The 144,179-nt window shown below is 37.2% G+C and overlaps 7 protein-coding genes and 1 long non-coding RNA gene across 8 annotated transcripts; 3 read left to right on the top strand and 5 right to left on the bottom strand.

The window, feature by feature from the left end:
- Positions 1 to 5,130: 5,130 nt before the first annotated feature.
- LOC136262920 (uncharacterized) lies at positions 5,131 to 22,310 on the bottom strand. The gene is made up of 6 exons (XM_066057340.1): positions 20,962 to 22,310; positions 19,481 to 19,783; positions 17,712 to 17,783; positions 17,067 to 17,153; positions 14,909 to 15,067; positions 5,131 to 5,553 (listed from the first exon to the last, which is right to left on the bottom strand). Exons 1-6 carry the CDS (start codon positions 21,302 to 21,304, stop codon positions 5,195 to 5,197), a joined length of 1,323 nt encoding a protein of 440 aa, XP_065913412.1. The 5' UTR covers positions 21,305 to 22,310; the 3' UTR covers positions 5,131 to 5,194.
- Positions 22,311 to 39,399: 17,089 nt separating this feature from the next.
- On the bottom strand, positions 39,400 to 60,053 carry LOC136262930 (ponticulin-like protein H). The gene is made up of 5 exons (XM_066057353.1): positions 60,002 to 60,053; positions 58,312 to 58,492; positions 58,205 to 58,254; positions 39,629 to 39,772; positions 39,400 to 39,577 (listed from the first exon to the last, which is right to left on the bottom strand). The coding sequence occupies exons 2-5, from the start codon at positions 58,425 to 58,427 to the stop codon at positions 39,492 to 39,494; spliced, it is 396 nt and encodes a 131-aa protein (XP_065913425.1). The 5' UTR covers positions 58,428 to 58,492; positions 60,002 to 60,053; the 3' UTR covers positions 39,400 to 39,491.
- A 1,781-nt stretch (positions 60,054 to 61,834) lies between these two features.
- LOC136262850 (uncharacterized) lies at positions 61,835 to 66,225 on the top strand. The gene is made up of 3 exons (XM_066057274.1): positions 61,835 to 62,934; positions 63,027 to 63,232; positions 63,279 to 66,225. Exons 2-3 carry the CDS (start codon positions 63,042 to 63,044, stop codon positions 63,970 to 63,972), a joined length of 885 nt encoding a protein of 294 aa, XP_065913346.1. The 5' UTR covers positions 61,835 to 62,934; positions 63,027 to 63,041; the 3' UTR covers positions 63,973 to 66,225.
- Positions 64,203 to 66,074, bottom strand: LOC136262843 (uncharacterized). Its single transcript, XM_066057261.1, has 2 exons — positions 65,991 to 66,074; positions 64,203 to 65,898 (listed from the first exon to the last, which is right to left on the bottom strand). Exon 2 carries the CDS (start codon positions 65,881 to 65,883, stop codon positions 64,297 to 64,299), a length of 1,587 nt encoding a protein of 528 aa, XP_065913333.1. The 5' UTR covers positions 65,884 to 65,898; positions 65,991 to 66,074; the 3' UTR covers positions 64,203 to 64,296.
- Positions 66,226 to 71,119: 4,894 nt separating the features above from the next.
- On the bottom strand, positions 71,120 to 96,792 carry LOC136262899 (uncharacterized). The gene is made up of 10 exons (XM_066057320.1): positions 96,313 to 96,792; positions 95,550 to 95,855; positions 93,960 to 94,019; positions 89,995 to 90,078; positions 89,203 to 89,355; positions 89,091 to 89,138; positions 87,063 to 87,119; positions 81,911 to 81,994; positions 81,654 to 81,728; positions 71,120 to 71,670 (listed from the first exon to the last, which is right to left on the bottom strand). Exons 1-10 carry the CDS (start codon positions 96,659 to 96,661, stop codon positions 71,282 to 71,284), a joined length of 1,605 nt encoding a protein of 534 aa, XP_065913392.1. The 5' UTR covers positions 96,662 to 96,792; the 3' UTR covers positions 71,120 to 71,281.
- Positions 72,267 to 80,453, top strand: LOC136262938 (uncharacterized). Its single transcript, XR_010704402.1, has 4 exons — positions 72,267 to 72,917; positions 73,564 to 73,805; positions 75,515 to 75,849; positions 75,900 to 80,453. It is a non-coding gene; the product is annotated as an uncharacterized lncRNA (long non-coding RNA).
- Positions 96,793 to 97,352: 560 nt separating the features above from the next.
- On the top strand, positions 97,353 to 100,759 carry LOC136262910 (uncharacterized). Its single transcript, XM_066057329.1, has 6 exons — positions 97,353 to 97,512; positions 97,894 to 98,199; positions 98,385 to 98,669; positions 99,061 to 99,152; positions 99,257 to 99,666; positions 99,962 to 100,759. The coding sequence occupies exons 1-6, from the start codon at positions 97,449 to 97,451 to the stop codon at positions 100,389 to 100,391; spliced, it is 1,587 nt and encodes a 528-aa protein (XP_065913401.1). The 5' UTR covers positions 97,353 to 97,448; the 3' UTR covers positions 100,392 to 100,759.
- A 7,593-nt stretch (positions 100,760 to 108,352) lies between these two features.
- On the bottom strand, positions 108,353 to 111,812 carry LOC136262833 (polyubiquitin-B-like). The gene is made up of 2 exons (XM_066057248.1): positions 111,455 to 111,812; positions 108,353 to 108,951 (listed from the first exon to the last, which is right to left on the bottom strand). Exons 1-2 carry the CDS (start codon positions 111,752 to 111,754, stop codon positions 108,520 to 108,522), a joined length of 732 nt encoding a protein of 243 aa, XP_065913320.1. The 5' UTR covers positions 111,755 to 111,812; the 3' UTR covers positions 108,353 to 108,519.
- Between the last annotated feature and the right edge of the window lie 32,367 nt (positions 111,813 to 144,179).

The raw sequence follows: 144,179 nt of genomic DNA, 5'->3' as shown, positions 1-144,179 counted from the left end.
CAAGCATCCTGTATGGTTTCAATCATGTGCTTATTATAATTATGGTATGCAGTTGTACATAATGGATATTTATACTGATAGCTAACAGACTGAAGAAATTATTGTTTTATTAGTGAATTGCTTTATTTTGCAGGATATTAATTGACATTCTCAAATATTTTACTGACAAGTTTTTTGGAATAGTTTAGAAATGCCCCTAAATCTGCTACTACAATGAAAGTCCCCTACTATATTTTTTGTAGCTATGTACAGACCTTACACTGTAGCTATATATTTTATTTAATATTATAACACCGCAGTTTCCATAGACAACTCCAAAACGTGGTATTTGGAAGTGTTGATGTTATTATATATGTTGTGATAAATGACCAAAGTGGTTACATGTGGTTACTGGTTTGTAACTTTATCAATGTAATGAACATCCTTACAATGGGAGTGGGAAGGTGAAACTAGACATGTCAGCATTTCATTGAAGCATGCTAGCTTTAGAAACTTCAATGGTTTATACACAGCTTATAACACACACTGTACAGTATAGTAAAGTACATATAATATGCATACTGTATGTTATCACCATGTACAGTAACTTTTATCACTTCACTCTATGTGGTGAAAAGAGTGAAGTGGCTAATATGCACTACATGGTATTGCAGTAAATATTAGCCATAGTCTCTTTATAAAGTATCATACAAGTTTTAAAACTCAGTGTGCTACAATGAAGTGCCAATGTTCTCATCTCTGTTCTGGCCACTCATATAATATACTGCAATATCTTACTTGACTATTCACATAATGCAATTTAGGAATTGTATGAACCATACACTATGTGTGTATATATATATATATTTTTTTTTCTGTTACACTTTATTGTTAGCTAGGTCAAGTACTGTTCTTAGGTTTCCAGTTCCAGTTTGCTGGGTTAGGCAATCCAAAGGCTGCAGCACATGTTGCTGTCAGACTTTCAGTGCTGGTCACTGTAAAACTTTAATAACAATAACAATATGTATCAAAATGGCCTGTAAAGTGTGACTGGGAAAAGTTTGTTACGTATGTGCATTCAGGTTTCATTTGCATGACTAGCTACACCATGTACATAATATTATTAAAGGTATTACTGATACACTCATGCTGTTATTCTTTAATTGCTCTAATTTTACTCCCCTGAGTATTATCAACTGTACCAACGTACATATATTATTATTATTATTATTATTGACCAAGTTGATTTAGTGGCAGTTGTGGGTGCTTCAAAAATTTTATTGCTATCACGCTGTGGTCATGCTGTGGTTTGCTAACCAATCATTTAAATTCCCTATCTCATATTATAGTAAGGGACTGTTTTATTTGGTTCTGGTTAATTAGTGCCTAACATCACCTACATAATGTGGTTACCGTGTGATCTGACCACATTGGCACAAGTTAATGCTACTATCAGCACTTGACAGATAATATTCCCACAATATGTATTGCACATTATGCATACATAACTATGTGTGTATACATTAACAAGAGTTCTTAAACAACTGACACAAATAAACATTACATACATACATACATACATATGTACAGTATGTTAAATTCATTAATTCATTACTTTATATACATGCAAGTATAAATGTATTGTAGCTATATGCGACTATTGTGTTTGCATATTGTACATACTAAGCAGTGATATCACTGTAAAATATGAAGTAGTTGATAGTATTTTTAAAGTTCAATACATGAGTAACATGTGTAGGACCATATTGCTGATACACTATTAAATTTATATTGGGTTGATCTGATACTAAGTATATTATTTAATCAGTACTGCATCAAGAATAGCACTAATACAGTGCATGTATAGTGTATCTATAAATACATTTTCTTGCTAATGAGGCTGTGCTGATTTACTGCATTTCTCAGATCAAAAAAAAATGTTTTATGAAATTTTTACCATGAAATAGATATCATTATTGCACTTCAAATGGTGGCAGGGAAATAAACTCTATTATAACAGTCATTTATTTTTCCAGGTAAACTTTTTTCAGAGAAATATGTATTGCTGCATACATTAACTAGGAAGCACTGTATAACACAGTAATTGTGACCCAGTCTGTGAAAAGGAATCTTATAGCCTTTCCAAATTGTCAAGCTTGAGAAATCATAACTCCTGGTTTTTTTAACTTATCACCTGCATATTACACCAAACCATAGTGCTATGTTAGTGGTATAAGGGGACTAAATTTCAGGATGATACCACATTCACAAGTCATGCTACAGGTTGCCAATTGAAAAGGCTATAACCCCTTTTCGCAGACCGGGTCACAATTTTATTGCTTTATTAGCATAAATTTAATGTGTAATCTCATAGTAAATAATGCAGTCTTCACATAATAGAGTCAAAATCGCTCAATCAGTATATCTTTTATAGTATTATGTATCTCTCACATTTGTTAATTAGTCTAATTTCCATCAGGAATACTATATATTAAGTATAGCTACTGTATTGTTCATAATGTAGATTCACAGAAGTGAACTGCTTTACAGTGTTTCTAGAAAAATGTGCCTGGTTCTAATTTAGAAATGATTCATCCTTAATCAAATTATAATTACTGGCTTTTACTGACTATCATACACTTTATAGAAACAACATGGTTGAGATATTCTAATAGAGCAGCCACTTACTCTATTACAACAGTCAGCTTAGAAACCACAATTTCTATGTGCAGCTCAACTACTGTACCTTACTTGTTGCTGCTTCTTGGAATTAGTGATGCATGATAAGCCACTGTACAAAACATTTTACAATAAAATTAGTGGGTATCTCAATAAAATTTTATTGCTGTAATCTGCTATGTAATCATTTAGTTCCTTTTGTTACAATAAAGGAAACTATTTTATGAGTGTGGTTTGTTTATGGTATACACTAGCTACACATGATTTGCAATGTGGTTAGAACTCTGTATGTGTGTGTGTGTGTGTGTGTGTGTGTGTGTGTGTGTGTGTGTGTGTGTGTGTACGTGTGTGTGTGCGTGTGTGTGTGTGCGTGTGTGTGTGCATGTGCGTGTGTGTGTGTGTGTGTGTGTGTGTGCGTGCGTGTGTGTGTGCATGTGCGTGTGTGTGTGTGTGTGTGCGTGTGTGTATGCATGTGCGTGTGTGTGTGTGTGTGTGTGTGTGTGTGTGTGCATGTGCGTGTGTGTAATGCAGCATATCCAAGTGGCTAGCTGGTAATTGAAAAGTTCCAGGTTTGATGCCTGGTTGTGCCCAGTTCCCATTGTTGTTGGTTCCCTGAGCAAGAACCTTTACTTACATCACTCAAGTCTATAACCAGCTGTGGAGACCTGGTGTTAACTGGAAAACAGCCTACCCAGATGTAACATCAATGGGTATAGTGCACCAAAGCATGTACTTCCAAAGTTCATGCTAACCCTGGACAGTATTATGCTACAATTCATGGCAAATGTACAATAGTAGAATACTCACACACAAAGACACAAAAAGACACACACACATACACACACACACACACACACACACACACACACACACTCCATGCTGACTCATCTCATCTGAGTAATGCATGTGCTGGTTCACTGCAGCTGGGTAGGGATGACCATACTGGCATGGTATTGGCATGGTATCTTGAGACGGTGAAGGACAGATGGTAACACGACCAGCTAAATACAAAAAATTGCCGTATATTCAAACTTCTTCGACAAAATCAAGTGTAGAAGAATCTACTCTGCAAAACACAAAATGTGACCATACTTTTATTAGTAAAAAGCCAGCAAATTCAATGGTAGATGGAAGAAGTAATGCTAAACACAAAGAAGCATTAAAACCTCCTATATGGGATATAAATATGGACAGTGTTGTATTCCTTCCATCCTAAGTACATGTCATCTTTAGTGATCGTTTCCCACAAGGATGATATTACCCCTGGTATCCCTGTAATTAAGAGATTAGCGCTACAGGTTTTGTAATATGCATGTACATTCAAGCATAACTAGTGAGGTACAATTAATCAGTAAATATCGGTTTATTGGTTAATTTTAGCATTATCAGCATTGGTAATTAGCAGGTTATTTAGCCAATTAATATTACTACCCTGATGTTATGGTTTTCATAACAATAAGACAAAAATTTAAAAATGGTACTTTACAACTATACTGCACATGTGGAATTTTGGTAAATATAAACATCAAATAAGTTATTGCTATTGGCCATTATGTGAATTTTAATATCAGTTAATTGGATAATTGGCAAAATCTCTTGTTGGTGCATCACTAGAATTAGCGTGTAAAATTGGTCCCGACCATTGGTGTTATTTCATATACGTGAGGGGTACTATATAGTTCATAACTAACTAAATAATAAAACCTTTGCTTAATTGCTTATCACCATTATTAAACGTCTTTCAAATATAAATATACTGTTACTACAGTAGTTATAAGAATTCATGGTACAACTGTACATATGCAAATACAATTTTCAAAGAATGTGTAAATTTTGCAGATTTATGGTGGCTTGAGTAAGCTATACGCCTCCCTCAGCAAGGCAGTCTGATGCATACAATATGTCCGATTCTTACTGTAGTACAATCCAGGGGCGGAGGGAACAGTACTCCGGAGTGGGGGGAAGTCATGTGGGGTGGATGTCAGCTAGGAAACACTAATACTGACGTGCGTTGGCAGTGGTACATGTGTATAATGATACTTGAATATTATTGCTAAGATACTGTGCAAAGAGATTCATCAATAAATGAAGGCACTTGAGATAGACTCATGTACTTAAGCTTGATGAGGTATTCATGTAGATATATCTGTGTTAATACAGGATAAAATGTGTAGAAGTTCCAACTTTTTATGTTAACACTAACTGTACTATTAGAGACTACTCTATTACAAAGAGTATCTTAATCTCATGCACTCCCAATACAGATTTACATACTAAATAGCATTCCATTCTTACATAACCTTTAGTACAAATTCTACTAAAATAAGACAAAGTTTGCCTAGTATGTAAAAAGAGGTACAATTGCTGTACTTTAATTTCTGGGCATTAGATAAATGAGGGGATATTGCCCCTCCACTCTTCGAAGTGAAGGGGCAGTTGACTCCTCAGGTCACCTTTCCCATTTCTCCATCCTTCTCAGTAGAAATTATCTGATTTCAATATACAAATATATGATGATTCCTAAGACTAAATACAGCTATAAACAGCTTTCAAATGTTACTCCTTTATTTCCTAGCAGTTCTATCAACTGATGGTGACTAACAAGTTCTTTAGTTCTGTACAATGCTTGAATGAACATTTCTTGTCCTTGTGGTCCTTTGCTCTCCAAGAGTGATAAAAAATAAAGATTCTTCTCAGTTTTAGTTTTATTTGTAGACTGTGGTCCCAGTTGTTCAGATTCAATTATAGTTAGTAATTTAAATGGAATCAAATATGGATATAATTTATCCATGTTTATTAATGTTTTCATGTTCGGACAAAGGCTATGGATAACATCCAACAGAGTCTTGTTAGTTTCATCGGGTATAAAATGTACTGAAATTGGTGCTTTGTCTTCTGTAATAAAAATAAATATGATCATCATACCTGTGCATTATGTAGGGGTCATTGAGGTTTGCACTTTCCCACAATGTTGTTGACTAGAAACCAGCCTGACAATACTTTCAGTTACTCCACATTTTATTTTTTTAATGTTCTATTTAGAGGAAATTTTTACGGATTGACTGATTGACTGACTGATTAACTATCTAACCAACTGATATTTTCAGACAATGTATTTTATTAGTAATAATGCTAAGAGTGTGGGCTTGATTTTGTCACTATTATATGTCTAAAAGCTCAACTTTGTCAATTTAGTGATTAACTGGGGATACAGGGGCATACACAGGAATTTTGAAAAGGGGTTTCCACTTAAGCTAAGTGACTGTTATATTAGAATAGTTTATAGTACCTGACTGCTCTATTAGAGTATCTCAATTTTTTCACTAAAATCATAATTCAGAACAATGCTGTAAATGTTGCTATCATGTTAGAAAATATTATTTAACTAACATAAAAGAAATGTGTCCTGTTTCATGACAGATTTCAAACCTGAAGTTTCAATTTCTTAATGTTTGAAGTACTGTGCAAAATCCAAAGGGGTTTCCTGAAACCCCTGGAAACCCCCCTTGGTATGCCCCTGGGATAGCTAACACAAAATTTCACCAATTTATGTGTTATGATTGTTCAGATGTACAAAATGGTGCTACCCAGGTATAGAGATGGTAGGAAGAGATGGAAAATGAGTGGGCTGCTATTAGGATTTTATCAATAGACTTTATAGTGCAACAAACATTATTGTGTACAATTACAAGTTGTGTGTTGGAACAGATAGGAGTTGCACTAAAGGTAACTGGTAACTTGTACGAGCACCTATTATACAAATGATTACTTACTTACTACTACTACTACTACATTAAATGTACTACACTAGCTTATAAGATTACATAATAAAACAAGTGTTGTTTGAGTGATATTAGTTAAGAGTTAACTGAAGTTGGGTGTACAAGGATACTTTGAACAGATGAAACTGGGACAAACAAAATGGAGGGTGTGTGGATCGTCTGGAGTAAAATTGGTTGGAAAAAGATTCCAAAGAAACTGTTTTAGGTATGTCTTGTTAGTGATAAAAAATTGATTCAGATCTAGAGCAGGTAAGGCATTGTATATTCTTGTTAAAATTAAAACTGCTTTACTTAAGCTTGTTAGATGAGAATATATGTTTAGTTTGCTGTTGGCAGATGATCTAGTAGAAAGCTGACATAGTTTCTGATGTTAAAACTTTTCGAATGGTTTCTGATTGATTTTACAAACAAGAGAATGTTATCAGATCAAGCAACTACACTAGTGGTAACAAATTGAGATTTATAAATCGTGTTTTATAGTTGGACATAAAATTGTTGAGAATGCATTTAGTTGCCTTGCATTGTGTTCTTTCAAGTACAGTAATATCGTTAATCTGGTAGGGGTGTCATAGTGGGGAACAGTAAATAAGTTGTGACCTTACTAAAGCTAAGTAGAGTGACATTTTGGCCTGGATGTTTGCAGTATGACAAAATGCACACCTATGTAAACCAAGGGTTTTGTAAGCTTTAGCAGAAATGTGACTAGAGTGATCTCTCAAAGAGATGTCTGTAGAAAAGATAATTCTAAGGTCTTGGTGAGTATTGTTTGTAGTGATTGGGTTACCACTAATAAAGTACTGTGGGAAGTAGGAAATTTTAATTCAAAAGATAGATGAATGAATTTGCTAGAGTTAAAAAAGAGTTCCAGTGCCTTGACTAATCTGATAAAGAGTCAAGATCCTATTGAAATTGGAGAGAATCCAGTAGATGTAGGATAAGTTTACAGCATTATGTACGTATCATCTGCAAATGAAAAAGCATTAGAACAGCAGACTATAATATAGATCATTTATGTACACCAGAAATATGTAGCAAAGGACCTATATGCTTCCTTGTAGTATGCCTGATAAAATGGTTGAATATGAACCATTGACACACACATACTGGCTTCTGTTGGTAAGATAATTACTGAACCAGAGCCAGAGATCTCCAGTAATACCAAATTGCCAGAACTTGAGTATATTTAATTGAGTAACTAGATGAATGAGTGCCCACTGCCTTTATTTAATAGTTATACCATGGCTGCGAGGGATTTTGCTGATATATACACCCAAAGCCCGAGGGCCGCAGGCCCAAGGGCTGCAGGTGTATATGTCAGCAAAATCCCAAGCAGCAGTGGTATAAGTGATATATATCACTTGGGGCTAGGCTTGTGCCTATTATGCTGGCATAATTTTGAGAATAATAGGTCACCAATTTCGTGAGAATAATTCTGGAATAATAGGATGATTAAAGGTATAATTTTAGAATTATTGGATGTCCACGGGAATAATTGGTGGAATTAAAGGGCATGTCTATTCTTGATTAGCTAGAAGAAAGAGTTAAGCTGTTAAGGGTAATATATAGCTGACGTAATTATACGAGTGCTGGCTGAAAAGGAACTGAAATCCTTTAAAAGATCGATATAATCTAATAGAACACTCAAATACTCTAATAGAGCAGTCAGATCATGACTAGCTACAGAAACTAAATGAGAATTATTTTGGAATAATAGGCTAGACACAAGAATAAAAAAGAATAATAGGTGAAAATTTTGGGAAATTCTGGAAATAATAATAGGTAATATTTTGAGCATAATAGGCTCAAGCCTACTTTGGGCGCACTCACCTAATAGGTGAAAGAACTAACGAGAACTCATCCCGTTTGTTTTACACAGTAGTATCTGAAAATCGATCGTGGTTTTAAAAGCGTGGGCTAATAGCCATCAAAACGTTGTCCATACGTTAAAACATCATTAAAACGTTACCATGCTTTAACATGCTATGTTAGAAAACTTATGATTGTGGGATTGAGTTTATATTGTTATCATTTTTGTACTAAGTTAAGCCAATTAAAGTTCGCTATTGGGACAGTAAGTAAGTTATTATAATTATTAAGTTAAGTACTTAGGACTGTAAGTTATTTACTTATTTCAGTGTAGCAGTAGTCTTTCCGTTCTGTGGTGTGTTCAAAGGCTGATACGCGTGGTGGGTAGAAATACGCATCCACGATCACCCAAACAATTATTTTGTGCCTTCATTATCCTTTACTAACAACCAACTAGTCCATCTTAAAGAATATACTTAGTGTAGCAACCACTACAAAATCAAGTCCCCAAATCAGCTGGAAACAAGTCACCCAGTAGAGAAATCAGCTTGATCAAGTCACCATGTAGAGAGTTCAACTACATTACTTGACATTACATGTGAGCAGTAGCTACCTACCGTAGGTGATGGAAAAGGAGTTTTGACTTTCACTTGAAGCATTTCCACAGAGCCATTTCACCACCACCTACGCAACAAAAATTTTGCCATGGCAGTTTCAAATGAGGTTTCAACAGAACAGAATTTTGAGAATACTTCTTTTCATAGTTTACAAACTATCCATGAAATCCTCTAAATTTTTTCTCCTCGAAAATAATTTGCCCTATAGTGCTCTAATAAAGCAGTCATCCTAATAGAAGAGTCACCCTGAAGCAATGATCAACCAGAAACAAGTAACCCAGTATAGAGATCAGCTACAAAAAAATCACCCTGTAGACAGATCAGCTAGAAACAAGTCACCCTGTAGAGATATCAGCTTGATCAAGAGTGTTCAACTACATTTCAAGTCACCCAGTAGAGAGTTCAGCTTGAGATAATTCAGCCTGTAGAGAGTTCAGCTCGTCACAAATCACCCTGTAGAGAGATCAGCTTGATCAAGAGAGTTCAACTACATTTCAAGTCACCCTGTAGAGAGTTCAGCTAGAAACAAGTCACCCTGTAGAAAGATCAGTTGGAAACAAATAACACTGTACAGACTAGAGATCAGCTGGAAACAAAGTACCCTGTAGGAAGATCACTTGATCAAGTCACTCTGTAGAGAATTCAACTGCATTTCAAATCACCCTGTAGGGAGATCGGCTATAGTAAAAAGTTTCCTTGTAGAGAGATCACCTGGAAACAAGTCACTCAGTAGAGAGATCAGCTGGAAGCAAAATCCTCCTGTAGAGAAATCAGTTTGACCAAGTCACCATGTACAGAGTTCAACTACAAACAATGAAATTTCAGCTAGACTTCACTTATGTAACTAGTCACCTGCTTACTTATGTGATGATCGTTCATTTATTCAATTATAAATCATAAGCTATATTCACATTATTATAAATGCTTCTCTTGTTCAACAATTCCTATAGTAAAGAAAAAAAGCAAATTAAAAGGAAACACTAAAGCCAGTCTATGGCCTGTTCTTTGTGGCTTAATTACAAATGGAAGCAATATCTAATCCAAAACAACCAAGCTTTAATAAAAAGAGTGTGGCCCCCAAAAATCCATGGTGAAAAAAATGTGAAATCCAAGTTGGTGGCCAAGAAATGGCTGTGATGGTAGGTAAATAGCAAAAATTTTAATAATGAAAATTCAGGTGAATTTTGTGCTGAATCCTAGTGAAACTTGGAGGAGGCATTGCAAATTCACCTGAATTGTTGTTATTAAAAATTTTTGCCATTAACCTACCAGCTATTTTTTGGCTGCCATTTTTGATTTCACAACTTTTTTTCACCCTCGCCTTTTTGGGGGCTGCACTCTTTTTTTACAGCTTGGCTGTTTTAGTTTAGATATTATTTACACTGCTTACCAAGTATCATGGTGATTGCAGTATAGTTTGAAGGATTGCTCCCATACTCGTTACTAGTTACACACCAGTATTTACCACTGCTTGTATGTGCTGTTCTATGAGAGTATTGCACCGATTGCTCTATTAGAGTATCTCAACCTTTAACAAAATTCCAAGTAGCTGAAAAGTAGTCTGGCCAAAACCAAACCAGCTGGACCACTTGCTACAGCACTGTTAAGAGTACACTTACTATACATTTGTAAAGGAAGACAATGCAAGGCACAAACTAAACTCAGCCTTACAGATGCCAGCCAGCCAGCCATACCAAGGGAAGTTCACTTGTTTGTGAACACAAAGGCAGTTCAGCCATTTCCACTTCATCAATCCAGCACAGGACAATTTCAAGGCTACAGATAACTGTAATACCCCAAATTTCCAAAGGACTTGCACAAATTAAATGCCAGAAAGCATATCATTTGGTAGTGAGCTTAGAATGGGTAGTGCATGGATTACTAATTACTTTCTGAGTGTCAGTGAATTGAATATCGGCAAAAACTACATGAGTTTTGCTGAGTCATGCGAATTCTAAGGATAAAAGATTGAAAATAATCGTACAGTACTATCATATCAAGGATCATGTGGGTTCGGGGATTTTCTTGCCAAAATTATCAACCTAAACTAGTTTTACAATGCCTTCATGGTGCCTTGGCAGTATTGGTTAGGTGTAACCAAGCCCAAAAGTACCTTTGGTATTACCTGAAACGCTTTGAATAGGTTGCTAAAAAGATATTTAGCAGAATTTTCTACTACATACCTGATTGCCTGACTGACTGACTGACTGATCGATGCCTTCAGGCAAGCATAACTCAATAACGGCTAAAGAAACATGTTTCACTGTTCAATGTCACTTCATCCTGACAGGTGCCTTGCGACATAACTCAGTATGTACAATGTATGCCTCAGACTTACCTGTGTCCTCCTTTGTGTCCAATTTATATCTGCATATTTACTGACAGAGCAAGGTGTTAATTCGTGGAAGTGCAAAGTGATGGCTTCCTTATACACTTGTAACATTTTTGTTGTGACTGGATTGGTTTTGGAGGTCATTCTCATAGTGTTCTTCATTTGTAATGTTTTGTAATGGGCTTAACATAACTAAAAATGAAGTATAATGGCCACTTTGATTGTTGGTTGTTGGGGCACATGCTCAAATGAAAATAATAATATGGTTTGCATGCATTCACCAGTCATAATAATGTTGCAAAATAAGCAAACAAGCAAGTATAAGTAAAGATTAAGAAATTTAAGTTTGATAGGATTAAAGAAATAAAATGTAGTGAAACAAGGAGGTCACCTACACCTGAAGGACATTTAATCCCTACTTCACTAAAATTTTATTAATCATACTTGCATTGATGAGAACAGTCATTTACATGAAATAAGCAAACATGTACATAATTATGTAGAAGGTTTCTGGTTCTGATGTAATTAAGTAATGTATGTAATGATTTTTAGATTTATGTGCACATAATAATTATTGACAGTAGCCTAAAATATACTTGCTGAGGGTACAGTGTGTACATAATGCTTAAAGACAATAGTACAGTGTATATATGATTATATAATATTACTAAAGTAGTCAAATGAGTTTTACTACATGATTTATATAATATTAATGCTAATGCATGTATTAAATTTGTATACTTTTATTTACAGTACTAGACTGCTAAAAAATGAAGAGGAAGGCATAGGGATGAATTAGGCCAAGTTATGGGCCATTCAGATCTCAAATGTGGCTTACAAGAAAGGAAATTTGCAGCACAGATCTTTTATTAACACCACAAAGCTGTACAGCCATATATAGCCACCTCAGGCACCAGAGCTCCATTAATGCCCCACAATACATGTACGGATTGCCACTGGGCTTGGGAAAAATAGCTGGCAAAAGCAGACCACTCAAGTAAAGAGTCAAGTTTAGCTGATTTGATTATGAAATTTGATAGTTTATTCATGTAGCTTTGTGTTCTTGATGAAAAATCAAACCTGCTGTCATGGATGATATGACCAGCTTTCCCAGATCCAATCATATTAGGCCTCAATTACATTGTCATCTTCTTAATGCAAGGAAACCGTACCAAGGCATTAATTTTCCATATTAACGTTTTCCGTATAGGGGTGTATTTAGGTGCCATTAAGTTTTTTGAAGCACTTATGCTACTGTAAGAGGGTGTAGACACCTGTAGCTACATGAATATATAGAAAGATTGCATGAGACGAATTTGAAATTTCCCATTAAAATGTATGGCAACCATGCCCTCAATCTTGCATACAGCAGCTTGCTTGACATAAGCAGCAAGGTTGAGATACTCTAATATAGCAGTCAATGCCAAATGTGATATTATAGCTATATTATGCCAATGTGCATAACAAAAATGTTAAAAAACTAGTGTAATTAAAACAATTATTATTAATCTAAAATGAAGTACTGTAGGTTCCAGGAATAAAAAGTAGTGAAACAAAATAATGATGACCTAGCTGAGCAGGAAAATTCTTACTTTGACATTGAATAGATGATGGTAACTTGCCAATTGAAAGTAGGACTTTTCACACATATCTATGTCATAACATCTACCATCATCATTAATGCTCTTCTTTTTATCCCAGGAACCCCACTTCATTTTAAAATTACATTCAGAGTTCAAGTCTCCTTGTAGAGAGTTCAACCACATTACAAGTCACTCAGTAGAAAATCCAGTTAATGTGTAACAAGTTTCCATGTAGAGAGTTCAGCTATGTAGCTATGTACAAGTCTCCAGTACACAGTTCAGCTATATAAAGTCACCCAGTAGATAGCTCAGGAACATTAAAAATTATCCTATAAAGAGTTCAGCTACTGTACATTACAAGTCACTTGTAGAGACTTTATTTATTGCACATTAAAAGTCTCCCAGTAAAAAGTTCAGCTACATTACAAGTATCTCTGTAGAGAGTTCAGCTGCAAACAAATCACCCAGTAGAGAGTTCAGCTGACACTTTATCATAATTCCACTGTGAAGTGCTCGCTTTTATACACCAAAGTCCAGTGATTGGGAATAACCCCCATATATTTCATATTAATGGTTACGCACAACTCAATTATTGTGACAATTTCAAGTCACACACAAGGAAAACCTCATTTTCACAAGTAGAGCATCTGCAAGTTGGTGTGGAATTTAATCTGGTTGTGCCGTGCTTTAGTGGGTCAAGCATTTGTGTTAATAAGTCCACATACTTCAATGCACATAAGTCTAGAAATACCAACTTCCCAAAGTGCTGTTTTTTTGGTATTTCTGCCTTGCTAGTGGGTGTTAGTAGTCTGAAGTGTGTAGTAGTTTACCATGAACCTAGGAGCCTATAAGCCAATATATTTTGCTAAATTGAAATGGGCCAAATATTAGAAGGGCTAAGAAAACAAACTCTAATTCCAGGGCTTTTTCCAGGGTTTTTCCAGTAACTCTCATTTCTCTAGTGCATTACATTGTCACCATGCAATATTTCAACTTTACCAGTAAAATTTGGGGCATAGTACATAGGCCAAAGGGCATAACAGGCATAGGTAAAATAAAGTTGATAATGAAGAACAGTTAGAACACAAATTTTCACATTCTACATTATGAGATAGAAAAAATCAGCAGTGCAGTAAGAACAGTTTGTATTTGGTACTTTAATAGAGCAGTCACTAACTACATTGTGACAATATCTCAATAACAGCCACCCATTATTTTTTAGATTTGATCAAATTAGGTAAAAGTTGAGCAAAACATTGAGGTGATAAATAAAAGAATTGCTGGAAAGTAAACTACAGTAGGTGAGAAACAAGTAAAATATGTAGGCTCATCCCCAGTGATTTTCAGCACCACATAGCAAAATTTGCATTAATTTTTCCTTTGTGACAATAGCATAACAAAAACTGCCACGAAATGAAATGATGAAATGTAATTATTCAATTACCTATACTGTAGCAATAAACAAGGGGGACAAACTACAAATTATGGTGCACCTTTAATTAGTGCTGTACACCTACAAAATTTTTGTCACTGGTTAATTGCCTACCAATAATTGGCAATAACCGGTTAATTGGTTTGTTTTTATATTGGCAGACATAATGCGAGTCAACAAGCCTGCTGGAAGGTTTAGGGTGGTACCAAAGTGACCATCAACATCCTGTCTAGCAATAACAGTTATTACAATCACATATTTACACATTCTTTGAGGTTATGTTATGATGTTAACACTTGTCAGCAGGGGTAATTTATGGTTTACCAAGTGGGTGGGCAATAGCCGGTTTAAAGGTTTCTTCACCGGTTATTGGCTGACCTAGACAACACCAGTTAATAACCGGTTAATTGGACACCGGTGTACAGCACTACCTTTAATGCTTCAATAAACTCTATGTTAAGTATTAGCAATCATTCATGTAAAAAAAAAACAAGCATGCGATCACATAATAGTGTAAGCAACTCTCAGAAGGAAGTGATCGTTTTATTAGAGAATTTTTTCTAGACTGTACATTCTACAGTATTAGAGTATTTTAACTGAGCTCTGTATACAATGTATGGATTTCATTCCATTATCTGAACACACCTAGTGCCCAATGAGTTTAGATAATGGAGGGACCACTGTACATAGTTACATACCAGTTACTGATTGTTTAGTGGTGCTTGTAAAACAAGCATTTCTGCTACGTTGAATAAAGATGAATGAAATGACAATTATAACGAATATGACAAATATTGCTCCTCCCACTCCAGCTCCAACAATTTTTCCTATTTCAATGTCATCACTAGTGGAGCCATCTGAAGTTAATAGAAGCAAATTATGTAACAAAGTGACATGAAACAATGCTTCACACAAGCACTATCAAGCAGTATAGTAGTATTGTTTAAGTAGGGATCCCAAAATGACATGCACAGCCTAAAATGCTACCTTTACTAATTATCCTAGAAACATCTTCTACTCAATGAAAATCACCCTCACAGAATAATATTAGTCCATCTAACATCAAACACTTACAGACAGCCAGATATAGAATTTTAAACAAATTACTGAAACTCAAATTTTTATCCTACTGCCAGCCTGACCACAGTTGCAAGGCTGGAGGCCCAACGAAGCATGCGCACAGCCACCATTTTATGCCACAATAACAAACTCACCAGTGGGATGTTCCTTTTACATTTCTCTGTGCACTGTCTTTCCTTCTATATTTAATAAGGCTGGTCTTCGTTCTTCTTTAACCAATGAGACCATATCGAGGTTATAATTTTCCCTACATCAACACTTTCCTTGAACTTAAAGTTTTAATCTATTGTTACGTAATATGTATGCTAAATAAAATTAATTATTTTCCTTGAGCACCATATTTAATGTTACAAATTTATTTAAGTGCTTACGCTAGGTAGATACCTGATAACTTCACGATAGGTTCAATGCCATGCCTATTAATGTGAATAATCATAGCAATTGAGCACTGAGAGAGCACACCTTTTAACAATAATATAATATATATATATATGTATATATATATATATATATATATATATTTACTCAATCATGACGACACACCCGACTATTATTGGTATTCCTAATGCTAGCACAATAAAAATATGAAATAGTGGCACACACCCAGGTAGGTGAAAGCCGACTCAAGATACTCTAATGCAGCAGTCACCCTAATAGAACAGTCACACGTGTATAGCTGTATGCTATAATAAAAAATAAAATAAAAACTAGTATACATTAATAATATTTAAAATGAAATAGGATCCAAGTGATATAAAGTAGTGAAACAAGAAATGAATGATAGTATTACAGCATAGCTCGGTGGGAAAATCCTTACCTTGGTATTGAACAAAATGATTGTTATAACATGCCAATGTAGGGATTTTCCACCTAACTATGCTGTAATTCTATCATTTATCTCGTGTTTCACTCACTTGGATCCCTACTTCAGTCATTTTTAAATTTATGTATTATATTATTTTTACTGAGGAGCTAGAGTCACCATTCATAGTCCACATATTGTGCATTATGAAATGATAAATTTGAGCAAATTACATTACAAAATTATGTGCTACAGCTGTGTAAAAATTGTATATCTTCAAAATTGTACAAAATGAATTTCCATAATAATATTTGTTGTGTTATTTTTATTAATTTTCCTACTTGAATACTAACCGGTAAGATTTACTGGCTATAAATAATGGTGACATCGGCTGTGCCTATTCTGTTGCTAACAGGAAATTTGTCATTTATCAGTTTTCAGGAGTATTAGTCTAAGACCAATAATGCACTTTAATATGTGACCCAGGTCACATCTCCATTACTACATGTGTAGCTACCTGTACTATTACACAAACTTAGCTATGCATATGATTGACTACACTTTCTTTTTAAAAATGGTCTTATACAATAGCTTGAAAACTGCCTATATTTGCATGGCAGCTTTGAAGTAAAGTTATATACACTTTATACAGTAAGATTATGTCATTATGTGTGCTTTAGTGTATCACATACTGTAGCTCAGGTTAAATCTTATGGACTTAGATCTAAGGCAGTAGTTGTGTCTAAATGAAACTAACAATTTACTGCCCCTAATTTCTGTGTCATACCAAAAGGACAAATGTGTTAATTAAGTAATTAATTAACACTTTTAAATCTTAAATAAATTACCGAGAATGTTTATACAGTATAAGTGTACATGTATGTGCAACATCCTGTATATACTGGATCAGTAGTGTATCCACAATATGTATCTATGTAGAATAACATTATTTCTACAAGAATTTATGGACATACATAACCAACTTGGTGTAAGTGATGGGATAGGAAGTGATGAGACTGTAGTTAAAGCAACTGCTGCAGTAGATATTGTGCCATAGCTCTCTAAACACATATGAGAGCATATGTAATCATATAAAATCAAACAACATGGTATTAAATCTTTCAGTTGCCAATCTGACTGTTTGTCAACTTGTATTTTGTTTGCTCAACATAAGCTTTTACTTATATATAAGTTCAGCTACACATAATGTTTTAAATTTTAGAATGTTTTCCAAACAGTTTATCAATTTATGAACTAGTAAAAAGCATCACTAGTGAGGATTGTATTATCATATTCCGCCACAGTACTATTATATCAGGAACTCAATAGTTATAGTATAATATCAGTAATATCAGCTTATCACACAGAAATTTAGTAAGGAGCTGTATTATGTAACATAGCATATACAGCTACCCACACCTCAACATAATTTATTTTTAAAGAATACAATGAAATCTGTTGGAGATAACTGGCTAGGGATATGGTTTGTTGAAATGTAAACACCTGTACTGTATTTAAGTATTGGCATCACTGTACTAACATTACATTTATATGAGTTCTAGAAGATGTGTATGTATATACAATAACAGAGTCCCTCAGTACTTATAACTGTGCATTACCTGATTGAGATGCTAATGATAACAATTCAGTTGAACTAGCTGTTCCGGTAGAACTTGGTGTAATACAGTTTTCTATAATGTTATAATGCACACAGAAAGGAAACCGGATAAGGAATGTCAGAGATATGCATGCTGATACAAGGATAAATATGCCATTGCTGAGCATGCATATATAATGGAAAACTCATGCATACATTATCGAATGTGACCAGATTTTACAAAATCAATCCAAGACAAAATCAAACTAACTCCTGTCCACCAGTAAATACAGTAGCTACACTATCGTATTACTAGTTTTGAACCTCAGTACTACTCAAACTACTCGAGGCTGGTTTTAACAGATGTCTTTTCTGGGTAGTGTGGAGAGCTCGAATAGCAGTTTCTGGCCTTGTGAAGGGCCTGGCTTGGCAAGAATCAGTGGTTTACTGGTGGATGGCCTGATAATGTTGGTGTGCTGAGATCATTCACTCATTACAGACACTGCTGAGAGCACTCGATATGATACTGCTCAGATCACTATTAAAACGGTTTAAATTTCCAGATTTCTTTGTCATTTGAAAGGAACTGGAATGGCCGCATTTCCAGAAACAAAGTCTGGAAAGGTATGGAAATGTGCAGAAATATGACTGTTCCAGTACCTTTCCAATGACCAGGAACATATGAAAACATGAACTATTTTTGTAGTGGATACTGCTCTAACTGCTCAGATTTTCTCTTATTTGGTGGGAAACTGTACAAGTAGCTACAAGTAATGGAAGTGGTCTAAAAGATAATAGATTGATGCAACTTTGTGTAAATTTCATATGTGCGCTTGCTCAGTATCCTTGGCAAGTTATGCTGACTTGAATTCTTTAAAACCATTTACAGTGTATCTTGAAACTTCTAATGTGCGATTTGGGCCGTTTTTTAAAAATCTAGTCACAAATTGATAACAATATTGCCAATAATTGTTCAGCAAATAATGAATTTTCAAGTGTGAAGTAGCAGAAGAAATGGACAAAGATTCAACAGTCTCAACATGCAGTCAGTTTTGACTTCAGTTAGAGCAAAAATTGTCCATTGTGTAAAATTACTTCAGTTCATACAATCTCGATCTCGCCAATGTTTCTTATGCATGCATGGTTACTATAAATGTGTAGGCTTGAGTTTATTATGCCGGCATAATTTTTGGCATAATGGGTAGGCAAAAGCATCAAGCATAATGCTGACATAACTAGCTGAAGTTTGCATAATAATATATTTGGAGAAGCTTTGCTACAGAGAAAAAGTTGCCATAAAATTACCTATTCGATACATTGAACATACCAATCTTTTTATATCAATGGTACCTACACATGTATTAATGTGGCTAGAAACTTAGGAAAATGATTACATTATACTGGGCTGTGCACCCATAATTATATATGTGTCTAACACAAGTACAAATTGAGAAACTTACTTACAGGTATGTATATTACAGTAAGCTTATTTTTACCTGAACATGTACATGATGATAGTGACTTTAACTGGATTTTTGAAATCAACCGCTTTGTCATGTCTGACATCATTAGAAACTTGCAGCTAACCGTGTCACGATTAAAGCAGATATACAACTACTGTAACAGTATTGCAATATTTCACATAATTTACAGTAATATTAGGTGCTGACTACTGATTACTCTGGTCACATTTAAATTTGAGACAAGAGTAGAGGTATTGATAGATACTTCACAACATGTAAGTATACAGTACCTATCATGCAAATAATTACACACTGCACACAGACATACCATCTGTTAAGCAATCACTCATATTAGTAAATGAACTTCTTGGAATGTCATGTTGGATTCTGTAACAGCCATCACATTTAATAGGACAGACAACAGTGAAATTATATATGTCAGAGTCAAACTCTTCTCGCCGCATCTGAACACAGTTGTCTAGGTCAATGCTTTGGAGCAATTCACCATTTCTGTGGAGCTCACATGATGGATGTATCAATGATGCACTAAACCATATCATGGTAATATATAGTTTAATTTCAGTGCTTGTAGCACAAGCTGATACTGACAGACATGATGGACATTTATCACCTATGAAATACGAAACATGTATATAAAGGTGACACATGAAATGTATAACATATATGTGTTACTGTATTTTACACGTACAGTAAACCATACATGTATGCGGGTCACTGTAAAATGTAATTATACGATAAAGATAATACGAAATGCGGTTAAAATTACGTCATAAATAAATAATAATAATAATAATTAGTAAATAATTAATAATTAATGTTCTCGAAAACTACGAGGTCTAGAGACATGAACTAACCGGGGATAGATTCGCCTGTGAATGAAGGCACAAACGTATAATCGTCGCGCCCGTTCGTGCTAATGACTTGACCATACGTGTAATTCTATATAGCACCCAGCACCACACCCTTGCTTATTTGCAGATTGCGCGAAGGAGAAGATTAGCGATGTCCGTGGAGTGACAGCAGGAGAGCCAGAGGCCACTTTACACTTAAACAAGAAGATTACAAGTAAGTTTTTATGTTTGTAACGTCTCAAGTCTCCATGCCAGCTGCCAGTGGATTCATTCACATAAATTTATGTAATTAAACAATACAAGAAAACAATAAAACATATGTCACGCTCTTTAAAATACAATTAGATGTAAAACACAAGTAAACAATCTTGTCTTGTGCAGCTGGCATGGCGAATTTCCTTTGTGTTGGTTTCGGGCAATTCAATACGTGCTTAATCTTTTTTGCCTTCACCTGGCTTAGCTACTAGATAATAATAGCAATAATGATTAATAATAATAATAATAATAATAATAATAACATGTACAACTAACATCAAGTCAACCATTAAAAACTTTAAATCATCAACCAACTTTAAATCATCTACTGAACCATCCCTTTGTACTATAAAGTATCTGACCATTGACCAATAGTATTGGTATTTACATGACTCCCTACAGTTAGTGACATTATTTCATACAAGTTACAACAAGTTAGTGTCACTATAAACATTGCAATTTATCATCCTTGGAGGTGCATTCATTTACAGTAATAAGTTATTACATTTCAGTGGAGAAGTGAATATTATGTTTCACAAGGCATATGCTGTGCATGCACACTTACACTTGCACTTACACTTACACACACATACACACACACACAACACACACACACACACACAAACACACAAGTTAGCTAATACATGTACTGAGATGTAGAAGCTACACATTAAACACCCACCTTCCATTGGTAGAAAATTAATTTGTTTTTCTGTGCCATTTGTTTGATTGAAACAGTTATATAGTCCAAACAAGTCAATACCAGGTTGCAAGCTTAATATCAATCCCGTTTGCTCTTCGCGGTAACTAGCGTTGACCTGTGGATGGCGCTGGCTAGCCCATCTACATTGTGAAGGATTTTGCATGCAGCAGGAGATTTCTTGCGTGCTTCCACTATCTGCTGAGAACCGCACTTGAATATCGGCACCACAATGCCTGACGAGGCTCTCTGTCAATGCAGGTGCTATGAGTAGCGCCACTAAAAGTACAGCCGTCAAGGACTGAATAGTAATTTCGCGTATCATTCTGAGACTGAGACTGGCTCGTGGTAGCTAATCACCTCGTAGCTATAGACTTTGCCTCCAGTGCCTAACTGGTAAAGAAGATCAAAAACAAGAATGACTGCATGTATATAGATGCAATATTTATTATTATTCTACGTAGCTATAGCTACTCTTTAATAGGCTAATGATCTCATTTCTGCCTCACACGTGGCAAATATACTGTATCAACGTTGAAACCGGATCACTACTGCTGATCTGGATGACTCACTGACGCGGATTAATTAAAAGGGGTGGCTCACAAAAGTACTTATCCTGCTGCAAGACTAGACTACATACAACTCGTACAACAACAATCGATTAGTGGGCGTGGCTCCACGTAAGCTTGCAGACAGTAACGGACACGATTTCGTGCTACAGACTGCATTTATTAATAAATGAGCGTGGCTGAGCGTATGTTTGTAACGAGATAAGTGGGCGTGGCTCACGTAAAAGCTGCGCGAGTAGCGTTAATAAGTTTCCACGTCGTAAAACTAACGATTTCCTTTCTCACGTGATATAATCCTGGTCATACTCAGGCAATCTGTAAACCGGGTCAGACTCAGATAACCGGGACTAAATGTGACCTGGATGACTCGACCCGGTTTCAACGCTGTACTGTACTGTATCGATATGGTACATAGGGGCTGATCCAGGAGCCAGCAAAGGAGGAGCACAATCAGGCCAGCTAGATGAAGATTCTCTTGTTACAGTTTCTGTGTTTTTGAAGCAGCAAATAATCACCTCTTTTAATTAAATCAGTAATGCATGTCTTACTGTTGATTTTTGTCAATTTGGCCTTCGCAGATGGTGAAGCCTTAAAAGCAGCTGATGCTACCAACTTACTGTCTTGTGCTGCCAAGCAATTTTTGCTCATTAATACAACGCGATATTTTAGAGGTGCTTACTGCGCACGAAGATGCTGGGTGACAGTTTGATAGCTGTTTTATTTTGGTTCCAGGTGGTGTTTGCAATAAATAGCAGTATGAATATTTTCACAATTGATTTATATAACAAAGTGGATATAGTACTGGCACCGGTTACGAACGTGAACGGATATTTTACCGGCACAAGTCCATAATTTGCTGGACTATCAAACAAACCAGTTGTGTCTAGGCGAGCTAGTGTTGATACGCGTCCAATATTCCCCGAGCATTAGACTTTAGGGCACGCGTCTAGTAGGTTCCCCGAGCATTCAACTTTAGGGTACGCGTCTAGTAGGTTGCTCCGAGCATTCAACTTTAGGGGACGCGAAAAGTAGTTCCTTAGCGTTAGGGTAGGCTAGTGTTTAGCTTTGGTTTCTTCTTCACTCTTGTTATATATAGAAGTCACTTCAGTCGGATGTTTATAAGGTAGAAACTAAAGGATAGAAACTAAAGGAGGTGAGTAGCTGCAGCACCGTTGGTATTATAATTGTTACGAAGATTGCTTATGAGTATTGATTCCCGGCCTTTGCTGAGACAACTTTTTTTTCGCTTTCTTAGGTTTTTTTGTCTAATTTTTTTTAATGTACGTGACTGCCGAAACTATACAACTTACCTTTATATAAATTGATTTTGGCCTGACAAAGCTTCGTAATTCAATCAAAAGAACTATGCATGGCTCTTCCACAAAGGGAGGGAGATTTTCCCTAAATGCCTCATCCTGGATCTACCAGTGGCACAGTCTATATGCACTGCGCGTTTGCTACACAGCCTAAGCTACAGTAGCTATCGTACAGCTACTGCATGCTCAACCAGAAAAAGATTCCCAACTGTATACTGGATAGCTAGAGTTAATTATGTTAGGGAGAATAATTTTTTTGATATTAATTATGTGGTACATAACTTAATTGGAATGGTGGGTAGCTTTAGAGCTATCCGTATATTATTAGTTGGATTGCAGTAATGTAGCTACCAGAACTTTCATTTTGTACATGGCTTGATTTGTATGAAGCAAAATTAATAGGGAAGTTGCAAGCTATATAACTACAGCCGGTATATGTATAGCTGGATGATTAGTTATTTTGAAACGAGAAGTTTAAGTGCAGCATTTTAACCATAGCCAAGTACAGTATATAAGCAGTCTCAAACTTCTTGTGAAAGTAAGTGAACACATAAGAAAGTCATATGTACATACAGTATACATGACTCCAATCCATAGTTTAAGTCATGATCATTTGCACATAGCCAAATCAGTGAGTAAGTCAGTTTAACAGTAAGTCATAGCTATTGATATGGTAACAAGTATGTTTACTGTAAATAAGCCACCATTACTGAGCTGGTAAAACCATGAATATTCAATTTTCATAATTACCACCAAAGATGTTTAATATTAAATTATTAACATGAGCCACCAATGTGACAATTAAATTCCCACATGATATCATCTATAAACCACAAAAAAATTTATACTTCTGATGTAAACATATTTCATATTGTACTTTGTACTTTAAACATAACATCACATGTAGATAGCTAAAATTATTTTCTTTACCACGGTCACACCCTCCAGGGTCTTTATAGATTTCCTAGCTTTCTTCTTTGTGCTTTGAAATTAGTACAGCACAGCTGATAGCAATGCTTAGGAAAATACAGCACATCATACACATAATAATTATATAAGTACTAATTAATGAGAAGAAAAGTGGTTGTAATTGTGAGATGTCAAACTAGGAGTGATACTGAAAGTATTTTTTGTTATTACATAACATCTGCACTTTGGTACCAAAAGTATCTAAAATTGCCACCATTATTTAAATAGGCAGTTAGGTTCAGTCTTTGCACATAAGCATATATTAAGATTTTCCAATGCTGTCATAAGTGCTGATGAAGGTCTGGAGTTTATTTCTGTTGTATTCCAAATGGAGCTTGTGGCAACAGCAGTTCAGTATTTTTTGCAAATATCGAGTAAGCTATAGGTGGAACTCATGCTGCATACAGTGTATCTAGTTTTAGCTACTAGCTACAAAATCACTACTGAAGTACTATATAGTACAAAACTAATTACTGTAAAACATGGTGCATATATTGCTTAACAGACTTCAGTTAATGGGTTTCAGTAGAGCATTTTAGTAGTTACTCTAATAGAACAGACACTGATAGTAACTACTGTAATTGCTGCAATTCAATGTTAAAGAATCCTTTTATTATCATAGTTATCTTGCTCAGAATGCTTTAGTATCTTTTTAAATTGTTAGGGAGGCATGCAGCATCAGTTGAAGCTGTTCCTCTTCATCTACATCCTGTGTATACAACATACTGCTGTGCATACAGTAACAACACATGCATGATAATTACTTAGCTACAGTATGTGCTAATTGTAATCACCTTAGATTTTACATAGAGACTGTCACAACATATGTATCAGAAGCAGTGACACTATAATTACTGTAGATGGTTCATCGGTAATGCACAGCTAATCATTTTATGTGGATCCTCATTTGTGTTTATAGTAGCATACATATCACAATTTTGTTGTTATATTCAAAAAATACACATGACTATTTATTGGGTAACTTGGTTTTTTCATGCTGATATTTAATTATAACACCATGTTACATAATAATACACTGAGATAGTCTTAAACTTAAATATTGATCAACTAGGGGAAACATGCCCTCAAGGCTCTCATAGTTCAAAATAATTTACATGCTACTTATCGCTGCAATATTATTTTAATAATGTTGTATCTGCCACTGATTGTACATGTAAATAATTTTGCATTACAGCTGCACCAGTACTAGTTTCCAAAATTCCTAAATACACAATCTCACCAGGATCACAAGTTAAGCTGACATGTGAAATTGTTGATAAAGAAACACCACCAGCAAAATTTGGGTGGACAAAGGATGGCTATAGGTTACACAATGACTACCCAGTGTCAATAAATGAGTCATTTGTCACACTGAAATTAACTGATGTTACACTGGAAAATGTAGGATCGTATTTCTGCTCTACTATTGGTGAATTATGATCTTACCAGATTGATCATGTAAAATTAATAGTAGAAGGTGAGGAAGATTTTGTATATGGACTTTAACTTGTTTAGAAGTTAATATTTTGAAACACTGTAATTGCATACAGATGCATGTGTGATAACATTACTGCAGATATACATGTAGAGCATACAGTATTAAAGACTATGCAAGTATATACATACATGTATATACTATAGTTGTACCCCAACAAGCAGTAAATCTACCTAGGTTAGTATAGAGCATGTATGTGCAATACAGCATTAAAAATATTTAAAGCTATAATAATGATCATCCAACAAATAATGAAGAAATAGCTCATTGTTACTGTTGTTTATATTAAAATACTGTATAGTGTATATTACTATAAAAGCATTTAACAAAATGTATCATTTTATTTACTGTTCATCACTTACTAGAGTAGTCACTTACTCCAATAAAACAGTCAACTCTGATCATAATCTTGATTTTAAAAGCATATTAATTTGAATACCATGAGTTTTGAGTAATGCAGTAATAGGCTATTTTCAAGTATAACTGGCTCAAGCACATAATATTTTTCAGCTAGCTTTGCCAAATACATATGTGGAATAGTTATCTAATCCAAAACAGCCAAGTTGTAAAAAATGTGCGGCCCTCAAAAAGGCTATGGTGAAAAAAGATGTGAAATACAAGGTGGCGGCCAAGAAATGGCTGTGATGGTAGGTTATATGGTAAAAATTTTAACAACGACAATTCAGGTGAATTTTGGTGCCGCTTGGTCTTGGCACAAAATTCACCTGAATTGTCGTTATTAAAATATTTTACCATTAACCTACCTTCGCAGCCATTTCTTGGCCGCCACCTTGGATTTCACAACTTTTTTCACCATAGCCTTTTTGAGGGCCGCACACTTTTTTTACAGCTTGGCTGTTCTGGATTAGATTTCACTTCTTTTTGTATTTGTATACCCCAAAACCGGCCTATGGCCGGCTTTGGGGCTTTTTTAACCTATCTTTTTTCTTTACCACAGGAAGAAGAAAAGATGAAGCAGATGTTAAATACTTTAAATATTTCTGAATTTATCAGTAAATGTACAAATTATATATATTTATTACAGAACTCTCTGCATGGTGGTTTCTTTGCAACTTAACACTCTACAAGGTGACTTCTTCTAGCTGATCTCCCTACAGGGTGAATTGTTTGCAGCAGAACTATCTACAAGGTAACTCTTCTTCTAGCTGATCTCTCAACAAGGTGATTTGTTTGTAGCTGAACTATCTACAAGGTAACTTCTTCTAGCTGATCTCTCTACAGGGTGATTTGTTTGTAGCTGAATTCTGTACAGGTGATTTGTTTGCAGCTGAGCTCTTTATAGAATGATTTCTTTGTAGCTGAACTCTCTACAAGGTAACTACTTCTAACTGATCTTTCTACAGGACAATTTGTTTGTAGCTGAATTTTCCACGGGGTGACTTGTTTGCAGCTGAACTCTCTACATGGTGGTTTCTTTGTAGCTGAAATCTCTACAAGGTGAATTATTTTAGCTGATCTTTCTACAGGGTGATTTGAATGTAGCTTAACTCTCTACAAGGAAACTTCTTCTAACTGATCTCTGTACAGGGTGAATTGTTTGTAGTTGAACTGTCTACAAGGTAACTTCTTCTAGCTGATCTCTCTACAGGGTGATTTGTTTGTAGCTGGACTCTCTACAGGGTGATTTGTTTCTAGTTTATCTCTCAACAGGTTGATTTGTTTGTAGCTGGACTCTCTACAGGGTGATTTGTTTCTAGTTTATCTCTCAACAGGTTGATTTGTTTGTAGCTGACCTCTCTTCAGGGTGATTTGTTGTAGCTGATCTCTCTACAGGGTGATTTGTTTGTAGCTGATCTCTCTTCAGGGTGATTTGTTTCTAGCTGATCACTCTACAGGGTGATTTGCTTGTAGTTGAACTCTTTACATTGTGTCTAGTTTCTATCTGATCTCTCTACAGGGTGATTTGTTTGTAGCTGTTCTCTCTACAAGTTGATTTGTGTGTAGCTGATCTCTCTGCATGTTGATGTGTTTGTAGCCGATCTCTCTACAGGGTAATTTGTTTGTAGCTAAACTCTCTATAAGGTGATTTGTTTGTAGCTGATCTATCTGCAGGTTGATTTGTTTTAGCTGAACTCTCTACAGGGTGTTTTACTTGTAGCTGAACTCCTTACATTGTGTCTAGTTTCTATCTGATCTCTCTACAAGGTGATTTTTGTAGCTGAACTCTCTACAGGGTGATTTGTTTCTAGCTTATCTCTCTACAGGTTGATTTGTGTGTAACTGATCTCTCTACAAGCTGATTTGTTTGTAGCTGATCTCTCTGCAGGTTGATTTGTTTCTAGCTGATCGCTCTACAAGTTGATTTGTTTGTTGCTGAATTGCTCTAAAGGTTGATTTGTTTATAGCTGAACTCTCTGCAAAGTGTTTTGTTTGTAGCTGATCTCTCTACAGGGTAATTTGTTTGTAGCTGAACTCTCTCCACAGTGACTTGTGTGTAGGTGAATTCTCTAGAGAGTGACGTAATTGTAGGTGCATGACTTGTTTATAGCTGAACTCTCTTCAGTGTGACTTGTAATGTTCTGAATCTCTACAGTGATATATTTGTAGCTTAACTCTCCACAGGGTGACTTGCTTCTTGCTTAACTGTCTATAGGCATGAGGCTATTATGCTCCAAAAATTGAGCATTATGCTTTTGAGCAGTGCTCAAAAACCACCTATTATGCTTTTGAGAATTACCCATTATTCCCAAAATTATGCCACCATAATTGGTTGATAATGCCAGTTTATTGCTGTATCATACCATTTTCGTTGATATTTAAGCTTTGAATTCTTTAGCTGGTTGCTGTATTAGAGTATTTCATCAATGTGACTGCTTTATTAGAGTAAATAATAGTCGGTGACTGTTCTATTAGAGTTTCTGACTGCTCTATTAGAGTATCTCGATCTTTTTTAACGGAATTGTGCAATCTGTAGATTTTCCTACTGTTAAAGCTTTATAATCATCTCAAAATGCTAGCATAATTCCTGATTTCCACACATACCTATTATGCCCGAAATTATGCCGGCATAATCGCCGCATCCCTAACTGTCTATAAGATTAACTGTTTGCAGCTGAATTCCCTACTGAATAACTTGTAATGTAATAGAATTCTATAATAGAGCAAAGAAATTAGCTGAATGCTCTATTAGGGTGACTTTTCTATTAGAGTGCAGGGGCGGATACTGGGGGAGTCAAAGGGGGCTCTTGACCCCCCTCCAAAAATTTTTAGTATACTAAGGTCGAGATACTCTAATAGAGCAGTCACTCTAATAAAGCAGTCACAGTATTAGAACAGTGTGTAGTGAGCTATTTAAGGATTTTTATGTACTTTATCAGCTATAAATGTGTGGTTGGTGAGGTGGGAAGCTATTGTCAGCTGGCTGTGACCTTTTTTTTTTTTTTGGTCTCACCTTATCAAACCAGAGATAGTGTAGTGCCTCAGTTCATTTTTGACCCCCCTTTCTATAAGTCTGGATCCGCCCCTGTTAGAGTGGGTTATTCTATACTACTGCAAGGACTTTCTATGAAGATTATTCCAGCTATACACCGATTTTCAGCTCATTATTCTAAGCGGTTTGCCTAGTAGGCGTAAAAACTAGTACTTTTTTATTCATAAAAATCGATCGCGTAATTGTGGCACAGGTTGGATTTTGCGTCATATGTCCGTGCTCTTTATCTCGATTCCTTTCAAACCACCAAAAGGCACTGCTAGTAATAGTTAGACACTCGCAATAGGTGTTTTCGAGGATTTAAAAACCTGGGTGACGCCAATAACGTCACCGATGGTTTTTAAATCCTCGAAGATGCCTACTGTGAGTGTCTAAGCTCGTGTCTAAGTGTTTTAGACAATGGCGTAGAAGCAGTGAGTTAGTATAGAGAGTTCCCATTGTAAACACCGAGGGTATTTCAGCGAGCAAAAGATGTGAGGTCGCGCAAGCCATGAAGCACGAATAACTTAAGGTTTGTAAAGTCGATAAAAGTATGTTTGAGGCATTATGGATGCGTGTGAATGGCAGCAAATGGGAATAGCCAGTGCCAACATGGCTGTCTTAGTCTACAGAGCGTGCTTTAATATGGCGAAGGTCACAAACTGAATTAATGGCTTTTTTGGTTACCACGATGGTCTATAAATCCACTGAGCTACCCACGATAACAGCGTACCCGAGTGTAATTTCTTTGTAACAATCTGCTCGCAATCGCTTGGTGTTTACTGATGTGCGAAATACTAATTGTCCACAAAAGGCTAATTGCATTACTGTAGGCCACAGTGTGGTTGTAAACAACTGTCGGGTGTCTTACCAATAAGACACCTGATACCAGGTTTCTTCGCAAATAAGAGACTTCCTCACATCAAACGAAACGCTGCACACCATTGTCTAACGATGGTTATTCCATCTACATAGCAATTTTCAACTCATTCCATGAAGCGGTTTACTCTGTAGGCGTAAAAACAAATCGATCTTGTTTTACGCGAATAATCGGTCATAACTCCTGAACCATGCATCGAATTTTCACCATATTTGATGCTAGGATTCGCCTTTGTACCTCTTTTCTGTGTGCCAAATTTCAAGGCGATCGGAGTACGCGTTTGCGTTTTATAGCAATTTTTGCAAGTGTGCGAAAACACGAAGAAGAAAAAAAAATCGAAACTTTGGCAGCTCGGATCTCGGAAATGGCTGGAGCGACACTGCTTGAAGTTTCTTAGTTTACTAGAGTGGTATATCCCCAGCATATGGAACAGTTAATTGTTTGTAATTTTAGTACTTTTTCAGTAAATCCGCATTCACTGATGTTTCACTGAGAATTTAAAACTTAGTAAAACAATTATGTTCCATATACTTAAAGTTACTGACATTTTACTACTGGTACAACTACAGTAAAGCAGCTTAACAAATTAGTAAACTAAGAACCTTCAAACAGTGCGATTTCCTGCAAATTTGGAATGTAGACTCCACTGGCTGGCGGGCAACTCTGTAGCAAATTTGGTTCCAATCGGATAAGGGATCACCGAGATACAAAGGTGGGAAAACGACATTTTCTTTCTTCCTGTCAATATACTCACGGTGTGGTGTGCCGGCTTCTTAGGCTGCACAACACACTACTGATATCATGTGCAAGAGTGCTTTGCCTGATATATATGCACAAGCCCAAGGGCCGCAGGCCTGAGGGCAAGTGCGTATATACAGGCAAAGCACGAGTGCCCATGGTATAACTAATATGTTCTACTTTAGAATGTAGACTCACTCACCTACTGGCAAAATCTTTAGTTGCTATACCCATCTCTTATATAGGGAACCAAGTAAGCTGTGATTGTGGAATCAAGACACACGGTAGTGTGTCGTGCGGCCCAAGAAACCGGCGTGCCACCTGTGAGTATATTAACAGGAAGAAAGAAAACGCAATTTTCACACCTATTTAGCTCTGTGATCCCTTATCTGATTGGAACCAAATTTGCTACAGACGTGCCGGCCAGCTAGGGGAGTCTACACACCAAATTTGAAGAAAATCGCTCCAGTCATTTCCGAGATACGAGCGAACCAAATTTCGCTTTAATTTCTTCGTTTTTTTTCTTCTTCTACTTCTTCATTTCGCACACTTCGCAAAATCCGCCATAAAACACGAATGCGTGCTCGGATCGGGCTGAAATTTGGCACACTTAAAGGGCTCATTAAGGCGGATCTTTGTACCAACTTTAGTAGGAATCCGATGAACATTCACGGAGTTATGACCGATTATTTGCGTAAAATAAGGTCAAAGGTCTGTCACGCCTACAGGGTAAACTCCTTTGAGGAATCAGTTGAAAATTGATATGTAGATGGAGCAACCATCGTAGGAGTGCCTTTTTGTGGTTTGAAAGGAATCGGGATAAAGACCATGGAGATATGACACAAAACCCAACCTGTGTCAAAATTACGCGATCGATTTTTATGAATAAAAAACTATTAGTTTTCGTATCTACCAGGCAAACCGCTTAGAGCAACGAGCTGAAAATCAGTATGTAGCTGGAATAATCATCATAGAAAGTCCTTGCAGTAGTACAGAAGAATCGGATTACAAACCACTTTCGAAAGACAACTACGTGTAACAAATGCGAGATCGAGATACTCTAATAGAACAGTCACCCTAATAAAGTATTCAGCTGCATTTATAATTTACTCAATTATATTACATTGCAAGTTATTCTGTAGGGAATTCAGCTACAAATAAGTCACCCTGTAGTCAGATCAGCCAGAAGAAGGTACCTAATAGAGAGTTCAGCTACAAAGAAACCATCATGTAGAGAGTTCAGCTCAAACAAATTGCCCTGTAGAGAGATCAGTTAGAAGGAAGTTACCTTGTAGAGAGTTCAGTTACAAAGAAACAATCATGCAAAGAGTTCAGCTGCAAACAAATCACCCAGTAGAAAGTTCAGCTATGGACAGATCACCCTGTTGAGAGTTGAGTTAGAAACAAGTCATCCTGTAGAGAGATCACCTAGAAGTATCACCTTGTAGAGAGTTCAGCTACAAACAAGTCATCCTGTAGAGAGATCAATGAAGCTAGAAGAAGTTACCTTGTAGACAGTTCAGCTACAAAGAAACCACCATGTAGAGAGTTCAGCTGCAAACAAATCACCTGTAGAGAGTTCAGCTAGAAACAAGTCACCCTGTAGAGAGTTCAACTAGAAGAAGTCACATTGTAGAGAGTTCAGCTACAATGAAACTCCCATGTAGAGAGTTCAGCTGCAAACAAATCACCCTGTAGAGAACTCAGCTACAAACAAATATGCCCTGTAAAAATATCAGGGCATACTGTATTAGGCATCCTGTAGAGAGATCAATGCAGCTAGAAGTTACCTTGTAGAGAGTTCAGCTACAAAGAAACCACCATGTAGAGAGTTCAGCTGCAAACAAATCACCCAGTAGAAAGTTCAGCTATGAACAGATCACCCTGTTGAGAGTTCAGTTAGAAACAAGTCATCCTGTAGAGAGATCACCTAGAAGTATCACCTTGTAGAGAGTTCAGCTACAAACAAATCACCTGTAGGGATTTCAGCTACAAACAAATCACCCTGTAGAGAGTTCAGCTACAAAGAAATCATCATGTAGAGAGTTCAGCTGCAAACAAATCATCCTGTAGAGAGTTCAGCTATGAAAAGATCACCCTGTAGAGAGTTCAGCTATAAGAAGTCACCTTTTAGAGAGTTCAGCTACAAAGCAACCACCATGTAGAGAATTCAGCTACAAACAAATCTCCCTGTAGAGAGACCAGCTACAAACAAGTCACCCTGTAGACAGATCAGCTAGAAGAAGTTACCTTGTAGAGAGTTCAGCTGCAAACAAATCACCCTGTAGAGAATTCAACTACAAACAGATAACCCTGCAGAGAGTTCAGCTAGAGTTAAGTCACCCTGTAGAGAGAATCCTGTAGAGAGAATCCTGTAAAGAGTTCATCTACGTACAAGCAGATCACCCTGTAGAGAGTTCAGATACATTTCAAGTCACCCAGTAGAGAGATCAGCTGCAAATTATCCTGTGGGGATTAATTGACTTGTAATAAATATATGCAAGGGTTCATAATATAATGAACTCTTGATACGTATATGCATTATATATATAATTTGTACATTTACTGATAAAATCAGAATGAGTTAAAGTATTTATAAAATCTGCTTCATCTTTTTCTTTTTCCTGTGGTAAAGAAAAATATATAGGTTAAAAAGCCCCAAAGCTGGCCATAGGCCGGCTTTGGGGTATACAAATACAAAAAGAAGTGAAATCTAATCAAAAACAGCCAAGCTGTAAAAAAAGGAGTGCGGCCCTTGAAAAGGCTATGGTGAAAAAAGATGTGAAATCCAAGGTGGCGGCCAAGGAATGGCTGTGATGGTAGGTTAATGGTAAAAATTTTAATAACGACCATTCAGGTGAATTTTGTGCCAATTGACCAAGCGGCACCAAATTCACCTGAATTGTCGTTATTGAAATTTTTACCATTAACCTACCATCACAGCCATTTCTTGGCTGCCACCTTGGATTTCACATCTTTTTTCACCATAGCCTTTTCAAGGGCTGCACTCCTTTTTTTACAGCTTGGCTGTTTTTGATTAGATTAAATTTTGCCAAACAAACTGTGATTGTGGGGTTCAATTTTAATACATCAAACAGTAATTTGATTTTATTACTGCTAATATAGCAATTTTAAGAGATTAGTGTTAATTATGTTACTTTAATTGCTACATTTACAAAAGTAAAAAACAAACTACTGCTAATGTATTAAAATTGAATCCCACAATCACAGGTTCTTTAGCAGAATTCAATCCCACAATCACAGCTTGCTTGATTCCCTATATAAGAGAAGAGGATAACAGTAAAACATCAAAGAAATCTAATGATTTCTGGATATAGTGTGCACACCTATTAGGTATGCAATGTCTCAAGTTAACTAGATATACGCAGTGTGTATATCTTGTTAAAGCAGTGTGTAACAAGATATATGCACTGCCTTAACGAGATGTACGCACTGGTAGCAGTGCATATATCTCAGTATGTTACAGTTACATACACTCTCTGAAATACTTCAGTTGATCCAGGATCATTAGGATCAGTTTACACATTATAGATGGATGGTCCAATGGCTGGTAACATCTTACTGTATTGGTTGAAGAATGAACAAAACAGTGGCAGTGAAGGCGGTGACATTTTATTGTTTGCAACCAGACTTGCACAGAAATTATAACTGACCACAATGAAAGTGAAAGCTCATTTATACCAATTGTTCCTACAGGGATTATTATAATAATCATGAGCTTTGTATTTATTGTCCCTTTTTGATTATTAGCATTGGCTACTGTTTATACAGGTGTTGATTAATATTCAGTGAAACCTGTCTTAACAGAAGGCTACATCTCTAAAAGGCCAACTTTAAATTTCTCCTGTTAGACATTTAATATGCACTAATTCAACTGTATAACCTGCATATTAAGGCCAAGAAATGTTTGGGTCGAAGGTAACCAACTTAGACAGGTTCTACTGTATTCAGTATACAGTATATCTATAGACATAATTATATTACTTATCAATCCTTTTCAGCCTCACATAATACATGTATGCCACATATGTCATTGAATACATTAAGCGTATCCATTCAAAGTAACAGTACTAGTACACTATATTTAATAGTTATACCATGGCCACGAGGGATTTTCCTGATATATATGCCCAAGCCCAGGGGCCACGGGCATATATATCAGGCAAATCCATCAGACTTGTATACCATTGGGAACTGTTGCTATCACAATGTACTGTATCAAGACCCACAGTAGTGTGTCGTGCGGCCCAAGAAGCCGGCGTGCAACACCCGTGAGTATATTGACAGGAAGAAAGAAAACGCAATTTCCGAACCTCCGTAGCTCTGTGCTGCCTTGATGAAACAAGACGATTTTTGCTGTAGACACTCCCTCCAACTTCAGTACTCTACATTCCAAATTTGAGCGAAATCGCTTCAAGCGTTCCCGAGATATGCGACTTCACAAATTGGCTTAGTTTCTTGGTTGTTTTTTTCCTTCTTATTTTTCTTCCTCTTTTCGCACACTTACAAAAACCGCTATAAAACGCGAACGCAATATCCGATTTCCTTGAAATTTGGCACACAGAAGGGGGTATAAAGACGCATCTCTGTACCAACTTTGGCTCGAATACAATAAACAGGTAAAGAGTTATTAGCGATTATTCACGAAAAATAACACCAATATGTTGTCACGCCTACAGGGTAAACCGCGTATGGGAAGAAGCTGAAAATCGGTGGGTGAATAGGTTAACTATTGAACCTCAAACCTTTTGTAGTTTGAAAGAAGTCGAGCTAAAAACCAGGAAGATAGAACGAAAAAACCAACAGTGTGTAACAATTATGCAATCGAGATTAACTGATTAAAAAAACGACTACTTTCCACGCCCACCAGAAAAACCGCTTGGGGTAATGCTTTGAAATTCGCTGTACAGATGGAGTAATTATCTTAGAAGGGATCTTCAATAGTGTAGAAGAATCAGACTTGAAGTCATGGAGTTATAACACGAAATCAAACTTGGTGTAGCAAGTGCGAGATCGAGATACTCTAATAGAGCAGTCACCCTAATAGAGCAGTCACCCTGAAAAGAATTCAACAGATCAACTAGAAACTAGTAACCTGTATAGAGATAAGCTACAAACAATTCACCCTGTAGAGAGATCATCTAGAAGAAGCTACCTTGTAGGGAGTTCAACTACGTAGTTCAGCTACGTAGAAGAACTCACCTTGTAGAGAGTTCAGCTACAAAGAAACCACCATGTAGAGAGTTCAGCTACAAACAAATTGCCCTGTAGAGGAATCAGCTAGAAGAAATTACCCTGTACAGAGTTCAGCTACAAATAAACCATCATGTAGAGAGTTCAGCTGCAAACAAATCACCTGTAGAGACTTCAGCTACAAACAAATTACCCTGTAGAAAGGTCAGCTAGAAGAAGTCACCTTGTAGAGAGTTCAGCTACTAACTAGTGACCCTGTAGAGACATCAGCTAGAAAAAGTTACCTTGTAGAAAGTTCAGTTACAAACAAATCATCCTGTAGAGAGATCAGCTAGAAGAAGTTACCTTGTAGATAGTTCAGTTACAAACAATCCACCCTGTGGAGAGATCATCTAGAAGGACTCACCTTGTGGAGTGTTCAGTTACAAAGAAACTACCATGTAGAGTTCTGTAATAAATATATGCATTATATATATATATATTTAATTTGTACATTTATTGATAAAATCAGAAATATTTAAAGTATTCATCTGCTTCATCTTTTCTTCTTCCTGTGGAAAAGAAAAAAAAAGATAGGTTAAAAAAGCCCCAAAGCTGGCCATAGGCCAGCTTTGGGGTATACAAATACAAAAAGAAGTGAAATCTAATCCAAAACAGCCAAGCTGTAAAAAAAGAGTGCGGCCCTCAGAAAGGCTATGGTGAAAAAAGATGTGAAATCCAAGGTGGTGGCCAAGAAATGGTTGTGATGGTAGGTTAATGGTAAAAATTTTAATAACAGCAATTCAGTTGAATTTTGGTGCCGCTTGGTATACAATTACAGTATGTGCTGCACACTGTAGTAGTATATGGGTAGATAATTTAAAAAATATATATTAATGCATCTAATAAGACTTTTTCAGATGGTGCAAGACAAGTAGATAAAGTACCTGAAAATTACAATAAGTTGCAATATCCTGAAAATCATTTAATTAAATCAAGTACAGAAGAATTCACTAAACTAAATACAAAATGCAATGATGTGGACAAAAGAAAAACTGTAAGTAAAGCAGTGATTCATGTTACTGTATCAATGATGAAAATAAAGATTTAGTAAATCCTTTTTCTTTCAGATCCATATCTTATATAGTATGTTTTAAACTGTACTGTGAAAATTATGTTGTTAAAGTCAGCCCACACTATTTGACTTGCCCCTGAAATACAGTAGACCATTTTAAATGATTTTGTACACAACTTCAGATTTATGAGTTTTCACATTTTCAGTTACACTATCTGAACACAAAGTAGTCCCCAGAAATTTCTATAACTGAAGTTCCTTAGATTATCTCGATCTTTTCTTCCAAGTATTGTCCAATAAGGAGGCCTATGCTGTATTTATACCATTTAAAATAATGCATATATATGACTACTCTAATAGAACACTCATTACACCAATATGAGAAATCATTACAGCATCTGGTTAACCGAAGATTCAGATAACTGGTATTCAGACAACTGAGGCTCCACTGTACTCATTTAACAATCATGCACTACTGTATAATACTTAGTAATACACTCTACATATGTGACCCGGTCTGCGAAAAGGGCGCTTATAGCCTTTCCAATTATCCATGTTTGGCTAATCATAACTCCTAATCTACTAAAGCTATCACCATGTAATTACACCCAAAGCTACTGCCAGGTTAGGGTTGTTGAGTGACTAAATTGTAGGCTTGCACCATATTCACCAGTCAAGTTATGGGTTACCATATATATGCAATTGGAAAGGCTATAAGAGCCCTTTTCGCAGACCGGGTCACATATCATGATTCATGTACTATTGTGTTATAACAGTGGGTAGTCTGGTCACCAAATTGCCCACTGTTATAACCCAATAGTTTACAATGAACCATGATGCCCACCCCTTTGCACAGAGAGGAAGCCTCTCTACGTGAAGGGGCGGGAATCACTAGACTAAACAGTGAGTGCATTAACTAATATATACACTATTGGCAGATAGTTTCATAAACTGGTAGAGAAATTGTATAGTGTATCACTTACCTTTTCTCTATGCAAACTCTTATATATATAACAGCTCATTTTAAAGGTAGACAATTTTGCCGTAGCTATCACCAGTGTAAGCATAATAGAGAAAAGTTTATATATACAACTGTGCCCTCAAGCTCTGACAGAGGTACTTTAAACTGTAACTAAGCTAGCAATATACATCCTTGGCATGGTGAAAGGTAACAAGGTTATCCCATGCAAACAGTGAACCTTCAAGTTGACTAATTGATCATAAAATCATGCAAAAGTGTAGCAAGTGATGAGTATAAAACTGAACTTGGCCTTATACAGTACTAAAAGATTACATCATAATAATTCAATTTAATGTCACAGTCAAATCACATTTAACATAATAATATATGCCCAATTGTCAAAAAAAAGTTTGCTATCATACTGTAAGCAAAAACTGCATGTCATGAAAAAGATCAGCATAGCCATTCTATTGATATAGCATCATCTATCCATACAACTACTATTTTAGAATCCCACCACATACAAAAGGAAAGCGGTGGTCTGTAGCCCAATTAGTAATTCTAATAAAGTAATCACTTAAACATTAGAGCTATATGGCTACCAAAATAATAATGGTAAAATCTACTCATTATGCTACTGTAGCATAATGCTTGATGCTTCAAAGTACCTATTATGCCTAAAATTATGCCAGCATAATAGGCAAGTGGCCTGGTGCCTATTCCAGATATCTGGAGAGCATAATTTTAATTGATAAGATGAACAGCTTATTGGCTATTGCTGCTTCCTACCTCAGCAGTGTTGAATCCTATAAATCACATCAGATATCTTCTTACGAATAACAGTATTAAAGGGTCCACTACAGGGACAATGTACACTGTAGCTTTTTGCAATGGCCACGGGGAACAACAAACATGTACATCATCATAAAATCCCTCACATTAGATGGTTTGCCATGTTTTTACGATTGAATATTTGTGCAATTCCTTCTGTCCATCTTGTTGCAATCCCATGCTATTCTCTACCTGACAATAGGCCTCCTGTAAATTCTTGCCCTGCCGAGAAACAAAATCATTAGAACTTTCAGTATTTTTATCAACTCAGGTCCAATGGTATCCTTTCTCCCATGCATAAGAAAGAATGGAGAATAACTTAAATAGTAGTGGAGCAAATGCTGGTATTTTATCCATACAGGTGGCCCTCAGGTGATATTCCCAATCCTTTTTCAACCACAGTTGCAAGCATACTCCTATATTATGATCTCTCCACTGATCCATCCCCTTGAGGGTGGAATGGAATGGTATGCATTTTTTACCCAACTTTTCAATGATTTTACTTTCAAATTGTGAAGTCTATCTAGCAGGGGAAAGCAAAGAAATATCATATAAGTTTAGAAGCTACTGTAATGTTTTTCCCTCTTGATTTGTACTGTACTGCACATGCTTCCAACCATTTTGTAAAATAGTCTTCAGCTGCTAATATGTAACAGTTCCCATATTTGTTCTCCAAAAAAGGGCCCATAATGTCTAAAGCAATCATTTTCATAGGGTACCGGACCTTAACATATGCAAGAGAGCCCTACCATTCATTGAAGTTTCCCCCATGTACAGTAGATTAATCATGCCAATTATGCCATTTGTGCTAAGTTACAAACAGCAAACCATCAAGTTGATTTATTCATCGCAAAAGCATTCTGAGTAGTAAGTACAAAACTAGAGAGTGAACCAAACTAAGCTTAGCCTTACACTGTATAGAGTACTGAAAGATTACACTACAGTATTTCACATAATGTCACATTCCAATTATATCATTATTACAGTTATATGCATTACTTAAATACATGTATTACACAAATGTACAGTATGTAAAATCAATTGATATCAATTAATCATATGATCAATAAAAGTATAGTTACTCCAACTATTATTCTTGCAATGGCAACTGCAGTTAAGTGATTATTGCCAGATCCGTTACCTACATTAAACACAGTTTAATCACACCGACAAGCACCATGTAAGTGTTTACCTGGGAAAGGCATTGTGGTTGGAGTAACTCTTGGTGTAGCTTTAGCTGTACTTTTGGGTACAGCTGTGCAAGTACTTATGGATATACTTGTAACTGCAACAGTGGTGGTTGTGGGTACCACATTAACTGAGGTAGATGGGGATACTGTAAGGCAAATAGCATCAAGGTTGCATATGTACAAATGAACCAAACAAGACTAAGACTAGTATTGCACCAATATGAAATTTTGCCGATATTCTGATAACCGATATTAAATGATGTTTTCAAGCCGATAAATGTAGCCGATCCGATATAGCAGAACATATCTATTTTGTAGCAATTTTTACTAGAAATTTGACTGTGAATAACCAATTTAGCTTGTTTACAGCAGCAGTATCGCTACAACAACAGCTGACAGTACACTGAAGCAGTAATAACAACATTCGTGATGCAAGAAAAGCAACTAAATGCATTTGTAAACATCATTTGGTGTACATGATCATGTATTTTTAAATACATACATGTATCTGTATCTGCTGCTTTTTTCATTGTGGTGCCGATCCGATACCGATATACAAAAACAAGCTGATATATAGTTTTTCCGATAACCGATCCGATTATCGGTGCAACACTAACTAAGACTATCATGCAGCAATTACTAATGATCACCATACATTGTATTTAATTTCACATGTTTTAATTACCTCTGGTAGCCCACTTAGGTTCACAGCTTCTTTGGTACACTGTATATTAACAGTCAAGCTGTTGAGAAACAATGCAGCTGCCAAAAACATGAGCTGTGAATTAAAGGCATGGTATAGCCAGATCTTTTAGGGATTAACCTTAATGTAGAGAAAGAACATGCCTTAGTGTGTGAAGCAGCATGAAGGCATGACAAACTAGAGGGATAAAACATCATTGACCTCATGTGATCACAATGTTTTAAAACGTAACATAACTTGTACTGCACCTGTAGATGCACTTCTGTAAATCAATTGCAAGCACCCCTTTAACTATTATTGCTTGCATTAGCAGTGTGGTATGCATTTGTGACTGGATTTTGGAATAATGATCCAAATCGCACATTAGAAGTTTAGAGATAAACGGTTTTAAAGAATTCAAGTCAGCATAACTTGACAAGGATAGCAAGCACACATATGAAGTTTACACAAAAGCTGCATCAATCTATTACTTTTCAGACCACTTCCAGTACTTATAGCTGCTTGTAGAGTTTCCTGCCAAATAGGATTAAAAAACTGAGCAGTTGGATGAGCAAAGTAGTATCACAAGTGTTCAGAAAGGGGTGGCAGGTGGCGGGGTGGGCAAGGGATAGGCTTCAAAATGGAGGTAGACCATGATTGGAGTCCAGACACAAGATTACAGGGCTGTGCTGGCTCCTTAGTGGCTGATATGTAACAAAATCTACACAAAAAATATCTGCCCAACATTATGAGGCTGTCCACCAGTAAAACAGTGATTCTTGCAAAACCAGGTCCTTCACAAGACTAAAAACCACCATTTGAGCTCTAAACACCACCCAGAAAAGATGTCTGTTGAAACCAGCCTCGAGTAGTTTGTCATGAGTAGTAGTGAGGGTCAAATATATTAGTACGATAGTGCAACCATCCAATGGAGGCGTCAGTTTGATTGTGCCTGATGTGCGATTTGGATCAGTTTCGTAAAATCTTGTCACATTTAGTTATGCAATAATAGTCTCATACATCTGGAAAAATCCTTTCCAAAGATGTGTTGCTATAAAAATTCACTAATGATAAACTATGGTACAAAAAATTAACAGACAAACACAAGGGAAATATGTAGAAATTTTCTGATCACTATGGTTTATTAAAAAATAACCACATAAGCACAAATTAATTGAAGGGGTCAGAGGCAAAAGGGGACAAGTGCTACTTGAAAATTTAGGCAACCCCACATAATGGCCATTTAACAGGAATTTTGGGACATAATTGAGTTATTGTTTGAACAAAACTATCTGTTTTTGAACATCAAGTTTTAACAATGTTCTGTGTTCATTCAGCTATCAATGACCAAAAGAATGGTTTTGATATCTTTAGCACAGAGGGAATGTGAATCTTGCAATTTTGGTGGTATTTTCTAATGCCTTCCATTTTTTTTATTTAGCAATGCCCAACAGCAGATTTTATGCTTTTGCAAAATATGCAAAAGTACTGAAGCACAGAAACCGGTAAACATGTATAGGACTGTACTGCTGGGTTGATATCTCAAGGGTATTTTCTTTGCTGTACTGTATTCTTTGCTACCATAGTAAGCAACCGATTAATGACCAAGTTTGGTCTCTTCAGTCATAGCTCATCACAGAAATGTCCTACAAACTTCCGGTTTTCACCTTCTTCTTTAGTGGTCTTTGGACTATGCAATGGCAACAATATAATTTTTTGTAGACTGTTTTGTTTAAACACTCTGCACACTTGACTGAAATCACGTCTTATTGACCACCAACATGTGTTATCGACCACATGTACATTGTAATTATTGTTAATATCTGGCTATCAGATAACTCTGTCTCATTCTACCATGTGTAGTATAATGATGTAATAATGATGTAATCATTATGTACGCATGCGTGTACTATTTTGAGACTGCATACCATGTGATTGATATATTATTATTGATTGGCATTAACATGGTGTAAGAAGTGGTCGTCCTCGTCTATGGCGTCCTTACTGCTCGAGGGTCTGAAACAATTGGACTTTGCTTTGCCAGACGATTGGCCGAAATGGATTCGTCGGTTCGAAAGATTCAGAGAAGCTTCTGGACTTTCTTCGAAGCCAGATGAGCATCAAGTGAACGCACTGATTTACTCCATGGGCGACAAGGCTGACGATATCCTTACCTCTTTTGGACTAAATAATGACGACCGCAAGAAGTACAGTACAGTGAAAGAAAGATTCAACTAGGGATGCGTCGATTTCGCCAGCAAAATTATTGGAATAATAGGAATACAAGAGCAACAAGCAAAATGCTGGCAAAATAGGAGCAAAATCGAGCAAAATAGGAGCAAAATCGAGCAAAATAGGCGCAAAATAAGCAAAATTTGTTAATCTCAGATCTGTTTCAGACAGTGTGAATGTAACTGCATAACTAACACAAGTAACAACTTACCATAGCTACGTTTAACACTCGTACGTTAAATGAGTATGGCTCTAGCTGAACTTTGACCCGAAGGCGAACCCACAATACATGTTAGCGAATAATCACGTGTGAAATAGTGTCTACAATGGATGTGATAGAACGCATTGACTACAGTTCAAGTGCTGAAAGCGATGTTAGTGAAGTAGATGACAGTCTTAGCATTGTTAGTAATGATGATGACCGTGAATCGTCTCGCGAGTCAGATGTTACAACAACTTCGACTAGTACAACTTCGAGGACTCGTTCTACCGGAAGTGCCAGCAACTCAACGACGCCAACGTCTAGTGGAGTGTCCTTGCTTAGTGTGCTAAAGGCACCAAGTGCATCTGACTTCTCTCGTAAGAGAAAAATTGCCAAAAATCCACCAGCTGGCAGGAAGAGAGCATTACATTCGAATTCGCAGAGCAACCCAAAAACGATCAAGCCCCAGCAAAGAGTAACCGAATATTCCAAGGAACCCTTTACTGTAGCTACTGGAAAGCTTTTTTGCCAAGGATGCCGGGAAGAGTTACCCCTCAAAAAGAGCAGTATTGAGTATCACTTAAAGTCTACTAAACATGCTAATGGAAAGAAAAAGCTGCAACAAAGGAATGTTAAAGACTCAGACATTGCACAATCTCTGCAAAGGTATAATGCAGAAGCTCATGGGCGAGGTGAGACTCTTCCGGAACAACAGCAGGTTTTCCGAGTCAAAGTGGTCAAAACATTTCTTCAAGCGGGTGTACCACTAAGTAAGGTTGACCAGTTTCGTAGTCTTTTTGAGGAGACAGGCTATCGCCTTACAGATCGCAGATTTATGTTTGACCTTATTCCTTTTATTTTAGAAGAAGAAAAGGCACGTATTAAGCAATCACTCCAGGGTCAGTTCTTGAGTGTCATTTTTGATGGTACCTCTCATAGTGGAGAGGCATTAGCAGTCTTAGTGCGCTTTGTAAATGATTCTTTTGAAATTCAACAGCAGCTTCTAGCCATCCAACTGCTTTCAAAATCTCTCACTGGGGAAGAAATTGCACACGAATTGGTACAAGTGCTTTCAGTGTTCTACAGCATTTCTTCCAGCCATCTTATTGCTGCTATGCGAGATAGAGCATCTGTTAACAGTGTAGCAATGAGGACATTGAAGATTGTTTACCCTAATGTAATAGATATTGGATGCTTCAGCCATGCTTTTGATCGTGTTGGAGAGCACTTCAAAGTACCAACCCTGACTGAGTTTATTGGTAATTGGCTAGCACTTTTTTCACATAGCATTAAAGCCAAATTTCTATGGAAACAACAAACAGGAAAGGCAATGGCATCGTATAGTGCTACCAGGTGGTGGAGCAAATGGGAAATTTTTAAGCAAATAATGCTCCAGTTTGGTGATATCGAACCATTCCTAAGTGAAAATACAGACTTAGGCCCTGCATCTCGTCCAAAGTTACTAGCTATTTTAACTGACCGTGAAAAGCTTGAACACTTAAAGCTTGAGCTTGCTGCTGTTATTGATTGGGGGGAGGTGTTTGTTAAGGCTACATATAACCTTGAAGGAGATGGGCCACTGAGTTTCACAGCTTATGAAATAGTACAGACTGTTGTTGCAGCAGTCAGGGCAGCTCATACTCCAAACACTGAAGCTGTTATTCGCAGTATCACTACTCAATCAACTGCACAGCAGAGGCATCGCAGCTATGCTCGAAGCTGTATGCAACCAGCTCTAGATTACTTTCAAGAACTGCTAGATTCTTCCTTAAAGGAGCAAATTTTAGTTTTTAAGGCTGTGAGAGTTTTCAATCCGCACAAGATAGTAATGCTTAAGCCAGATGTTTCTCATGTAAATGCATTGCAGGTTGTTCCCTTCTTTAAGGATGACGAGCTTGAAAATTTGAAGGCTGAACTTCCTTCTTATGTAGCTAAGGCGGATGGTATTAGTGATGAACTTGCTGCTCTGGAATGGTGGAAGCTCAATGCAACTGATTTGCCTTTATGGTCAAATGCTGTAAAGAAGGTCTTGACCATACAGCCCTCCTCGGCTGCTGCAGAAAGGGTGTTCTCACTATTGAATTCAGGATTTGGTGACCTACAAGGAAATTCACTAAAGGATTATATGGAGGCATCAATCATGCTAAGATACAATCACTAATATCTAAACACCATAGTGTATGTAAACAGTGCTTATTGATTATTACATGTAATTATTATTATTACATTGTACACCAACTATGGAGCAAAATAGATTGTTGACAAGCAAAATATTGAGCAAAATAGGTAGGTAAAAAAGAATTGCTGGAAAGAAAAATAGGTGAGAAAAAAAGCAAAATAGACTCATCCCTAGATTCAACCGACACTTCGTAAAGAAACGAAACGTCATCTTCGAACATACAAAGTTTAACACGCGACGTCAGAGAAAAGGAGAGACAGTTGATAGTTTCATTACAGATTTACATTGCCTGGCCGAACACTGTGCTTACGGAAATCTTCACAATGAAATGATACGTGACAGATTAGTTGTGGGGTTGTTAGACGACTCGTTATCAGAGAAGATGCAATTGAATCCTGATTTAACTCTGGAAAAAGCCGTGACTATGGCCCGCCAAAGCGAGGCAGTTCACAAGCAACAAGGCATTGTGAGAGGAACAGCTCAGGACAGTAGTGAATCACTAGACCTAGAGGCGCTAAATTCCAGAAAATATTCCAAACGCACTAACAAGTCTGAGAAAGCAGCTGGCAGAAAATCGCCATCCCATGTTAAAAAACAACATTCTAAAGATGACAACAAGTGCACCAGGTGTGGTAAAACACCCTAGCACAACAGACAACAATGTCCTACAAAAGATGCTGAGTGTCACAAATGTCATAAAGTAGGACACTACAGTGCACTATGTTACAGTAGCAAGATGTCTAAAGTAACTGAAGAGAGTGTTGATCCTGATGAAAATTCCTTTCTTGGAGTAGTTCATTCCAACAACAATAAACAGTGGCTAAGTACCGTCACTTTGAATCAAACGCAAGTAAGTTTTAAACTAGACACTGGAGCCGAGGTAACTGCTATCTCTGAGGACACTTACAGGAAATTACAGAATGTCACTTTACAGAAGCCAAACAAAGTGCTTCGTGGCCCTGCCAATTTACAACTTTCAGTGATTGGTAAATTTACAGGTACCCTGTCCCACAAGACAACACTGTGTGAACAAGAAATTTATGTAGTGAAGAACCTCAAGACAAATCTACTTGGACTTCCAGCTATCACAGAACTAAGACTAACTGAACAATTACACAATATCTGTACCTCACCTGACAATATCAAACACAGTTTTCCAGATCTGTTTACGGGTTTAGGAACACTTGGAGCTGACTATGAAATCAAACTCCAAAGTAATGCTAAACCGTATGCCCTTCATACAACTCGCCAAGTACCTATCCCACTAAGACAGAAAGTGGAGCAAGAGTTGCTTCGTATGCAATCCATGGGAGTAATTTCACTAGTTGATAACCCCTCACCTTGGTGTGCTGGTATGGTTGTGGTGCCGAAACCATCAGGAGATGTGAGGATTTGTGTTGATTTAAAGCCGTTGAATCAAAATGTTCTCCGAGAGTACCACCCACTTCCAAATGTGGATGAAACACTTGCACAACTTGCTGGAGTAAAGAAGTTTAGTAAACTTGATTCCAATAGCGGCTTTTGGCAGATTCCACTTGCCAAACAATCAAGGCCACTCACAACATTCATCACTCCTTTTGGACGATTTCAGTTTAACAAGTTACCATTTGGAATATCCTGTGCTCCAGAACTTTTTCAGAAACACATGAGCACAATGCTAAGTGGATTACAAGGAGTCCTTTGTTTAATGGATGATGTGCTAGTGTTTGGCCATGATCAGCAACAACATGACAAGAGACTGGAAGCTGTGCTAAGCAGAATTCAATCTGCAGGAGTTACACTGAATCCTTCAAAGTGCGAATTTTCTACAGACCAGATTAAGTTCCTTGGCCACATTGTTGACAAAGATGGAGTTAGAGCTGACCCAGCTAAAACCCAGGCAGTTTTAGAGCTGCCCCCACCCTCAAATGTGAGAGAGATGCTCCACTTTGTTGGTATGGTTAATCAGTTGGCAAAGTTCATACCCAATTGTGCTGACATTATCCGTCCATTGACAGAATTACTCAGCATTAAACAAGCAAGGCAGTGGGGCACTCCTCAAGATGAAGCCTTCTCCAAGATCAATCAGTTACTGACCGAACCGAGAGTACTTACATTGTATGATACCACTGCGGCTACCAAAATTTCAGCAGACGTGTCTTCATATGGGGTTGGAGCAGTTTTGTTACAACACAGTAACCAGCAATGGAAACCAGTAGCTTATGCATCTCGCAAACTTTCCGATACAGAGAAACGCTACGCCCAAATAGAAAAGGAGGCATTAGCCCTTACCTGGGCTTGTGAGACGTTTTCACCCTACATCATGGGTAAGATAATCGACATTGAAACTAATCACAAACCACTGGTTCCATTGATGAGTAGTAAGGATCTAGATGCTATGTCACCCCGTATTCTCCGTTTCCGTCTTCGCATGATGAGGTATAGTTTAAATATTTGTCATGTACCTGGAGAATTGTTAATGTTGCTGGCCCAAGATCATATAATGTCGAGACCCCTACTGGATTGTCTAGACGTAATCGATCACACCTTAATTACAGACGATGTTCCTCAATCTGTCGAACCTCAAGGTATTGGTGTAAGAAGTCCATTGATGACTAGAACTAGAACTGGGACAGTTATGAGGCCTCCAGACAAACTTAATCTCTAAGGGGGGGAGATGTAGTATAATGATGTAATAATGATGTAATAATTATGTACGCATGCATGTACTATTGTGAGACTGCATGCCATGTGATTGATATATTATTATTGATTGGCATTAAACACCATGTATGATGCAATGCAGCATGTAATAAAGACCACACTCACCAAGATTCATATTATTTGTATGATTAATATATGTGATACATTTGCGACCAGTTTACAACACACAAAATATCAACTTTATCAGAACAAAACCTACTAGTCCTTAAACCTAATACTCCTCTTAAACATTGACTAACTTTACATGGCTGCTTCCACTGGTTCATTAAATGTGTTTGTGTTTACGGAAAATTGTTTTACTGGAAATCATCTAGTCGACATTAGAAGCCAATCGATAAATGGTTGCTTACTATGCATACATGAGGAAAAGCATAAACAAAGAGAAACAACCTCCTGACCATCCCTCTATGTTAGTTTAGGTGGCCCAATACAAATACCATCACAAAAATTAAAAAGGGAATTCCCCTTGGGTGCAAGTTAATGCCACATGCAAGGTACCTGTTTACCAGTTTCTGTGCTTTAACACTGGTGCATTTCTTACAAAAGCATAAAATCTACATGTACCTAGTTGTGGTTATGGCTAAGTAAAAATGAAAAGCATCCAAAAATATCACCAAAATTTGTAAGGTTCATACTCACTCTATTCTAAGATATGAAACTATTTTTGGCCATTGATAGCTAATGAGTCCAGGTAATTAAAATAAATTTGAAAAATGGGGATTGTTAATGGTAGTATAACGCAATGTTTGAAAATGGATAGTTTTGTTCAAAAATTGGATCAAGCATACTGTATTTTATTTCAGTTGCTGTAGCTTCATGCTACTGATCCTATTACATACCTGATTATTGGAGGATAATTGCTGCTTACCTTGTGGTAAGCTGCTGGATTTTCATGTAATGAGTGGCAGCTGCTTGAACATCATATTGCCTAATAAATGATAGCTCACTCTATAAACTCATGTGCAAAGGAGAATTCAGCAAAGAAAGTGTATTATCGCTCAGATCAGACATAAAACAAACACCCATAATTTATGTCTACTGCAATGAAAAAAGTTTTCAAGTCCTCTTTAGTAGGCAAATTAGATGATACCCAGGTTTTTATCATCAGACCCCTTCTTCACTAAGAACAAAGTGTTCAAAAATTAGTCACATTTAGTAATGCAGTGTGCTTATCCTAAAGTCCTCAAGAGAGAGGAGGTTCCTGGTTACTGGGTAAATGGATCCCTCCTGGATCATTTCACAAAAATGACACAAAATGTCTTGTCTTGAAAGAAGACTAGTTTGCTATTGGTTTGAGTTGTTATTAAATATATTGTAACGTACAGTTAATCTTTTCAATCATTAATGAAAAATGAAAGAAAATGACCTGTAACACTGGGGAGAGTTACAAGTAGTCTTGTACCCAGACCCTATTTCCTCAAGGATGGCACTTATCGATTAAAGATTATAAGCACCCAAGCCCATGTTCACAACTTTTGTCGCATGTTAATTGATGGTAACCGACTTTTGAGTGGTCAGAGAAGCCTTCCATGCATGTTAATACTGTGAAGTCGAAAAGTGCACAATGAATAGGGTCTGGGTACAAGACTAAGTTACAAGCTACTTTTTTTTTCAAGACAGGGCAAGGTGGCCATGCATTTCTTTATGCATGCGCGCTGGGAATGACAGTGGAAAACTCAAATAACTTGACCTCCTGATGTGTATCACTTTGTGAGTAAGCACCTTAGAGCAGTATTTGAAATAGGAATACGTGTATATACTCTTGGTAGAGGTACAATATGTTTACAGCTGGTTTTATTCAATTGTCAATACATATTGTCCGGCAGTTGAATGCAGTGAATTAGACAGAAAATAAGCTCCCACATGAATACAGTATGTGGTTTGTTCATGTCCTCAGGTAATGCAGGGTATATAAGGGTGTAATTAATAGTGTGCTTTAATTAAATTTACTGTATGCCACGTTTATGATATAGGTTGACTTACAGTTTGTGTCAAGCGTGTTCCAACACAATGTTAGTGGAAGAGAAACTCAAGCTTCTTATGCAAGAAGTCTGCCAGTCCAGAAGGGAAGTAGAGGAAAAGCTTGAGTCCTCGTTAGCAGAAGTGCAGGGTGAGGTGAATGCTGCCCAGGAAAAGATGTCACAAGATATAGCCAGAAAGATTGGGAGCACCAGTTACCAGTTCCACAAAAAAGGGCACGAACACCAGTACAACTTTAACTGTGGTGTGGAAGAAGCAATCAGTTCCACCCATACAGAGGTGACAAAAGTGAAGTCATCAGCTCTGAAGGAGAGAGAAGCACTGAAGAAGGAGCTAGGGATGCGCCGATTTTGCTGGCAAAATTTTTGGAAAAATATGTTGGTAAAAGCAAAGAGCAAAATGCTGGAAAAATAGGTGGAAAACTGGAAAAATGGGCACCAAGGAATGGCAACTTGGCACATTTTGTATGATAAAGATCGAGATACTCTAATAGAACAGTCACGCATAGTATTAGGACAACATATGCTCATAGGAAATGGTGACTAAAGATCGAGATACTCTAATAGAGCAGTCACTAGGTACGAAATATTCTAATAGAGCAGTCACGCATGCTTGTAAGCTAGATATACTACAATTAATTTTTAGCAAAATAGAAAAATTTCGAGCAAAAGATTGAGCAAAATAGGTAAAAAATAAAAGAATTGCTGGAAAGAAAAATAGGTAGAAAAAAAAGCAAAATAGGCTCATCCCTAGAAGGAGCCTAGAAGAAGGTATGAAGCAATTGGCTACGTACTAGGCAGAAGCATACTGTATAAAGATCGCTGATCAATCTGATTTTGGCTGGAGCACTGTTGCCCACTATCAGGAGAATCTGTTAGCATACAGTCCAGATATTGAAAAGGAGATTGATTGGGCCGAATTCCGTGTTGAAAAGGATGTTAAGAAAGATGTAGAGAAAGGGGCCAACATGCGATCCAGCAGTGGAGGCAGGATTAACAACAAGAGAAGACATCTCCAGTACCAGGTTCCTTCCTGGTACAATTTCCCAGGCCATGTGGTGGCTACTATGGTCACAGGCAAGACCAACGGAGGCCTCCTCCACCAGCTGTGATAACTCAGAGGCCATACAAGCTGAAGGTGTTGGGGCTGTGTTTCCAGTGTAGGGGATTTGGCCAAAAAGCAGATTTGCTCTGTACCAAGAAAACTGTATCCTTTTTCCCAGCCTATGGTAAGCAGTGCTGAGGTATGTCAGCCTGACCCATGGTGAGCTGAATTGTCATTGTGTTGTGAAAGTGCTGATTGTGAATTCCATCTAGTACACGTGTTAATGAGCTAGAAGCAATTGAACAGACCGTGTCAAAGGAATACCTCACGAGCATGCGAAGGCTGGTAAGAGCATGCCTGACAATGTAGAAACAGCACAATTTTGGAAACTAGAGAGCCAAGAGCTAATGCAAATAACAGATGTGCAAGGCTGCCTTAAAGAAAGTTTACCTTTTTAAAGATGTACTACATGCACCATACTGTATACTTGAATGTATTGAAAGTGGCTATCGCTTTCCCTTAAAGTTTACGCAGTGTAATTCACACTTAGTGGAGTCCCACTAGAGCTTTGTGGATGAAACAATAGGCAGTTTTTAAAAAAAACCGTCGTGTAATCAGGATGGATGAGTTTGTAATAGCCCTCTCTCAGTTGTATCCAATGCTGCAGGAAAGTTGCACTTGTATTGAACTTGAGGCATCTTAACCAATTTTTCCATGTGCTGACCTTTAAATAATAAGCTTTGTGTGTAGCTGCCCTTATTTTTGATAAGAATGAATGCATATTTGTTTAAATTTGACTTCAAATTTGGTTACCACCATGTGGACATCCACCCTGAGTGTTACAAATTCATAGGCTTTCAGTGGAGGGGTGGCTTCTACACATTTACAGCACTGCTTTTTGGGCTTTCCAGTGTTTGTTATTTATTTACTAAATTACTGAGGTCACGTATTAGGTTATGGAGAGGTAGAGGACTGAAGGCTATTATTTACCTTGATGATGGTATTGTGGCTGTACATGGTAAAGATAGAATTATTATAAGTGAAAGTGTCTCAGTTAAAAGTTTGGAGAATGCTGGCTTTGTCAACAATGTAAAAAAAAGCCAATGGGACCCATCCCACAATATTGAATGGCTTGGATTTGTTAACGACCTGTTTAATGGGGAGTTCTCAGTTCCAGATATCAAATACGCAAGTAAACTAAAGTAAAACCTACAAAAACTAAAAAATTCCAATTTGGTTAGTGCAAGGCAAATAGCCAATGTTGTGGGCACAAAATTTCTATGTCACTAGTCCTGGGCTTGGTTTCCAGACTAATGATCAGCAGCTTATATGTTGTACCCAATAGTAGAACCTCATGATACTTAATGTTTAGCGTGATGTATGTAAGAGATAGCTTTTTGGGTCGAAAGAATTTCTCAGTTTAATGGCCAGAATTATATGGCCCAAACCATCAGCATGCACTCCAGTTGGTATACTCAGATGTCAGTTCTACAGGCTTTGGAGGATATAAAGTGGAATATGGTAGTCTAGTTGCCAATGGGCAGTGATCTGCTGAAGAAGCAGCCCAGAGTTCCACATGGCAAGAGTTGCAAGCAGTAAATCTGGTTTTAAAGTCATTCCAAAAAAGCCTACAAATGAGCAAGCCCGCTGGTTTACAGACAACCAGAATGTAGTTTGAATTATTCAACATGACAGTCCCAAACATGCTTTGCAAGCTGATGTTTTAGATAATACTTTCTCTGTGTGTCAATAATAAATCAGACTGGAGCCTGAATGGATTTCCAGAGAGCAGAATGAATTGGCTGATTACTTCAGCCGTATTGTAGAGTATGATGATTACACTTAACCCACCCACGTTTGCCCGGCTAGATGAGATTTGTTGTCCACACAGTATCATTAGATTTGCTAGCCCAGTAAATACTCAACTGGAGAGATTTAAAATGAGATTTTGGACCCCAGGTTCTGAAGCTGTGGATGAATTACCTGTAAGTGGAGCAAAGACAACAACTGGTTGTTTCCACCTATCAATTTTATTCCTAGAGTGATTAAGTATGCTCAAGCATCAGGAGCTAAAGGCATGTGCCCTCATTGTCCTCCAGTGGCTGTCTTTCCCATTCTGGCCTTTATTATTTCCCAATGGTACTGAGCCAGCAGATTTATAGAGTGGCTTGAATTACCCTGTGGTGATGGGCTAATTTTACCTGGAAGCTCGGGTGCAAGCCTATTCCATGGTTTGCCCAACCACACCAGTCCTAGCTATCTGGTTCCAAAGCAACACTGAGTAGATTAAACCCCTAACTACATAAATATATATATATTTAAAATAATGAAAAGTGAATAAATAAACAGAAAGTCATAAAATAATGATGTAATAATAAACATATGTGACCCACTGAGCAAAAACCTGCCATTTTTGCACATTCCTTGAATTCCATTAATTTTTATTGCTTCTCTATTATCTATAGTAGCAAAGGAGTGGATAGCCAAAGTTTCAACCTTTTGTGACGAACTGTCTTGGAGTTATAGCGCTAGACAGTTGGAACAGGAACATACCGGTCTGTACAGCAACAATATGGCAAATAAGTTACAAGCGCTTATTTAATTGATCATAACTCATGATTGAAACAAATTATGAAGATGGGGTTTGGCTCAGTCTGTTCACCATAAACTGACACATTGATCAAGGTATAGCGTTTTCCCTTTACATCTCTATGTGGACAAAGAAGAAGGCCATTTCAACAATTAAATGACATGGTAAACTTTATTTCTACTGCAATTTATGTAAATAAACACCCATAACTCATGTACTGTACACTGAACGAACACGGAAGCAAAGATTTTCGTACTTCCAGTGAACAGGAGATCCTAGTGGTATATATGTTTTTTTTTCATTTGGGCTTTGTTTTAGTACATAACAAAGCAGTTAAAATGTGTATAATTTTTTTAATGTAACATGGTACCCAATGTATTTCAATACAGTTTTACAGCAAAATAGAATTTTGCAAAAACAACCACTTTTTGCTCAACAGGACACAACCATATATATATATTTATTTTAAAATGACAATTTTGGTTGTAGATCAGAGTTACAGTGCCATGTTGGTCACAGTCAAAAGGTGCAGGTTGTGTTAGGCACAGTTCAGATGTACAGTCACAGCCCAGAGATGCTATACCATGTTGGTCACAGTTCAATGGATTACTAGGCTGTGTCGGTCACAGTTCAGAGGTGCAACACTGTGTTGGTCACAGTTCATTGGGTTGCAATACTGTGCTGGTTACAGTTCATTGGGTTGCAATACTGTGCTGGTCACAGTTCATTGGGCTGCAATACTGTGTTGGCCACAATTTGGTCATAAATCAGGAGTGCAATGCTGTACAGTTCATTGGGTTACAGTGCTTTGTTGGTCACAGTTCATAGCTACAGTGTTGTGTTGGTCACAGCTTATTAATAATTTCAAAGCCAAGTGTTAAGACCTGGGGAAAGACAAAGAGCACTAGGGAGTAAATAGGGGCATGAGAAACTAGATACATAACTGTGATTTTCAAAACAATGTGTGCATGGAATTTTGTTAAGTAGACATGTTAACACATGGATGCTGGAACCTGATCAATGAAATAGAAGACCCAGAGTTAAAAGACCTTGCTAGCAGGTTGCCATACACAGTGTTGCATAGTCGGGTGGTTAGCACTGTTAAAAAAATACATTGGTGCCTTAAAAGATGGAAGAGGTGGGCACTAGCTCACAAATTTCAACCAATCCCAGCCAGGCCTAACGGGTTTGTCTTGTATTTGCAGTACATTGGAGAACAGTGAGCTTCTAAATCAGAAGCCAAAGAAGCCTGCAATGCATTGGCCTGGATCCACTGTACTTCTGGATTAGCCTTGCCATCAGCCATTCTCTTGGTGAAAGTAACATTAGGAGGCTTGCAACATACCTTAGCAAAGCCAGTGGCAAAGAAGGAGCTATTCACAATTGAAATGGTTGAGGCAATGTTAGCAGATGTAGATCAGTTGGGGACACTTTCTGATATGAGGTTTGCGACCACATGCTTACTGGGCTATGCCACATTTCTACAGTTTAGTGAACTAGTGGAGCTGCAACCATGTGTTTTTTCAATCATTGGAGATGTGATGACCATCCAAATCCTCCATAGTACGAATGACCAATTGAGACAAGCAGATGAAGTGGTGCCTGCCAGTACTATGTCAAAAACCCACCCAGTATCTAGGCTCAAATGCGACAGTATGTACCGCTCAAATGCAACGTCGTCTCACAAGTGTGCAAGCAATTAAAAAAACAACTTGTTAATTAAAGGGTGTGATACCCATTTCACTTGCAAGTATTCATCCCATTTTGTTTGGGATGAATACTCAAGAGTAAAATTGGTGCCACACCCTTTAATTAGTAAGTGTAATAATCATGCCAACTCCCATGAGATGACAAGTGGTATCGTACCTGCACAAACTGGGGATTACATCGACAGATGAGAGGTTTCTATTCTTGGCTATCCTGAAAACAAAGAATGGTGAAAAGCTTTGTGATTCTGGGAAAATAAGCTACAGCTGTTTATGCAATCTGTTTCTCAAGAAGATAGCAGCTTTGGGTTTCCCAGCCCAGGAGTTTGGCCTGCACAGTATGAGGTCAGGGGTGCCACTGCTGCAGCGAATGCTAAAGTCCCAGACCAGATTTTTAAAAGGCATGGGCAATGGAAGAGTGAGAATGCTAAAGATGGTTATGTGAAAGACAACCTAGAAAGTCGCTTTGAGGTGTCGAGGAATATTGGATTGTATCTTAAAATCTGTTACAGCTTTCTTTGTGGCTCTTTGTGGGTTGTGCCAACCGCTGTTGTGGCACAACCCCACAGAGAAATATGGTTGGGAAAGGGGTACATGTATGTGTATAAGGGCATATGGCATGTGGTAGGGGTATGATCTGGGAGGGCTAGATTATAGTATTACCCAAAACAATTATAAGTGCACAAAAAGTTTTTGGAATTTTCAACTAGAGTAGGGACAATAGTACATTGACAAAAAGTACTGAAACAAGTTGGAGTAGTGCATGATATTAAATCACAGTAAAACAATAAGTAGTGTTATATCCCTACTGTGTCATAATGGAAATGCACAGTAGGGATATAACACTTCCTCCTGTTTTACTGTGATTTAATATCGTGCACTACTCAAGCTTGTTTGAGTGCTTTTTATTGATGTGCTATGGTCTCTATTTTAGTTGAAAATTTCAATTATTTGTGTACTTGTTTGTTAGCTTTTTTTGTAAAATAAAATTATTATGACTGGTGAACCCATGCATACCACATCAAAAGAAAGAAATGATGCCGAGCGCCCCAGCTATCAATTATCATAAAAAGTGAAGTATTCATTGTCAGCTATGTTCAACCTGTTACACAGCATTATGAATCAAGAATTGTTTGAAAAGCACCTCTGCAATCAAAGTAGCCACTATGAAAAACACAGACGATTTCCATTACAAAGGAAAGCCATCACTTGCTCTGCTAAATCGGCACATTTTGCTGTCAGCAAAGATGAATGGGACACAAATGAGGACACTGGTAAGTCCATGAAGAATGCATTGTTTGTACTGTGGTATGCTAAAAGGCATGCGTCCGGCTGAAATAATGTCGAACAGTGAAAAAATCAAGCCCATAGCATTAACCATTATCGAGTTACGCTTGTCTGAAAGCATCAGTTACTCAGTCAGTCAGTCAGTAGAATTCTGTTTAATTTTTTATTTTTAATTCCAAAGCAACTTGTTGAAAGTGTTTCGGGCCAATCTGAAGGTTGGTTGGGCTTTGTTTTACCTAACCAATACTGTCTCATCGTCATCAGGGAAAACTGTGGCTGGTAACCTTTTCATGTGCCACACCCCAAACCTTTGTGGTCCCTACTATACAGTACTATCATACTGTATGATGGCCATAAGGTTCATGAGCACCTGAGCAAATTATCATATTACATATCAAATCCCAGGATGAGGTAGCTTTTCATTTGGAACTGGATGATGCAATATACTTCTGGTCACACATATACAAACAAAGTATGTCTGTGGTTAGTGACCTTATTGCAATGTAATCCCATGCATTTCTTTATGCATACACATTGAGCATGATAGTGGAAAACTCAAAGAAACTGAACCGAATGTGAATTGCTTTGCGAGTAAGCATTTTAGAGCTGTATTAGAAGTAGTATTATATATTGTTGGTAGAGCTGATTTTACTAAATTTTCAATACATTTGTATGGCTAGAATTACCCAAAACAATTACATTGGCCATACATTTCATGAGTAAAATAATGGGCAAATTATCAGATTACATGAATTCCAGGATGAGATAGCTTTTCATTTGGAATTGGATGATGCAATATCCTTCTGGTCACACATATATACAAATAAAGTATATCTGTGGTTAGTGACCTTATAGTAATGTAATCCCATTGGTTTCATAATATGTGTGGAATTTACCATAGAAAGATTATTTTACAGAATGCCTGGATGAAACTGTTCTAACCATAATACAGTAAGAGATTCAAATATTGTGCTGATATATGATATTATAGGTTCTCATCACATTTATAATAATGTTGACACCATACTGTATGTGACCAATACCACCAGTGGGTTACTACTGTACACTTACCATAATATGTGACCAGATTTTACAAAACTGTTCTAAATTGCACATCAGGTAAAATCAAACTAACACCACCAGTGGATAGCTACACTATCGTACTACTAGTTTTGACCCTCAATACTACTCAAACTACTCGAGCCTGGTTTAATAGATTGATGATACTGTGTCTTGTGCAAATTTCATATGTGTGCTTGCTATCATTGAAAAGCTATGCTGACTTGAATTCTTTGAAACCATTTTATCTCGAAACTTCTAATGTGCGATTTGGAATGTTTTTTCCAAAATTCAGTTACATATTGGTTTTAAGCCTCAGCATTTCCTAAACTACTTGAGGCTGATTTTAAGAGCAGTCTTTTCTAGGTGGTATGGCAGGCTCAAAAGGCAACTTCTGGCCTTCTTAAGGGCCTGGCTTGACAAATACCAGTGGTGCACTGGTGGATTTCCTGCAACAGCCAGCCAAATGCTTTCAGTGTTAATTCTGCTGTATACCAGCCACTAAGGAGCTAGTATATACGGCCTTGTAACCTCGTGCCTGGATTTCACTTGTGGTCTGGTGGTCTCCCTCCATACCACAACACTCCTCCCTTTCTGAGCACTTGTGATACTACTTTGCTCGTCCAACACATCACATTTTCTTAATTGCCAGGAACCTGCACAAGCAGCTACATGCTTTGCAACATAATACTATAATGCATCATTCATATGCGTATTCACTCATACCCTTGGCAAGTTATAATGCCTTGAATTCTTTAAAACTGTTAACCTTGAAATTACAGATGTGTGATTTGATCAATTTTTTAAAATACAGTCACATAATTATTGTATAGCCCACTCATGTACAGTACTGCCAAGTATAATTGCAATTATATATATACTCTGAGTAAAATGCACAAACATAGGGTACGTACCTGTCGTGGGGCAAGTGTTAGATGCACTAGTTGAGATGACAAAATAGATACTATGATGAGGTTCAGGACATAGTGGACAAACAATAACATAAATTCCATCTTCTTACTGCTGCAATCTGTAATATCTGTGTGGGTCAACACGTCTTACAAAAGTGCTTCCGTTTCTGGTCAGTTCACAATAAGTAGGTATTGCTGATGCATCGATTATAAATTCAAATCTCATATCTAACTCATTATCTGCTGCATTACACACGTTCACTGCTAAACATTGATTGCAATTTGTCTGATCTGTAAATTGACAATAACATACATTCATTAGTAAATTAATGATGATGGTCTACAAACAAAAAGCATAATGTGAGTGTACGTACAACGTGTTAGAATAAATGCTTAACTATGTGTGAATGAGTGCACGTGTGTGTGTGTGTGCGTGTGTGTGTGCGTGTGTGTGCGTGCGTGTGTGTGTGTGTATGTGTGTGTGTGCGTGTGTGTGTGTGTGTGTGTGTATGGGTGTGGAACATTACATATTATTTTTTTTGGGTTATGTATATAGTAATACAATTTCTTGCTCAGATTCTTTAGCCATGGCTCCACAGTACATGTACAGTTATTCTTACTAACTTGAATATGACTTATGCTAGTCCATAAAATGCTCTTATTGTATTTCTTCAGTTAATGTTATTACAAATGCCATGCGGGGTGTATAACAATTTTAAAAATCTATCGTAACCAACAATAATATTTACCATATCTACAGTATGAATAAAAAATGGTTAGGGTATAGTATGACATTTAACAACTCAAGTGCTGTTTGATCATTGCAGAACAGGTACTGTATACATTTAATGTATAACAGCCTGCAATGCAAGATATCTGCCAAGCCTATAAGTTGCTATGTATGGTACCGCTCAAATGTAACGTCGTCTTGCGAGAGTGCAAGCAATTAAAAAACTTGCTAATTAAAGGGTGTGACACCGATTTTGCTCATGAGTGTTTATCCCTAACAAAATAGGATGAATGCTTGCAAGCGAATTGGCTGCCATGCCCTTTAATTAGCAAGTTTTTAATCGCTTGCACTCTTGCGAGACGACATTACATTTGAGCAGTACCATACATAAAGTACACAGTTGCGCCTACCCTGTAGAACACTGGACTACCTCAACACTGCTGCACATCAGTGCAGGCAAATCCTACTGGGAGCAGAACTGGAATATCATGTCTCATGTATGGTAGCACTCAAATGTAACGTTGTCTCCCACAAGTGCAAGCATGTAAAAACTTGCTAAGTAAAGGGCGTGACGTCCGTCAAGTATTCATCCTGTTTCATTTGGGATGAATACTCGTGAGCGAAGTATCCACAATTGAGCATGTAACTCAGTGGCAGTACCTGAGTTACTATAACTTTTCCACTGGATAGCTACCTTTCAAAATTTTGAATTTGCGAGAGACACCACAAACAATCTAAAAATCTTGTCCAAAGTAATATCACTTAGGAATCCCCAGCTTAGTGTTCTGGGCCACTATTAGCGATCATCATTGACAGCATTACACATCAACACCAAGAATTTCATTTAATCAATAACACAATATAGAAAGCTTCTGGGCAATGCTGCCGAGATTCCAATCGTTAAGTTAGTTTCAAGCCGATATTTTTGATGAGAGACTGTTCCGAAGGGACTACCTTGTCTACTAAGTTTAAGCTGTGCTAGTAATTAATAATAAAATAAAGAGCATCATGACAGGCTACTGAGCTATGTATCGACTGATACAAATAGCTAGCTAGCTACCTGCACTCACCGTGACTGGCGTTTTCAGGAATGATCAGAACTTGTAGAACCCGAGGGGTCCGTAACGCAGTACTTAGATTTGAGAAATCTTAAGAAAGATTCAAGATTTTGACTGAGATTCGAAAAGATTTTACAAGATTTTAAGATTTCAGTTAAGATTTGAAATACTTTTAAATACTATGTTGTAGTGCTGTGGAGCCGTGTTCTGTGCCTGGTATGAGTCGAGGTACGAGTCTACTGAAGAGGTTACTCTTTAGCTATTGCAATACTGCATACTACCAGCAATAGAGCTTAGTATATGTGGCTAATTTGCTTAGTTAAATTGGCGGCTTTGCCCACTGACATGTAGCAAGTTAGCCTATAGCTAATGGAACTGTTCCCAATGCATCTATACAGTTACCTCACATAGTAAGTATAATCATGACTAAGAGCTAGCTCTCCTTGTAGTGATCTCAGTAGTGATGAGAAAATGCCTAGATCTTGAGTTGTACATACTTCATTTGTACTGAGCAACCAAGATAGTGACATAGCAACTGAACTACTTCAGTGCTGGTCACTGTAGCTAAAGCATTCAATCAAATAGCCCTGCATGCGCACATAAGCTCAGTAAATCTCACACTAGAGTTGGCAAAGCTTAATTATACTATTATTAACTACTACTTTGCCCTAGCTTTTCATGCCGCACATGTATAGCTGTATTATAGTACTGTATGCATCAAATAATATGTCTAAAATCATCATGTTTTGCCATGTCCATGCAAGTTGTGTACATTTTAGCTATATCATTAGACATCTCTTGCAACTGCTGACAGTTGGACTGCATAATTGTCTCGATAATTGTGTACAGGAACTTCAGCATATCAATGGTGTAGTTGACTTCAGCAAATGTGGAATAATATGATATCAAAGATACCACACAATTAGATTTTACACATAGATTCCACACTTATATATAATATAACTTATAGTGCAACTGTCTTTGAGACTGTCTACCTGAGTTAGCAAAGTGATATGGACATTGACCCATTGAGATATAAATTATTAGCTAGCATGCTTGTTAAAGTTTGTGCGTGTATTGTAAATTGTATGTATATACATACGTACATGTACATAAACCCAGCTAAGCAAAGGTATCAGATGCGTTCATGCATTTCAAGGTATCAGGTATCAGATGGTATCAGATGCGCTCATACGTTCAGCGCAACTATATCAACTTCCAAACTGGTAGTGGATAGTTCCTGAGGTTGCTGCTCCATCTCCTGTTATCTTTCACTAAACAATAATAGATGAGATAGTAATTTAATCTGCTCGAATCTGTTCAACTAAGAGTGTGATATCATTTGGACACATTACTTGCTGGCATGGTAGAGTTAAGCTTACACATTACATAGTGCATGTTGCTACATAGCTAATTATAATTGGACTAAGCTTTCATACCTGAGCTTAATGTTGTGGGATGCTGGCACAAGATACCAGTGCAGGAATATTCAAAAGCATGCAAATTCTTTGTAACCAAAACCTTAAGATTTCAGAGACTCCAGCCAGCCGTGTTGTGATTTGATCCACAGCCACATACAATCAAGACATGTGCCTATAGTTATAGAGCCATAGCAGAGATTATTAGTCTTCTCTGTATTCTTCTTGCCAGCATGTCTCTGACTCCCTATACTGACAAAGGCTTTCAGTAGCCTTCACAGCTGAGGTCCCATATGAGTGGGATAACAAATTAAACTACATAGCAAATATCACTATTTGTATCACTAAAAGCAGGGGTCCCACATGTGTAGCTAAACTTTTCATTTGCTGCATGAATGCTGGCTAGTCTATATCGAGGTCTATACTATATCTAGAATATAGAGATTGAGATGTGTTGATTATAATTACTGCATGATGATTTTCAAGAATGTGAATATTGACGAGACGTGCTAGCTACTCCTGATTTAGCTAAAGAGCTCACTAAAGAGATGTAGCTGTTAGCTATTGGAGTTTTATCTTGGCTATTATGTCAGGAGCAATATGAATCCGTACATGCACCATGCTCACTCTTTTCACAGGTGTGAATTCAGTATGTAGACTCACCTAACAAAGATCCGAGTCAGGGTCACTAACTAGCTTGTCCCAACGAGTTCGTCAAGTAGCCAAAGGCGTTGCGAAGAAGAAACAACCTCGGGAACAACTGGCTATATCTCTGGCAATATACGTAGACTGCAAGAACCCAATAATCGCACAGTACACGTGGACGAACAGGCCTAGGTGCAAGACAGCCGCAAGAATATGTGTTAACAAGCAAGAGCTTGAGTAAAATATCCAAACGTTTACTGAAATTTACTAACAAGAAGATTAAGATTTGATTGTGGTAGTCTCAGATTCAAAGATTTCAGCGAGATTTTAAAGATTGTAAAAGATTGTCACGAAGATTAGGAAGATTTTAAAGATTCCATGGATTTTAATGGATTTTGCAGATTTCACAGAGATTCAGAGATTTGAGAAGATTCTTGTAGATTGCATGGGGATTCCAAGAGATTTGAATCTCGGATAAGTTAGATTTAAAGCGTGGCGGACCCCTCGGTAGAACCCGACTGTCATTGAAATATGTTAAACAACTGTATACTCCAAAATCGTCAAAACCAGCTCTCCAAGTCCACGAAGATCCATTTGCCTCTTGTTGTGCAGAAACAGATTGGCGAACCCATCTACAGGTTTGATTCGTCGGACAATACTGATCGCATGCAAAGGTTTGAGTATCTCCATTCCCAGCTGATGTGCACACCTGCACGACACCGCCACAATCTTCTGCTGCTATATAAGCCTTATCCGAAATGACGTCACTAAATATAAATGGCCGCTCTATTTGGGGGACTCTAATGTTTTCGCAGTATAGTTTGTATGGAGAATCATTTGTGACTGCCTTGTAACTTCGACTTGAATACGTTAATCTCTAAGGTACATCATCAGTGCATTTCAGTGTTCATCACGGAACGTAGCCATGCTAATTTTTGCCGAATTCGTCAGGTTATTGCTGCTTTTTTAAATAGGATCTGCCGCCGACCATGGCGTCTTCGTCTCGACTTGTGAAGCAAGAAAAGGCAGGGAGTGATTTCGAGCTGTTAAGCGAGCAGAATATTCCCGGCGCGTCTTTGAACGGTAAAAAGCCTGGTCAGCTGAATGTTGTACAGCTGAAAAGATGGTTAGCTTGCCGGGGAGCACCAATGAGTGGGAAGAAACCTCAATTGATAGAAAGGTTAGCAAGTTAAAATTATTTGTTCACGTTTTATTGTTTTTTTTAGGGTGAAATGCTATATTGATTACGGCTGGGACCAATATCTCACTGATCCTGATGGAGGGATAAACTGCCTGCAGAAGCTGACATCAGTGCACCTACCTGGATCAGAGTCTCAAAGGCTCCTTCAGAATTTACCATCTCAAGGTGATGTGCAGTGGACCAAGCAGTTAGGCAGTATACCCACTGTCACATTCAGCACAATATATGATTTTCTAGTCACTCGTAAGGTTTTTCTTAAGAAAGTGAGGTACATTGAGAATGCTGTGGATAATCGTGAAGAGAGTCAGAATGGTGAAGATACTAGTGACGAATCATGGTATGAATCTGTGGAATATACCCATACCTTAGACAAAGCATATCGCTTCTTTAAGGACGGTCATGTCCAGGATCTCAAATACCATCCTTGGACAAGCCAATCAGATATCATTTGTATCAAAGCTACAGTTTTGCCTTCCATGAGAAAAGATCAGGTTTATAATGCCACAATAATAATGAGAGAGTCTAATGCACGTGTTGTTACTGCTTACTGCACTTGTCCAGCTGGATTGTCAGGGTGCTGCAATCATACAACGGCAACACTGTATTGCCTCGAGGATTATGTGCACTTGGGTCTAAGAGAAGAGGGAAAGTTGAGAAACTACAGCAATGGAATCAACCCAAGAAGCGCAATGTTGAGCCACGCCCAACTGATGATGTAAGGCCACACAAGGCTGTGTATGGTAAGGAAAAGCGTAACAAACTCCAGCATGTAAATAACTGGGATTGTCGACCAAGTACAAGAAGGATAATTGATCCGAACAAGTCAAGAATGCTACGGGAAAGCTTGTGTATCATAGAAAAAAACAAGATTAATGCTGCAGACTTTTTCATCTGTACTGCTACTGTTGACAAGGATAGGAAGCAGGCACTTGAGAAAAAGAGTGTACAATGGTAGTAATCATTATTACTCAACTCTACCTTGTGATATAGTGTTGCTTTAGTTGAAGTGTACATTAAATAGAATTATACAATTTTATTAACAATTAACACACTAGTGGAGGACTAAAGTTACATAGCATGGCACAAATGTATACAAGTTCATTGATAGAGTCCCACATGGTAGCTGGAATGACTGGGTGAAAAATACGGAATTCTTTGATACGGCCTATTGCTCTTTCAACATGAATTCTTAATTTTGCAATCTTCTTGGTACGTAACACATCATCACTAGAGAACTGGCTGCCTGATTTTAAAAATGGTGGAATGTTCAACCTCACTCCCAGTGGTGCAAGCAAATCCTGGATGTCAAAGCCTTTGTCAGCCATGATCTCATCACCAACTTCAAGCTTGTCCAATAGTCCACTGAGTTCAACCAATTTTTTGTCTGATACGGACCCTTCATATGTAGGAGATATAAAGACAATTCCTCCGCTAGGCATTATACCTATTAAAACTTTCACAGTATTTTTGTTCTTGTAAGCTGAAAAAGTAGTGGACTGTGACACCAATGAAGATGGACGCTCAATTCCAAATTCAGTAGCATCAATTATTAGCCTAGTATTTGGGTACTGCTCCTTGAATGATTCAGGCATATGCTTTTTAACTATATGCAGTGGAGGATATCGCTCCAAGCTTTTCAAACTGTGGTATAACAGGTTGATCCATGTAACTGTGATTCTAGACACTGATGACTGAGATATACTAAATCTGTTGGATAAATCTCGTTCGAAATGTCCTTGACGTAGCCTAACCAGTGTCAGAAAAAACTGCTCAAGCAAAGGAAGCTTGCAGCTTCTGCCACTCTTTATTTCTGTATATGTCTCCTTTGATTGTCTTCCATTCCATTGTCGCATTGCCACTGCATCCGACTCTAAAATGTTTTTGTAAATGTAGAAAAGAGTATCATAGTCTGGAAAACCAGTGTAGAACTTCACTTCGTCATCATCATGCTTTATATTTGCCAGCCGAAACAATGATTTTTCATATTTAGCTTGCAGCTCGGTTACCTGCAACGATAGTGCTGCAACTCTGGCTTGTAAAGATTCCATTGAATCAAAGTCAGGACAATCAATATCTTCAACAGTTTGCTCTCTTACTTCAAAATTATCTGTTGACACTGAATACTGCTGAGTAACCTGCTCACTGACTTGTATTTCTGTCCTTGCTTTCTGAGAAGTTTGTGTTGTGCGCTGACATGATTTTGTGTTCCTCCATGAAAAAAATGACGGAATTGCTGTCTTCTTTAGTACACGCCTAGAAGCATGTTCATCTGCACTCCCCAAGGTAAAATCATCTGGATTAAAGTGATCAGAACACACCTTTGTGTTACTATTGATTTCAAAATAGGGACCAGGATCTCTCCTAATCTTTGCAATCCATTTCAAAGCTCTATCCTTATCCGTGGTAAGGCTAGGGAAAGAATGAAACGAAACTCGTCCATATCCTAAGCTCTTCCTTTCTGCTTGTCCCCCCCACGCATTATGGCAGTCTGGAACACAGCAATACTGACCCTTCCATGATGAATCACGGCATTTTTTCCCTCTGTAAACTTCCTCAGCGACTACTAAGTTTAAGTCATAGTCTAGCTCCTCTTCTCTTCCCGCGAGTCCAGATGGTTCGCTAGACGTCATAGTCGGCGGCAGATCCTATTTAAAAAAGCAGCAATAATCGGACAAATTTGGCAAAAATTAGCATGGCTACGTTCCGTGATGAACACTGAAATGCACTGATGATGTACCTTAGAGATTAACGTATTCAAGTCGAAGTTACAAGGCAGTCACAACTGATACTCCATACAAACTATACTGCGAAAACATTAGAGTCCCCAAATAGAGCGGCCATTTATATTTAGTGACGTCATTTCGGATAAGGCTTATTTAAATTTCTACCAGTTACCGTAGCGCTACGAAAGAAGCCCCAAAATTGCAACCCAATATACGGAAGCCATTTTAATTTGAAGACAACACATGATTACAGAGGGAGTGCGTCAAGCCTGTGCGCGAGCCCATGATTAAGTCTAAATAGCATTTGGGCATTCAAATACCTCCCGGCAACCAGTAGCTACCTGGCATTGGCAAGTTACAGTAGCTAAATACCTAGAAATAGCCTGCTAGCTAGCTAGCAGTGAGAGAGGCAGAGACACAGAGAGACAGAGAGAAGTCTGGAAAACATTCAGTGACATTCAGTCATTTATCATAATCATAATGATAATCATAAACAAGCTAAAGTGGACAATACTTCAGTGTCGAAGAGATATTGATGAGTTGATTATGTTTTACAATATGCTATCTAGCTGGTCATGTTAGTTAAGGAGTCTCCTCCAAATACAAACAGACCGACTAGACTAGACCAGGATTTGACTAACATTACTCAGGCATTTTCCCAAACAGATTTACCACTTGAATGAAGTTCTATCAGGGATTGTCACAGGCTTGGAAATTCAATGAAGCAGCAACCAAACCAAGACCTATCTTAATAACTTTTCTCCGATCAGGCGATGCTTCTTTGGCTTTATCCAAGATAAGCTCATTCAAAGGTCCAGTTCGCATTAAACCTGATCTCTCACCAGAAGAAAGAACTCGGGAAGCAGTACTCATGAAACAGCGTTGGTCCTTAATTCAAAGAGGAGCTGAGAGAAGACGCATCAAGATACGAAATGGAGCGTTATTTGTCGACAACCAATTATACAGACGTCTTAGCGGTTCAGATTTTTGCCGAACCAATTACAACCCCCCACTTCATGTTAATACCTCTACTACCCAAAATTGACTAGATTCATGTAACGTTACTGATATACAAACTAACTATTCTGATCCAGAACAGCAAATCATAATTCCAAATCCTGATTACTTGCCTGCTAATGGTACACTAAATGATTCTCAAGAAGCTAACAACAAACCTATTCCAGTTCATAAAGAAGGTGCAACCGGTGAACAACATAACAGTACTAGTGTTGAATTAACCAAGAAATCTGACCTCACATTTTTAAGTTTAAACTGCTGTAGTTTGAGAAGTAACTCTAAAAGAGCAAGATTTTTGGCACTTATTGAAGAATGCAATCCTGATATAGTTTGTGGGTGCGAGTCTCATCTTGACCAATCATATCACACACCCGAAGTATTTCCTGACCATTATAATGTCTTTAGAAAAGACCACACTGTGGGTGGTGGCGGAGTTTTTGTTTGTGTAAAAAAGAATTTGGTTGCATCAGAAGAACCAATCCTTGAGGTGGAAGCTGAACTACTTTGGATTAAGTTATCTTTATCAAATCAACCTGCCATCCACATAGGTTCATTCTACCGCCCTCCTAATCCTGACTCATATCCCATAGAACAGCTCAGTGTTTCACTAGCCAGGTTAAACAATTCAAATACTCCATCAAATATTGTGTTAATGGGGGATTTCAATTTTCCAAGTATCACATGGCACAATGGTTATGGTAACATTGCTACCACCTCCACTTATGGAAATGCTCTAAATAACATGTTTTTGGATGTAATAAACGATAACAGTCTCGAACAATTTGTGCACTTGCCAACCTGCTTAGAGAATACATTAGATCTTGTTTTCTGTACTTATCCAAAAATTGTTAACATTTCTACTGTTCCTGGTATCTCAGATCATGATGCGTTAACATTCCATCTTGATATAAACAAGCATGCAACTCCAAGTACAAAGCAACACAAAATTGCTTTGTATCACAAAGGAAACATCGACCTAATTAAAAGAGATCTAACAACTTTTGCAAATACATTCTTATCAAGTGACCTACATTCCAGACCAGTTGAACAACTTTGGCAAGAATTCAAGCAAGCAATCCATGAAGCTGTCTCTAACCATGTTCCTCACAAAGTGAAACGTTCATGCAACAGTTTACCTTGGATTAATAGGCAAATAAAGAAAGATATGAAAGCATGCAAAAAACTATACAACAAGGCTAAGAGAAGCAAATTAGAGTCTGATTGGAAAGCTTATCGTGATGCCAGGAACCTAGTCAACTGCAGATTGAAAGAGGCACACAACAATTATTATGCCAGACTATTTGATAGTTCATTCAGTGGGAATCGCCGCCAATTCTGGAAGTACATAAGGGCCAAACGACAGGATAAACATGATATTCCCACCCTACTTGTTATTGGAAAACCTGTTAATAGTTCAAAAGACAAAGCAAAAGCTCTGAATAATCATTTCCAGTCTGTATTCACAAAAGAAAACCTATCAACAATACCTACAATAAGTAATACTATTAATGCTATACCTGACATGCCTACTCTCTCCATCTCACAGTCTGGGATACAACAACTACTTTCAACACTTGACGAACAAAAGTCTAGTGGACCTGACCTTATTTCACCATACATACTAAAACATTGTGCTAATGAAATTGCTCCAATTTTACAAGTGATCTTTACCCAGTCTTTGTCTACCAGCTCATTACCGAGTGATTGGCTATCAGCTAACATTTGTCCTGTGTATAAAAAGGGTACCCGCAGTAGTGCCATCAATTATCGACCTATATCGTTAACATCCATTTGTGCTAAGACTATGGAACACATTATTTACCACTCCATTATGAACCATCTTAACCAACACAACGTTTTAATTGAAAATCAACATGGCTTTCGATCACAGCACTCCTGTGTCACTCAACTCATCACTTTGACTGAAGACATATCCTATGCTCTTGACCATCAAAAGCAAACTGATATAATCCTTCTAGACTTTTCTAAAGCATTTGATACAGTTCCACATCAACGACTTCTGACTAAATTAAGGCATTATGGAATTAGCAACAGTACTCTTGCATGGATTGAATCCTGGCTCACTAGACGTTCACAATGTGTAGTTCTGGATGGTGAAACCTCAAACCCTGTACCTGTTTTGTCAGGAGTCCCTCGAGGAACTGTCCTGGGTCCCCTGATGTTTTTACTGTATATAAACGACATAGCAAATGATATTGATTCTCCTCTTCGGATGTTCACAGATGATTGTTTACTTTACAGAATAATCAATAGCAGAGAAGACACCATCCAGCTCCAACAAGATCTGAACAAGTTATCTGAATGGGCTAACACCTGGCAACTGAACTTTAATGTCATCAAATGTGCTGTAGTGCAATGCACAAGGAATACTTCACCCATCACACATAATTACATACTGAACGGCCATATATTAGAAACATCTGAGCAACACTCTTATCTGGGCATCTTAATTAACAAGTCATTATCCTGGTCTTCACACATATCTACCATAGCAGCCAAGGCGACAAAAACCCTCAACTTTTTGAAACGTAATCTTAGTAGTTGCTCACAAAGAGTTAAGAAATCTGCATACATCACAATGGTGAGGCCACAAATGGAATATGCATCAGCTGTGTGGGATCCATACTACAATTCACAAATTCAGCAATTAGAGAAGGTACAACGTCGTGCAGCCAGATGGATTTATAATGACTATAGTAGATTTAGCTCAGTTTCAGCAATGTTAAACGAATTATCCCTGCCATCTCTTGAGACTCGTCGCAAGATATCTAGATTACAAGTCCTGCACAAGGCACTCCATCACCAGCTTGCCATCTGCATACCATCATATTACTTACCATCAACGAGAGAAACTAGATCATTCCATCCATTGCATCTCATAATTCCATCATCATTCACCAGATCATATCAGAGTAGGTACTTCTCAAGAACTGTTAAAGAATGAAACACCTTGCCTGTTAACATCATTGAAACGTTTGATCCAGATTCGTTCACATCACTTTTACAACCATATTACCACACTAGTACTAGCTTGTAATTAGTTGAACAATTGGTTTACTGTATGTTAAGTTAGAACTGTTTTTTGTTGTTGTTTTTTTCCTGAGCATACCAGCAGGGCTGACTGCTCAGTACAAATAAATAAATAGTCTAGATTTTCAAAACTACTGTATTAACGTCCTAACACATCCAGTGCACATGGTCACAACTTAAGATACAGGTAAGTCCCTACTTGAAATGATGCATACCTTCATTCCTACCTACCCTCAACCTTCCGGCTATGGAATTCACTACACTGTTACTATATTTCAGCTATTCGTAACAACCTGTACATTAAATATTGGTGTCAGCAATTTATATAAAATGTAGGCATATGCACACATTCATACATTCGAGTGCAATTAGGAATAACTGTATGAGTAATGGTTAAAATTGCATGAGGTAAAGCTGAGTGCAATTTTGGCTATTACAGTTATTCTCTAATTGCATGAAGATTTGTGTGATTATTTACTAATCACAAGGTGACCACCTTCATGCTTTGTAGTGTACACGAATCCAGTTTTGTGTGGTCATTAACCTCTAACTGGTGATCGTATAGTACTGTACCTTCGGCACTTTGCTACTTATGATATCATTAGGTGTTACACTTAACAGTTTCATAAATCAGCAATTCTGATTGGTTACTCAGACATCTATACTTAAAAGCCTTCTGTTGTCAGCATATTTGATTGGCTACATAATAATAATTATCACTGTTTTTGTTGCACTTAATGGCTTTGGTGATTCTGTTATTTCATTGGCTGCTTCAGAATGCAATTACAAAACCATGTGATTTGGAATTAATTGAACTCCTACAGTACTATTGATATTGGAATAAATAGTGTATATGGCACCAGAATCTTGTAACTAAATACGTAGCTTGCTAAAGTACACAATCGGTTCAACTTGTAAAAATTACAACTCTAAGTTCTGCTGAGTTATGAAATACTATGTACAGTCTGTAGTATCAGTAATATTGTACAGGGGATGTGCAATACTTGTATTTCTCCTCCAACTGTAGAATAGACATTGGATACAAATGTATCAGGCTACAGTACAATTATGTGCAATTGGTAACTCCTCATTACACTAGGTATGATTTTCATTTTAAACACATAATGTTATCATGCCTACATATGTTTGCTTATAAAATTACACAGATAAAATATAAAGCTACATATATATATATATATATATAAACTATAAAACTTCATAATAATGACAGTTCTAATTATACTTCAGTACTCTGTGGTAATTCTGCTGAAATTGTCTCAACAACAACACCATGCTTTTGAAGCTTTTTTATCAAATCTTGGTGACTACCATTTATACTTGAAGATTCATTCAATGCCTTGACAAAATTTTCTAAGCTTTCCTGGTTTTTAAACTCCAATACAGATATTAAATGACGGGTTTTTTCAGTTGGAGTTTTAGGAGATAATGGACCCAAATGTTCTCTTTCAAGTTTCGTCAAAATTTTATATTTATTTAAGTATGCATATAAGTCAGCTGTGTTTATATTTTGCTCCATATCGGGCTGCATCCTAAGAAAGACATCCATCATACTTAGATTTTCAGGCTTTGAAACTTTCAGTGATATTGGTTTCTTTTTTGGTTCACCTGTAACAAAAATAAAACAACTAATACTGTTTGTGCAGTAGCTATTAGGCTAAATCTTCACTATACTGTAAGTACTGTAATGTTACTACAGTGTATATCTACATTTTTAAGAATTGCAAAATCTTTTGCAATGTAAACATAGTTTCTGTACCCTTAGCTATATAGCATTTGAAGAAATCATAAATTCATTTGTATTACTTTTGATAATGCTTGTAGAAATATGTGCAGCCACTACACTAGTGCAAAATTGTGGCATTGTATGTACAATATTAGTCCAAAATCTGTATATAGTGTATAGTACTTTATTTAATATGCTATTCAGTGTATTTATATTATATATATGCACGACATAAATTTTAATTTTAAAAGTGTACTTTATAACTGTACTTTACAAAACTTCAAAGCTCAATTATAATAGTAATTAAAAAACGGTTACCGTCAACACCCTCAGGTCAGCCAACATTACACTAGAACTGAGTAATCAGCAGTTTAGTCCACAGAACACTACTGAGGTTTATGATTTTTATGATTATTACACCAACTAATAGGCCTATTCAGTGGCGGATCCAGGATGGGGCATTTAGGACAAATGCCCCCCCCCCCCTTCAAGAAATTGCATACAAGATCGAGATACTCTAATAGAGCAGTCAATTACTCTAATAAAGCAGTCACAATGTTCATGAGGCAGTGTAGCTTACCTATGAAGCTATAAATAGGATTTTATTTTACATAACAGACGTGATATAGTTGGTAAGGATAACTACTTCAACTGGTTTTCAGCAAGTTTTTTTGGTCTTCAACTGTTTTTCAGAAAGGTGCCCCCCCTCTTTCCAAACTCTGGATCCGCCCCTGCTATTGTAAGTTATAAGGAAGCTAGAATGCTAGAGCATGCATCTGGACTATTAACACTCACCTGGACAACCGTTAACATGTGTAAGTGCACAACCAAGCTGTCATGAAACTTCCACAAATACTTTAAAGCATCACTTTGCTTGCACTTAATAATTAGGGATGTGTTGATTTTGCCAGCAATTTTTTGGCATAATGGGTGGGTAGAAGCAATGAGCAAAATGCAGCCATAATAAGTGCATTTTTTTGTAAAGTGGGCATAAAACTTGCACAAAAGATCAAGATACTCTAATAGAACAGTCACACTTAATAAAAATATCAACAATATGTAGTTAATTTTTATAGGAAGAGCAAGTACTGATTGAGATACTCTAATCAGCAAGCTTCTTGCAATTATGGTAAGAGCAATTGAAGATTGAGATACTGTACTCTACAGTGTAATAGAAGTTGTTTTGTAGTTTATACTAGTAAATGGTCAATTAACAAAGATTAATGCTGAGCGAAATAAAATATTATAATTCTTGAGAAAAATGTAGATCATAATGGGTGAAAAATGAAAGAATTGCTGGGAAGAAAATAGATGGAAAAGAAAGCAAAATGGATTCATTCCTATGAATAATAAAGCACTCAGAGGTTGGCCTCAATGCTAATAAAACACTTGCATGCCTTGTGCTTTATTAGGATCTCAGTCACATGTCTCAGGTTGTCTGTATAGTACTCACAGCATTGCTTTAACATTATAGTACAATAGTACTGTATAGAAGGATGGTGGAGGTTTGGCGTGATCCATGATAAAATATCACCCAAATTCCTGCCTCAATTTACCCTCATGATTACATGACAGTGGATATTGATTGGGTAAAACCAAGCCCAAAAGTGCCTCCAGATCAATCTGAAATAATTTGGTAGCTGATGTGCTCAGTCAAAGAAGTAGTTACAGCTACTGGACTTCTTTCTCAAGCACTTCGAATTCACTATACTAAAAACTTTTGGAATATTAATAGCTATACAATATGTATGCTATTTTATTCTTTCTTATTATAGTGGCTATCAGTCAAGCACAGTATGACTTCCATCCCCAATGTACAAATCATTACACAATGTCATCCAATACAAAGATCTCAAATTCCAGCTGGTGAACTGTTCTCCACTATAGACGATATACTGCTTGCAATCAGGAAATAGACTGCCTGTTGAATGGTATGCACAAAGTGTAGGACACTACAGTCTCGTATGTGCAGGTACTATAAGTGAATTAGTCTGATGAGCCGCAGCTGGAATGTACGGTAAGTAGACAGTCCATGTGCTTCTATTATTTATGAATATAACTGCATTATTGGGTTCATGATTGCTGCAAATCATGATCTCACTTAAGAATATGATTAAAACTAGAATTGTGATACGTATAGTTATATTGGAGGATGTTAGTGGTCATGAATTTGCAAAAAAACATTTACAAACAAGCGTAAGTATTTTAAACTAGAGTAGGGAGAATGTAGCACCATACTGAAACAAGCTGGATCAAAGTAGTGCATAAAATGTCCAGAAATTAATATCCTTACTGTTTATTTCACAGCACAGTTTATTTACTTCTTAGTGTTACTAACAATAATTGGACATTACGCACTACTACAATCCAGTACTTTTTATTGGGGTGCTACAGTACTTTGTCCCAACTCTGGTTTAAAATTGCTATTTATTTACTTATACTTGTATAAGTTGTATAATATATTTTGTATGCACAATAATCAACTGTTTCTATACATGACTAGGCCATGTAAAATAGAGCATGTTTACACATAAAGTTATAGTACCTACATATGTACATACTTCTTCAAATTCATGACTTGTGACTTTTTATGTCATTGTGGTATGGCCAAACAATTTTAGCCCTTATTTAATGCTTTTAATAATACAAGTTATGGAACACGTACAGACTGTATATTCTATCCAGGTCATGAGATATGATTTGATAAATGATGGGGTGTAGTTGTGCCCACTTGCTCTATTTTTACAGACCTGGTCATCATACAATACTGATCGTACAATACTATAGTAGGGTTAATGAACGTTTGGACTTTTCTGACCAAAAGTATCACCCCAAAACTAGCTTCACAATACCTTCATGGCATCTTGACAGTATTGGTTAGGCATATATAAGAAAACCCAAAAATGCCTACAGAGTGACCAAAGATAAGTTGCTTTGGAATATTAAAAATATATATTTAGCAGATTATCTACTGACTGACTACCTAACTAACTAACTGCCTACCCGAATCCTCACATAACTTGAGGCTATGGGCCTGATTTTTCACTGTTATTGTAGATGTCGCTTCTGCTGGACTGGTGCCTTTTGGCATATTATACCACAGTACATACAATGCACACAACATGGACTTATACATATACGTATACCTGTGTTCTCCTTTGTGTCCCATTTCTTTCCACTAACAGTGTTAATTCACACTACAGTACGAAGAGGTGTTTCTCATACTGTTCTTTGTCTGTAATGCTAACATGGCTGAAAACAAAGTATAATACAGTAGCACTTTGCTTTTCAGTAATAACTGATAGTTGGGGCACATTTTCATGTAAAAAATTAATTTTCTGGCATTCCTGGTATCATTCGTCCTTCTGATATGATATGTGTGGGTTCATTAGTCATAATCATGAGTTGGATCAGCAATAAAAAAAGTAGTGAAACAAGGGAATAACTTAAAAATAGTGAAACAAAAGTTGCTTATATGTACCTGCAGATATGCTAGTGGACATTTAATCCTAATTCTGCCATGCATTCAGCTAGAATAAATTATAGGGATTAAATATCAACTAGTATATCTGCAAGTATAGGAAACCTCTTTTGTTATACCGTTTTTTTTTCTTTGATCCCTAATCCAACTTTAAAAATTTCTAATTTTCCTTCTACTTGTGTAATTATATTTGTAGGAAATAGGTTATGCAATATGATATAAGATGTATCACATGTGATTATTAGTCTGAATGTGGATTCCTCGTGTTATGATCATACATGGCGCTGCGAGCAGTCTCACCATTGCAATCGTCAACCTCATTTTGCTAACCCTCATCACTGATCCTTGGTGCCAGGTTGAGGCACCCCATCAGGTGATACCTTCGTTTTCAAGTGTTTTGTTTGTTCCCACCATTTTGTTCTCCAGATATTTCCCATGTCACAGTCGTCGTATTTTTTTGCCAAGGAGATCTTCCTAAGTTGAACCTACAAATCAACCGCGGCTCTGACTTTTCAGCCTGGCAAACACAGTGGGAATCGTGCATGAGCCAGTCCGGACTTGGCAAAGAACCTGCTGTGAAGTAAGTACAAGCCTTGATATTAAATTTTTCATGAAAAACTCTTACCATAGTCAACAACCTTGGCCTCACCACTGAGGACCATGGAAGTGTAACCTCCATTATTAGTGACATCAAGAAGTACGTCGCTGGACACATTAATGAATCAGTGGAGTGACAGGATTTCTGTCATAGAACACAGCAACCTGGGGAGTCCTTTGAGGATTTCCTTGTTTCTTTGAGAGAACTAGTGAAAACTTGCAACTTATGCAATGATGCTTGCACACAGAAGAGCTTACGTGACCAAATAATCAAAGGCCTGCTTAATGGTGATACTGTCGAACACGTTTTACATGAAAATGACCTTTCTCTAGATAAAACAGTCCACATTCGTCAAGCCCAAGAGGCAGCCAAGAAACAACGAGCTGCCATACAGCAAGTACCTGGTTATTTCCACGAATCTGTTGCAGCTCTTAAGACACACCCACAGAAGAAGAAATTTACATCACAACCTCTCTGTCCTGGTTGTGGGGCCCAGCCACATCCAGCAGGTTGCTCACAATGCCCTGCATATCATGTGTCATGTCACAATTGCAAGAAACTGGGTAACTTCTCCAGAGTCTGCCATTCCAAACCCATACAACCTCATCCACTGCGGCTCTCTACCTCTACTCTTCAATCTATTCAGTCTGACAACTCCTTGTCCAAACAAGCAGGCCTGTCTAACATCCACCATGTCACATCTACTGACCCTGCACCCAAGCTAAAAATTGACATTACCTATCTTAACGATGCCACCACCAAAGCTGTTCTTCCAGACTCGGGTGCAGATATTTTATCAGCCGGTACTAGTATTCTCTCTCAGCTTAACGAACACATTGGCAAACTTTTACCTTCCTCTGTCATTCCCAAAGCTGCGAATGGAGCAGAGATACATCCTGCTGGCAGGCTGCTGGTATGTTTCAAGATTGGCAATAAGGAACACCTTGATGACTTGCACATTTATCCTAATGTTACAGGCACACTGATGTTCTGGAAGACATGTAAAGAACTTGGAATCCTACCAAACTGCTATCCCTAGGGACCCGCCAATTATGCTGGCATAATAATGAGCATAATAGGTATCTGAAAGCATTGAGCATAATGCTAGCATAATAGGCAGAACATTTGTGCATTACCATAAATTATTGCTTATCAAAATACATATCACAGAAAAATCGATATACTCTAATAGAACAGTCAGAGAATAATCAAACAGATGACTGTTCATTAGAGTATATCGATGTTTACTGTAACATGTGCATTTTTACATGCAAGGATTTAGAGCCTGTTCTTCAGCAAAGAGCCTGTGCTTCAGCAAATAGCCTGTGCTTCAGCAACTTACTGTCTTCCCATAAAGTGAAAAATTACTAGAAAAACATGGGAACTGAGGTATAAATATCAAGCATAATTTGAGCATAATAGGTAAATATTGAGCATTAATTTAAGCATAATAGGCAAAATTTTGAGCAGTGCAGCATAGCATAATAGGAAAAATAATGAGCATAATCGGCGGGTCCCTAGCTATCCCAACCTAACCCAACCATTTCCAGCACTACTGTCAATTCTGAAGCACCACCCCTCCAGCAGCTAGTTTACCCCTTGACAAGCACTTTGCAGTTCAGGAGTTCCCAACCATATCTGATGTAGCATGGAGGGTGAAGAATTCCAAATTTACCTTACTGATGATGCGAGACCCTTCTGTGTTAACACCCCCAGGTCTATTCCATACGCTTACTGTGACAAGCTAAAAGCTGAATTTGACCTCTTACAAAACAGAACATCATCGCCACCCAAGAAGAATACTTGTCGGATACGTATGTGTGTTGACCTCTCACACTTAAATAGATATGTAAAGAGAGAAAGGTACCAATTCACCTACCCCAGCCAAGGCTATTGCTGACATAACTGCTTGCCAAGCTAAGTTTTTTACTGTTTTGGATGCTATGAAGGGCTATCACCAATGTCCTCTCAATCAAGAAAGTCAGCTTCTCACCACGTTTACAACACTATTTAGCAGATTTAAGTATATGCATGCACCATATGGAATTTCCTCCTGACCATATCTGAACATTTCATACACGTATGTTTGAAGCCTTTGATGGTCTCTCTGGTTTCCGCCGCATAGTGGATGACATTGTTATCTATGACAGTGATATCACACAACATGCTTCACATGTCCGAGAATTTCTACAAAGATGTACCGAGAAAAAGATCACCCTTAGCCTAGACAGGTGCAAGTTTTGTGAGTCCTCAGTTACCTTTGCAGGATTCCAGCTCTCTGCTACAGGTTACCAAGTAGACCACACTATTATAGATGCCATCTTGAAATTTTCAACTCCAGCCAACCATACAGATCTCCGATCCTTCTTTGGTTTAGTTAGTCAACTATCAGCTAGCACAAACACCATCTCCACACTACTCACACCACTGCGCCCTTTACTCAGTACAAAGAATGACTTCCAGTGGTCAGCCACCCATGACCAGGCATTTCAAACTGTCAAAGAATCCCTTACTGATGCACCTGTGTTGCCATTGTTTGACATGGGTAAACCTCCTAGAGTATGCACAGATTTTAGCCGCTGAGACCTTGGATTCATACTTCAACAGCAAGACAACTCCGACACTTGAAGTTTGATTCAGACAGGGTCTCGATTTCTAACTGATGCTCAATCTTGCTATACCATTATAGAGCTGGAAATGTTGGCTGTTGCCTGAGCTACCTTGAAGTGCCACTGGTTTCTAGCTGAACTACAACACTTTCAAGTTATCACAGATCACAATCCTCTTATTCCTATCCTTAACCATCACCAACTTGATGAAATAGAGAATCCACGTCTTCGGAAGGTTAAGCTGATGGCATACAATTTTATGACAGAATGGGTGAAAGGCACAAAGAATGATGCCCCAGATACCCTGTCAAGGAACCCAGTAACAGACCCATCACCTGAAGATAGTCTTGCTGAATTAGATACTCTTAGCCAACCAGCCCTGTCCATTACTGAGATATGAACTCTCACACAAACTGAACCACTACCATATTGCTTAGATGGCCTCAGAAAAAGTGCCCAAGAAGACACAGAGTATAAACAGTTCCAACATCTCATCTTACATGGGTTTTCACCCTATCATAATCAACTACCAGATGCTTGCAAACAATACTGGAACACTCCAGACAGCCTCACCATTGATGATGGCCTCATTGTTTATGGCTGTAGACTTCTAATTCCCACAAAACTGTCATCTGTAATTTTGGCTCAATTTCATGAATTTCACCAGGGCACTGTAAGGACAAAACAATCTCATCTTCCTGTGTACTGGCCAGGAATAGACAATGACATCAACAATACCATCCTGTCTTGGAGGCATTGCCAAGACCATCTTCCCAGCCATGCCAAAGATTGAATTGTTCAAAAGCCAAGAGCAGACTGCCCATTTCAGGAGATGGAAATAGACCTTTGCTCACACACAGGCCACACCTACCTGATCATAGTTGATTGCTACACTGATTGGCCAGCTGTTATCCCTTTACACCCTAACACTACTACCTATACAGTCATCTCAGCTCTCCGGCACTCCTTCTGTCGCACAGCTATACCTGACACTGTATGGTCTGATGGTGGACCACAGCTCACATCCAAGACATTTTCTGACTTCTCAAAGTGCTGGGGTTTTCTACATGAACATTTTTCATCAAGATACCCTCAGAGTAATGGCAACATTGAAGCTATCGTCAAGTCCATGAAGAAACTACTTCAAAACGCATGGAATGGCAGAGCCCTAGATGATGAGAATTTTTTTCAATCATTGCCACAATACCGCGATATACCCAGTAGAAAAGATGGCTTGTCACCAGCTCAGAAAATGTTTGGCCACCCTGTGCAAGATATCCTACCAGCTCACAGGTGGTCCTTCCTACCACAGTGGCAGCGACCAGCTCAAGAGGCTACACAGCAGGCTGAAGACACTTCCAAATCATCTGCAGCCTACCACAATCTCCATGCTCACAACCTGCCAGACATTCATGTTGGGTCATAACATATGTTGCAGTACAAAATCCTCAGTCTCGACTTTGGGACATTTATGGGATAGTCACAGATATTGGTCCACACCATAGATATTATATCAAGACAACAGGAAGCAGAGTTCTAGTCCACAATAGATACTTCCTACGCTGTCGTGTCCCAACCTGAGTACCCAATGGACTTGGACTTTGCAAATCCACAGACCCCACCACATCTGGAGCTTCTCATACTCAACTTAGATCTACCCGGGACAAATGCCCCACCAGAAGGCTGATTGAGGATCCAGACTGGACTTAAGTGACCCGATTGACTGTAATTATAATTATTATATAGCTTAGATTAGCAACTGATTTTTTTGGCTTTGATTAGGACTGTTTTTGATTTGTGTAGCATTTGTTCTGTACTTTTTTTCCCCTACAAATGTTTGAAAAGGGGAAGATGTAGGAAATAGGTGATGCAATATGATGTAAGATGTATCACATGTGATTATTAGTCTGATTGTGGCTTCCTCGTGTTATGATCATACAATATGGATTTAAATAATTGCTTCGGTGGTAGTTAAGAACATAAAACAGCTACTCTTCAATAGTGGCTGCTATTCAAGGTGTGATGTGTAACAAAGTAAATCAGGTAAACTGATACCTCAGGCTAGGTTCTGGTCAGATACATAATATTATACAGTGTACATTGTATACAGTTTAAGTACACATAAAAAGACTACTGTAATTTGTAAACTGAAAATTTTTGGATATGACCATGACATCCCATAGAAACAAACATACACCAGAATGTTGGATGCAAATAGCAATTTACAGTATACACTTTATCCCAGCTAGACTAAATTGTAGAAGTCAATCCTAGAATGCTAAATTTTTTAAGCTTGAAGATATGTAAGAACATGTACTAGTATAATTAGTTATGCATAAATATATCGTGGGTGGGGCTCCATAGTGCAGATAGACTCATTGGAATGTTATACTTCTACTATCTTCAGTTTAAAACTCTGCCACCATTATAAAACATATACAGTACTACTACCATTGTTTTAGGTAGAAAAACAATGGTAGTAAAGTTTAATAAGTGTAATTAAATTATTAACTTTGTTTTATTTTTAATCTGTAGGATCTTTCATCATGCCTGTGGGTATTCACTAAAACAATGGTTAGTAGTATATTTTTATCGTTGCAGCAGAACTTTAAGCTGAAGATAGTAGAAACATAACATTCCGAGGAGTCTATCTCCACTATGGAGCCCCACCCACAATATTTTTAGCATTCTAGTGTTTACTTCTATGCTTAACATATTTCTACCCCCCACTTTCCCCCTTCTCCGCCACCCCTGGGCATGATGGAAGAATTGTACCACAGGTGGCAGGACAGCCTTTCTACATTCATTAGTGACACAGAATTACTCTGGTGGACTATTCCAAACTGTTACTTATTAACTCAACAGCCTTCCTATTGAAGCAACTGACTGCTTTCCGAGTTGCCTTCACACAAAACGATGCAGTAGCAGCCCATTTTGTGTATCTCTGTTGCATGTAAGAATGATGCAACTAGTGATACAGTATAGTTACCTTACTAGTGCAAGGCACTATTTTTGAAAATGTTAGTATACAGTATTTAGCTAAGGAGTTGCATGCTCCCTTATCCATGAGCTCCTAGAAACAGTTAGGTTCATATTGTACACCCCACCAAGGATGTTAACTTTAATTTACAGGTAGCTATTGCATTGCAACAAAGTAAAATAAGCAAATGGGTTTACTTTGATTGGTATGTTGAGGTAGTTGGTGAATTGGTGGTGATTCTTGAGCTGCTGGTTGTGTCTTTACTGCTGGTTCTAAAGATAGCAAAAAATGAAAGTATGCAAATAACTGTCACATGGTATAGTGAAGCACATCGAAGCTGTATTTCATTGGTGCTATTTCTTGACTGCTGTATATTACATAAATCAAGTTTACATCTTAGTAATGCATAAACAAAGAATAGTTTGTATAACTAAATTTATTACATGATACTCACTCTCATCATCATCATCATCACTATGTTTTAATGTTGTGCTGTTTGTTCCCGATGACACTACATTTTGTTTGTACACCTTTGGCTCTGTATTAACGAATAGATACACATACTTACTACAGAAGAAATGTTTCAGGGGTTTAAAAGCAAAACGTTTACTGTACATTTTACCATAACTCTATTCCTTCACTCATTCACATGCAACTACTGGCCAGCCAAATATTTACCTGACTGATGGACCATATAAATGATTGAAAATTCTATAATAGTAGAATGCAGTTCAGACCACTAACATACACTGTATGTGGTGGTCACAATACTGTAGTATACTAAAAAAATCTGGGTAAGTACAAAACTACACTGAATACGTAAATATTCGTGACCTGGTCTGACAAAACTAGTCTTAACTAAAGCCTTTCCAATTGGTACACATCATAACTTGTCTTGTGAATAACATAGCAACCGTAATTTAAAAATTCTTTGCCAGCTTTAAGCTGTTTCACTAACACAATGTAACTAAATACATTATAGGAATTAGAAAGTTAAGAGTTACTACTCCTGAATATAAGACTAGTTTAATCACATACCATATAGTAAAAAAACTTTGGCGGCAAAAATGTGCGGCGAAACCCCTGTGTTAAAACAATTGGTGGAAAAACTTTGGTGATTGAAATAATATTCATCAAAGTTGTTACCACTAAAGTTTTTACTGTATGGTACATAAGGGTAATGACAAGGTGTCAACTCATCATCAGTTAAGTAGTGCAGTAGTAAGTATAATATAGCTAGCCAATGTACATGTTGTTGTTGTAGTAGTCGTACTTTGTAACATTTATGGCTTTTGTATTTTGTGTTGCTGTAGCTACTAATCTAACAATGTGCTAGCAAAGGCATGCTTTGCTATCTACTGGTCGGTTCTGTGGGCATGGGTTGTAACTTAGGTGATGTTTGTTCATTTCCGGGCCACTTTGATTGCTTTTTGCTGCTCAACGGTCCATGCGGAGTGGACGAAACAATGTGTTCTTTCTTCCCTTTGGCTGGTACCGGCTTAAAGTATTGAAGGATCGACTTCATTTCAAGTTTAATCTCAACTCAATGTCAACTCAATCTGGTCACTCAATGTGCTCATGTGATCATCTGAAATAATTGGTAAAAAAAACTGAACGCTATTCACCAAATTCACCAAATTTTTTGCTACACTGTGACTTGTGGACTAAAAAAAGACACGGACTTATATTTTGTTACACTGGATGATTAAAAGATTATAATCTTCTGCTGTACCTTCATTACGGCACCCTTACAAACATATAGCAAGTTGGAATGTAACTATTCATTGTGTAGATATTACCATAATTAGTGGCATAGCCATGGGTGGGCCTTGGTGGACACATGAGCATGTGTCCACCCAAATTTTCCCAGGATGGTGGCAACCACTCTTTATTGCTGTAATGAACAACAAACAAAATAGAGTGGTTGCCATAATGTTCACCGAGTACATCCATTTTTTAACAGAATAATAATATTGAGTTGGGAATAACAGCATGGAATATTTTGTTAGCAGCTGTGTGGCCTAAAGTGATGGACGAACTTGGAGTATAAAATGTTGCATTTAAACACAAGTGAGTTATGTAAATAAGAACAAGACAAAAGTGTAATAAGTCATTTGTCATGCAATATTATTTCTAGCTTCTATACAGTATGATTCATACAGCAGCATTAGACTTGTAAAATAAACTGCAGGAACTGCAGCACTGCGTGAAATTAGCTAGCTTACATTTATGCAGTTTTTAAAAGCAATACATAGGTTTGGCTATGCCACTGATTGTAATACAGTGAAACCTGTCTAATCAGGTCACCGCATAAAGAAGTCACCTGTCTAAACCGGCCATTATAAAAATTCCCACATGTGCCAGCTGAGTACAAAGTGACCTGTTTAATGCAGCCACTTCCTTAATGAGGTCAGAACATTTAGTTCCTATGATGACCAAAATAGACAGGGTTCACTGTACCTCCAATAATTTGAGGATACGGTTAAATATAATATAGTTTAAAAAATACCTTTAAACGTAGTTAATGGGGGGAACGAAACACCAGACCTCTGCCCTGGCAGGAGTTAGGTAGCATTAAAAAGAGAATAGGGCATCAATTAGAGTAAACGCACATGCGTAGTCAGTACCACGCGACCAGTGAACAGCTGCGTGAGAGTGTTACCCATGCACCCCCTTCCCTCCACTTCTCTGGCTTGGCCTCACTGCACAACTTATGGTACATTGCATCGGTGTACAACAACCGTGACAACCAAAACACAGCAAGTCTCAGTGGTACACCGCATTTTCAGTAGTGTATTTAACAGGTACACACCCGGAGCACATCTCCCAATAAAAAACCTGTAGTCTTACCTGACATTTGTATACCGACCAATCAAATTCTATACGGCCATGATATATCATATATGGACCTGCTATACTGTTTACGGTCCTGACTTGGTGTATGCACGGTTCACACATACCAGCTGGAAACATAACCCATTGTAATTGTTTGTCACTTTACTTTCTTTTTTTTTTAACCAATACAGATAGACATATGGCTGTATCAGCCCACATCAAGTACAACTGACCTCAGTGGCATTACCACCATTCAACTGTGGTGATATCACCGCCATCCGGTTCGCGAGCGCCTGCTGGCATCTTCACAAAGCAAGTGCCAGTACTTCTCCCCGAGGGGGACATACCAGCACACTGCTACTCCGTCTAGCATTTGTTGTCCCCTTTACATGGGTGCACCAACACACTGCCACTTTGATGGCAACTGTTAGGGATGAGCCTATTTTGCATTTTTTCCCACCTATTTTTCTTTCCAGCAATTCTTTTATTTTTCACCTATTTTGCTCAATATTTTGCTCGGGTTTTTTCTATTTTGCTGAGCATCAGTAAAAATTAATTGCAGTACCTCAAGCTTGCAAGCATGTGTGACTGCTCTATTAGAATATTTTGTACATAGTGACTGCTCTATTAGAGTATCTCGATCTTTTGTCACCATTTCCTATGAGCTCATGTTATCCTAATTATGCTAATACCATGCGTGACTGTTCTATTAGAGTATCTCGATCTTTTTCATACAAAATGTGCTAAGCTGCCATTCCTTGGTGCCCATTTTTCCAATTTTCCACCTATTTTTCCAGCATTTTGCTCTTTGCTTTTACCAACGTATTTTTCCAAAAAATTTGTCGGCAAAATCGGCGCATCCCTAGCAACTGTTGACCCCATCTCGGCCAGATGGTTGCAACTACATTCTGGCGCTCTGTTGTCAAATGTATACGTGCAACTCATCCTGCGCCAATTCAAACAGAGCACCAGCAACACCAGCTCTGGCTGCAACGCAGCACCTCCATTCCTGATAGAAGGAATGTGATGGTATTGGGGTATCCCCTAGGATGACTGCCAGAGATATAATAGGCTACGTAGAGGCTTGAGTATGGGAAATTCGGAGGAAAACGGAAATGACTCCTGACACTGAATTCCCATCTTACCCAAGTACCTGTTGCCTTATAACCAAGAAAAGGGCCCATTCATGTTTGGCCATAAAAATAGAGTTGGAACTTTTATCCTACAAGGCAGCCGAGACCCCGTACATTTACCAAACTACCACCACAATCAATAGCTTGTGGGAGGTGAAGAATGCTTGGGATGGTGACAGTAGCCACTGCTGACTCCCCTGCTTCACATAATAGGTAAGTGTTAACATTAAATGTACTATATGCTCAAAGCTGATACTGACATTTGGCACCATGGTAATTGCAGTAGCACTCCTCACATGTTATTAACTCTCAGTAATATCCATACTGTACCATACAAGCTTTGTTTCTTGTTTTATGGAACCTTAATATTACATTATAAATGTTGGCATGATGTGGAGTCTATATGGAATTTATAAGCAGTGCACGAGTACATACTGCATAGAGGACACTATTAAGGGCCTAAGTGTTATGTATAACTTCTTTAGACCCTATTGTATGCCACACTGAAATTAGTTGCCTCTTCCATAGCTGTTTCTGCAGCAGCAGCTGTACAGGGTACTTTCATAATAACATAAAAACCATGCAAGCTCACTTGACACAGTTAAGTGCCCTCATGCAGTACACCACTGCACATGCTGTAAGGAATGCAAATTCATCATCTGCAAAGTATGTGGGTTTTCGTTCTGGTAAGAAACCTTTATACAGGTGTCTTACTGGGTAAGACACCTAGTGACAAACTTTGACAAACAAATAACATGCCTAGTGGAGGGTAGGTATTAACAGTGGATCAGGGGACTGGGAATCCAAGGACCCAGGGACCAGTCATTGATCCAACTTTTCATGGAATTTTACATACTTCACAATGTTTGTATACATTCTGTACTTTAGATATCTTCGCTAGTCACAGTGGCTAATCTCACATGGCCAATCCACTTTCTGTCCATTGCAATTGTTCATACTGTGTTTAGTTCAATTAGAAATAACAAGCACCTCTGAAAATCACCTGCAGTAGGCTACTTGTGCTGCACAAAGACCACGCTAATCTATTATGTCACCAGGTAATAAAGTTTAGTGCACATGAAAATGGCTTCGGCCATACTGCAAGGCACACTAGCAGTTCGATAAACAGACTTCGTACCATATAGCTAGCATTCAAAGGCAACAACCTGTTAGAAACAAGCCCTTGATTACTACTACAGTTACTTAAGGAATAAATAATGAGTGACCTACGTATGTGACGCTAATAATTTCTAGGCATTGTGCAAGGAACCATCATGATGAAAAGACAGAGAAAGAGTGATCTAGGTTATTTGAGACTAGCCACTGTGACTTGCAAAGGTATCTAATACTAGAATAGAATGTAAAAAAACATTTTGTGAAGTATATATTAAATTCCCACAAAACATAGGAGTCCCCATAGGTCCTTGGATCCCCGGTCCCTTGGATCCACTGCTTATACTGTACCTATGTAGCCCTTTGTGGGTACCTCACAAAATTCCAGTCACACAGGCCATTGTCTAAATATCTAAGAAATGCATTGTTAGGATTCTCCATCGGATAAACACCCCTAAGGAATGACATATTAATTACTCTGGCTCTGAACTCTAGCACTGCTATGTTTGTATTGATATACTGTACCTTCCGTCATATCTGTAATAGTCATGCTTCCATCTGTGTTATCATTGTTTGTATCACCTGCATAAAAATGATGCAATCAGCTTAGAACAAATACCTATGATTTCAGTGCTGTGAGTGTGGTCTATAAATACATGTATTAATTTTGCTTGTTAGGAACATTCTAATATCAGACTGCAGGGGCAATGACAAGTGAATGATATGGAACAAGCTCTGATCCAAGTGACGTACATGTATGTGTATGATATGTATGTATCTTCATGCAGTCTAGTTGTACTTACAAGGAATATGGATACATCATGTGGTACAGTAAAATTGTATAGTAGGGAACATATTGTCATGAAGGTTTGCACCTAACCAATATTGTCAAGAAAAGGAAATGTTTGTATGAGGCAAAATTTGTAGTACGAGACATAATTACTTGTCATTAGTGTAAATTTGATCCCTACTTCTGAATCAGTCTATACCCATGACATGAATTAGGGATTAAATGTCCACTAGTACATCTGTAGGTGTAGGCGTCCTTTCTTGTTTTTATTCTTGATTCCTAATCAAACTTAAAATTCCTAGTTTTTCCTTGCACTTAATAATATTTGTTTACTCATTTGTAGCATTATTATAAATGGTGAACTCAAGCATATCGCTTTAAAAGAAAGATTGGTAGGTTGATAAAGCATGCATTGTACACACTGCTGTATGCAAAAATGCACCTGTTGGGTTGAAGCGTGTAATAATATTATTAAGCCCACAGCCTTAGCCATCATCAAGTTATGTTTGTCTGAATGCATCAGTCAGGAAGTCAGTAAAAAAATTCCACTGAATAATTTTAAAATCTATTGGAACCATTTGAGTTCATACTGAAGGGAGAATTTTTTATTGGCCAAAAAAATCCCAAACCTTCATGATCCCAAATATATACAGTACTATCATACTGTATAGTAAAAAATGACAAATTTTCTACTGTTTTCTGTTAAGCACTGTACAGCTGTAATCCTGGCTCAGGCTTTAAAACTGTAAGCCAAGTAAATTAATATATGAGTAGGACCATACGTTGCACATTAATGGCAACATACATGTACATATTGCTACACTCAGTGGTTAGGAAAGGGAGTAAAGGGAAGAGTTTTGTATGGCAATAGCATAATAATATACTTTATATATACAGTGTACAGTATTTACCATGAAAATGTACATAAGCTACTGTATGTACTACATGATAGATACATTACATATTATAATATGTACATGACTCCCTATGCATACATGGCTGTAATAAATTATAGCATGGTAAGGAATAAACCATAGTGGGTGACTGGCCCAGATTTTAAGTTGAGAGTCCTAGTATGTACACTGTACAGCTGACAATGCTATCATATGGCTTGTACAGTGAAGTACACAATTATGTCACAGTCCTAGGGTGATTTGCTGGCAATTATAAAAGAATAATATATTGTAGCAAAATTGACTCAGCCCTAAAGCAGACCCAATAGTTTCCTTTAAGAACTCCTCTGCCTGGTAGTAGCTAATACTGGCCATTTTCTTAGATAAATTATTATGCATAGTGCCACCAGCTACTATGTGGTGATAGACTAGGTAGCATTGGAATCTGATTACCATGCAATGCAGGGATTTAGTTCATACTGTGACAAAATATGCAAATAATTTGTTAAAATAATGACAAAAAAGTGTTATTCATGTTTAGCATTATAATAATAGAATCATTTTAGTGAATTATATTGCATGTTTGAGTGGCTATAAGGCCATGCATGGTGGGTGGGTTGCTAGCCACCCCATCCATTCCCCTGGATCAATCTCTGTTGAAAGAATGTTATATTACTAGCATACTATTATGATTTCAAACACAATAAAGAAACACACACTATGTACAGTATATACGTAAATACTTTGCTCCAATGCATTTTATTTCTACAATAATTATATTCTTACAGAAAATTTTTCTATACTTAATTATGCATATGAATGCGAGTGACACTTTTTTTGGACAAATGTAAAATTGAAATAAAGATTTACCTGGTAGATTATCCATATTTATAGTCTTCTCATCATTTTGGTCATTTCCTAAATAAAAAGTGGGTACTCAACAAATTTGTTATGTGAAAATAATTGTTACTTGGGCACTTACGTTTGATTTTCCAACAAAACATTTTGTGTGTGTAACACCAAAAAATGAAGAGTATGACGATAACAATGGTGATAACAACTACTATTGCTCCTCCTACTCCTGCTGCTACTCCAATGATAATTCCATTTTTGTGATCCTCATTAGTTGCATTAACTGAAATGTAATAATGTAATTATGTATAATCTTATTGCAAATTTTATCAAATATTTGATGTTACTAAAGTTATGAGAATGCAATTAGCATCTAAGTACAATAAGTTTTCTTAACCACTGACATGTCCATTCATGGCAAAATTCAAGATATCAAGCTTAATTTATTTGTTTACTCATTGCCATTCAAGGGTGAAAAGGAATTTTTAAAGATGCTTAGTACTTGACTTAGTACACTACAGTAGCTACTGTAAATCATGGGTGACACATCATACATAATACTGGATTTGCAAAAAGGTACCTTTTCGTTTTCACACACAAAATTTGACCCATTATTTGAACTTTAAAGCTTTATATCTTTTTGATCATGGCATATAATTGCTTGAAATTTTAAATGGATGTAGCGACAGTATCTGGCTACGTTTTGATACTAAGATCAAGTTGATCAGTATCAGGATTCAGTAATCGTTTTGTTTGCTGGTACGTCAAATGTGTGTAAAAGGTACCTTTTCACAAATCCTGTCACCATTGTTGATGTAGTATACAGTAATTACCCATACTGTCTGTGTATACCCTCAAACCAATAAACCAGTATCTAGACGCTCTTAAAGTACATAAGAACAAACTTGCAATGTATACTAACCTGGTGTAAAAGATGGTATGAAAGATGATGAAATTGTATGTGTAACTGTACTAAATTCTGTCATTATCGTCATGTTGTTACTCACTACATGATCAAAGTGAATACAGTATGTGAAGATAATGTTCAAAAATTTATATTACAATAATTGCATAGCTAATTATTTACACAATTTCACATATTATACTTTGCATAGGAGGGTCAAAGTGCTGCTACATACTGTATTTTCCTTAATGTACCAATTAGCTATATAACCATACTGTATGAGTCATACAGATCAGTTATTCACATAATTGTGAAATACAGTATGATTATGCACTTTGGCAAACACAGTACAGTTGATGCACCTACACTGATTACACTGTGTAATACAGTAACAAAATGGACTTACTTTTATTTATTTATTTATTTGTTTATTTATTTATTATTAAGGCTTTAACAGCACAAGTGCTGAAGGTCTGTAGGACACCTGGCCCTACAGCCTGTTTAAAGTCGTTTCATAAAATATGTGTTTGAAAAGGTAGAGAAAGGGAGAAAGGTCCATGACAGGATCTGGGCAGCCTCAAACCTGCAGCCATCCGATTAACGCTCGGACGCTTACAGGAGTCTGCCAGGCAGTCAGGATGTTTTCTCCTTGTCAATTTCATGTGTATGTATCCATAGAAACTCTAGAGGGTGACTTATTATCTCAAAGTATCCCATGTGGAACCAAAATGATATTAGTTTATCAATTAAGGCTTTACAGCACAAGTGCTAAAGGTCTGTAGGGCACGTGCACCTGGTCGTAAGGTCTGTCTAAAGTTGACACATAAAGTGTGTTTGAAAAGGTGGAGAAAGGAGAAAATCCATGTCTAGACCTGGACAGCCTCGAACCTACAGCCATCCAATTATCGCTCAAACTGTATGTACTGTGTACAAACTACTGTAATGGTAAGTTAAACCTCAATGGCATGACAAGATTGAAGCATTTAACTCTAAACTGACAGTATAGCAAATCAACAGATTAGTAATCTGAAGTTCTTTGTTTATAATAATTAGCTGATACTTGATGTCACGTTAGCTGACAATAGTTTGCTAATGCAAGTACATTTGTTTTGTATAAGGCTAGCTAGTGTGTTTGCAAGTGTCAAGTGCATAAGAAGTACACCTTATGGTATTTAAATAAGCATAATATTCCGGTCAAGCAGGTGATATACGTATAACAGGATGAGAATGGTGTGTAATGTGCACAAGATACTGTACACATGCATATATTACTATTATAATTGTGCTGTTTTATGTGTATACCGTAGGTAGTGTGATTTATGTTATATTTAAAGTACTGCTGCACGTGTGTATGGAAAATACAGCACATTAAGGTTACGGTATAGTCACGGGCAATCATTCAAAATTTTGAATGCCTATCGATTCTTTTTGAGAAGACCATAAAACCAGTCTAACAGCGTGAAAAGTTTCAAATGAAGGTAAAGCCCTTCATATTTAATGTTTTTATGTAGCTACAGTGTAGTTTGAGGCAGGTGAACACTACAATTGTTGTAGTACATCGCTCAGTTCCAGCTGTGAGCTGTCACTACCATGTTTTTCCGCCGCCAAATACAGCAAAAGCTGTAGGTTGTATTGGCATTTCTAGGGCATAGTGATACTGTATATTAAATTTGTTAGGTCCTGTGGAAGCGTTTTTGGCGTGTTTCTCCCCAGTGACTCGGATACAAGCCTTCAAAGAGCTTGTTTCACCTGAAAAAACTATTAAAAGTTCAATAAAACGTCTATACTACCAGTAACTTAAAAAATCGCTTCCACAGGACCTAGATATTTTAGTTGTTTAGCCACTTGTGTTAAAATTATAAGGATTCAGTAATCTGTTAGTCTGGTTTTTGGCGGCGCGTTTTTATAAAACATCGCTCTATTGTAGACCACACACCCAAGAACAGTCGTTGTTCTGTAGTAAAAACAAACAAACACAATTAGTTGTATTGCTAACACAACACAGTTGTTGAAATTATTTATCCCTGCTTGGTTTAAAGCAGGTTTGGTAATTTGTTCCGCCCACGCATTTTAAACTATCCCGTAACCTTAAGGACATGTTGAGAGATTAATACAGTACAAGGCAAAGCTGATCACTGTATTTAACTCGATACACCCCTGAGTGCTGTATTTTTTGTACATCCAAGCATAGGCAGTGGTTTAGGTGTTATATTGCATTCTTTCTTGGAAAATTAATCTCACATGCCCAAACAGCTTCATCAAAGTTTGATTATCATACTATCAGTACGTGTCCATGTAATCTATTTCTAGTCTTAGAACCCACTGGTAGTATTAGTCTGGCTAGTTTCAACAATTTGCAATGCCACACATGTGATCAATTGTGCTGCCTGAGTGGAGTTGCTTTTGTAACATTCCCACGTTTTAGGGCTTATATGACATCGTAAGTTCTCTTTGCTAAGAAATATGTATACGCAATGATAAATACTGAATTTTAATATCCACAGAAGGGAGAATGACTGCTGTGATAAGTGAATGGTATTGCTCACATGCTGCTTAGATACTGAGTTAAATGTGTCACTGTTCAGAAGTAAAGAAATACGTTCTGAAGCAGCTACAGTAGAAGTTGTAAGTCACTAAGAAGAAGAAGATGGCTGCATGCGATTATGAATCATTACTGGTCAATAGGCAAGGAAGCAAGGAACATACTGTAGCTATAGTAACAGTATTCACAGGCTCCAGGAAGGTTTTTATAACATCCTTGATGATACCCTGTACAATATTCATATTAAAATTTGTTTAAAGGTATTATATATTTTGCATTATTAAAAACTGATAATTATACTGATTTGAACGCATGCTTTCCAAAGTTAATACAGTGTATAAAACCTGCAATTGTTCTGGTTATGTGTGTATAATAATTATACATTACACAGCCTGTATGTCACATCAATGTATCGAATAGATTAGCAAGTAAAGTAATTGAACTTGGCTGATGATACATTCAAATCATTGACTAGATGATAATTGATGTCACTCAATGCCTAGTATCAATCCCTTTAGCTGGATTTAGTTTAGAAACACAACTACTACGAAAAGTAACAAATAGTAAGACCTAGAGCATGTACCATATAGAGTAAAACATTGGCGGTGGAAAACAATAGTAAATAGTCAGTGTTTCTATTTGCCAATATTTCACCTTCTAAAGATCCAAAAGTTTACCATATGAAAAGAAAAAATTGCATTTGTTAACTAAGAATGTATGGCATCCTACAGCTATTTCAACTTTGTCATCATCCACGTTATCACAATCTACATTGTCTACCCTGAGTACTCAGTAAAACAGTTGCAACTATTAGACTGAGTAAGTTACAGCAACTTCAAAAGTGACTGATGATTAGTGCACGCATGGTCACTTAACATACTTTTCACATGGCTGAGTTGTACTGAATATTAGTAACAACATCACAGAGGTGTTTTACTAAGAACATTCATCTTCCTAAACCAAGCATAATATGCCTAGAAATATTTCCAACCAAGTGTTATGCACACCTAAATTAAAATACGGAGTTCAGATTCTCAGTAACTTATGTTCTATAATTTCATCCCATGTTTTCACTAAACTGGTCACAGTACTTGCTTTGATACTTTTTTACAGACTGATAATTGGTTTTTGCTTGATAATGCAATGTTCAAAAATAATTTTTTCCTAATGTGCAATTTTAGCAGTTCATCAGTGTTTCACAATGACAATGTTTTGCACTACACAGTACACGTTAGCTATTGCTGGGTGTAGTGGACTAGTTTATAAGGATTGCTATTATGATTGCTATTTGATAACGTATGGTCAAATACTGTATACACATCCTACAAGCACACATGTATGCATCACAGCTGCCAAATTGAGCAAACAGAATAGGATAGCAACATTAGGGAAAATACTACATAGTCATGTACATTACTTTACATACTATCTCTCAACATACCTGATTGAATAAACACAGTGGAACTGCTCATTCTTGTAGGACTTGGTGCAATGCATATTCCTATGTGTACAAATACTGTATAATTTCCAATTTAATTTTATCATGCTACTGTCTACACACACAAATATAGCAGGACTATATACCTGAACCTTTAACAGATTTCCTACACATGTTAGCTACTACAGTAAACACATACAATGACACTCCATTATTATTTTAGGCTACCTATTGTATAAAGCAAACATTTGATGAGGGAAAATTTGATGAATTGTATGGTCAAGCATTTTGACAAGTAAAATTTTGACACAATGTTCCAACATTGTATATATGTGACTGAATTTGACAAAACCAGGCTTCGATGCACAAAGCTTCGTTAGGAGATATGGCGATTTTAAGTTATCATTGTGTAATAACCTCCCAGTGCCTACAGCTGTGCAAACAAAATTTGCACCAATTATTCATCTATTTACTAGCTATCACTGAGTGGGTGTATAAACTTCTAATATCCAAAATTTGCCCTGTTTTGGGCAGCTTTCTTCGAGCGGGTAATAATATCACAGGTGGTAGTAATAGGGTGGGAGGGTGGTGGGTGGGCTTAATATAGGAATATAAAATGAAGTAAGAAGACGAATGGAATCCAGAGGCCAAGTTTGGGCTCTCCTTGGCCCTCTATGGCCCTCAAATCACTCCAAATTGACTGAGAACACTATATTGGTGAGCTCTCTGTGAAGTCCCAGCTCACTACACACCTTTATCACAAAGCCATGGCCATATAATGGCACCAATCTCCCACTCGTGGCTTTGACAGGGTCGGAAGAAAGCTGCTACAGAAACCAGACTTGCCAGTCCTGAAGGAAGAACAGTTTGGAATATGATAGTGTATTAGACTAGCAATCCATTTCTGGTAAAAACGTAAGTTTGATTTTGTGTGTGTGGAAGCCTGGTTATGTGAAATCCGGTCACATATTAAGAAATACTCTAAATGCAAAGTTATGGAAGGGAAAATTTTGATGGAGGGACAAATTGTCAAATACATTAAAATTCTGTCATTAAACTTTAGCCCTACATATAATACTTTAACAGCATTTGGACAGTATGTACAGGATATGTCATTCATTATGTATTTGCAATAATAGTGTAACAATATTATGCATCTGTAACAGTGCAAACTGTTCTTATAGCATGCACGATTGTGTATGGAGTGCGCAAACATGCACGCAACCATGCACATTCACATGTCCACATGTGACAAGCACTGATATGTGGTTTTGACATTCACCCATGAAAATAGTATAATATAGTTGCTGATTAAAACTATACGTACAACACTCACTATAATACTATAATACATACATGTACAGTACGTGCCAACTTTTATGTACATACCTACATTTAAAATGTGATTGGATTTAACAAAAGGGTCTTCCACACACACCACATTCATGCTTTCTTATTTTGCAACTAGAAAAGTCTCCTTATTTGTCTTTATTATTGTGATTTTTTGAGAATTGGATGTGTGTGGAAAATACCGTTTGCAAATCTGGTTTGGCAAACATACAGTGGTTGTGCACGTGCAATTAAATCACACACCTGCAATGGAACAATCAGTGGCACCAATCAATACATTTCTTGGTATGTTATAACGTATGTTGTATGGAGAATCATCACATATAGGACAGAGAATGCTGTAATTTGCATTAAAGTCAATTTCCTCTCTGAGCAATCTAACACAAGTATCTAGGCGAAAAGAGTGCAATGGTGGTCCATTATTTTTTTGGAGATCACATGGTATGGATATCAAAGATTTGGTAAACCAAATTGAAACGTTAAAATAAATTTCAGTATTCGAAGTACATGCCTCAACAGACATACACAATGGACAACCATCTTGCTCATCTGTAAATAATAAAATATGATTGCGTATAATGAAGCACATAGTAATAATGTAGTTATAATCAATGCAATTACTATACATATGATATGTACTGCATGTACCAAAGCTACTCTAGCACTAATTTTTGGTAAGCGTTCAGCTTGTATTTACAACATGCAATAGCTAAGTATTAATTTTTTGGTCAACATGCATGGTACAGTAAAATACAGTATGTAGCTACACGTCATGTTAAACATGTTGCTGGCATCTTACGTAATTATTATTGTAGCTACACAACTATACAGTGGAAGAGATGAAACCAGACATTACTTCGTTGTTTACAGGCCCACAACTGGTACCACACTGCAAAAAACAAAACCAGCTAGCTACAGTTGAGTATAGACTCGAGCTGGAATAACTAATGGGATTCTGCAAGATCCTGAAAGATCCTGCAGTTATGCATGAAGGTTGAAAACTCACTTTCAGGAAGAAACAGGACTTCTGCTTCTGTTTCATTAAGTTGATTCCGACAGTCGTACTGCCCAAACGGGTCTCTACCAGGTTGCCACCTCAATACTAATCCACTTGGCTCCTCCCGGAAACTGACGTTTGCTTCTGGTATGCCTTCGCTACTCCACCGACACTCTGCCGGGTTTTGCATGCAACATGATATTGCTTGAACATCTCCATTTTGCGCAAAAAGGCACACTTGAACACCACCACACCGTCCACGGTTGCCTGTCAACGCACCCACGATTCTTAACGAAACCATACAAGTGAATACTGTCAATGAAAGTAAAGTACTGCTTTCCACTCCAATCCGAGTCATTATGCCATAGAATACTGTAGTTCGTTATGCGTAGATTATGTGACACATGATCTCAGAAGAGATTTAAGACAAACTTATTATAACGAAGTCATCATGCGGTTCTCCGGTAACCGAATTTAGGGTGTGGCATTAAGTTTGTGGCATTAAGTTTGTGGCATTCGTCGAACTGATTATCTGATCAAATCAACTTTTATCGGTAAGTGCGGGACAAGACATTGAATTTCGGCTACACTCAGTCAAGAAAACTGGAACAAGTTAAAGACTGATGACTAAAGTTTCAACGGTAAGCCTTGGAGTAATGCACCTATCAGTGTATTACCCCACTACCCCCCTCGGGCATATATGGGGCTATAGTGGGGATTTGACACAGCCGAATGTCAAATGCCCCATAGTAGGGCAAACCTATCGTGTCAAATCCCCACCGTTGGCCCCAGTTGTAACGCGGGATTTACTCGGGATTTGACATAGCGAAGGGAGTTAAACAAAAAAATATTTTGGTGCTTACTGAATGATCGTCAAATGCCCCATAGTGGGGCAGCAGTTTCGTGTCAATTCCCCCTGTAAAGCCCCACTTACGCCCGAGGGGGGGTGGTGGGACAATACATTGATAGGTGCATAAGGCCGAGGCATATGCGCCGCTTTGCGCTAAGTACCACCCACAAGATAAACTGCTATAAAAGCAACTAAAGGACTCCCTTTTCTCTGATTAGCAGTACATCCCAACAACTTCATCTTTGTATATGAGCTACACTGACTGCAATCACTACTAATAAACGCCCACCTACAAATGTTTTATTACAGTGTAAATTTAGCTGTGTTAACTTTTGTTCTGTTGCTGACAAAAGAAAAAGGTAAGTGCAATGTGCTGTTATGGTGTAGCTCAGTGCAGATGGTAGTTACTACGTAGTTTAAATAGCTATAGTACCATGGAGCAGCCATTGTTAGCTACTCACGGTAGTAGATAAAGTACAGTTAGCTAGCTTGGTTGCTAGCTTGGTTGCCAGCCACCCAATTTTACTGCATATTTTTTTGCGTGCAAGCTTGCACTGTGAGGCCCACAACTACAGTACAGTAACTACATGCAGAAGTGTAATCCAATAATCAGTGTTTCATCAAAAAGCAGTATTTTATCGGCATGCATAGTAAATACACTTGCAATTAACCAATAGCATGCAGTAACATTTAGATGATGCACAATTGCTACCATCCATGCATGGTCATGCATTTTGTAGGATGTACTGGGAGTAGAATAATATCATCTCCAAGGCACTTGTACGTATTGGATGGAAGTCAGGGTACAGTACGGTGTCAAAACACAAGTGATGATGGAGAAACTTTCTATTCGTATATCAGCAATGCAGTGTGGTACCGCTATTATAATAATGGAACTAATGTAACTATTGATAGTGCTGGGCCAATTAATTCTGTGAAACATACTCTAAACTTTAACCCACTTTTGGATGAAGATCAAGGATTCTATTTGTGTTGTACACAAAGTGGGCAGTGCAGTGAAATACTGACTACTGTGACAATATCCAGTAAGTTTTCCTGACATAATCAGACACACATCCACATGCACACGCATGCACATACAATGCAAAACATGTATTTTGTATAAGTAGCTAACTACTATTATATATACATCTTGCACGACTTTTGGTAATGTACACCTGTACTTATGCATATACATATGTACGTATAATCCCTTCTGCTATTTTGACAGCACCGCCCAACATCACTGCTGTTAGCTCAGACTATACTGCAAAAGTTGGATCACAAGTAACCATAGTATGTAGCATTTTCAATCAGGGAGTGCCCGTAGCACAGTTTAGATGGATAAGGGATGGCATTGAACTGGTTGGAGGCAATGTAGCAATCAGTCAGTCTGATATGACTTTAACACTACCTAACACAACCATAGATGATTCTGGTAACTACACATGTTCAGCCACCAGTGAACGATCATATCGTAGTGACCATGTTATGTTGATTGTACAAAAGTCAGAAAGTATGTGCTAATCATTAAGTTACTTATTGAAAATCATGCGAGTGTAGATGTAGTGCACAAGGGGAATTACAATGTAGGCATTTCACTGTTTATCAGCAATTCCAGGAAATACCACTGTGGTTTCCTTTGGGCAATAATAATAAATACTCCACCTACGTAACCAATATTTTCCCCTACATTCCTTCACAAAACCATTGCTCCCCCCACATAACCACATTCTTTCTTAAGTTGTAAACAACCTTTGCTTTTGCTGAGGTATATATGCTTTGTATAATTATAAGAGCAAAACAATTGCACAGTATGTTTATATGCACAAACACATGCATAAAGCTACAACTGTATTGTGTTCTTCACCCACTGTATCATCTATGTCCATTCTCACTATACACAGCAATTATCAGTAATGGTAGCTACAATGAAACAAGCAGTGGAGAGGTGTACCTTTTGGTTACTTTCTTAGAGTCACTTTGCCAAACCATTAAGGTATAGTATATACTGTATGCTTCACTGCAGTACTTGATTGTGTGGAAGTGCAGGCATATTAAGTATAGTATGTACCGCATATAGTGGATTGTTTTCTTTTTCAGGGTAGCCTGTCAGAATTTTTATCAAGGCATCTAAGAGAGTATTATTATGGCTACAGTGTCATGATAACAGTCAAACATAGTGAATGCATAAATAGATCAACAGCATTGTTTAAACTAAATGTCACTGGTCCTGGAGCAAATGAGACATTGCAACAACTTTTAAATGATCTAAAATTTAATACTCAAGGATTAAACATTGGTATTGGTGTGATAAGAGTTTGTGAACAGAACTGCACAGGATCCAATGTTGCAGGTGATTCTACTGACATTAATGATGATGATGATGATGATGATGATGATGCTGAAAGGAATAATAATATTTCACAGTTGATTGTAATTGGTCTTCTAGGAATAATTGCTTTGTTTTCAGTAATAATAGTAATCTGTTGCCTGGTGGTGATATATACAAGGTACGTGCATTACTCCTAAAATAATGTGTTGCTTATTTATGAATTAATTGCCATACATCTACTACAGTAGCTATGGTAGTACTGTAACAGATATTGAAAAATAACATTCTATTTATATCAACAAGACTGTAAATATGTATAATATTGTAACTATTTCACAGATTCTACATAACACTCTTTTGTCTAATCAAAGTACTCCTATTGCATTTCCTTCTTATGAAAATAAACTCTAATCTGTTTATCACATACACAAGTCATAATTTGATTCATACAGTTCTTGTATCTTATCATGTAGGTGTCAAAGAAGGAAGAAAAGTGCAACAATTGGCAAGCCAATGCACAAATGCTATATTGTACCCAATGAGACTAGAAATCCAGCTTACGACACTTTACAATTCCATGGTGATGATCACCACAACAGGTTGCACTCCAGCCATCCACAAGCAGTAAACTACCTTGCAATTTCTAGTGGCTACGTTGAACCAGATTCAATTAACAGTAATATTACTACACATTTTCCTACAAAGCCACGAACAGCTAATGTTGAAACCACAAAGCATAAGCCGGTTGTTATGTCAACATCTGGCGGAACTGGTATAGTCAGAGTGGGAACACTGCAGGCTGTGATACATTCAACCTATAACCCTGATGATCTAGATGATCTTAAAATTGTTCCATCACTCACACATGAATCATATGTTGATGTTGTGAAGCAGTCAGAGTAGAAATATTTGAGTATTTGTGTAATGTTGTGTATGCATGTATACACTTTCATGCATACATAAATAACGGCAATGTACTGTATTCATAGAATGTGTGCTTAAAATATACAATTGTACTAAAAAGCTGGTCTGCAGTTTTAAACTCTACATATTTATGTTTTAAAGACCATTCATTCAATCTTTTGTATTGTTACATGCCCTGCATTGGTGTACTACAGTATGTTTTTTTTTAAATTTTTCTAACTTTTATATCTTTTATAACTGTTACATCTGTATGTTGCTATCTGTTTGTATTCCTGGACAGTATAATAGTAGCTATCCATGACAATACATTATTGTAGTGAAACAGCAATTATTTTATTATGTTTCAATACTGTGGAGCTTCACGGTTACAGTAGGCATAAGAGTGTTCGTAAATCCAATTCTATTAAATGCTGTTTAAACCATGCAATGGTATCAGTTGTGAAGGAGACACGCAGTATGTGCACAACTTGTATGTATGTGCTTGTTGTGTGGTACAAGAAGCATTTTAATAAAAAGAAGCAGAGGTCAACTCCAAAGTGGTATGAACATGCTGAGTGATGAATTTTATAGCCACATAGGATACTAACAAAGCAATTCCTTCTATATACAAACTGAACAATGTTATTGTGAAACTCCTACTAGGCCAAAAACACATAGCGGCCAGCGTACTTCTAAGTTTAACCATAATCACTTCAGTCATTTAGAGTCCCTCTGGAGATATGAGAGATAAAAGTCCAACATAATTCATCTATTACTGTCAGTATTTTGTGCGTAGTAGCAATTCGTATAGGCATAAAAGGCACAAACACATCATCCAGTCACCTTGATATTAAACCACGGAAATACAGTGAGACCTCACTTAGCAGGCACCTCTTCACTAAGTATCAGGTACAGCTAAGGTGTATTCATGGCCTCATCATAAGCCCATTTCATTACTTAGACCAGATTTTTGGATCTCTGCATTATACTGTGCAGAACCTCCATGTGGTGCAAGTTATCATGTAACACAGGAAACCTAAATTCATCCAGTCAGGGAAGCTATAATATAAATTATATTTTAATAGGATCAAGTTACTATTTGGTCTGGAATTTTTTCCGTGTTCAGAGTTTCAAATTTAAGTTTCTGAATCATTGCTGCACTACCTGTCAGTTGCCTTCTTGCAAGTCCTTGTTTAGTAGGGTAGTGGTTAATTGCTAACATATTCTAAAGGAAAATGTGACCAGGCCTGCAAAAAAAGGGCATGTGGGTGCACAAAATTTGCCCATTTTTTCAAATTTTCATGACTCATAACTTTTTAATATAGTCATGAAATTTAAACACTTAATGGGCCATGCTACAGTATACAAAATAGTATATTCCAATACTGAGATATGACCTGTCATGTGACGAGTTGTAGTTTGTGCCCACATGCCCTGTTTCACAGGCCCTGTTTTTGCAGGCCCTGTCACAAATAATAATGTATCTGGCTCACACAAGCTGTTTAGTATTATACCAAAGCTATCAAAGCTGTAAAACGGGTGACACCTAGGTTCAAAAAAGTCAGAGTTGGGTGTTTTAAAATGACAACTAAGGTATTGCTGCAATGATGTTATCTATACTTTCAAGACAAGCAGTTGTAAGTTAGGCTTTCCATTCAAAATAGGAAGGTGCCACTTTTTGTTGTACCTGTTAGTAGATTTTAACATGGACTAACCTTTATGACAATTAAATTAAACATTACTTATTATTATTATTATATAGCGCTTTACAGTGACCAGCACTGAAGGTCTGACAGCAACATGTGCTTCTACAATATATTGCCATACCATAATCCAGTATGGCTGTTGTGGAATTTTCAGTAATGTGATCACTGTTTGAATATTATATTGATGTCAGAATTATTCTCATGTTAAAACACCAACTGTTAAATGCGCATGCATTAACATATGTTCACCAAGAAACAATGAAAAGAAGCATTTTTTTTCATTTTGCAGTCAAAATCCAACACTAACTGATGCATCTTGCACACTGATTTGTTGTAATCTACATATGTCCTACATATTGGAGTTTTACTGTTGATTAGAGGATTTAGATTACACTTGCAACGTTAACTGCATTTTAACTTGGAAGATACTGTACAGTACTCCTACTGTTATCAAATGTACATACTTTCTCAAAACTACAAAATATAATGTATATATCATGGAAGAATTTTGATTTCATGCACAGTTTTTAGTCTCTTCTCCCAGCAGGACAATGTTTGCAATAAATCGTGGGTTAGGCAGGGTACATATCATATTTTATTTAAAATAATACAAAAACCACTTGTGGGATAGCTTTCATCAATTTGTACTTGGCTTTGCAAATTTTATAAAGGGGTCACACACCAAGTTGAAAATTTGTTTTGCAAATTGTACACCATTTCCTACTGTCACATAGTAACTAGAATTATGCTAAATAAATTTAAAAATATTTTGAAATTTGGATCACTTTAAATTTATGGAAGTTTTAAAAGTAAAATTAGTTTGATGAGAATTCAACAATAGCAATACCCCTGTAATTGCTTACATGACATGACGTACAAACTAGCAAATTGAAAAGAAATGATATACTGTAAACTGCAGTGGCAAAATGCAAAATGAATATTATTATACTCCAAAACATAAGCATTCAAGTTGTGAAATCAAATGATCATCACATGTAAACCCTGAAAAGTGGGGAGTTACCACTACGCTGGGAAGTAAAACATTTTACTCTGCAAGGGAAGGTTGGATTACTAGCAGAGTAACAGCAACTCATGGAGAGTAAAGAGAACTCCAAGTATGTTAAGGCACTAACGTGAAGAGTTATCAGCTAGCTAGTGGGTACTCTACTTGGTCATCAGCCTTGCAGTCATTTATCATTCTAGGTCTATTTTTGGCTACCATTCACTAGCAAGAAGATAAAGTAACAGTGTAGAATGGAAATACATTTATAACACAGTCAGCAGCAGCTTTCTTGGTCTGTTTGGGTGTTAGTTACTCATGTCGTGCTTTCATACAGGTCTGAAACTCCATGCAGATCCTGACAGAAGTCACAGAAGCCTGACAGCATATAGTCTATAGGCCATTTCTTCAATTATCTTGGAACATTTTAATCAGTGAATGCTCTATTAGAGTATTTCAGGACACAGTGACTGTTCTATTAGAGAGTATCCACCTAAGGAGCTATGTATAATGCATCTGAGTACTCTGTAATATAGTATTACAGTTTGCAGTTCTCACTGACTGCTCTATTAAGGAGTATCGATCTAGTTTTATGGAATTAAGCTCCATAGTTGAAGTATTCACCTACTGTAATATGCTAGCATTATGCTGGCATATTTGACGCAGGCCTACAGAAGTCACAGAGTCACCCAGAAGGACGAATCATCATCCAAAGCTCCCATTCTACTAGAATTACAACCAAAAGAACTCTGTACATAGCACTAGTAAGGTCCCAGCTAGTGTATTGTTCCACATCGCGGCATCCCTACCTTATCCAAGATATCTTTGCTCTTGAAAGAATACAGTACCGAGCTACCAAATACATTCTCAATGATTATGTTTCTGATTATAAAACTCGCCTTATTAAACTCAACCTACTCCCATTACTGCAGGAGCGGATTTGGGGGGGGGGGGGGGAGGGGGGGGTATAATATGTAGCAAGCTACCAACTCAGCCATTTAGCAAACTGTAGTCTTTTGGTAATTTGCAGTCTCATGAGGCAGCTATTATAGCATATTCACCCACTTCTGTCTATGAATGTAAAAGACATGGGTACATGGTTGGAAACAAATTTACAGTCAGCAATGAGAGTTAGAAAAAATAGTCGCATGCATGTATGCTCAGCTGCTGATTTTACAAGACATGATTACAATTAACTGGACCAATGGCTGATTTTGTGCTAAATTTTGGGTATAGCAGAAGAGTCTTGGTAAAAATGAAATTGATGTAGGTATTATCTTTACTATATGCAACCCTGACTGCTCAGAAATCACAGAAATGTCTCATGCTGGAAGCAATAAAACAACCACTTTAATGCCATTTATTCCAACAGGACTATATAGTTATTATAGTGATTACTGTACTTCAGTAATTCTGACCATTTCGATTCTTTGGGTAGTCTATTGGAGCTACAGATACACATTTTATTTATTTATTCATTATTGTTACTGGGCAGATGGCAATTGCTGATGTTCCCAGGGGGCGATCAACACCCCAAAGATATCACACATACACATAGAATATACAGCAAACAATTAGATAGATAATAAGTAATTAGTAAAAGTATCTATGGTTTCTGATTCTATGGCAGATACTGGCAAGCTGTTCCAATCTTTGATTGATCTTGGAAAAAAAGAATGCTGGTAATATCTGGACCATTTACTTGGTTGGATAAAGTGGTGAATGCGGTGGTGTCTGGTGGATCATTGAGTTGACAAGAAATATGGTGGAATGGATAATCCTGATAAGTTGTTGATCCCTTTATAAAATGTTTGTAGTCGACAAATTCTTCACTTAAAGTCAAGTGACGGCCAATCCAAATTCTCTAGCATATCAGTTTCACTGCTACAATATGTCTATTATAGTCAGACAGTGCCCACCAAGCAGCTCTACGTTGGACTTTTTATAGGGATAAGATGTCATTTTGTTAGTATGGATCCCAGACTGATGCTACACTTATTGCTGTGTTAAAATTTATATGCATGTACATGTATAATGGTTACTGTGCATTTCAGAACTATAAAGCTGTTTGCATCGCAAAGTTTGTTGAGTACATGTGGTGTGTCTAGGTGTATATAGAATAGGAAGATGTGCAAAACATACATACCTCACATGGACTCAAGAGCAAGTAGCGTTTATCTCTGTACATCATCAGAGAGTGGACCAATGACATCACCACCAGCTACTTATGATAAGCTACACTTCTCTTACTCCAGAGACAAAGTAGAATTTATACAAGCTGGAATGTCATGCAATCATCCAAAGGAGGAGGAGAACTCTGATTGCAAACCAACTGTAACAGTAATGGCAAATGAGCTACTTATGATAAGCTACACTTCTCTTACTCCAGAGACAAAGTAGAATTTATACAAGCTGGAATGTCATGCAATCATCCAAAGGAGGAGGAGAACTCTGATTGCAAACCAACTGTAACAGTAATGGCAAATGGCAAAGGAATTGTCAGAAGTAATGGTGTCACAGCTATACTAAACCCTCCCACTTGTAACGTAGATGTAGACAATGTTGTAGTTATACCATCCAAAACACATGAGCCTTACTATGATGTTAACCTACCATGCAATTTTGACCATAAATATAGTATTATACGTATAACCAGCCAACTAATATACGTACATGGTGTTGATTTTGTACTCAAACACAGGTGAAGGTGTAGTAGTAGCTGTGCATGATTGTATACATACTTTAATATTACATACAACATAATTATTATATGCACATGTTTAGTAACAAGTGCAGTATACATAAAATATATGTAATTTATTTTATAGGATGTATGCAGTATTAATATGTACTGTACATGTCATAAGAATTATGTAAGTACACTGTTACCTGAGGGGGGAAGTGGAATGGGTCGGAGAAGGAGGAGAGGGGGTGAAGCTGTGACAATGAAAGCTTCACAGTGGAGTTTGAAGCACAGTACGTATGTACATGCACAACAAACATGAATGTTATAATTCTGGCATGATGCTGCATGCCCCCTTTAGATCAGAGATAGTAATTTAGGCTATAATTTTTCACTATGCTGTTACAAGTAAATTAAGTAGTTACTTGCAGTTTTAAAAGATATAGCTAGATGTGACTTCTCCATTATAATTATAGAAAGGTTGACTGCTCTATTAATATGTCACTCCCTTTGTTTCAAGTGCTGACAATTGAGAAAGTGTGTGTCCCAATTCCATTGCCTATGTATTTCTTAGTAATTGCAGTGCAAGTTTATATGGATCATATGCATAACACCGTTGAAGTTATAGCAAATCAGTAGTCATGAAGTCAATGGATGAATCATACAAATCATTAAGATCATTCCTCGATTAACCTGATACCATGCATTAGGCCTTGTTTGGATTTATTATACATAGAACAGCAGTATTTCTTAGAAATCCCACAATTTCCAAAGTAGAGTTCCAATTCCTCTTTTTTGGCTATTATATGTACTGTGATAAATGGTCTAAGTGGTTGCAGCAGGTGCAGTTTTGTGCTTGTTAGGTATGCGATTCCAATTGTGGGTGTCTCAAATAAGATTTTATTGTGGTCTGCTAAACAGTGTTTAAGCACAATAAAGGGACTATTTTTATGTAGTGCATGGTTTAGTGTATGGTATACACTACCTACACGTGGTTACTGTGTGGTTAGTGCTGGTTCCACCACAAAGGTAAAGTTGCTATGGTAACTCTTGATACATTATACAGCACACTGTATCTATCTATCTATCTATCTATCTATCTATCTATCTATCTATCTATCTATCTATCTATCTATCTATCTATCTATCTATCTATCTCTCTCTCTCTATATATATATATACATATACCCATGAAGTACATAATCTACATATAGCATACTGTACAGTATACGTAGTTGTGTAGCTACTGTAACACGTGCAGTATCACCATATCCAGGGGCGGATCCATGCAGGAGCTGGCAAGGGTAGGGGCACAAACAGGCTAAGTTGAAGGTGGGAAGAACAGATTATCTTGTTAACTTTTAATCGAAGAGTCTCACTTTTGATTTTTGTCATGTTGGGCTTCACTGATAGTGTGAAGTCTTTAAAAAACCATTTGCAAGGCTATATGAATGTCTTGAATACCAGAAATAACAATTCTGTTTAAAGGTGGTTAGTTAATTTAGTACGTTGATTGAGTGACGGTTTGCTTGACAGCTTGTTTTTATTTTGGTTTCAGATGAGTCAGTTTGCAAAAAAAATAAGCATGTTATAAATTGATTTTTGGCTTTATATAAGGTTTAGTATTTCAATCAAAATAGGTATGGCTCTTCCACAAGGAGAAAGGGGTGGGGCATTTGCCCTAAATGCCGGGTCCACCATTGATATCAGGGAACAATGATGCCATTCAGCAGTTTGTTGAATGACTACATGTACATACCTATACAGAAAGGAATTATGTTAGATTGGTCTGAGGTAAGTACATGCATTTAGTAATATATTTTCCAACTGCTTTAATCAGGGGAAAACAGTTTTAGTTTTATCAGTTATAGGAACCATAGCTACAGTATACACATTCTGTAGCTACATTTAAAGTATAGGTGTTAAGTGGTTATTCATTATAAAAAAAATGTTGGCTGCCTTGTTACATTTCCAATGGTAGATACATCAGACCTATTGAGAAAACACTGTGAAATTTACTAGTAAAATTATAATTATGCAACTTTTGCTGAAATTATGTGACTTTGTCAGAAAACTCTCTGAGTCTCTCCAATTAATTCAACCTGACAGCACCCCATAATGTAACCACTACTTCTTGATAGTTTCAGCTAATTTCTATTTCAATATGTGGTTTCAATATGGCTTTCCAGTGGCTTTCAACAAACTTAGTTGTATCTGAATCTTATCCACTTAAATAGCTGAAATTAGTTCACCAAAGTGCTGTTACATGAAGAGGTTTTTAGTAGCCTCTTTCAGAGCTCTAGTGAGATACATAGTAAATCATTGTCAGTATTGATGACAGTTATTATTTTGAATGTTGATGTCCAATGGATAATTGAACTGCTGCAGCTATAATACAAAATGTATTAATAAATCTGATTTCTTAGCATAAAATTATATTGGTTATACTTGGAATTTAGAAAACCAGTGCTGACTGCAAAGTAAATGTACTATAGTACCTTGACTGCACTGTTGTGTACCGAACATATAACGTACACTAGGCGTATACACCAAAATGTGCTATACACAATACTCGTGACTGAAATAAATATATCTAATAATAAAAGTATAGATGATATTCTCTCAATGTAAAATCTATACTACTGTAGCTTAAAAGAGGTGAGTTAGATCAGGAGCTACTGTGCATATAACATCGACTTGTTCCAAGCATAGTTGATACAGTATGTGCTATACAATAATTCAATAAGTGCAAGGAGCAGTTATAATTAATCCACCTCTTAGACGAATTACAAGATGTAGGGTTGACATATTCTGAATATTGTAGTCATTTAATCTGTTACTATCTTCTAGCTGCTTACCCCCAAAAATCAGTCGCTGCTCATCTTTTGCAATGCCTTCTTTCTTTTGTATTGTTTCCTTAACATTTATTACCTTTTCACCATATGGGACCTTGAGTGTTATTGTTTTACCATCCAGGGTTTTGACAAATATTTGTATATTACCTTTATTGTGCAATGTCAAAGTAGACTCACGGCAAATTCCATAGTCACTTAGTGTGTGACGGTCCTCCATTTCATTGTCCCCAGTAACCAGCACCTGACAAGCAATTGATATACCAGTTTTATCAAAAATTGCAGATTTGATGTTTTCAACAGTATCAATCGGTACAACCTCTCAAGGGGTCCGCCACGCTTTAAATCTAACTTATCCGAGATTCAAATCTCTTGGAATCCCCATGCAATCTTCAAGAATCTTCTCAAATCTCTGAATCTCTGTGAAATCTGCAAAATCCATTAAAATCCATGGAATCTTTAAAATCTTCCTAACCTTCGTGACAATCTTTTACAATCTTTAAAATCTCGCTGAAATCTTTGAATCTGAGACTACCACAATCAAATCTTAATCTTCTTGTTAGTAAATTTCAGTAAACGTTTGGATATTTTACTCAAGCTCTTGCTTGTTAACACGTATTCTTGCGGCTGTCTTGCATCTAGGCCTGTTCGTCCACGTGTACTGTGCGATTATTGGGTTCTTGCAGTCTACGTATATTGCCAGAGATATAGCCATGCAGTTGTTCCAGAGGTTGTTTCTTCTTCGCAACGCCTTTAGCTACTTGACGAACTCGTTGGGACAAGCTAGTTAGTGACCCTGACTCGGATCTTTGTTAGGTGAGTCTACATACTGAATTCACACCTGTGAAAAGAGTGAGCATGGTGCATGTACGGATTCATATTACTCCTGACATAATAGCCAAGATAAAACTCCAATAGCTAACAGCTACATCTCTTTAGTGAGCTCTTTAGCTAAATCAGGAGTAGCTAGCACGTCTCGTCAATATTCACATTCTTGAAAATCATCATGCAGTAATTATAATCAACACATCTCAATCTCTATATTCTAGATATAGTATAGACCTCGATATAGACTAGCCAACATTCATGCGACAAATGAAAAGTTTAGCTACACATGTGGGACCCCTGCTTTTAGTGATACGAGTAGTGATATTTGCTATGTAGTTTAATTTGTTATCCCACTCATATGGGACCTCAGCTGTGAAGGCTACTGAAAGCCTTTGTCAGTATAGGGAGTCAGAGACATGCTGGCAAGAAGAATACAGAGAAGACTAATAATCCCTGCTATGGCTCCATAACCATAGGCACATGTCTTGATTGCATGTGGCTGTGGATCAAGTCACAACACGGCTGGCTGGAGTCTCTGAAATCTTAAGGTTTTGGTTACAAAGAATTTGCATGCTTTTGAATATTCCTGCACTGGTATCTTGTGCCAGCATCCCACAACATTAAGCTCAGGTATGAAAGCTTAGTCCAATTATAATTAGCTATGTAGCAACATGCACTATGTAATGTGTAAGCTTAACTCTACCATGCCAGTAAGTAAGGTGTCCAAATGATATCATACTCTTAGCTGAACAGATTCGAGCAGATTAAATTACTATCTCATCTATTATTGTTTAGTGAAAGATAACAGGAGATGGAGCAGCAACCTCAGGAACTATCCACTACCAGTTTGGAAGTTGATATACTTGTGCTGAACGCATGAACGCATCTGATACCTGATACCTTGAAATGCATGAACGCATCTGATACCTTCGCTTAGCTGAGTTTATGTACATATGTATATACATACAATTTACAATACACGCACAAACTTTAACAAGCATGCTAGCTAATAATTTATATCTCAATGGGTCAATGTCCATATCACTTTGCTAACTCAGGTAGACAGTCTCAAAGACAGTTGCACTATAAGTTATATTATATATAAGTGTGGAATCTATGTGTAAAATCTAATTGTGTGGTATCTTTGATATCACATTTGCTGAAGTCAACTACACCATTGATATGCTGAAGTTCCTGTACACAATTATCGAGACAATTATGCAGTCCAACTGTCAGCAATTGCAAGAGATGTCTAAATAATGATATAGCTAAAATGTACACAACTTGCATGGACATGGCAAAACATGATGATTTTAGACATATTATTTGATGCATACAACACTATAATACAGCTATACATGTGCGGCATGAAAATCTAGGGCAAAGTAGTAGTTAATAATAGTATAATTAAGCTTTGCCAACTCTAGTGTGAGATTTACTAAGCTTATGTGCGCATGCAGGGATATTTGATTTGATTGAATGCTTTAGCTACAGTGACCAGCACTGAAGTAGTTTGCTATGTCACTATCTTGGTTGCTCAGTACAAATGAAGTATGTACAACTCAAGATCTAGGAATTTTTTCATCACTACTGAGATCACTACAAGGAGAGCTAGCTCTTAGTCATGATTACTTACTATGTGAGGTAATTGTATAGATGCATTGGGAACAGTTCCATTAGCTATAGGCTAACTTGCTACGTGTCAGCGGGCAAAGCCGCCAATTTAACTAGGCAAATTAGCCACATATACTAAGCGCTATTGCTGGTAGTATGCAGTATTGCAATAGCTAAAGAGTAGCCTCTTCAGTAGACTCGTACCTCGACTCATACCAGGCACAGAATACGGCTCCACAGCACTACAACATAGTATTTAAAATCTTAACTGAAATCTTAAAATCTTGTAAAATCTTTTCAAATCTCAGTCAAAATCTTGAATCTTTCTTAAGATTTCTCAAATCTCAAATCTAAGTACTGCGTTACGGACCCCTCGCAACCTCTAAGGTCACGACCTTTCCACTCCAACCATCTGGTTCAGTGCTAAGGATTTTTATAAAAATTTTCATGCCTCCTCTTAGGCGTAGCACCAGGTGAAGGGTAGAATTGTTTGAAATGGCGTAATCATCCAACGTGTGGTCATCGTCCAGTTGTTGTCCTTGGAAAATTAGTTGTTGTTCAACAGGCGGGATACTCTCCTTCTTTTCCAGTTTAGCTTTCACGTCAACGACAGTATCATTGGAATTCATCCGAAGAGTGATGGTTTTACCAGTGAGACTTTTAACAAATAGTTGAATCATTTTTCGTTCAGAAACGACACTTTCCTTTAGGATACACAAACCGTTAAACGTAGTCACGTGATCGTCAGGGAGTGGCTATCAATTTTCGTCAGTGCTTGTGAGTATCATAATGGGATTCCTCCTGTGAAGTGTTTTACGCTTTTGTAGTATGAATATATATTCCCAAACACGTACAGGATCCATAGCTACGTACATGTATGTTTATTAAGGTATCGAACGTAGTTAATATCGATATCAGGAGTTCAATGACCGTATGAGTCCTACTACACTTTCATGCACTGGATGAACTTTTACAGACAATTGTACTTGATTGCGCTACGTTTGATGTATGCTTGATTTGATTAGTAAACATCATCCACACAGGAAGGAAACTGCGAATTGCAAGTCAGAATTCTGGATAGCTGGTTTTCGTAGAGCAAAAATCTGCTTACAATACAAGATATCCAGTATGGTGGATATGTATGAAGCCTGTGATTATCCTTAATCACTGGAACATTACTATATACCTGGCTTAAAGTGCATCCCACAATTTCTGTAGCTAGCTATATAGTTCCAATAGCTATAACCTCTGTTTTACTGTTTCTTTTTACTGTTGTTGTTGTTTTTATATAAATCATGAGTGGTTACATGTGAGTCCTGATGTACAATTGTAACCTTTTTGTTGGTGTCAAACTGCCAGGTGTGTATACAGTTGGCAATGTTCAAACTGATGGTTATGCTTTTAAAGAACTAGCAGTATCTTCTTCATACATATTGTATTTTACAAGTATCACTATTCAGAATTAATAAATATTGTAATTTGTGATTGTAACTTATACATGCACTATAATAGTTTCCTATAAGCTAATGACTATATGACTTTGGTGAAATTTATACAGGATTTATGTGTGTTTTTCCTATGCAACAGCAATTGCACTTCAATATCTCTATACATGAAGCTACGCATAGCTACTCTATTGTAAAATAAATCATTTAGCACATATAAATTATAAGTTGCAAGGTGGCTATACTAAATATAAAATTAATACTTTAACATTTCGATTATATTAATATCATAGTAGGCGTCTTAATAAAATTTTATTTTTGTGATGTTCTGTGTAAACTTTTAATTCCCTTTCTCATGACAGAAGGGACTATTTTTATAGTGTGGTTAGCTAATGGTGTGCACTGCCCACACGTGGCTTACAAAGTGGTTAGATCACAACCACAGAAATCAACAATACTGTACTTGACAAACACAATAGAGGATGATACATTATACAATATACGTACATCCACACTTACTGTAGATACGTATATGTGTATGATCTATCATTAATAGAAAATCATACATATTATGTACTACTGATTGAATGCACAATGAAGGCTATTTTGTTACCTGGATGTGTTGAAAATAATGTCAGATAGTATAATAAGTTGAACAGGCTTTTAGTAACGTTCTTGTAGGTCCTAGTTGGATAATAAAACTTGTGTTTCTGTATTTCAAAACTCAGTGAATGGCTAATGCAGAAGGATAGCTGATAGTAATTTAGTGCACACCACTGCATATCAGGCAATCTATGTACAATGCAAATGAGATACCAGTAGCACTCTTTTGGTATATAAACTCACAATAATATTATGTAACAGCTGTATGCGGACAGTATGCCATGCTAATGTGCCATGTACATAAACTACTGCATGTTTCAAAATTGCTGCCTAATTCAGAGGAGAATTCCTACACCCTAAATATGCTGAGATATTCCCACTCCTAAAGCTGGGAATAACAGCTTGTTAGATTGTTTTCATGTTTTTGCTTTGGACACAAAGGAATTGAAAGAGTGGCATGCCTGATTTCATAATTGCGCATAAACAGAGAACAGAACAAACTCTCAGAATCAGAGCTCAACTTGTTTTTAAGTGCTTTCTAAGGAACATCAAGTATGGCACACACAACCATCTAAATTAAATTATGTTCTCAAATTTAACAGTTTAAACAAAAAAAAGTTGTGCTGTAGGTATACATGAGACTATTACGCTAATAAATTTATGCTCAGAATCCCATGCAGTGCTAAAAAATTAACTATAACTGTTAATTCTCACAAGGAATACTCTTACTCACATACATTCCACTATACCATCTTTTGTCCATAATGTCAGTTGATCGCATGTATTTACATTGATATTGAAGTTTCATGTTTAAATAGGTTTCTAATATATAGTGGTTGCTATTCTAGACTATATCATTCATCACATTCGTACTAGTAATAGCATGGGTAGCAGTGAAATTTTGGATAAATACCACGAGGCAAAGCCGAGTGAAATTTATCCCCATTTCCAATACAACACTCGTGGTATTTATCCCAAATTTCACTGCTATACCCATGCTATTCCCAGTTAATACCATACTCACTGCATATACACATGCTGTGCATTAGCGTTGCTATGTACACAATTTGTCACTATGTACTAAACATGCGTAAACACTAATTGGCACTACATTGTTAACATAAATTCTAGCCAATGAAATTGCAATTACAACTTTTTCACTGCTACCAGTGAAATACAGGATAAATTTCACTGTTACTATTGAGACTTTTGCATGGGCAGTGAAACAGGTATGGTATTATACCTACTATTTTAGAGTAGTACATGTACACAAGCATGTTTTTAGAAAAATAACAACTTACAGTAACCCCATATATAAAGCTTCATACATGCACTGTCGTCATAATTCCAACATTTATAAACTCTCAGATTCAATCTTGACTTTGAACTTCCTGATATTCCACTTATACGTAATCTCAAACTTTTAGATCAATGAAGTATGCATCATGTATCCTACCACTCATCAAAACTCCAAAGTTAGTTTAATTTTCAATAACTTTTTAAGTTCAAAATGGCACACACACACACACACACACATACAACTATCAGAATGCTATCACTTTTCCTAATGTTCAATTTACCCGAAAGCAACAAATCAATGGCACTCTGACACAGGGTTATACAGTAGCTACCAAGATACAGTAGGTTATCCCAGGTACTTTACATAAAATTGGTGATGTATCTCCCCTATATACCTCCTAAATTCCTGATGCCTCTGCAAATCCTAGAAGTAAGTATTGGCAAGCATACTGGCTGTATTTGCGATCCGGTGTGACAAAACCAGTAATATATCCTTTCCAACTTTATACTATAAATGTACAGTATCTACTTGAACCTTTGCCACATTAGTGTTGCATGCTGCAGTTTCAAGTTTCATGTGGGCACTTAAAAATTGTCTACTTTTTCAAACTTTTATGTGTGATAACTTTGTATTCCATGACTCTGTGGCTATGATATTTTCAGCAATTATTACACATTTAGTTGGCTTTACAATACAAGCTACAGACTGAAAATATTCCATCCCAGTACTGAGATATCACATGATATGTGATGGGATGTAGTTTGTGCCCACATGCCCTCTATTTTTGCAGGAGGCCTGGTCACATACATCAAGGCACACGGTAGTGTGTCGTGCGGCCCAAGAAGCCGGCGCGCAACCCCGTGAGTATATTGACAGGAAGAAAGAAAACGCAATTTGCGCACCTCCGTAGCTATGTGCTGCCTTGATGAAACAAGACGAATGTTGCTGTGTACATTCCCTCCACCTTCAGTACTCCACATTCCAAATTTGAGCGAAATCGCTTTAGACATTCCTGAGATATTCGACTTCAAAAATTGGCTTACAGTAGTTTCTTCGTTTTTTTTTTTTCTTCTTATTTTTCTTCCTCTTTTCGCACACTTACAAAAACTGCTATAAAATTCGAACGCGGTATCCGATTGCCTTGAAATTTGGCACACAGAAGGGGGAGTATAAAGGCGCATCTCGGTACCAACTTTGGCTGGAATACCATAAATAGACAAAGAGTTATGAGCGATTATGCACGAAAAATAACACCAATATGTTGTCACGCCTACAGGGTAAACCGCGTATGGGAAGAAGCTGAAAATCGGTGGGTGAATAGGTTAACTATTGAACCTCAAACCTTTTGTGGTTTGAAAGAAATCGAGCTAAAAACCAGGAAGATACAACAACAAAACCAACAGTGTGTAACAATTACGCAACCGAGATTAGCTAATAAATAACGAATACTTGCCACGCCTACCAGATAAACCGCTTGGGGTTATGCTTTGAAATTCACTGTACAGATGGAGTAATCATCTTAGAAAGGATCTTCAATGGTGTAGAAGAATCAGACTTAAAACCACGGAGTTATAACACGAAATCCAACTTGGTGTAGCAAGTGCGAGATCAAGATACTCTAATAGAGCAGTCATCCTAATAGAGCAGTCACCCTGAACAGAATTAAAGAGATCAGTTAGAAATAAGTAACCTGTATAGAGATCAGCTACAAACAAATCACCCTGTAGAGAGTTCAGCTACAAACAATTCACCCTGTTCAGACATCAGTTAGAAGAAGTTTTCTTGTAGAGAGTTCAGTTACAAACAAATCACCCTGTTAAAAGATCAGCTAGAAGATGTCACCTTGTAGATAGTTCAGTTACAAAGAAACCACCATGTAGAGAATTCAGCTACAAACTAGTGACCCTGTAGATACATCAGCTAGAAGAAGTTACCTTGTAGAGAGTTCAGCTACAAAGAAACTATTCTGTAAAGAGCTCAGCTGCAAACAAATCACCTATACAGAATTCAGCTACAAACAAATCACCCTGTAGAGAGATCAGCTAGAAGAAGTTACCTTGTAGATAGTTCAGCTACAAATAATTCACCCTGTACAGAGCTCAGTTAAAAGATGTTTCCTTGTAGAGAGTTCAGCTACAAACAAATCACCCTGTAGAGAGATCAGTTAGAAGAAGTTACCTTGTAGATCGTTCAACTACAAACAATTCACCCTGTAAAGAGATCAGCTAGAAGAGGTTACCTTGTAGAGAGTTCAGCTACAAACAAATCACCCTGTAGAGAGATCAGCTAGAAGAAGTCACCTTGTAGAGAGTTCAGCTATAAAGAAACCACCATGTAGAGAATTCAGCTGCCAACAAACACCCTGTAGAGAACTCAGCTACAAACAAATTGCCCTGTAGAAAGATCAGCTAGAAGAAGTTACCTTGTAGGGATTTCAGCTACAAACAAATCACCCTGTAGAGAGTTCAGCTACAAAGAAACCATTCTGTAAAGAGCTCAGCTGCAAACAAATCACCTGTACAGAATTCAGCTACAAACAAATCACCCTGTAGAGAGATCAGCTAGAAGAAATTACCTTGTAGATAGTTCAGCTACAAACAAATCACCCTGTAGAAAGATCAGTTAGAAGAAGTTACCTTGGAGAGAGTTCAGCTACAAAGAAACCATTTTGTAAAGAGCTCAGCTGCAAACAAATCACCTGTACAGAATTCAGCTATGAACAAATCACCCTGTAGAGAGATCAGCTATAAGAAGTTACCTTGTAGATAGTTCAGCTACAAACAAATCTCCCTGTAGAGAGATCAGCTAGAAGAAATTACCTTGTAGAGAGTTCAGCTACAAAGAAACCACCATGTAGAGAGTTCAGCTGCAAAGAAATCACCCTGTAGAAAATTCTGCCAGAAACAAATTGCCCTGTAGAAAGATCAGTTAGAAGAAGTTACCTTTTGGAGAGTTCAGCTACAAAGAAACAATTCTGTAAAGAGCTCAGCTGCAAACAAATCACCTGTACAGAATTCAGCTACAAACACATCACCACCCTGTAAAGAGATCAGCTAGAAGAAGTTACCTTGTAGATCGTTCAGCTACAAACAATTCACCCTGTAGAGAGAGCAATTAGAAGAAGTCACAATGTAGAGTGTTCAGTTACAAAGAAACCACCATGGAGATTTCTGCAATCAATATATGTGACCGGATTTGCGAAAAGGGGTCTTCCACAAACATCCAATTCCGTAAACGTTGGAGATCATAACTCAGTGTTCAAGTAACATATTAACTTGAACATTTCATCATGTATTCAGCTATAGTGGTGCGCACCACTGTCCAAATTTCAAGGCAAAAGCTCTTTCCAATCTGAAGTTATCAATTGTCAAAGTTGGCAAATTGGATGTGTTTGGAAGGCCCCTTTTCGCAAATTCGGTCACATATGTATTATATATATAATTTGTACATTTACTGATAAAATATTTAAAGTACATTTACTTCATCTTTTCTTCTTCCTGTAGTAAAGAAAAAAAAATAGGTTAAAAAGTCCCAAAGCTGGCCATAGGCCGGCTTTGGGGTATACAAATACAAAAAGAAATGAAATCTAATCCAAAACAGCCAAGCTGTAAGAAAAGTGTGCGGCCCTCAGAAAGGCTATGGTGAAAAAAGATGTGAAATCCAAGGTGGTGGCCAAGAAATGGCTGTGATGGTAGGTTAATGGTAAAAATTTTAATAATGACAATTTAGGTAAATTTTGTGAAGCGGCACAAAAATTCACCTGAATTGTCGTTATTAAAATTTTTACCATTAACCTACCATCACAGCCATTTCTTGGCCGCCACCTTGGATTTCACATCTTTTTTCACCATAGCCTTTCTGAGGACTGCACACTTTTTTTACAGCTTGGTTGTTTTGGATTAGATACTAATTATATATATATATGTATGTATTACAGGAAAGTTGAATTATTGCAAATTTACAAGTGTTGTAATGCTATCGAGTTGTTTAAAGACTGATTACAACATATTATACTAAAGGTCAAAGGGGTAAGAATAGTTGTAGCATCATTAACTTGTGTTATCTGTAATGTGGGTATGGTCTGTATTCAAAAACATGTCAAAATGTTTATGTATATGCACTAAGACTAGTTCTCACTTTCCAATAATGTTTCCCAACTTGTAGAATAGCAATGATATTGAAATGCCTCCATCTGAGTGCTTCTTGTGGCCAAACTCCCAACTCGTGATAATAGTCATGTGAGTGTTATTAATTTATTCCTTTAATTGATTGAAGTCTAAGCTTTTATAAAACAAACCAGGCAATACCACTACCTCAAAAATAATTCCCTGCATTATACAGATAATGCTCTGACCACGGGGTAATATCAGATATGTATACCCAAAATTCCTTTGATCTGCCCATGCAAAGTGTTAATGTACATAACAACTACAAGTAGTGGTAACAGAAACGTGTAGGTGATTTGATTAGCCTTTGCAAGGTTTATAGTGATTTCATAGGTTAGGTTTTTGTAGTTGGAGTATAATTATACTGTACATACAGTAAATATACAGTGAAATTAGTGCCTGCCCTATCATGCTGATAGTGTGTGCATACAAATTGAGTCAGTTCATCTATATCAGCCAAATTTTTACAATAATTCCTGTATACATACATACGTAGCTTGTTATTTCAGCATCATTGTGCAATTTAAATACTTTGAATTTTGCCGCTACCTTTTTGAACAACTTTTGTTAATAATTACAGACTCTAATGTTTTGTTTATTAAGGTTTAAAATATTTTTTGTATTACCGTATAGCCTAAATATTTCAAGGGGAAAATATTTCGAGGTTGAGCAATGTTGCTAATACTAAAATTTTCGCAGATTTACAAACACTCCCAAAATGTATTAGACTATATGGAGGTCTAAATAGTTCAAGGCTAAAATTTTCGCTGATAACCCTCAAACTGCAAAATCAGCAAAAATTTTCCTCCTCAAATATTTAGCCTATATGATATACTGACTGTACCATTGCACATACAGCAATATACACACATACAAGGTACACAGAACTTAGTATACCATACATATTATGCACCTTAGAAATTTTAATTTACACTGTAATAGTAGTGGTCATGGTAGTGTGAGTAAGCAATTAATAATTGTACTTATTAAATAAGTATGGATGAATACTGCTACATGACTACAATAATTAAACATGCTGTACACTATTATAATCTGGTGTAACAGTTACTCCTTTACTCTTAAGTAGTACTAGTAATTGATGGTGGCTATCAAGATCTTTAGTTCTGTACAAAGCCTTGACAAACTTTTCCTGTCCTTGTGGTCCTTTGCTTTCCAAGATTGTCAAAAAGTACTGATTCTTTTCAGTTGGGGTATCTTTGGACAGAGGTCCCAACCTTTCAGATTCAATTCTAGTGAGCACATTGAATTGAATTAAATATGCATGGAGTTTATTCATGTTAATCATAGCTTCCATGTCTGGAAAAAGGCTCTGAATAATTTGTATGAGAGTGATGTCAGTTCCACTGCTTGAGATTTTCAGTATTAATCTGTCATTTTCTGGTAAAGTAGATTGCTTAGTTGGAACACTAGTACTGTACTGTTTGACATGGTTGGTTGGTATACGGGAACTAACAGGTACACTAGCACTGTAATTTCCTGATGAAGTAGGAGTTGTTGGTGCATTAACGATGACACCTCCTGAAGGATTATTTTGATCAGGATTTACATTCATGACATCACTATTTTCTGATGCAGTTAGTTCATTATTCGATGAGGCTAAAAAATGAAACAGATTTATATCAAAATTAACCTATGACATAATGCAATTTATAAATACGCATACTATTTATCATAATACATATTGTATCATTAATAGGCATTATGAACACCATACATAATGCTTCTAATAATATTTAATAAAATTATACTGTGCAGTAGGGATATAATAATTTGTTTCTTCTGATATTGTGTTTCTTACACACATATTGATCTGACTTATACTACTAACTTGCTAGTGATATACAAGTCACGTGCAGTGATATGTGTTATTTGTTTATACGTAGAAATGTTTCTGTACTACATATAGTTCGTATCATTAGTACCACTATTTATTCTTGTGATTATGTGGTTTTTTGTAGTCTGCGCAGAAAGCAGATACTAGCAGCCCCACAAACAAAAGCAACGGCCTGCTCAGCTGTATATACAGTAGCAGCTACAGCCGCAGCTGATACTATTGTTGTTGCTGTTGTTGTTTCAGCTATTGCTGTATCAGGTGTTGTTTTAGCTTTTGCTGCTGCTGTTGTTGTTGTTGTTGTTGTTGTTGTTACTGCTGCTGCTACTGCTACTGCTGACAAAGCTGACAAAAGTGAGTGTATTGTAGAAAAAAAGACTTTGTAGTGGAGGGGAACATATAATATATCACAAGGGAATTACACATAACTGGTGTGTTGTGAAACATACAGTAGAACCTTAGGAGAATTTGTGTGACACAATCTTAAATAATAAAACCACTCTGTATTATAACTTCGGTTATGGGGTTACTTACACTGTGGCTTTCCATATAGCAGTAGAAAGAAAATAATATCTTTTAATTCTTTGAAGTGTGATGCCTCTGCCAGTGTCATAACATCAGTCTTTCTATTCCGCCCTAATTGCCAAAATGAATTTATTTAAATATGTAACTTGTTGTATCAAGAAATGATTGAAGTAATGTTATTATTATTTCAATCAAGATTAATATTACTGCAACAAATTTCTTGGCTATCACCCTTTGATACCACAAATACAGTTAGTTTTTGAATGCTTGCACTCTCTTTTCACAGCATGACTGTTTTGGACTATACAGGTATAAATGATTACTATACCCAGCCTATAAAATGTAGGGTGCATGTGTGGACTGAAACTAATTGAAGTATGCACCAAACTTGTAGCAGTTGTATGACCTTTCCATCCTTTGCACATTATATAGTTTGAGAGGTGTTAGTCTTTTTCGATAATACTTGTATGCATGTAGCTACTATGTACAGTACCTTATATATAGTACTTGTGCGTAGTTAGGCATGGTGCATACATACAATGGTATTGTGTCAAATATGTACAACAGAAACTTCATTGTGTGGTGTTTTACCTACGTAGCATGATTGGCTACATACAGTATAGCCACTCATGCTACATAGATAACATGGTAAAACACCACACAATGAACATTAATTTTGATGGTAAGTATATTTATCAAACTTTCCCCACCACCAAATTGTTACATACTATACCTCCAGGCTAGAACAATTATAGTATTATTGAAAAACAGACTAAAACTGAAAAATCGGTTCAATTGCATTCCAAGTTACACCTCCACTTTAAATATAACCCAATTTGAAAGGCAACATTCTATACCTGTACTACAAACCATACCCCCCTTGTACTGTATGTAGCTTCAACAAGTAAGTATTCAACTCATTGTAGTTTGCCATCGGTTAATGGTAACTAAATTAGTTGATTATTCTGATAACCAATACCAAGCAGCAGAATTAACTGAAGCCAATAACCTATCCGATATACACTAATAGCACTAACACTCATCCTCATTATTAATTGACTCATATTAACCTCATTCTAGAATAAAATTTAACGTTATGTAGATGTATACCACAAGTAAAAGTTACTCATGGTAACCAGGTTTTAAGTACTGTACATAACACTACTGCAATACAGCTGAGACAAATGGCTGGTACACTGTATTACACTGAAATGTAAAATCTCAGCAGTTAACTATGGGCATGGCTTGTAGTCACTACTAAACCATCAACACATACATAACATCATTATACTACAAAGTGCAGTGGAGCTTTGATTTAATCAAAACCGATTAATTGGCTGGTAGCCAATATCAGCCTGATACCAATCATTGAAGCGAATACTAATATAAAGAACCTTGTGTGGGAGGATAAAGAACCTTGTGTGGGAGGATAAAAGCAAAAAAAAAAAAAGGCTCAACCACAACTGTTCTATATTTGTTATTGGCAGTTGTAGAATTCTTTGATAGACCCACAGTTCTATATCAAGTAGTTATAGAACTGCCAGGCCTATTTGCAGAATAATAGCCTGCTCTGTTAAGTTACTTGCTGGTTTGAGGCGCATGACACTAATGCATGTCATGCCTACACACAGGTGGTTATAATTAATAATTGTTCAGGCTAATAGCTTTTGCCATCAATCACCCCAGCCAGTAAGAGTTCAACTACTATGTAGATTAATTTTATAGACATACCTCAAGACTTCGATGATGGGTAGCATAGGTCACACATGCAGGTGAGTATATAAATTCACTTGTTCCCAAGTATTATTTGTCTGTGGTTTTAGGGCTATATGCTTAAATATACACCTGGAAGTCTGTTTTAAGCTTCACATGATCATGGTATATATAGTTAAAACACTTCCATGAGTGATAGCTATATGTCAATTGCAGCACATAAAAATGGGCAAGAAACAAAATATAGTATATATATGAGGCAAAGTCGAGTGCTAAATTTTGTCTTGAGACCAGTTAGACCACCCTTTGAGTGCTATATCGACCTAAGCAGTGCTCCAACTGGTATAGAGAACTATCACCTTGAGATATGTACAAGATGTATGAAACAATTAGAAACTCATGAAGTAGTCTTATCATTGGTAGAATAGGCATTGCACCTGTGTTAATCTTTTGTGGACAGGGATGAGTCTAGTCAGTCTTCTCAATGGCTAAACACTGCTTGAAGGTTCTTAGTTTACTAATTTGTTAAGCTGCTTTACTGTAGTTGTACTGATAGTAAAGTGTCAGTAACTTTAAGTATATGGAACATAATTGTTTTACTAAGTTTTAAACTCTCAGTAAAACATCAGTGAATGCAGGTTTACTGAAAAACTACTAAAATACCAAACAATTAACTGTTCCATATACTGGGGATATACCACTCTAGTAAACAAAGAAGTTTCAAGCAGTGAAAGTTACAATTGTGGTACTTAATAAGCATATTTCTGTGACATTCCTAGGACTCATTCATTTTGGAGAACAAAACACAGTAAGAACTGCTGACCACAAGCAACCATCATTGAAATCTTCAAGTATGTAAATCCTGTGGTTCTCCTCTTATAAGTTGGGTAGACTGGTCAGTCAGTGTAGTGCAGGTTATTAGATACCTGGTAGTTTTATACCTACCTGATATATAGAACTGTAGGGGAGAATCCAGACTTATGGAAAGGAGGGGTCAAAATGAACCGAGGCACTATGGAGGAGGGTCAAGAACCCCCTTGACCCTCTGTATCCACCCCTGGAACTGTAATTTGTTCTGTAGCTGCACAATATAAAACAATTAAATTCTGTATGGCTTTTATAGAACCATTTTTTTGCTGTGATCCTCCCACACAAGGTTTATTTTTATATACACTATATAGATATCTACTGTAGATCACAGTTACATATATTGCAAAACATTGGATAGCTACTGGGTACCAGTGTGGTACTAATATTACAGGTGGTAAATACGTACTTGTGATGCAGTTAGATAGTATTCTTTTAGTTCTGTAATGCAACTTACTATGATAGATGTTGGAGTAATGATGTGGGGAAAGTATATACACAAGACACGGCAAGAATATAAGTCCTATGAAAACACTTAGTCCAACAATTATGACAAGTAGAGTTTGGTCTATAGAACTTCCATCAGCTGCTATGAAAAAATTATAATATTTATAGTAATTCAATATTTATATGAATACTTTTATAATTATGTGTGTACTTTATATGTGACTGTTCCTGGGAAAACCAGTCTTATCGCCCATTTAAAAGTATCGAGAAACGTCGGTTTTAAATATTCAGTGTGTTGTAGCTGGCCAATGGTGGTAGCAACGCATACCAAATTTTCACACGTTTCACAACAATTTCTTACCTTCCTGATCATCCACTGAAGAAGTTGTCAACAGCTAAGTTTCCCGCCATTTTAGATAGTTTTTAAACCGAGGTTGTCTGTATCAGGTGAGCTCCAGAAGGGTGGGAGGCTGGGGCCCTGGAAGGCGGGCAAGATGTTGTTCAAAAATTGAAAAGAAACGTGCTGGGATGAGTTAGGCCAAGTTATAAGCCATTCAGGCCTCAGAACTGGCTAAAATGAAAGGGAATTTACAGCACAGGTCATTGTCCAACACCGCGGAGCTGTACAGCCACACACAGCCATCTCCTGGTTGGCCAGGGCTCCATCAAGACCCCAGACCACTCGTACGGCTTGCCACTGTGCTCTAAAAAAGCAGCCAGCAAAAGCAGACCACTTTACTCTGGTAGACTGTGGCAGTGAAACTTGATAGTGCATTCATTAAGCTTTGTGTTTGTGTGAAAAAAATCAAACTTCCTGTCTTGGGCGATAAGAACGGTTTTCGTAGATCCAGTCACATATTATGACACATGATACAGTAGTATGTATGTCTGTATGAAAGCTACATAACAAACTGTCTATTGTCCATAATGAGTTACTGTTCTCAAAGCATGTAGCTAGGCACTGAACTGTATGGAAGTATAATACCAAAACACTCAGCTGCTACAATTATAATATGTACCATTTTCAAACCTCAGATCAAAGGAAAGCCAGTGCATATATAATGTTAATGATATATACACACCATAAAAATTGACGATAATATTATTGTTTCAACACTTTTTGATTCACCCCATTTCTTCTTCATGCCAGCTTAGCAGGATTGATGTCTAATCAAACCCAAAACTGCTTTCAATGAATTTTAAAAATATATCTACTTCTGAATTACTGACTAAATAATTGATGATTCCTCCAGCCAAACACAACTTGACTATGGTTAGCACTACAGACTTGATGTCTTCATTGTGCATTATCCTCTTCATGAGACGTGCCTTTTTACCAATGGCAGCAGCTACGTATACAGCACATGCATAATGGAGTTACCCTTTTCTCCACTATTGCATACTGTAGGTGTTCATTCATAATGACTTAGTAATAGCTGTCTATCATGAGAATTGCCTGTAATTTCTTTAGTAACTGGATTGATTGCAGATGCATTTGTAGTACTCTTCTTTATTTTTAAAGGGTAAGCAAAATGGCCACTTCACATACAAGTACCAGGCATTGATAGACACGGTGTGTTGCAATTTCCATGAATAGATTGATTACAAAGATGCTTCTCAAATGCTGTATACCATTTGGAACAAATTGACAAGTGGAATGACCACAATGCATTTTCAATTAGTAATTTATGGTCGGTTAGTGCATTAAGTTGTTCACAGATTTTTATGTCTTGCTGGTACCATTCTTTCCTTTGACATGGTATGTGTTGGTTCGCCACTCATAAATTATTTTAACTACAAAAAGTAAACAAACAAGTGTGAGGAAAATCAGGAATTATTTATTTGAGTAGGGACCATAGAAATAAAAGCACACTAAGGAGGTCACCTACACTGCCAAGCTATATTCTATCCCTACCTCAAATTCAATTGTGTACAGCCTGTTAGAACCATGACTAAAGTAGGAATTGAATGTCTACTAGTTACCTGCAGTTGTAGATAACCTCCCTTGTTTCATTGTTTTAATTTCTATGAATCCTACACAAATATATAATTTCTAATAAATTTTTTTCCATTCATGTATTTTGATTATTTGAAATTTAACATACTGTACTTACAATTAAAACAACCCCATAAAGATAATACACTATTTAACTGCTACTTGCAATTGTTTATGTACCTTTAACAACCAAATCAAAGGATTTAGAGTTATTCCCATATTCATTAGTAGCTACACAGGTATAATTTCCAACATCATTTGAAACAGCATCAAGCATCACTACAGTACTGGATGATACACACTGTTGAGGGGGATCACTATCACTGCAATTACTTCCATCAGTTGAATAAGTTATGATAACTAGTGGCCTCACTATACTGTTAAACAATGATCCATCTTTTAACCAGCCAAAAGTAGCAATTGGTTTAGCCGTGGCATTACAATGAAATGTAGCTATGGTGTTAGCTACCACTGTTTTATTGAGTGAAGCTTCTGTGACATTAGGCTTGGCTGCGAAAGAGATCTATCATAATAAGCAGGCAATTCACTAGCGTATAATGAATTATGCATTTACAGTATATTATAATAAATTCACATTGAGTGTCTTAGATTGAAGTGCACTAATTTTGGTTCAACATAGTGTAGTGTTTAACAGTATTATAAAATTATTGAACCACATCGTGAAAACAATGAACTTTTCATCTGACAATGCCAGCCAAACTATGGTATTTTGTGTGCTCTTATAAAGAGTTCAACAGAACAAGAAAACAATATGTAGCAGCTGCTGCACTCAATGCATTGCTTGCTATGTGGCATGAGGAATATCACTAAAAAAGAGATTTACATTTTACAGATTTAAATAAATTAATTAATACAAGCTATACACCTATGTACTCTTTACTATAGATTTCTTTACCTTGTTTTAATTCCATAGGGGATGGAAATGGCAAATTAGTAAAAAGGAAATAATTTACAATCTAGCATTTTATAATGGTGACTCTAATAAAATCAGTCATGCACAGGTGCATAAGCCAAACCAGTAATACAGCAGTGTAACACTGTATCTTAAGGACTACATGTACGTAGGTAACCATTGCTCATAATCACAACTATACAACAACAGAATGTACCTTAGCTACAACCTCAAGAGTCCCTACAAAAAAGTTATTACTACCTACATACACTAACAATTGAAGGGGCCAGCAGCAAAAGGGGACAATTGCCATTTGCAACTTTAGGTGACCACATGGTGGGCATTAAACACAATTTTGTGACATAATTGAATTATTGTAATATTTGTTAAAAATTGATTTGAGACTGCCATAAATTTTAAACACTTAGTGACAACATTATTCACATGGTTAAACAAGCCATTCTAATGTTCAGAAAATGGAAAATCTAAAATGGCACATGTCCCCTTTTTCCACTGACCCCTTCAATTGGTTACAGAGTTATGAGTTGCATAAAATATACCATTGTTAATACAATGTAACTTTTGTACAGCTTTTGTGCAGCTAAAAGTGTAATATAATAAGCGGACATAAATAAGCGGACATACCACATATAGGAGATCCACATGATATAGTTTTAGTAGCATTTCCTATGCATTCTTCTCCACCAAAGATTGGCACAGGCCTAGTGCAACTTCTTGTAAATTGTTCTATTCCATCAATACATGGGCTAGTACATTGAACAGTTGGAGTCCATTCAGACCATCCACCTTGAACTGGTACTGTATACAACAATATTATTGTACTGTAATTCATGACTAATGCACATTACAACTACTATATGAGCTGCATGGCAAAATTTGTGTTAGAAATCATATTATTTTATTTGTAACTGGGCCTGCAAAAATAGGACATATGGGCAGATAAAAATTGCCTACTTTGATGAATCATAACTTTGAATTCCATTATTCCTTGGCCATAAATGTTTACAGATTGAAAGTATTCTATCCCAATACTGAGATATGAGATGTTACGTGACAAGGTGTAGTTTGTGCCCACATGCCCTATTTTCGCAGGCCCGGTCACATTTATTATTGTTTTTCAGTACATAATATAATTATACTGAAAGCCACTGGCAAGTGCTGCGAGTGACTCACTACATAAAACATATTATAAGTACTGTAATTAATCAAAATGGTATTTCACATATTGATGATGATGATACTATTGAACAGTGGTAGCAAGGACAAAAGTAATGGAAACCATGCATGAACATTAATATCATTAAATTGCTCTATGAAATGATACCACATGAAGTTGTAGAGTTTGTGGTTAATTATCATGGTGTTTGTAGGTAGAGATAGTCAGATCTATTTTAGGTAATTAGTTCCAAATGCGTGGTAAATGATGGAAGTAAAGTTCTAAGCTACTGTATGTTGGAGGAACATCTGTGATGGATCTTTTTTCGTATAAACCAAAACAAGTATTAGAAGAACTAAACTGGACATACTCAGTAATATTGAAATGTGATGACTGTTGCTTGTAAGACTTAATAAAGAGCATATTATTAATATTGATCATTTCATAAACATACATTAATGGTAACAGATGTAAAGTTACCAGATGAAACCTGGATGATGATTGGTAATCGTTCAGAATCAACTTTGTAGCCCGCCTCTGTATTATTTCTAGCATATTAATGCATGACTTTAATTAGGTAAGGTCTCCATACTTGTGGACAATAGAGACCTTACCTAATTAAAACCATCAGTATGTTAGAAAAAATACAGAGGTGGGCTACAAAGTTGATTCTGAACGATTACCAATCATCATACAGGTCTCATCTGGTAACTCTACATCTGTTACCATTAATGTATGTTTATGAAATGAACAATATTATTTTCTTTATTAAGTCTCACAAGCAACAGTTGTCACATTTCAACATTACTGAGTATGTCCAGTTTAGTTTTTCTAATACTTAATTTGGTTCATCTGAAATCCATCACAGATGTTTGTCCACAACACTACAGTGTTTGATCAAAAATTGCTTCAGAAATGAAATTAGTAACTATATCACAAGAAACATTTACATATTATGATGATTATGCTCAGGAAAACTAATTTGCTTTACTGCTGTGCAGATGTTTCTTTCATTTTCTGCCTCTGCAATGGTACTGTAAGATCGATTTTGTACATCTATGCTTTGTACAGTGCTTGTCAAACTGTACTCAGCAAAAACTGTTTCCAATAATTAGACTTACGTAATTCCAGTAAAACTACACTAAGTGTAAACCTTACTCTAATTCTAAGAAAGAATTATATGTAGTAGTTGTAACATGGGCACGAGTGATTTGCCTGAAATATACACACGAGCATGAGGACGCAGCCCGAGTGCGAGTGTGTATATTTCAGGCAAATCACAAGTGCCCATGTTACAACTAATATATTCCACTTGGGTGAATCACCTGCAAGTGTACATGGAAACTGCTGGAATGCTTTGCGAGTGTATTTATATGGGACCATGTGACTTTCGATTGTGGGTAACGTCGTAAGAGCAACGACAAGGCACTGCTGAGAGGCCAAACGTAAGTGTATCGTCACTGTGCTATTATTAGAAAGTGTCAATTGTACAATCACGTGCAATAATACAATCACAATAATACAATCACGTGTACTGTTTAAATCCTAGTGTTAGTACAAAAATCAATAGTGATACAAGGTGCATGCATGTGCAACTGTCAATGTCATATATAGTAGTATATACTACATCTCCCTTTCTTTGGGTTACAGTCTCAGTCTATTCGGTGGCTGGATTGCGGTCCCAGTCATTGATCGGGTCACAGGACGGAAAGAGTTTGAGGTCTGTTGTGTCACTGTGTCACTTTCTGGTGCTGTATTGTTCTCTGACACTGTGTTCTCTGGCATAATGCATAAATGACAACGGTTATGTCTGATCTGGCCTTGTGGGGTGTCCACAACATATGGTTGGGGGGTGTCTGCCCAATTGCTTATTCTACCAGATATCGTTGTTTGGCCAGCTTGGCCAGTGGTAATCCACACTTTATTATCATCTGGAATTGGAGTAAGGGGCTGTACGCGATGGCGGTCATCATAAGCTGACTTCTGTTTCTGTTTGTAGCTAGTGTGTTGCTTTCTAAACTCGTTAAGGTATGTCCACTTAGGTTGCAGATGTTCCTCCACTTGAGGTAAAGTAGTTCTCAGGTGTCTACCCATCAGGAGCTGTGAGGGTGACAAGTTGCACCAGGGCATGGGGGTGGCACGATAAGTTAACAAAGCCAGATTATGTGTCCTCAGATTTGGTCAATAGTTGTTTGGCTGTCTGGACTACATGCTCTGCTTGCCCATTGCTTTGGGGGTAGTATGGGCTGCTGGTAGTATGGCAAAAGTTGTATGTCATGGCAAAAGCTGAAAACTCACAGGATGAATATTGAGGGCCCTTATCACTAACTACAGTTTCTGGAATTCCATGTCTAGAAAACATGGATTTCAGTCCTTCAATAATGTTTCTTGATGTTGTGTTCCCCAATTTGATGACTTCTATGTATCTGGAAAAATAATCGACCGCCACTAAGAAGTGAGTTCCTTTTAGAAAGAAAATGTCTGTTCCAATCTTTTGCCATGGGTACTTGGGAAGGTCTGAAGGTATAAGGGGTTCTTTCTTTGCAGCTGAAGCTCTAACACAAGTTGGGCAGTGTTCAACAAGATCCTTGATGTGCTTTGCAATCTACATTAGCTCGAAGGCAACATTTTTGAATACCTTGGTGTCCATCATGGATTTTGGACAAAATTTGCTGCTGCAAAGATGCTGGGATCACAATTCTTGGTCCATACAGTAACAGGTCATTGTGAATTGTAAGGAGGCCTCTGCTTTGCCAGAAGGGTTTGACTTCGATAAGAATGTTCCATTTTTCTGGCCAGCCGTTGCGGCAGTAGTCAAACAGGGTTGAGCAAACAGTATCAGCTGCTTGGGCAGCACGAAATTCTTCTAGGCGGTGACTACTTGCTGGAAGAGCAGCAATACATGTCTCCATGAGGTATTCAGCCTCCTCTTGTAGTGAGGTTTCTGGAGGAACTGATAACAACGGAGCCCGTGACAAGGCATCTAGTGTTACTAGAAGCTTCCCTGGAACATGAGAAATGTCATATTCAAAGCGAGCCAGTTGAAGACGAAACCTCATGATTCTTGGAGGAAGGGTGTGTAGGCTTTTGTTGCCCATGGGATTAATGGCTTATGGTCAGTTTCTATGGTGAATTTTTTGCCTAAAATATAGCTTGAAAATTTTTCACATGACCAAGTGATGGCTAATGCCTCCTTCTCCACTTGAGCATAATGGCACTCAGTATTTGTCATTGCACGTGAAGCATATACGACTGGCCGCCATGATTGGCTGTCTTTCTGTAACAGAACTGCCCCAGCCCGTATGATGAGGCATCAGCAGAGATTGTTAGAACTGCGTTCACATTGTAATGTGTCAGGACTCTGGGTTTAGTCAACTCTTCTTTATTGTGTGTAAAGGCGGTATCTTGTGGGGTATCCCAGGTCCATGAGTTATTCTTACTGAGGAGCTCACCTAGTGGTTGTGTTAATTCTGTAAGGTGGTTAGAAAATTTCCCTAGGTGGTTTATTATCCCCATAAACCTCCTTAACTCTTTCAATTTTTTGGAGGGGGGAATCTTAGCAATGGCTGCTGTTTTCTCAGGATCTGGTTGAATGCCTTGTTCTGGTATAAGGTGACCTAAGAAGCGTAGTTCTGTCTTTCCAAATTGACATTTGTTAGGGTTGAGAGTTACCCCTGCAGATTGCAGTTTCTGCGGGATGGCTTCAAGTCTGGCATCATGCTCCTCTTTGGTACGGTCAAAAACAAGAACGTCATCCATGTGACAGAGAACTCCTTCAACCCAATAAGTGTTTTCTCCATTTGCTGTTGAAAGTGTTTGGGGGCACTACATATCCCAAACGGTAGTTTGTTAAAACAGTAACGCCCATAGGGGGTGAGGAATGTTGTGAGTAACCTGGAGGAAGGTGCCAAAGGGGCCTGCCAAAACCAACTATTGGCATCAAGGGTACTGAAAACTTTTGCACCAGCCATCTGTGCCAAGGTGTCATCTACTGCTGGTAAGAGGGGTACCTCACGTTGAACACTCTCGTTCAATGGCTTGAGGTCTACACATATTCTGATGGTCCCAGTCTTTTTTGGCACAACAACCATACCAGCACACCAAGGAGTAGGCTCTTCTACTTTGGATATGACATTCATTGACTCCATGCGATCTAGTTCTTGTTTAACCTTGGAATGTAGTGGCATTGCGACATGTCTGGGCATGTAAATTGCATGAGGTTTTGCCCCTGGCTTTAGTCTGATTGTGTAACTTTCTCCAAAGTTTCCTAAGCCTTGAAAAATTGATGGGAATTTATCAGCTACTGCACAATTTGTGTGTTGCATAATGGCCTCTACTCTGACAGCAAGATTCAAAGCAGTGATAGTGGGTAAGCCTAGCATGTTTCTCTTTAGGGTATTTATCACATATACTGACTGTATAGTTTGCTTACCCTGGTAGGTGAACTGCCCTTGGAAGTGCCCTTTTACTAGTAGAGGGACTTGACTTGGTCCATATAATTTTTTGCAGGGAGGTGTTAATTCAGCATTTAGCATTTGGTAGGTCTCCTCTGTGATGGCTGTAACTTCGGCCCCCGTATCCAACTTACAGATCACATCCTTGCCATTTAGAGTAACTGTTGCTGTCCAGCATGTGTCCATGGTATCCCCCACTGCATCAAGAAAAGCAGAATCTATAGTTTGTCCCTCCTGGTTACTCTCTGAGATTGTGTCCATGTCTCTACCACATGTGCTACACTCTTCTGAAGTGGATAATACATCCAGTTTTGTGCGGCAGCAGGATCCACAGTGGCTTCTCTTTTGACAACGGTGGCATGTGACATCCTTAGCAGGACATTTCTCTCTTGGGTGTCGCCCTCTCCCACATCACATACATGGCTTAGGGTCTGGTGTCTTGTTCTTAGTGTTCCATTGGTAAGTATTGAGGGCCTCTCCTCGGCTCAGGCTGTCTTTTGCTGTAACTCTGCTGCATTTCATCTAGATTGCTTGACCCAGTTCCTTTAAGGACTTGTTGCTATTCTTTGACGGCTTCACGCTGACGGACTAGTGTCTTGGCTTTCTCAAGTGTCAATTCCCGATCTAACTGAAGACGCTCTGACAAGGCTAAGTCTTGGATCCCAACAACGAGGCGGTCCCGAATCATCTCGGACTTGAGGTCTTCGTAATTACAAAGTTCCGCCAGATTGTACAGTTCTACGATGTATTGTTCCACAGATTCTCCAGGCATTTGGCTGCGGCGGTTAGCTAAATCGGGCTCGCTCGAAGATAACATTTCTACGAACTTTGAAAAAGCTGTCGAATTTCTCAATCACTTTGGAGTAGTCTTTCCTCTCTTCTTCTGTGATGTTCGTAAATATCAGTACAGACTCAACCTCTTCACCAAGACAATACAATAGGGTGTTCACTTGTTTCGCTGCTGAAGCGTCTTGAAGGCCAGCAGCCGAACGAAACTGCTCGAAGCGGCGTTTCCAACGATGCCAGTCATCGGGACACTTGAAATCGAAGGGATCAGGCGGTTGCAAATAGATTTGAGCCATTGCGGAGTTACGACCACGCTGCTACCACGTGCTATTATTAGAAAGTGTCAATCGTGCAATAATACAATCACAATAATACAATCACGTGTACTGTTTAAATCCTAGTGCTGGTACAAAAATCAATAGTGATACAAGGTGCGTGCATGTGCAACTGTCAATGTCATATATAGTAGTATATACCACAGTCACGAGCATGCAGATCGCTTCGATTGTGGGTACGCAATTAAACACAGGAAACCCAAATACGAGCTGAACAGCTCATAATGAAGCTTAAGTGCACTATAAAGTACTTCAGTCATGTTGGCTCAGGAGAAGGGTGCATCGAATTGGCTCTCTTGTCTTCCATTAAAGTCGCATAATTTTGTGCTTCATAAAACTGCTTTTCGTGATGCAATTGCGCTTCGCTATCATTGGCTACCATCTGCCTGCCCTACTTCCTGTGCCTGTGGTCACTCTTTTACCATAGAACATGCTCTGTCTTGCCCAAAGGGTGGGTTTCCTTCTCTGAGACATAATGAAGTGCGTGATCTAACTGCCAATTTACTTTCCGAGGTCTGTAACAATGTTGTCACTGAACCCCACCTTCAGCCTCTTTCTGGTGAGACCCTTCAATACAAAACAGCTAATCGTGATGATAACGCAAGGCTTGACATTGCAGCTAATGGTTTTTGGGGAGGACGATTTGAGAGGTCATACTTTGATGTCAGAATTTTTAACCCTAGTGCACCCTCAAATCAACCCCTACACTCTGCATACCGACGTCATGACAAGGAAAAGAGACGTGAATACCAACAACGGGTTCATGAAGTAGAGAATGCCTCATTTACTCCCTTAATTTTTACCACTACTGGTGGAATGGGTGATGCTGCTACTCAGTTTTATAAGAGATTGGCCAACCTTTTGAGTGCAAAGCACAGTCTTTCCTACGGAATAGTGATGGGATGGCTGAGATGCAAATTGAGCTTCTCTTTGTTGAGGTCTGCAATTATGTGCATTCGCGGTGCCAGGTCCAGTTTGCGCTGTCCCATTGCTGAGGCACCGATTGCAGTGCAGGTCGCTGAGGCCCATATGTAAGATAATTTGTTTTTGTTTATTATAATTTGTTTTTGTTTATTATGTACTGTTTTATCTTATGTCATTAATTAGCGATTAAAACATTTAAAAAAAAATAAAATAAAAAACTATAAAGTACTTACTATGCTAGCCATGAATAAACTAAAGCAGTGAATATGTTTACAGCGCTATAATGGCCTAGCCAATTAAGCGCCACGCCCAGTCACTACGCGTGTGTGACATCGCACCAGGTGTCAAAACGGCAATGTAAAGACGATTCAACTACACTAAAGTACTTACTTTACTAGCCATGAATAAACTAAAGTAGTGAATACTATTAACACTAATGGCCAAATCAATTTAGCGCTACACCCAGTGTCTGTGGGACATCCCCACGTGACTATTGAATGTAACATGTTTAATATAAACTAACCTGTGACCTTCTTAATTCAGTAAAACAATGAATTATCTTCTTCCCCAAGTCCATGATCTATGCCTTGGCTCACTTTACAAAAACTAAAACCCACTATCGATCCTGTGAAGTGTCGCTATATTAAGGAGAGGAGATCACCCAGATTCATCAAAGAAATCAAATGATTTCTGAGAATGCTTGGAATGCATTAATGAGAATAGGAGGTAGTATATACAAGTTATATCACTCCTAGGAGGGATATAACTTGTATGTACTACCTCCTATTCTCGTTACTGTTACTGCATTCCTGAGCACTGCTAGCAGTGCTATTATACCACTTATACACCCTCTCTTCCTTTTGAAGTGAGGTGTGAAAGTGGTATATTAACATTTAAGCACTTGTTTATATATTATATATGCACATTCTTCTTATTACAAGTAGATTGAACTTAAGCAGATCACCTTCCTTACCATATGCAGTCAAGGGCGGATTTAGGGGGGGTGCTTTGGTGGCTGAAGCACCCCCCTCCAAAATATTACAATGAGCAAGCTGGGAAGCTTCCAGAAGCTGTAGTATAGGTGCAGTTGCATTTTATGCACATGTATGGACAATGAAAAGATGGAAAAAAGCAAGGGGAATAGCTAATCTTATCCAAGAATTACTAGGAGGGGCTCACAATTATTCTTTTGTAGTAAGTCTTACCTTAGAAGCTGCTAAAATCGAAATACTCTAATAGAACAGTCAACTACTCTAATAGAACAACCATCATTAAAACTATAATTTTCAAGAAGTTGTCTGAGTGTAAGCTGAAATTACACCTATTCTTCTAGACCTGTGCACTGCTACCCTCACCATTGTACCAAACATCCTGTGATATACCCATTACTTTAGGTAAAAGATTTATACCTTTAATGTACTAAATTGTATAATACTTCATTAATTGAAAGTCTACTCTGAAAACAACTTATTCTGTCAAAAGTTTTTTAGGTTCTGATATTGCAACATTAATTTTATGTTGTCATGATCATTATGTGCTAAAAAAAAGGATTATCCAAAAACTAGTCGTATTTGTAGACTAGTTGTAAAACAGTTATGGTGATGGATGGATCCATCATTTTAAAAGTTAGATTAAAATAGCAACCTGCACCACAGAACAGTGGCTATATATGAAGTAGATCCAATCCTGTGTGTTAAATAATATACTCCTTGACCTTACATTCAATTAACTATACTCTCTTTATTCTCTTTGACAAGCCACTATTATACATTTTCTTAAAATCCAATAACAAGAAACAGTGTATAGTTTTGTTTTTTAATTAAACTTACTTCAACTGAACTCATTTATCTTGTACCCACATTTGGTTAAAAATAGCTTCTAGACTATATCTTGTGATAGCCATTTTCCAAAAATTTCCAGGGGAGTATGCCACCAGAGCTCCCTAGCTGGAGAATTTTTATACATGCTGAGTGCACATACACTCCACACACTGGTGAGTCAGTCTACTTTCCCTCTCCATTCACACTTACCTTCTCTACTGTTTGGACAGCTGGAGTAGTTTGAGCCATGAGACTGTAAATTATGCTATACTTCAAAACACTAAATTTGATCATGCGCAGCTGATACCTCCACTGCTAGTTCTTTAAGTTGTTAGATTGGAGTTTAGCTACTGGCTGTGCCCTTTAGTTTTATATTGACAAACTGTAGGGGAATACTGGTATCACATAAACAAAGTCACATCATTTTTCACTCAAAATTACTACTAAATTTAATTTCAGTAGGCCAAATTTGCAAAAATTTCCTGTGGATGGCATGCCCGCAGACCCCCTACAGTAAGAATGACCATCCCTGATTTTAAGTAGTGTATCTTGAATTTAAGAATTTTCCTAAAGTTGGAAGAAAGTCTTAAAATTAGAGTATATAAGGAGCATTTATGTCACTCTAATCTTAAGCCTAACTTTCTTGGATTAAAGAGCCTAATGTTAGAAATTGGTACAACAATCTTCAACCTCAGTGAGCTTCAAATTACACTAAGTACAAAAAGAGAGTTGCTTAAAACTAGAAAACTGTATATAGCTATATATGTGCTGTGTATTAAAACATATACAACAGTAATTACCTGCACAGCTAACACCTGCTGCCTTAAATGAATTGATACACTGGTATGGCCTCCATTTGTTTGAGTTACAGTCTAATAAATGAGTTTCATTCCCATTACAATTAATTGATACATCCCAAATGGCCGGAGTGAATTCAGTGCAATCTGAAAGTTCACATGTTGGACACACAGAATAGTTTCCCCCAGTGAAGTATCCTAATTGCCTACACACTACCTCTACATCATTGTCATCCCATATGTCAGTTTGATTAATGTAACCAAAAGTATAATTATAATAGATTTGAAGTCTGCCAACAATAAATTCTATTCCAATGCTTGTATCATCTACTGAAAGTGATCCTTGCTTAACTACACATGATAAACAAAAGTTACATGATATATGTAACTGTAAAACGCATGTACTGTAATTTACTTCAGCCATTAACACTATTACTTTCAAATGACAACATTGTTGCATGTGCAATGATATTATTCTATAAATACATTGTATGTACACCTATGAAATATAATTATATGAATTTTATATTATGCACTTTCTGTTACAGTTGGTTTGTTTACAGACAGAAAGCTACATTAAATAACAGTCAAATTTAACAATTTTACTTAGAGCTACACTGTATCAGAAGCTACACTGAAATTAAGGTTAGGAGTAGTCTGATTTTGCTGCCTGCTCTTTCTAGGCCATGCAGCAATACTGTATATCAGTGATCATTGAGTTTTGAGTTTTCTTGCCCTTCACAACCACCCAAGAAACAGCCTCAATTTTCCTTCAAAACAGCTTGGCAGTATATAACCAACCCCACAATGCCTTCAGAGCAATGTCACATCTTTCCAACAAGTTGTAATGGAATTAAAATTTTATTAATAACTGAATTTTCACTAACTGATGCCTTCAACCAAGCATAACTTGACAATGTATAAGGCTACAGGATTGATTTTCACTATTCCAACTCACTTCACCCTGAGACATGCCAGGTACAGTATATGCATCATGGTGTTCCAGTAATTTAGCATGTCTCAGTTCTTTTCTTCATTTGTATTGCTGTGCAATGGGTGGAAAATATTTGAAAAACTATCCAAAATCTAAATGTACATAACAATTAACTTGATGCACTGAAAGGCAAGTACGTATTTGTAAAATGTGTTAAACTTAGTACACACATGCAGACTAGCAAAACTATGACACTATGACATGAGCAATAAAAGCTGCCTATCTTACAGTGCAGTAGTACTGTATGTTTCATTTAGTGATCACAAAGATTTTCACCTTCTCACAAAAAAATATTGACAAACACCACCCTCACAATATATTTATATACTTCAAGGAATCTCAGCAGTATAGGAAAAACCAAGCCTGATAGTGTCTCCAGTTCAACCAAGATGCTTCCAATAGGTTGCTATGGTTTTTTGAAAAATTTTTCTGTGGAATTTTCTGACTAACTGATCTACGACCGACTGACTAACCCACTGACTGACTGATTGGCTAACTAACTTACTTACTAATTCCTTCACACGATATGACTAATGCCTTCAGACAAATGTAAGTGTAATGAAAAAATTGTCATGAGCTTGAAGTTGTAATTCAAATACAATTACTGCATAAAAGTGTGTAGTTAAAAACCAAAGTTGAAATAAATTTCATTGGTAATTAATATCTTATTTTTCTGTAAAGTAAGTATATAAGATTTTGCAAGCACACACTAGTGTATGTACTTACGTACTACAGTACCTTACATACAGTACTACAGTATGTATGTGTATACAGTAGTGTAGAAAAATCAAACAGCATACTCTGTGATAAGCAGAAAGATGAAATAATTTAAAGTCACAACCAGCTACACATTTAGTTGGAAGAATATTGGTTTTTACCAGCATTAAGCACGGGACATTCTCTTGTACCTGGATGACATGCCAATACCATCATAGCCACATGTAAGTACAAGTGACAAAATTAATTAGCTACAGTACCTAAACAAACAATGCCCACGTCATCTTGATGTGTACAATTAGTGTTTCCCCATCCACTATGATTACAGTCAAATATTGATTGCTCGTTTCCTTCACACTGAACATCTTCCAACCAAATTCTACCACCAACAGGACCACTACGAAATGGCATCACATTGTTTACATCAGCAAAACCCAATTCACGACAAACAACTATTTCTGCTTTGAAATTTTTATTACACACTGTTCCCCATTCTCCATTGTATTTAACTTCAAGTCTGCCTTGATAAGAAGCAACACCATCTTTCAGGCGTACATTCTGAAACACAGCTTTAGAGGAAATAATAACATGAGGTAATCATCAACATAATTATGAACACAGTTTATTACTTATTATTAATGATAAAACACAGTCTGCAAACTGGTACATGCATACATATATGTATTATACATACATTTGTACATAGATAACTTATGAGAAGGCACACTGATATGATATTGAACGTAATTACTATTTACATTGCCGATTCTAGAGCTGATATACAGGGGGACACAGCATGAAAGCTGTTGCATAGCTACTGTATTATAGAATTTCTGTGGGATGCAGTTTGAAGACCTTAAAATTAATGCTAAAACATGAAAAATTCTATGCCAATCCACAGTATAGCCACTACTGAAACTTTTCAACAAGATTTTCAATGCTTGATTATGTTCAACAGGAAAACCAGTGTCCCCTCCTCCCCTAAAATTGCAAATGATTTTGAATGAACATTTGCCAGCAATAATGTTGTATCATTTCTCAAACATTAGTTATAATATATATTTTAGCCACCAGACAATGACATCTCTAGATTAAAAATTTAGTGCCAAGTTTAGGAGAATTGCACTATGTGCTAGCCACATTGTACAGCAAAACAGATCTACTTACAGTAGTTAGTCTGTGTGCTGAAGCTACTTACAATGTACATACATTGCTATAACTTGTTACAGTAGCAAGATAGAATTGGTGGTAGCAATGCTGTACCATACTAAATGGAACTTGGTATGAAAGAAAACTAGAAAGATAAATAAATAAGCCTATAAACACTGTCACTGCATGGTTTATAACAACTTTAATATACGTATATTCCCAGGTGTGATCTGGCACACCTAGCTCATAATATTACGAACTCTTAATTCTATGTACCTTAACACTGTTCCACTCCTAGAGAGTAACCAATACTTTGAAGAGAGTATTATCACTCTTAAGATGTTACCACGTGACACCTCCTGTTACTCCTTCAGAGTAACGGTTACTCTCCAGGGGGTGTTGCATCCTCCATACCTTGGAAACTCTTAAGCGTGATGGTTACTTTTACTTTTAATTTAACAGTGAAGTTACCATTAACTTACCCTTGATTGTATTTCTTCACATGGAATTTCAGCAATAAAGTAATATTATTCTCTTTACTCCACATTGTCATCAGTTTCGCCAGTGGTTAAAGAAATCTTAATTATATTTTATTAAACCTTAGGGGTGGGGGAGGGGTTAGTACAGTACGTGTTACACATAATTGAAACTAAACAAACTACACTGTATACTTTCATAATTGTCCATATATATACCTATAATCAAGAGTTCATGAACTCTTGCTATAATGTAAGTGAAGAGAGTCCTTGTGTGGCAAAGTGTCAGTAGAAAGGAAGGCAAAAGGAAATTGTCTTAAGGGATCTGGGGCACATGTCTACAGCTAATTTTAGAAAGATATTTATGAATTTGTAAGCATTTTATGTGAAATGATCATGAAGGTAGCTAAGTTTGAAAGGAAATAGCTAAATTAAAATTAGTTTTAAAAATACTGATTCAGAACAGGATGTACTAGAAATGCAATATTTATAAATACTGAAATTGCCAAATGACACAACACAAATATTTTCCTGATTTTCTGATGCTAAATCATATATTACTAGATGGCTGATAACTTTTGATGTTATTTAACAGCAGCAGTCTTTTCACTGCTGCACCATGTTACCTTAAATTTGCATTCCCGTATGTTTGCAATACATTACTTTCCTTTTAAAAATCATAATGTCATATCCCTTCTTCTACAGACAAAGTTGGTAATACCAAACCTTAGGCCAACAATTGTAAATTGCTTGTTTCCAGTCCTAGTCAGACAAAATACCATGCGGGTGGGCGATTATATTATTATTAAAATCTATTATTTAATATCAAGGATATTGAAGGGAATAGAAGGTTAGATTCGAAGTGTTTCAGACCCCTCATTTTATCTGAGCATGCAGCCACCAAAGCTTGAAGGCTTTTATAGAGTTTGCTGCATGGCTGGGTGTATCATGCTTGTGAACACTAATTTAGCCATCAACTACAACAGTACGAATTTCCATAATTATGTTCCATACACATAATAACAGATTGTCAGATCAGCGGACTCCAAGCTGTTCATTAATCTATCTCGTTCACTAATGGCTACTTGAAGAGATCCACTGCTTGTAATCCTGGATTCAAACTATGTAGTTATCAATGATTTTTGGCACCAAACAACATTAGAAACCCACTACCTTTTCAATAGTAAACCACGTGCTCACACTAGTACTTATAAACAAAAAAATATTATTAGATCACGTGACTATCAAATGCAATAATAAATTTGCATGCGGCTCTAAACTTACCATGCGGGCGGGTGACAGGAAACAAGGAATCTACAATTGGTGACCTTATAACGCAAAAATGAAAATTCATAAAAGAAGCTAGCTAAGGCTCTGCCTCCAGTGTTCATCCTCCATGCAATACCAAACTGATAAAATACTACGTAGATAAAAACAATTATGGCAACTGAAGCAGCAAGCGGGAGAGCTAGCCGTTAGTAATACGCACATACGCAAAGCTAGACTACTGTACGTTATAGCTACAGCGGGACTCTCTCGGCTATAGCTACATACATGTAGCTATACGTACCTACTGTTGCTAGCTGCTTGTTTTCAAGGTGAAATTCAGTAATTAAACCTGTTTCTTAGCGCCATACAGCTATCTATTGTTATTGCCATTATTAGAGACAACGTCGACCGACTGCAATGCACAGTTGCACACGGTTATGTACCGATGGTACAGTTTTTACAGTTTAGAGAGCATAAAGTAAGACCGATTCTTGAATCGGGAAATTCTTTTAGGCGCTGTATTAGTTATGTGTGTACTTTATAATTAGCTTGCTGCGCAGCACTACAATGAGCCTTATCCGCAATTACATCACAACGAAAAAATGGCGAAAAGTGTGGGGGCCTTTTGTACAGAGAGCCATTGGGAAGAAACCAAAAGCAGACCGTAGGATTACTCGAGAAGTACGAAAATGAGTGCCTCTACATAGTAAGATAGTTAATAAGCCTCACCAGAGTTTTCTCATGCTTTCTTCACTTGGAACATCTCGAAACCTTTTTTTTTTTTTTTTTTTTTTTTTTTTTTTTTTCTTCGTCCACTGGTGTTGTAAGACCTCAACTATACTGCTGAAACTGAAGAATTACCACGAGAAGAAACCGTAGACGCCAGACGAGGAAGAATCTTATAGTCCGGACATCGGACTATTCCCGCCAAAACGTTTACGCTGTTGTACCGTGGCTAACATCACTAACGGTACCTGTAAAGGTTTGACCATTCTAAACAATTGAACTGTGTGTTTTCTGTCGTTATTTTGCAGTCACCACACGCCATGGCAACCCCGCGAGTGAAGAGGAAACGCCCGCCCCTAAACTCACCTGGCGAAGAATCTACTACCTGTCCTATCTGTCTGGACCCTATTATTGATGCCACTGAAGACACTGAAGGGCAAGAAGCAATTTTTTGTGAGGGTGAATGTGATGCTTGGCTCCACAGGCAGTGTGCTGGACTGTCCCAAAGGCTTTTCAAAATTTACCACGATCGAGATGATCCTTTCCACTGCCCCAACTGTCGTCTTATTACACAAGAGCACCAAATGCAAGAACTCAAGTCCGTCATAGAAAGCCTTCACAAAAAGGTATCGGAGCTAAAGGCTCAATCCAAGGATACTACAGATCTCCCTAATTCCGTTCAAGAATCACAGGATGGGATCCCCCATCCTACCTCTGGTGTGCCTACTGAACCTGCTACTATCAGATCTGTACAAGTGCCAGCAATCACTGCTTCCAAGAGAACAGATAACAAAGCATACAATGATCGTAAGTTTAATGTAGTCATTTATGGCATAAATGAATGTGACAAGGGTACCAACAGATCTGAAAGGCAAAGTCAAGATTTACATAATGTTACAACAATTGTCACTGAAGGTGATAATACCATCAATCCCCTTTCAATTCGAGACTTACTGAGGCTAGGAAAATATCGAGAACAAGCAAATAAACCTCGCCCAATACTACTTAGATTAACCCGCACAATAGATGTATCAATTCTACTATCAAAGGCCGCAAAGTCTCTTCCTAAAGGCATCAGAATTAAGCCTGATATGACACGTGAAGAAAGGCACATTGAATCACTCCTGCTTAAAGAAAGGTGGTCCCTAATTCAATCTGGACTTGACCGTAGGGCAATCAGAATCCGTTCCGACAAAATTTTTGTAAATAACAAACTACATGGCCAAGTTGTGAATTCCTCATATGTACCTCATCATCTTCAGACCACTGTATCCGGAATGGACACTTCTAATAATTGACTACCCCCCACAGTAATTAACCGCACTACAGCAGAAATTAACAACACTAATTCTATGGACTGTTCAAGCAACAATAAACTATCAATTTTTTATACCAATCCCAGAAGTATTGTCAACAAACTACAACAATTTCAATCATTAGTGTACTCCAAATCCTTCGACATCATAGCTTTAACAGAAACCTGGCTAACTGATAGTATATTTGACAACGAAATTTTACCTACCAATTACACAATTTTTCGTAATGATCGCTCCTCTCGTGGTGGCGGTGTACTAATTGCAGTCAATAATAGAATTTCATGTACACACATGACTTCTCCCAATGATTTAGAAATCATAGGCGTCCAATTAAATTT

This window comes from Dysidea avara, chromosome 1 (assembly GCF_963678975.1).
Source record: "Dysidea avara chromosome 1, odDysAvar1.4, whole genome shotgun sequence".
Taxonomy (NCBI): Eukaryota; Metazoa; Porifera; class Demospongiae; order Dictyoceratida; family Dysideidae; genus Dysidea; species Dysidea avara.
This window is presented reverse-complemented; position numbering and strand designations above follow the sequence as displayed.

Excerpts from the sequence above, each read along its gene's own strand:
- LOC136262833 (XM_066057248.1), bottom strand. The coding sequence starts at position 111,754 with ATGATTCAACTATTTGTTAAAAGTCTCACTGGTAAAACCATCACTCTT. Across the intron at positions 108,952-111,454 it reads GAAAGGTCGTGACCTTAGAG|GTTGTACCGATTGATACTGT; the intron begins GTTGCGAGGGGT and ends ACCCCTTGAGAG.
- LOC136262843 (XM_066057261.1), bottom strand. The coding sequence starts at position 65,883 with ATGACGTCTAGCGAACCATCTGGACTCGCGGGAAGAGAAGAGGAGCTA.
- LOC136262910 (XM_066057329.1), top strand. The coding sequence starts at position 97,449 with ATGTTTTATTACAGTGTAAATTTAGCTGTGTTAACTTTTGTTCTGTTG. Across the intron at positions 98,200-98,384 it reads GACTACTGTGACAATATCCA|CACCGCCCAACATCACTGCT; the intron begins GTAAGTTTTCCT and ends CTATTTTGACAG. Across the intron at positions 99,153-99,256 it reads CACTTTGCCAAACCATTAAG|GGTAGCCTGTCAGAATTTTT; the intron begins GTATAGTATATA and ends TTTCTTTTTCAG.
- LOC136262930 (XM_066057353.1), bottom strand. The coding sequence starts at position 58,427 with ATGAGATTTGAATTTATAATCGATGCATCAGCAATACCTACTTATTGT. Across the intron at positions 39,773-58,204 it reads TAACACTTGCCCCACGACAG|TATCCCCATCTACCTCAGTT; the intron begins GTACGTACCCTA and ends TTTGCCTTACAG. Across the intron at positions 39,578-39,628 it reads AACCACAATGCCTTTCCCAG|GTAACGGATCTGGCAATAAT; the intron begins GTAAACACTTAC and ends TGTTTAATGTAG.
- LOC136262850 (XM_066057274.1), top strand. The coding sequence starts at position 63,042 with ATGGCGTCTTCGTCTCGACTTGTGAAGCAAGAAAAGGCAGGGAGTGAT. Across the intron at positions 63,233-63,278 it reads AAACCTCAATTGATAGAAAG|GGTGAAATGCTATATTGATT; the intron begins GTTAGCAAGTTA and ends TGTTTTTTTTAG.
- LOC136262899 (XM_066057320.1), bottom strand. The coding sequence starts at position 96,661 with ATGACTCGGATTGGAGTGGAAAGCAGTACTTTACTTTCATTGACAGTA. Across the intron at positions 90,079-93,959 it reads CACTGTGTTTATTCAATCAG|TGAGTAACAACATGACGATA; the intron begins GTATGTTGAGAG and ends TTGATCATGTAG. Across the intron at positions 87,120-89,090 it reads AAATATGGATAATCTACCAG|GTGATACAAACAATGATAAC; the intron begins GTAAATCTTTAT and ends ATTTTTATGCAG.
- LOC136262920 (XM_066057340.1), bottom strand. The coding sequence starts at position 21,304 with ATGATACGCGAAATTACTATTCAGTCCTTGACGGCTGTACTTTTAGTG. Across the intron at positions 19,784-20,961 it reads TAATTTTCTACCAATGGAAG|GTGATAAATGTCCATCATGT; the intron begins GTGGGTGTTTAA and ends CGTATTTCATAG. Across the intron at positions 15,068-17,066 it reads ACTTACACCAAGTTGGTTAT|ATGGCTCCACTAGTGATGAC; the intron begins GTATGTCCATAA and ends TATTAACTTCAG.